Source organism: Lytechinus pictus, chromosome 6 (genome assembly GCF_037042905.1).
Source record: "Lytechinus pictus isolate F3 Inbred chromosome 6, Lp3.0, whole genome shotgun sequence".
In the NCBI taxonomy this organism is placed as follows: domain Eukaryota; kingdom Metazoa; phylum Echinodermata; class Echinoidea; order Temnopleuroida; family Toxopneustidae; genus Lytechinus; species Lytechinus pictus.
Window position 1 is genome coordinate 18,351,196 of NC_087250.1, and position 144,179 is coordinate 18,495,374.

The following is a 144,179-nucleotide window of genomic DNA, read 5'->3' on the forward strand; positions in this document are numbered from 1 at the left end:
TGTACGGGTGGTTTTGTTGATACCTTCATTGCTAGCTACTTATAGTCTTAGCATACATTTTCTAATTAGAGGGCAGAACTGCACAATTCTGCCCAGTCAAAAAGTGCTAGTATATTCGTGTACGTACTTAGTACTTAAATTGAGAGAAAAATCTCTAAATATGAAACTTTTCTAAATAAATTTAAGCAAGTTTATGAAATAATATATCATTACAATAATACATTGATTATAAGAAATTGATTATAAACAAATAAATTATTAATATAGAATAGAAATTTTTATACTATATCAAATATAATTTGGAATTTATATTTACCAACATTGTTTATATATTTTTATGTCCTTGAACATTGCTTTTTCGACTGCAAAGCTGCTATAATCGATTACAAATAACAATCGATTAAAGGTTTATTTCTTGCAACTGGAATAAATAATTGACAATTGTCATCGTATTAGATGCCCATACTAATAAAAATGTAAAGATAATAGCGCAATCATTATATAACTACAGTCCATTCCAATTCGATACTCTATGATATTCAGCTTTGATATAATTGACTATACTAAGTAGAACGATGTAAAATGATCTAATAAAAGAACAAGTTCACACAGACTATAATACAGAAAAATAGAGAAAAATGTTAATGGTTTGATCATGTTGATCGGAAATCTAACGATGAATAAAAGACATGACTTATTTCAAACGTTTAATGTAATGTGTGATGCTATATACGGTCACGAATCACGCATTATGAATTTCATAAATCTCCTCTTTTCAAAGGGGTATGATTCGTACCCTGCAAAAACTCCGGTGTTGATTTAACACCAGCCCGGAATCTATATAATGTCCACACCAGAGAAGTATTGAAACAACACCAGTTTGGAATCAAACCGATGCTGTTTTAATTCTAATTGGTGTTGTAAAAACACCAATCTGGTGTTAGACCAAAACCAAACTGGTGTTAGTTAACACTGGTGTTAAACCAACACCGGTGTTTTTGTAGTGCAAATACGGAGGTGTTACTCGTCTGTGACGTCACATAATCAAAATGCAAAATATTAGCACAGTCTCATTATGAATACACTCTATTATATTTTGATACAGTAATTGCTTATGCAACAAACGAGAAATAATCTACTTAAATGGGAATTTTACCATGGAGGCGAGTTCCTTTTGATAAAAGCACAAACATTAGACAAAAAATGTACCAGTGAAGGTTTGATGGAAATCCATCAAAGGAATATAGTTATGGCGTCTTTACCCCGAGAATTTCCTTCAAAGTGCAAACAAATATAGGAAGAGAAAGATTTATTAAGTGTTGATTGATATGGTGCCTTCAATGTTACTTTAGAAATAAATCAAAAATATTAGTATTGCAAAGATATGATATTGTAATAATGGCATGTTTCTTGGTTTTCCACGTTAAAGATGGTAATAACGGTATATATACCCAGGGTAGCCACTTCATTTCCTTAAACCGTTCTCCCAGTGGGCCCTGTTATTAATATTTCTCCGGCTTTAGCCCGGCTACCTACAGGTGCTTAAACATTCAAGGAATTTCTTCCTACTGGGTACCCATTCAACTCGCCTGGGTTGAGTGCAGCATTCTTGCTGAAGGAAAACACACAATGGTTTGGAATCGAACCCACGTCCCTCTGATTGAGAGATGAGAATCATAACCAGAGCACGGCCCCTCCATTAGTCCACTGACGGATCCAGGGGAAGGGGCAAAGCCGGCCAGTGCCCCCCCCCCTTGAGAGGCACAATTAATTTTTTTATGTAAAAATACCATTAAAACAGAAGTGTGCCCCCCCCCCCTTTGAAAGTTAAGACTTTTTTTTTTGCTTGTCAAATTTTTCTTCGGAAAATATGCCCCTCCACCCCTCCCTTTGGAAAATACTGGATCCGCCCCTGATCAAGTCCTTGGTAATATTTATATCACAGTTGGCTCTTACTTCCTTACTGCCTCGCTCGGGTTTGCTCTTTTGGATCATAACCAGTAGACCACGACGCCCCCACATATAATACTAATACTATAGTGAATATCTCACTATGAATGCAAGTACAGTATGATTAACACGCTAAACATAGCAGAATTTAGCAGATTTGATTGGTCGATTTTTTTTCTCACCCAACCCATGCAGTTCCCGGGATTTCCTGGACCCCTTAACTGATGCTTTCATTCCATATCCAATCTGCTCTTGATATTGACGTAATTCCTTACAATGTGGGCACAATGGTATAACATTCTACCCTTTCAAAATTTGTTAAATGCAATATTTTGCAATATTATGAACGTGCACAATTAAATAATTTTTATTTATATTCCACCCCGGAAAAATGTTGATTTGAATAAATAGAGAAAAATCAAACTAGCACAAACTGAAAATTTGATTAAAATCGGATGTAAAGTAAGAAAGTTATGACATTTTAAAGTTTCGATTATTTTTCACTAAACAGTGATATGCACAACTGACATGACTGAGTGACATGCAAATAAGATAGTCGATGATGTCCCTCACTCACTATTTCTTTAGTTTTTTATTGTTTAAATTATGAAATATTTCATTTTTTACAAATTTGGCAACACGGACCAACTTGACTGAACCATATCGTATTAAACAATGCTAATTCCACATGTTCAGGGAGGAATTAATCGTTGTTTCGCTTGGCAATGAGGAGAAAATTAGAATATTTCGTATTTCATATAATAAAATACAAAAGAAATAGTGAGTGGATGACGTCATCAGTTTTCTCATTTGCATACAGACCAGGATATGCATATAACTGTTTTGTGAAAAATAAGCGAAATTTAAATATGTCATAACTTTCTTATTTTACATCCGATTTTGATGAAATTTTCAGTGTTATGTTTGTTGGATTTTTCTCTATTTATTCAAATCAACTTTTTCTTGGAGTGGACTTGTCCTTTTAAGAAAGTTTATGAAATGTTTAATTATAAAAAAGAATGTATTATATATATAAAAAAATATTTTCAATCAAATATTTTTTTATGTAATTGCAATTTAAATGTCATATTCACTTATTATTTAGATGTATCATTGAACTATGTGACTGAAAAACCAAATTTGACTGTATTTTTATTATATTCGATTATAAAATCATAGATAACTATCGATTTAAGGTTTATTAGTTTGCAGCCAGAGGAAATGATTTGCAATTTTCGTTTCATGTCAAAAGCGCCACATCTTTTTAATAGACTTACAGACAAATGTAAGAGTACCAAAGCGATGACGTCAGTTGCCGTGGTGTCATGACGGCCTGGTTCTAAACAAATGAACCCGCCAAATGAAGCGTGTGTTTCTCATAGGAGAAAATGGCTGCTATCGGAATTTGATCGCTTATAACCTATTTTTCAGACGAGCCAACTTTCATATACAAATGTTTATTTCCAATTCGTCTAATGCCAATTCGTCCAATTGCATATTCGTCCACTCACCACATGGTGTACTTTCATTTAATCTAATGGAATTCCATCTAATAACCTGCAGTTGGTCTAATAGCCATTTAGTCCCGCTTTTAGTCCATATACCATTAGGTCTAATTGTGTTAAATTTTGCTAAATGAATGAAAATGAAATGGATATTAGACCAACTGGTCATGTTGATGGACGGAATGGCAGTAGACTAAATGAAAGTAGACCATGTGGCGAGTGGACAAGTTAGCAGTAGACGAATTGGCAATTGTCAGCTGCGACTCTGTTTACAACCAGCCCGCCATGATACCATGGCAACTGACGTCACACTTCGGGACTCTACACTAATCTACTTAAAGGGGAACCTCACCCTGACAATAAACTGGTCTAAATCAATAGCCAAAAATGGGGTAAAGTTTTTGATGGAAAATCAATCCAAGGATTAGAGTTGTGAAATTTTCTTTAAATAAAGAGAATTTTGGTCTGGTATTCGGCAACTCTAATGACGGCCTTTCAGAATATGCACCCCCCATAAAAAAAAAAAAATATCTACATTTAACCCAAAGTTAGGTTTATGCCGGTTCATGTAACTCCAGCTAACACGATGAGCACGGATTGACACGTGAAAAAATACTTGGAATGAAAGCGTGTGCCCCTTTGGGAAGTATTATACATTAATGCTCTTCTGCATTGAGTGGTCAATGAGCAAAAGGAGTTACAAAGCGTTAAAATGACTTATGTATAGTGATTGTGCTATCATATTATCATGGTAGTCTGTCCCACGGATAATCGAGAATGAAAATATAAAGTTATGATATAGAAAAACATGTAACTTGTCTCTAATACCGATTGAAATTAAGAATATAGAACAATAAGAGAGGAAAAACTATAGGAAATAAGGGGGATGTTTTTAATCGATTGTAATCTTTAATTAATAATAGATTATATCTAATGCAGTATCTTTTTATTTCTTTCATTACGTAGTATTAACAAAGAGTCCAAAACGACAGTATGATGAAGGTTAATATAAATTTAAGTACAATTTATCAAATTTGTGTCCATTTTTGCGGAAAAGACAATTAAATATCGATATTTTGCTCTTTATGAAGTTTTACTTTATCATAAACTTGTTTATTTTTTTCCTTCATAATTATATACATAAAAAATTTACTAATGAAACAAGTATTACTGATAGAATATAAAAGTTTAAAAATTTTGATAAGGGAAGATTCTTTCATTCTCCCTTTAAAGGTAAATTCCAGTTTTGGTAAAGATCTCAAAATGACTTTTTACATAATCCAATCTAATGACCACCCAAGTGTCTGTTTGTATGAATAAAAAATATGTGCCAAAGGATTCTGGAAGAAATTGTGTAATTGCTGAGAAATAAGCAAAATAAGCGCGGATTCGGGCACTTCCGTCGGGTCTTTATTCCAGCAATAATAATATAGGCGGTGCTGCACCATCCCGAGTTTGCTCAACCTCGAGATTTTAGCCCGATCGGCCCTCTTCGTGATCAATCTCAAGATTCAAGAAACCCCGTCTCCACCATCCAGAAGAGCGATTCCCGCTCGAGCGAGGCAACAGGCCCGAAATTCCGAGCATGCGCACTTTCGGATCTTGGAGTTTCAACGGCGCGCGCTTTTGAATAACTTCCCGCGATAGGCAATCAATGTACATACTCCTTTCACTGGCAGGCTTTCGCCGAATTCGACCGGTGTTATGCAACAATCCTCTCGCTCGGCCGCGCTCAGCGAGTGAAGAAGTGATGTATTCTTCGTTAAATGATGGTTTTAATGTCATGGCGGAGAAGGAGGCAACGCTCACATTTTGCGAAGTGGGTTAACAAACGAACAATCACAATAAGTGGAATCTGTACAAAGACGAGCAATGCGTATAATCAACCCACAATTATCGTATACTGAGGCACTCAAAGAATTAAACTTAGAATTGTTATTCGACCGCAGGAAAATCATGTGTGAAAAGCAATTCCTCCAATTGTAAAAGTTAGATCATATCTTAAATAACCTCCTTCCATCAAAGAAAGAGTATAAGTATGATTTTAGGAACAGAAAACAATTTCCCTTGCCAACGTGTACAAACAGAGTTTTATCCCCTGGTGTCTGTACAACCTTCAATAACAAGAATAGTCTCTAGCGCATTAGACAATGAGTTTGTTTATTACCCAGTTGAAAGGATCGAGCAGTCTCTTGATGTTATACATACATTTTTATATTTAAATATTGCGTATTCCCAGATTTGCTATCATGTTAAGTCTGTATACTTGAGAGTGATACAATGTGTAATATCTTCCAGGTTCATTTTTTATGCTCCCTTCCCCTTTTCCTCCTCCTCTTCTCTCTCTCTCTCTCCTTCTTTTCTTTCTTTCTTTCCTCCTTTCTTCTCCTTTTTGACCCCTTACCCTTTTTCATACTCTCCAACCTCTTCTACTTCCTTTTTTTTCAACTTCCTTTTTTCTCTTCTTTTTCTTCTTCTGCTTCTTCATATTCATCTTCTTTTTCTTCTCCTTTCTTTTTTCTTTCTCATATTCCTTATTACTTTCTCCCCATCTCGTCCTCCTTCCCATCCTATCCTAATTTATTCTGAATGGTCTGGTTTGACCATTTATAAAGAAATGCGGTTCAGGTTCAGGTATAACATTCTACCCTTTCAAATTTGTTAAATGCAATATTTTTTAGTATTATGAACATGCACAGTTATAAAAAAAATTTATATAAATATTTAGGCTATATTTTAAGAAAGTTTATGAAATGATTAATTATAAAAAAGAATGTATTATATATAAAAAAAAAAAATTCAATCAAATATTTTTTTTATGTAATTATAATTTGAATGTCATATTTACTTATATTATTTAGATGTATCCTTGAACTTTTTGACTGAAAAACCAAATTTGACTGTATTTTTATCATATTCGTGTATACAATTATAGATAACTATCGATTAAAGGTTTATTAATTTGCAGCCAGAGGAAATGATTTGCAATTTTCGTTTCATGTCAAAAGCGCCACCTTTTTTTAATAGACTTACAGACAAATGTAAGAGTACCAAAGCGATGACGTCAGTTGCCGTGGTGTCATGACGGCCTGGTTCTAAACAAATGAACCCGCCAAATGAAGCGTGTGTTTCTCATAGAAGAAAATGGCTGCTATCGGAATTTGATCGCTTATAACCTATTTTTCAGACGAGCCAACTTTCATATACAAATGTTTATTTCCAATTCGTCTAATGCCAATTCGTCCAATTGCCTACTCGTCCACTCACCACATGGTGTACTTTCATTTAATCTAATGGAATGCCATCTAATAACCTGCAGTTGGTCTAATAGCCATTTAGTCCCGCTTTTAGTCCATATACCATTAGGTCTAATTGTGTTAAATTTTGCTAAATGAATGAAAATGAAATGGATATTAGACCAACTGGTCATGTTGATGGACGGAATGGCAGTAGACTAAATGAAAGTAGACCATGTGGCGAGTGGACAAGTTAGCAGTAGACGAATTGGCAATCGTCAGCTGCGACTCTGTTGACAACCAGCCCGCCATGATACCATGGCAACTGACGTCACACTTCGGGACTCTACACTAATCTACTTAAAGGGGAACCTCACCCTGACAATAAACTGGTCTAAATCAATAGCCAAAAATGGGGTAAAGTTTTTGATGGAAAATCAATCCAAGGATTAGAGTTGTGAAATTTTCTTTAAATAAAGAGAATTTTGGTCTGGTATTCGGCAACTCTAATGACGGCCTTTCAGAATATGCACCCCCCATAAAAAAAAAAATATCTACATTTAACCCAAAGTTAGGTTTATGCCGGTTCATGTAACTCCAGCTAACACGATGAGCACGGATTGACACGTGAAAAAATACTTGGAATGAAAGCGTGTGCCCCTTTGGGAAGTATTATACATTAATGCTCTTCTGCATTGAGTGGTCAATGAGCAAAAGGAGTTACAAAGCGTTAAAATGACTTATGTATAGTGATTGTGCTATCATATTATCATGGTAGTCTGTCCCACGGATAATCGAGAATGAAAATATAAAGTTATGATATAGAAAAACATGTAACTTGTCTCTAATACCGATTGAAATTAAGAATATAGAACAATAAGAGAGGAAAAACTATAGGAAATAAGGGGGATGTTTTTAATCGATTGTAATCTTTAATTAATAATAGATTATATCTAATGCAGTATCTTTTTATTTCTTTCATTACGTAGTATTAACAAAGAGTCCAAAACGACAGTATGATGAAGGTTAATATAAATTTAAGTACAATTTATCAAATTTGTGTCCATTTTTGCGGAAAAGACAATTAAATATCGATATTTTGCTCTTTATGAAGTTTTACTTTATCATAAACTTGTTTATTTTTTTCCTTCATAATTATATACATAAAAAATTTACTATTGAAACAAGTATTACTGATAGAATATAAAAGTTTAAAAAATTTTGATAAGGGAATATTCTTTCATTCTCCCTTTAAAGGTAAATTCCAGTTTTGGTAAGGATCTCAAAATGACTTTTTACATAATCCAATCTAATGACCACCCAAGTGTCTGTTTGTATGAATAAAAAATATGTGCCAAAGGATTCTGGAAGAAATTGTGTAATTGCTGAGAAATAAGCAAAATAATCGCGGATTCGGGCACTTCCGTCGGGTCTTTATTCCAGCAATAATAATATAGGCGGTGCTGCACCATCCCGAGTTTGCTCAACCTCGAGATTTTAGCCCGATCGGCCCTCTTCGTGATCAATCTCAAGATTCAAGAAACCCCGTCTCCACCATCCAGAAGAGCGATTCCCGCTCGAGCGAGGCAACAGGCCCGAAATTCCGAGCATGCGCACTTTCGGATCTTGGAGTTTCAACGGCGCGCGCTTTTGAATAACTTCCCGCGATAGGCAATCAATGTACATACTCCTTTCACTGGCAGGCTTTCGCCGAATTCGACCGGTGTTATGCAACAATCCTCTCGCTCGGCCGCGCTCAGCGAGTGAAGAAGTGATGTATTCTTCGTTAAATGATGGTTTTAATGTCATGGCGGAGAAGGAGGCAACGCTCACATTTTGCGAAGTGGGTTAACAAACGAACAATCACAATAAGTGGAATCTGTACAAAGACGAGCAATGCGTATAATCAACCCACAATTATCGTATACTGAGGCACTCAAAGAATTAAACTTAGAATTGTTATTCGACCGCAGGAAAATCATGTGTGAAAAGCAATTCCTCCAATTGTAAAAGTTAGATCATATCTTAAATAACCTCCTTCCATCAAAGAAAGAGTATAAGTATGATTTTAGGAACAGAAAACAATTTCCCTTGCCAACGTGTACAAACAGAGTTTTATCCCCTGGTGTCTGTACAACCTTCAATAACAAGAATAGTCTCTAGCGCATTAGACAATGAGTTTGTTTATTACCCAGTTGAAAGGATCGAGCAGTCTCTTGATGTTATACATACATTTTTATATTTAAATATTGCGTATTCCCAGATTTGCTATCATGTTAAGTCTGTATACTTGAAAGTGATACAATGTGTAATATCTTCCAGGTTCATTTTTTATGCTCCCTTCCCCTTTTCCTCCTCCTCCTCTCTCTCTCTCTCCTTCTTTTCTTTCTTTCTTTCCTCCTTTCTTCTCCTTTTTGACCCCTTACCCTTTTTCATACTCTCCAACCTCTTTCTACTTCCTTTTTTTTCAACTTCCTTTTTTTCTCTTCTTTTTCTTCTTCTGCTTCTTCATATTCATCTTCTTTTTCTTCTCCTTTCTTTTTTCTTTCTCATATTCTTTATTACTTTCTCCCCATCTTGTCCTCCTTCCCATCCTATCCTAATTTATTCTGAATGGTCTGGTTTGACCATTTATAAAGAAATGCGGTTCAGGTTCAGGTATAACATTCTACCCTTTCAAATTTGTTAAATGCAATATTTTTTAATATTACATACATGCACAGATAAATAATTTTTATTCATATAAATATTTAGGCTATATTTTAAGAAAGTTTATGAAATGATTAATTATAAAAAAAAATGTATTATATATATAAAAAATACTTTCAATCAAATATTTTTTATGTAATTATAATTTGAATGTCATATTTACTTATATTATTTAGATGTATCCTTGAACTTTGTGACTGAAAAACCAAATTTGACTGTATTTTTATCATATTCGTGTATACAATTATAGATAACTATCGATTAAAGGTTTATTAATTTGCAGCCAGAGGAAATGATTTGCAATTTTCGTTTCATGTCAAAAGCGCCACATCTTTTTAATAGACTTACAGACAAATGTAAGAGTACCGAAGCGATTACGTCAGTTGCCATGGTGTCATGACGGCCTGGTTCTAAACAAATGAACCCGCCAAATGAAGCGTGTGTTTCTCATAGGAGAAAATGGCTGCTATCGGAATTTGATCGCTTATAACATATTTTTCAGACGAGCCAACTTTCATATACAAATGTTTATTTCCAATTCGTCTTATGCCAATTCGTCCAATTGCCTACTCGTCTACTATCATTTGGTCTACCATCAGTTCGTCCACTCACCACATGGTGTACTTTCATTAAATCTAATGGAATTCCATCTAATAACCTGCAGTTGGTCCAATAGCCATTTAGTCCCGCTTTTAGTCCATATACCATTAAGTCTAATTGGACCAAGTGTTAAATTTTGCAAAATGAATGAAAATGAAATGGATATTAGACCAACTGGTCATGTTGACGGACGGAATGGCAGTAGACTAAATGAAAGTAGACCATGTGGCGAGTGGACAAGTTAGCAGTAGACGAATTGGCAATCGTCAGCTGCGACTCAGTTTACTACCAGCCCGCCATGATACCATGGCAACTGACGTCACACTTCGGGACTCTACACTAATCTACTTAGAGGGGAACCTCACCCTGACAATAAACTGGTCTAAATCAATAGCCAAAAATGGGGTAAAGTTTTTGATGGAAAATCAATCCAAGGATTAGAGTTGTGAAATTTTCTTTAAATAAAGAGAATTTTGGTCTGGTATTCGGCAACTCTAATGACGGCCTTTCAGAATATGCACCCCCCTTAAAAAAAAATATCTACATTTAACCCAAAGTTAGGTTTATGCCGGTTCATGTAACTCCAGCTAACACGATGAGCACGGATTGACACGTGAAAAAATACTTGGAATGAAAGCGTGTGCCCCTTTGGGAAGTATTATACATTAATGCTCTTCTGCATTGAGTGGTCAATGAGCAAAAGGAGTTACAAAGCGTTAAAATGACTTATGTATAGTGATTGTGCTATCATATTATCATGGTAGTCTGTCCCACGGATAATCGAGAATGAAAATATAAAGTTATGATATAGAAAAACATGTAACTTGTCTCTAATACCGATTGAAATTAAGAATATAGAACAATAAGATAGTCGATTTGACATTTTCCGAACCTAGAAATTTTCTTTCTGATGAAGTTTTTTTCTTGATTCGTGTTCCTATGGGGTCCTAGAACAAATTCAGCTTGGTTGCCCAAAGTTGCCGTTTGGGCAATTTCGCTAATTTGCATAAATCCAAAATGGCCGCCAGATGCCATCTTGAAAACCTAACTTTTGAACCCCTTTCCACAAAATGATGAGTAATGACTCGTTTTAGGGGTTTAGAGATGTGTAGAACCGATTTCTGGAATCGTTTTCGCAATATAAGGTCATCTTCAGGTCAAATCCAAGATGGCCGCCAGATGCCATCTTGAAAAATTAAAGTTGAACCCCTTGCCCCAGAATGATGAGTAATACCTTTGTTTAGGGTTTTTTGGGTGTGTAGAATCCATTTATGCTGTCTATTTTGCTATATAATGTCATCTTCAGGTCAAATCCAAGATGGCCGCCATATAACGCCATCTTGAAAAATCAATTTTTTAACCCTTTGCCCCAGAATCCTGAATAATAACTCTTTCATGAGTCATTTGGTATGTTGATTCAATTTATGCTGTAATTTTGCCTAAAAGGATAATCTTCAGATCAAATCCATGATGGCCGCCAACAGCGATCTTGAAAAAAATTACTTTCCGAGGCTTATGCATGTAAGAGCTAATGTAAAGGGATTTCAGTAAGAATACCCATTTCTTGTATTCTCAATTTTTAGTATAAGGGGAAGTCACATCTGAGATGTCAGTTTTCGACATTAACTGCTCACCTTAGAATGAATCCTCTTTAGGTTTGGGCTATGATCCATTTCGCGTGCATATTTATTGTTTTTAATGTCCATCCATACTTTTGTACTGAAGAGGCTTTAGAGTCTTATTTGAATTTGAAAGTGTTTTCTCAATATTTTTTTCTAAATCAATGTGTCCAATGATTGGTAGGCATCAGTTCCCCTTTTAATAAAACACGATGGTGTAGCGCTAGGTCTTACAATTTCGAGAGTGACTGTAGAGCTCCACCCTAGAGTGGCAGTATCTATAGCAAATGTGTACAGATGAAGGAGGATGGCGCTGAGACATGTTTAGATAGAAATGCTGCCCTAGCCTTCCTCCTAGGTCTTTGGTCTGCCAATTTAGCATACCGATTATTTTCTGACGTCTTGACCCCTTTACTTATACGTAGCTCTCCATAGAATGGCGACTATCATCTACATCTTCACAGGTGTTCTTGTCTATGCCGGCAAGTTTTATGTCACATTTGCAGGTGTCTCTATAACGGAGGTGTGATCTACCGATGGGGGTGAGACCAATCACACAGCTCACCTTACCTTGGCGACCTTACCTTGGCGAATCCAAGAAAGGATTCGCCAAGGTTTCATGCGGCGAACATGTCCCAACCACTTGAGGTGACTTTGACTATAAGGAGCGAGAATAAGCTGGGGATGCCAGCACTTACACTGAAGGGCGTCTGTATTTTTCACTTTGTCCTGCCCTTTAATGTGCATGATACGTCCGAGGTAGCTGACATGGAAGGTGTTTAGCCGCTTTTCTTGGTCGGCGTACGTTTTCAAGGACTTACTTCCGTACAGGAGCTTGGCCATGACTGACAGAATTTACTATTCCGGTGCTTATATACTTGTCCAGTGAAAGGGAGCTACATGTATGTAGTCGATCCAAGGTAGGTGAGGAGTCCACCACAAACAGACGAGTGCGTGCTGTTGATATAGATATCTGGAGGACAGTCAGTCTTGAGTCGATCAGGATTTCTGTCTCACAGGCTGATGGGTGATCCAAACTCCTTACATGCACAGGACAGGCAGCTGTTATGTATGACTAGGTCTTGTACTCTCACCTCTTGAGAGGCAGGGGCGACATCGTTTCCGTACAACATTTCACGAATGAGATCCATCCTGACCATGGAACAGTCTTGGGGGAGCCTATCTTCTGCAGGAGGCTAAATAGTGCACTCCTGCTGACCAAGTCAATGGCTCTTGTCAGGAGGAAAAGTCCAATGATAATTATAAAGAAAGTTAATAAGTTAACTAATTTTTTGAAAAAATACGGAGTGATCACTTTTTATTTCAAATAATACTTTAAAGTCCTTTCACTGGAAAAGTATGGTTGGACAGAAATAAAAAAAGGATTAGAACTCCTGAAATCATAGCCAAAGCCTTGAATGGTTTCATTCTAAAGTAAGCGGTTAATGACGAAATCTATCAACCATCTGATCATCTTAGACGTGACTTGACCTCGAACTAAAAATGGAGTGATTAAAAGAAATGAATCATTCTCACTGAAATCCCCTTACATGAGCTCCCATACATAATAGTAACCTTATTAGGGAGAGTACTTCTTCAAGGTTCGATAGTCTCGGGAAATATATATTTTTTCTTAATATGGCGTTTAGCGGCCATGTTTGATTATTTTGACCTGGAGATGATGATCATGATATATTGTAAAATTATTTAGAGAAATGGAATCAACATACCAAATAACTCGCGAAAAGAGGGACAAAAACGTGAGAATTAATAAAAGAAATGAGTATTCTCATACTGAAATCCCTTTACATAAGCTCTTACACTTATAAGCCACGGAAAGTAATTTTTCAAGATGGCGGTAGGCGGCCATATTGGATTTGATCTGAAGATTATCCTTTATGCAAAATTACAGCATGAATTGAATCAAACATACCAAATGACTCACGAATAGAGTTATTATTCATGATTCTGGGGCAAATGGTTCAAAAGTTGATATTTCAAGATGGCGTCATATGGCGGCCATCTTGGATTTGACCCGAAGATAACATTATATTGCAAAATAGAAAGCAGAAATGGATTCTACACACCCCAAAACCCCTAAACAGAGGTATTACTCGTCATTCTGGGGCAAGGGGATCAAAAGTCAATTTTTCAAGATGGCATCTGGCGCCATCTTGGATTTGACCTGAAGATGACCTTATATTGCAAAAATGGTTCCAAAAATCGGTTCTACACACATCTAAACCCCTAAAACGAGTCATTACTCATCATTTTGTGGAAAGGGGTTCAAAAGTTAGGTTTTCAAGATGGCATCTGGCGGCCATTTTGGATTTATGCAAATTAGCAAAATTGCCCAAACGGCAACTTTGGGCAACCAAGCTGAATTTGTTCTAGGACCCCATAGGAACACGAATCAAGAAAAAAACTTCATCGGAAAGAACATTTCTAGGGTGGTGTATTGAGCCTATAGGACTGTCAAATCGACTAAGAGAGGAAAAACTATAGGAAATAAGGGGGATGTTTTTAATCGATTGTAATCTTTAATTAATAATAGATTATATCTAATGCAGTATCTTTTTATTTCTTTCATTACGTAGTATTAACAAAGAGTCCAAAACGACAGTATGATGAAGGTTAATATAAATTTAAGTACAATTTATCAAATTTGTGTCCATTTTTGCGGAAAAGACAATTAAATATCGATATTTTGCTCTTTATGAAGTTTTACTTTATCATAAACTTGTTTATTTTTTTCCTTCATAATTATATACAATAAAAAATTTACTATTGAAACAAGTATTACTGATAGAAAATAAAAGTTTAAAAAATTTTGATAAGGGAAGATTCTTTCATTCTCCCTTTAAAGGTAAATTCCAGTTTTGGTAAGGATCTCAAAATGACTTTTTACATAATCCAATCTAATGACCACCCAAGTGTCTGTTTGTATGAATAAAAAATATGTGCCAAAGGATTCTGGAAGAAATTGTGTAATTGCTGAGAAATAAGCAAAATAAGCGCGGATTCGGGCACTTCCGTCGGGTCTTTATTCCAGCAATAATAATATAGGCGGTGCTGCACCATCCCGAGTTTGCTCAACCTCGAGATTTTAGCCCGATCGGCCCTCTTCGTGATCAATCTCAAGATTCAAGAAACCCCGTCTCCACCATCCAGAAGAGCGATTCCCGCTCGAGCGTAGTCTAGTTCTAGACGATATTAAACGAATCTATTTGCACCGCGATATACGTTCTATTCCGTGCGTACGCCCAGCCGAGTGTGCGCGCAAAACCGAGAACCTGTACTCCGAGAAATATTAAACGAATCTATTTGCACCGCGATATACGTTCTATTCCGTGCGTACGCCCAGCCGAGTGTGCGCGCAAAACCGAGAACCTGTACTCCGAGAAAATATCGTCTAGAACAGTTGCTCAGCGGTGACGTCACTCCCTCAGATTTTTGAGGGAAAGTCGTTAAAAGTGGACACGCCTCCCGTTCAGCCACTAGTCTTTGTTAACAGCAAGGAAGATTACTGGGTTGAGAAATATGGTGTGATCTACCGATGAAATGAATATCAATTACCTAAAAAGGGACTTTTTGTTATAAATAATTGATAAAAGAAATCAAATTAAACACACAAAAACATAAAAAATGAATCGTATCGTATATGTTTCCCCTGATACCTACAACATTGGTTATAAGCGTAGACTATCGTATGGCATACATAATCAATCGGATCGCACAAAGCAGCACAACATAAGCCATAGACTTGTGTACAGTACCGTGCTGTTGTATCAGGGAGACTCCCAATTCCCTGGTTGTATTGTGTATTGTATACAGCGCGCGGTTTTCAAATTCATTTTCTTGCGATCTTCAAAGTCGTTATTTCCAACTGTTTAGACATATGCATGATGGAATCTCTGACAGCATGACGTTCATTTCCCGTCGCCATCACACCATATATGAAAAAACAAACGAAGATAAGTGATCTAGACCTCAATTTGTATGCACTAGCTGATTTGGTAAACACGCAAGAAACTGAATTTATTATATAGAATTAGGTTTATTCATTATTTTCACTTCAAGAACAAAAAACAGTTGAATTGACAACTGATTTAGTCCATTAGATATTCTTTGCTACATCTTATCTCATTAGAAGGGAGACATATCATTCACACTTGTATGAAAAAATGAAATAATTCTGATTCCATGTAATAACACAAGAAACAGGATAGTGGGGATGTGAAATCTTCAACCCACATGGGCGGAAATCCCAGAGGGGACAGGGGGACGTGTCCCCCTTGAAAAATAGTAGGGGGACACAATATCAAATGTCCCCCTACTATTTTGGTCTTTCATGGAGAAAAATACATCACTTCACAATAGAAATAATACATGTATTTTGGACTAAATGACCTTATATTTTGGGTGAAAACCCTTTTTTGTGGGGGGGGGGGGAGGTTGTCAAATTTTGTTAGGGTTAAAATGTCCTTACATTTAGGGTGATAACCTTTTTTTTGTTTGTCAAATTTTACAGGCCCGCGGTACCCCTACATTTGAGGACAGATTTCCGCCCATGTCAACCCACCTATTAAATATATCAATGACGACATGCATATCACCATTTTCATAAAATATTGCTAAACTTTAGAATTAAATAACTTAACTATTTGTTATCAGATTTTCATAAAATGTATTTAATTCGAAAAAATGTATTTAAAGTATACACACAAAGAAAATTCACGAAAGTGATGATTATAGACAAATTATATATGAATGGAAAGGTCTTGTCTTTTTATACACAAATATGTCACTAAAAAGTCTTATCGATGTCGTGGAAATGCAAGAAATGAAATTATTAGAGACCATTCTAAGCCCCCCAGCCGCCCCCCAGACCGACAGTTCACGCAGTGAAAACAGTCGAGAATAATGACGTCACACAATAATCGAGCTCATCATCCCTCTGTGCATAATACACTGAATCACCTTACTGACCTCTTCAATATCTTCCGAATTTACCGTTTTCTTCATGTAATGTGACATCCGAATTCTGTTTTCGACAACTTCAGACTATAAGGGAACCAGAACTGTGTTATTTTGCCCGTTTTTTATTGAATTGTGAACTGGAAAGATCGATTTTGTCCACTCGACAGTCTTCGTTGTGTTGCTCTACTAACTATTGAAAAACTCCAAGCTGCACGGTCCCATTCACTTGCTCCCGATGCATGTTGCAGGCTACGCTGTTTGATCCAGTCAAAAGTCAAGGTAAGCATGTTTGGAAACTGTACTTGTTCTGACGATGCATTCAGGTCAGATGACAGATACAGATCTGATATAAGTTTAGAATCATGCATTTTGGCATAACTACTATTAAAATTAAAAAGTTTTTATTTTAGAAATAATGTTTTTGTACAATTCCACCCAAGGCAAGGGTTCATTACATGCCACGCACAGAAAAATCAAGCCATAGAAGTCGTGTGTTGTGGACCCAAGAAGTGAGATCCCAGACGCCTCCAGGCTAAGCACGCGCGACCCACTAGTTAGAAATCCACTGCCAAACGCGGTTCGTGGTGCGGGGTTAGTATACTTAATACGTGTGAGTGGCACAATTCCAGCAGATTTTTTCTTCAGATTTCTAAAACTGGTCAGGACTCAGGCAGGCAATTAAATTATTTAGGAGCACTGAGTGGTATGGACCATGGCTGAAAATCTGCTGTTTCAGAGGAATGTTTAAGTTTTTATTATACACAGAATTATATCACCATGATGCCGATGTCATGAAGCCAGACAAATTTTCAGCAGTGATTGATTCCTGGCCAAAATCACTCACACGTATTGCGAGGTTAGTATTAGTATACTACTAGTACGTATTGCGAGGTTAGTATTAGTATACTAACCACGAACCGCGTTTGGCAGTGGATTTCTAACTAGTGGGTCGCGCGTGCTGGGATCTCACTTCTTGGGTCCACGACTTCTATTGCTTGAATTTTCTGTGCGCGGCGGCATGTAATGAACCCTTGGGTGGGCCAAAATTAGAGTCTGGTGTTTCTTTCTGATTAGAGTGTTGCTGCATATATGTATGCGTAATGCCTTCAACAATGAAGATAAATGCAATCTTTGTAATGACACAGAGACTCAGAGAGCACCGTACCTCAAGTGATGTTCGTGTAGTCTCCACTTCACTACTGGAGTACTGCTACAGCCTACACTACGCTACACACTTACCCGGGTAGGTGTGGCGTACATGTACGGTAGTGTAGCGGTAGTGAAGTGGAGTGGGGCCTACACAAACATCACTTGAGGTAGAGCACCAGTGTTCTGAGTGGAACTTTTCAGGTGTCTAAACCTACTATCATTTGTTGTTGACCGGGAATTACATGCCACCGCACGTCATCAATCATCACGATAATTAAATTCATACTTTGATTTGATTATTTAAACTATTTCTTTTTTTCTCTCTTCTACACACAGATCTGCACAATTGCTAACTCTGGTGACTTCTGGTCTCTGCTTGCTACCTCAATCTGGGAGATTCCATCATGTCCTTTTACTATGATTTGGATATAGCCATTTTTTTCTTCACTCTTTCCAGGACCTACGGTTTGCAAGTTGTGGAATGATAATGATACAAAAGAAAAAATTTCTTTATCAATCTTGGAAACAATTTTGAGCACAGTTTTGGAGAGAACTAAGAAATTTTACTCGGACAGGAATACAGCTTGTCAAAAATAATAACACACAATTTAAAACGAAAGAACAATTTTAATGTTACTAGGGCATTTTGCGAGAAATGTTATACTCAATCACACGTCCCAAATCAAGGGAAAGTCCTTTGATTAAACATGTAGTTGAATTGCGATTGCAACTCGACCTTATTACGCTTGAATTTGAATTTAAGACTTACGCTTGATTTGCAATTGAACATAAGTTTCTTGCAGTGCCCCATAATTATGTTTTGTTATCAGATATTTAACGTGCTGATTTTTCTCGAAAGGTATAATATATTTGTCCTTTTAAACGGTATTTGAATATGGGTACGCCTTTTATTTGTTTTCCACAATATTTATTGCATGTATGAACAGAAGTGAAATATTTATTGTGAAGCACTGTGAATGTTGTGTGATGGTTCATCATCAGACTGAAAGCCTGGTGGATGTGAGGAAGTGGCCTGGATGAAAGAAAAGTGAACATGTGTCCAATTACTGATTTGCATATTCTAAGACAATTTTGTTTCTGGATAAATTTTGCTATGCATTCCCTACATTAAAAGTAAAGGAGAAGTCCACGCAATCAAAAATTCATTTGAATTTAAAGAAAAATAACAAGATATTGCAGGAAATTTCATAAAAACTTTGATTCAAATTTATATAATTACTATTTTAACAGTTCCGTAAATATAACCTATTGTGATCAGATGAAGAGTTTCCTATCGTCAAATCTGCAAAGAATAAAAAACAAAATGCCACAAAAAATAGAAACGAATGTGATGTGAGTGACAACTCTAATTTGCATATCATTGTTTTGTGTATATGACTGTTTTGAGTAAAAACAACAAGGGAAATCACTCTATTCAAATAATTTTTAGTTGATGTGGACTTGACTTTTAACTCTACCCCTCCCATCCCAAATAAGAGTAGAAATAATCTAATCAAGAACTTGAAAATCAAAAGCAGCAATTAAGAAGCAAGATTTGATAAATACAGGTCTGAATAGAATTTCACAAGAAAATAAAAAGAGAAAAAAAAGATGGGTAGGGACGGGGAAGGAATTAAAAAAAAATACCCAGAAAAAAAAAATCCGAGTTTCGAACTAGGGTCCTCGCACATGACAAAACAATGGCCAACGCATTTGGCCACAGACCATCGCCCTAACAGGAAGGCATTTTTAAGATATATGAAAGAAAGTCCGCTCGCCGCTGTTTCCTAATAATGCTTCGGCAATTCAACTGCAATTTCAGTCATTTCGCGATGGATATTGCCGTGTTTTTTTTGTGATTCCTGACTTTGCTACTTAATAAAATTTCATAATTTTTGTTCAGTCATAAAGAATAATGTCTATGCTTTATATTGACTATAACATTAATGTGACGCAAGTGTGATTTCTACGTGAAAATATGCTTTGTTTATTCACCTATATTTCTTGAAAAAAAAAAAAAATTCTAAGCTAAATATCGGTCACCAAAATACGTTAAATGTGCATTTTTTTTCACTGTTCAGTAAATTCAAACTTTTATCTATATAACAAGACCAATCTTAAGAGGAATAAACAATTCTAAGAGCAAAAAACGCTGATTGGAAAGATCGTCTCCAATGGGCTGCTGTCAGCTCAGCTGCTCACTGCTCATTGTGTGACGTCACTCAGCTGGAGCTCGCAAGAGGACCGGTGGAAGGCAGAAATATGGCATGAAAATAAATCATTTTTGAGAGCTGATTTCTGCAATCTCTGATCACTATTTTGAAAAGTGAAGTTATATATCTGATTAGTAATACTTCCCCTTTACAATGATGACCACATAAAGTCATTATAAAATACTTTTGATTCTTTGGATGTATACTTTAATATACATATTTTCAGCCCGAAGTACCTCCAAAACAAGCTGTGTATCTGAATAAACATGCGTGCGCGTGTTTAGAGTTAGACCTAATATCTGGGCATTCTAAATACACTTTTTTTATTATAAAAATCACTAATGCGAGCGCGAAACGCGAGGAGAAAATATTTGATATTCCGATCTGAAAAAGGGGTGAATTTTAACACTATTTTAAGTACTGGAAAGGAAAATTCTGAAGGGGGGATGTTATTGGAATATGTAAAAGACTATGAAAACGATTTGCGATTGTCGGATGTGATAATTATGTACATTATAACATATTTAAAAATATACAGGGAGGAACCTGATTTTCGTGGGGGTGCTGCCTATGGAAAATAATACACGCAGCACCCCCAGGAAAATTTCTGGGGATGCTTTAGTACCCCAGCACCCCGCTTCCCAGGTCCATGCTTGCCAAGTGCTAAAGAATATTCTTGCATTGATTTCATGGACGGGTTTGGTAGACTCAATCGCCAAAAAGGCTAATTCACGCTTGAAATTTTTGTATAGATATCAAACCTGTTTGAATATGAAGTCTAGACGTATTTTATGCTTTGCGTTAATACAATGTTTATTCGACTATGCTAATGCGGCTTGGTACGGTAGTCTGGGTGTTAATACGGATATGAAAAAGCTAAGAATAATTCAAAATAAAATTGTGAGATATATAAATGTTTTAGGACCAAGAGCACATGTCGGATATAATAAACTTGAAAAGGCAGGATTGCTTTATGTAGATCACAGGTCACAACAATTAGTAAATACACCACGTGCATAAAATATTCTATTCGGATAAATTAGATCATTATATAGCAAATAATTCCACCCATGTATCAAATATCCATAGGTACGATACTTGAAATAGTAATTTTAATTTCGTATTACCAAAACGTGAAGGACATATTGGAAACACTTTTTATTTTAATGGCATCCAATCTTGGAATGCTCTTCCTGAAAAATAAAAGCCGTTAAATTCTTTTGTCAATTTAAGAGTGCATTAAAAAATCACCTAAAACTTGAAGCTGCCCAAGAACAGCATTACCAGTAAAATAACACATTTTGTACAGTTGGTTTCTACTATTGTAGATAATGTATACATTAGGGTATGTTAAAATATAATCTTGTTTCACATATTAGGAAGATTATTGTTTGCTTCAGATGTTTGCAAATTATATGACTGATGGATATTTTTGTATGTATTTTATTTTATTTTTTCCCCCAATATTCCAGTACTTGTCGTAGTTTATATTTTTTGTTACGATATGTTAATGTTTTATACTAACTATAGGACCCCATTGGAAATAAGCCTTTCGGCTTTCATGGGCTATCCTGTCAAGGTATTTCCTCAATTTCATTGTAATCTCCTGTGATATTCTTGACGGATAAAATCAATCAATCAATCAATGTTCATTTCATGGCCTGCCGACGTCGGAGTCGAGCGTAACAGCGCTCGTTTCGTATCCCTTCCGCCCTTTTCAGTATTCGGACAGTATATACCTTTTAATTTCCGGACAGCTGGCAAAACACGCGCGCGCGCTCATTATCGATACTATTGTTTTATTTTTTATGAAGTGCGACGATCGATGGAGGGGTCTTCTTTGTTTTAATTTAAATAAAGGGGTGGATGAGCTTATTAATTGTTTGCTTTTATTTAAATTATGATCTTATTGATTCAAATTATAAAGGGGGCTTCATTGTTGTTTGTTTTTATTTCATTTCTTATTGAATAAATTATTCATAGTGATTGAAATGATAAGGGGGGGGGGCTCTTTTTATTTATTATATTTTTTATTCTTAGTAAATAATGATAAAAGGGGAGAAACATGGCTTGTTAATTCCGTATTTAAAAAAAATCTCATTCTTATAGAGATTGGATTCAATAATAGCATTGCTTTATTCTTTGTTGTTTTTTATCTTACTTTTCATTTTGTGATTAGAATGATAAAAGGATGAGGCGGGGCTTCTACGTTGTTTATTTGTTTTCTAATTTATTTTTATTTAGTGATTAAAATGGTAAAGGGGGAGGGTAGGCAGATGTTTGTTTTCTTAGATTTATATTTTTAGTGATTTAAATGGTTAATGATTTTTATTTTACTAATTAAAATGGTTGGTATAAGGGATGGTAGGCATGTGTTTTTTTTTACCGTTTTTTTTTTAAATTTTTCTTAGTGATTGAAATAAAATAAATTTATCATAATACATATAGTCATGTAAATTATTTCTTTTATATTTTTTTATTCTTAAAATTGCAATTAGCCAAAGTACCTGTTCCTGCTGCCCGCCTTCTATCTTATTCATTCTACTTAGGGTTACGCTTCGTAATTCCGAAGGTTCTTTATTCCGAAGGTTCGTAATTCCAAATTGCCTATACCTCGATGTTCGTTAATCCGAAAACGTAAAAGGTTTCGTTAATCCGAACATTTGTGGCGTTATTCCGAATGTTCGTTTTTCCGAAGGTTGGATAATCCGAAAACGGAATAAGGTTTGCTGTTCACTAGGTTCGTTAATCCGAAAACGAAATAAGGTTAGTTGTTCCGAAGGTTCGTTAGTCGGAAAACGAAATAAGGTTCGTTAATCATTTCGTTTTCGGACTAGCGAACCTTCGGAATTACGAACCTTTCATTTTCGGATTAACGAACCTTCGGAATTACGAACCTTATTTCGTTTTTAGATTAACGAACCTTCGGAATATCCGAACCTTCGGAATAACGTAGCTTCGGAATTACGAATGTATGCGGTATGCGTTTATAGTGTACTGCACACCTCTGTCCCTCCTGTCTCCTCCCCCTAACTTCCCCCTCTCTTCTAATATTATAAAACGTAATTTTTTCTCACATGATCCATCAGTTACGTTTTTGTCAAGTGCACAAAAATTGTTTGTATCTATTTTTAAACAAAATTATTATTACGACTCAATATCTATTTGTTGTAATTTTGTAATGTAACTAAGATAGGGGCTTGCCTCTTGTACAAGCTTTGCTTTTTTCGGCAAGTCCCTCCGTTTTACTTTTAAATACAAATGTCATTTGAAATAACTTTATTTACTGAATTGTGTTACTTAAATCTATGATTATGTTAGATATATATTATATGTTGTCTTGCAGTATTTTCGACCTTGTTATGTTATGTTTATCATGTACAATTGTGAAACGGAAATAAATCTAATCTAATCAAATCTAATCAAATTAAATTTATATTAAAGTTATGAAGCCAAAATATTAATATACTACCACTATTTTTAATGTATGATGTAGTGAATTAATTATTTACAATACTGTTGTGGAACAAAAATGTCCATCATGCGGTAAATTTATCTCTTGTGTTTTTTTTTTCGCTAGGGTGGGGGGCATTTATGGTTTGGATTATGCCCATCCCCACTTAAACTGTATTTAATATATGTGCATCTGCTTTTTCAGTTGATCAGTTGTTTATATCATATTTATTCTCGTTTTGAAAATGTCAGTGGACACACTTTGATTTATTATTCATTTATTCTGTAGCAACAGGCCCCTCTCCTACTAAGAATAAAAATACTATTGTTTAAGATTATTATTGTTTGATATAAAGTTTATATATATGTTTTATTCTTGTGTATGTTACCTTATAAGTCCAGGTCGGGGAGGAAAGCCTGCGCCAGTAATTTCTTTCACAGGCAACTTGGACTTGTACTGTAAACATCCCTGTTCATTTTGTCATTGTAGCCTTGTAGGCCCTATATTCTCATGTAAACTGTTTAATTGTAAACTTTTTTTTGTTGAAATGCGGAATAAAATAATGATAAAGAAGAAGAAGAAAGAAGAAGAAAAAAGAAGAGGAAGTAGAAGATAACAAAAAAGCAGAAGAAAGGGAAATAAACTGAGACCTCCATTAAAGGACAAGTCCACCCCAACAAAAAGCTGATTTGAATAGAAAGAGAAAAATCAAACAAGCATAACGCTGAAAATTTCATCAAAATCGGGTGTAAAATAAGAAAGTTATGACATTTTAAAGTTTCGCTTAATTTCACAAAACAGTTATATGCACACCCTGTTCGGTATGCAAATGAGGGAACCGATGACATCACCCACTCATTATTTCTTTTGTATTTTATTACATGAAATATTTTGATTTTCTCGTCACTGTCATGTGAAACGAAGTTTAATTCCTCCCTGAATACATGGAATTCCATTATTTTAACATTTTGTGGTTCAAGCAAGGGGGTCCTAATTGCCAAATTCGTAAAAAGGCAAAATTGTATAATTCAAAAAATAAAAAAACAAAAGAAATAGTGAGTGAGTGACATCATCGACTCTCTCATTTGCATATCACTGGGTTGAGCATATAACTATTTTGTGAAAAATAAGCGGAACTTTAAAATGTCATAACTTTCTTATTTTACATCCGATTTTGATGAAGCTTTCAGCGTTATTCATGTTTGATTTTTCTCTTTCTGTTCAAATCAGCTTTTTGTTGGGGTGCATGGACTTGTCCTTTAATGGAGGTCTCATTTTATTCCCCTTTCTTCTGCTTTTTTGTTATCTTCTACTTCCTCTTCTTTTTTCTTCTTCGCCTTCTTCTTTTTCTTCTTCTTCAATCCTTTTCTTCTTCTTCTTTATCATTATTTTATTCGGCATTTCAACAAAAAAGGTTTACAATTAATCAGTTTACATGAGAATATAGGGCCTACAAAGCTACCATGACAAAATGAACAGGGATGTTTACAGTACAACACCAACATGTTATTTTTTTTTTGATTTTTTTTTTTTACATCTATCTCCATTTTTTCACCTATCAGGATTCTGCACAACGTCAAAGATGTATTGGTGTAAGAAATGTTTATCTTCCAGCCCTTCCCCCCTTTCCCACACTTTTATTTTTTTCTTAATTCTCTCTCCCCTACTCGTTACCTAATTCTCTTTCTTTTTCACTTTCTTCTCCTTTTCCTCTTCACCAGTCTTTTTCTTCTCAATTTCTCTTCGACCTCATCCCCCCTCTTTTATTTTTATATGCATGTCCACTCCTTGCATTTCCCTCCTTCATGCAGTATTACCTTTTTATTTCATCTTTCGACTAATCTTCCTTCTCTCTTGTCTTTTAATATTCAGCCTCCATTGCCTTTCCGTATATAGGCCTACTCTACTCGTTTCTTTTCAATTTCTTCCATGCATATATTTTTTTTACTCCCTTGCAAATACCATGCAAGAAAGAGAAAACACGAAAATTTTCATAAAAATAAAAAAAAAATATTGGCCTGTCATGTACCGCTAGCACTAACTTTAATAGATAGCAAGAAATCCTTCCCTGACTCTGGCCGAGCTGAGCTGATATCCGTGTATTACATCAGGGAAGTGTTATTACATCAATCCCACATGCACAATGCATGAAGCTATGCACATTGCATGCACACAGCTGATAACATGTACAAAACGTAAAACTATTACGTAATAGCTCCATGGTTGCACTGTTGTTCGGCGCGGTGATTGACAAGTAACTCATGCATATTTATGAAGCACTCGTCCGTTGACCTTTGACCTCTGACGTCACCGCTGAGCAACTGTTCTAGACGATATTTTCTCGGAGTACAGGTTCTCGGTTTTGCGCGCACACTCGGCTGGGCGTACGCACGGAATAGAACGTATATCGCGGTGCAAATAGATTCGTTTAATATCGTCTAGAATTTTCTCGGAGTACAGGTTCTCGGTTTTGCGCGCACACTCGGCTGGGCGTACGCACGGAATAGAACGTATATCGCGGTGCAAATAGATTCGTTTAATATCGTCTAGAACTAGACTACTCGAGCGAGGCAACAGGCCCGAAATTCCGAGCATGCGCACTTTCGGATCTTGGAGTTTCAACGGCGCGCGCTTTTGAATAACTTCCCGCGATAGGCAATCAATGTACATACTCCTTTCACTGGCAGGCTTTTATGAGCCCAGGACCAAAATCCAATTGAAACCAGTTGGATTTCCAACTGGTTTCAATTGGTTTCAATTGGTTTCAACTGGTTTCAATTGGTTTTAACTGGAATTTAACAATTTCCAGTTGAAACCAATTGAAACCAGTTGGGCAACTGGAAATCCTAACTGGAACCAGTTGGGTAACTGGAAATGACTTCCAATTGGGAATGATTTCTAACTGGAACCAGTTGAGTAACTGGAAATCCCAACTGGAACCAGTTGGGCAACTGGAAATCCTAACTGGAACCAGTTGGGTAACTGGAAATGACTTCCAATTGGAAATGATTTCTTACTGGAACCAGTTGAGTAACTGGAAATCCCAACTGGAACCAGTTGGGCAACTGGAAATCCTAACTGGAACCAGTTGGGTAACTGGAAATGACTTCCAATTGGAAATGATTTCTAACTGGAACCAGTTGGGCAACTGGAAATCCTAACTGGAACCAGTTGGGTAACTGGAAATGACTTCCAACTGGAAATGATTTCTAACTGGAACCAGTTGAGTAACTGGAAATCCCAACTGGAACCAGTTGGGCAACTGGAAATCCTAACTGGAACCAGTTGGGTAACTGGAAATGACTTCCAATTGGAAATGATTTCTTACTGGAACCAGTTGAGTAACTGGAAATCCCAACTGGAACCAGTTGGGCAACTGGAAATCCTAACTGGAACCAGTTGGGTAACTGGAAATGACTTCCAATTGGAAATGATTTCTAACTGGAACCAGTTGGGCAACTGGAAATCCTAACTGGAACCAGTTGGGTAACTGGAAATGACTTCCAACTGGAAATGATTTCTAACTGGAACCAGTTGGGTAACTGGAAATCCTAACTTGAACCATTCAGTTGTGTAACTGGAAATCCTAACTGGTACCAATTGGGTAACTGAGATGACTTCTAACTGGAAAGATGGGTAACTGGAAATGAATTCTAATTGGAACCAGTTGGGTAACTGGAAATTATTTCCAATTGGTTTCCAATTGGAAATTTTCCAGTTACCCAACTGGATCCAATTGAAACCAGTTAATTTGCATATTATTTGCCAGTGTGCACAGATTAATGTTTTATGAGATTAATCATCATTAACAATGTATCTATTTAATTCTTTACAATTTCAAGTACCACACTTTTTAAAGATTAGTATTTAGAATACTTAGCAGTGAAAACCATGTTCATAAATGTTATAGATTATAATTAAAACAGATTAAAGGATAATTAGTACACCACTAACTGTTACCAAATTACATCAAATAAAAGTACATATATTTGAAGATCTTCCATATAAATATATATACATGAAAGTCTGTATTTTATCAATGCCCTTTACATTGGTATTAATAGACATATAACACTGCTTCTGTGTTGGCATGAGAAATAGTTACTGCAAATGCTAATTAATTTGTAACTAATTAAGTTCGTTCCAACTGGAAGTTCCAATTGGATCCAGTTGGAAACCAATTGGTTTCAACTGGTTCCAGTTGAAACCAGTTGCCTCCAATTGGTTTCAACTGGAACCAATTGAAACCAGTTGCCTCCAATTGGATTCAATTGGTTTTAATAGGGAAATTGGAACAACTGGAACCAATTGACAACAATTGCCAACTGGTTCCAGTTGCCCAATTGGTTTTAACTGGAACCAATTGGCAACTGGTTTTCAATTGGTTTTTAACTGGAACCAATTGGCAACTGGTTTTCAATTGGAACCAGTTGTTCCAATTTCCCTATTGAAACCAGTTGGCCAACTGGTTTCAATTGGTTTTGCCCTAATTGGTTTTAACTGGATTTTGGTCCTGGGAGGCGCCGAATGTACCAATATTATATAGAACAATTATTTGTTATATAATCATTATTTATTAAATAATAACTATTATTTATATATAATTTACATTTTATTTGTAAATAACTACTATTATATAAAATATCATTTCTAATTATTTATATATAATTCCAAGTAATACTTCATTATTTGTAAATAATAATAGTTCGACATTCCATTATTTATAAATAATGATTATTTGTTTTTCATTATTTATAAATAATGATTATTTGTTTTTCATTATTTACAAATAATGATTATTTGTTTTTCATTATTTATAAATAATGATTATTTGTTTTTCATTATTTATAAATAATGATTATTATTATTATTGTATTTACAAATAATGATTATTTGTTTTTCATTATTTATAAATAATGATTATTTGTTTTTCATTATTTATAAATAATGATAAATGGTTTTTCATTATTTATAAATAATGATTATTTGTTTTTCATTATTTACAAATAATGATTATTTGTTTTTCATTATTTATAAATAATGATTATTTGTTTTTCATTATTTATAAATAATTTGTTGAGTTTTCCATTATTTATAAATAATGATTATTTGTTAAATAATGAAAACGTCTACTTCATTATTTATAAATAATTTTTTCGAGTGCACCATTATTCTCATTATTTATAAATAATCATTATTTAATGTTCGAGTTTTCCATTATTTATAAATAAAGATTATTTGTTAAATAATGAAATATCTACTTCATTATTTATAAATAATAATTTTGTTTCAATATCCCATTAATCATTATTTATAAACAATTTTTACAGTTTGCCATTATATACAAATAATCATTATTTATATACAAATAACCATTATTTATTAAATAATGCCATTATTTATTAAATAATGCCATTATTTATTAAATAATGGAAAACTCGCTATAACATGCAAATGTGGGACCGCCCATGATATGAATATTCATGATGCGATTTCCTTTTTCGTGATTTTTCTTCACAAATTTTTGTCCATTTCCTCTTCATAATGACATTTCTTGAAGCAATTTTCTAGGGATATGGTCTGATTGTAATATTCTTCATTTTCTATATAACTTCGTCTTCGTAGAAATATCAAAAAGTGTAATTTTATACGATTTTTCCTACAGTTCACAATCCCCATAGGCGCGCGTGTACGGTAGGGACAACCGGTGAATCGACGGAGTGCTCTTCATCGAAATACTATACGTTGGTTGGTCCCCGGAAGTGGCGGGCGGAATTTAGCCCGAATCTTAGATGGAAGTCGATCAAGTGCAGAGAGTGAAATATCAGTGTACTTGTACAGGCCCTTCTACTTTTTATAAATATTTCTTGTTGCTTTTTTTGTTAAGTTAATTATTCCTGGTGTAGAGATAAGTTTCAGTTCTAATAATGCACTTCAAATACATTTTGGAGTGTCTGTTTGAGGCGTTTGGGGCGATTTCACCCTGGCCCCAAAATGCTCGCAACGACAATACGGGGGCATGATGACCCCTAAATTTTTAAAAACTTATTTTTCTATTGAAAATTATCACAAAATTCACCAAAAGTGTGCACGAAAGCCTTCGTATTTCACTTTTAAAACTCCAAAAAGTGCCCAAATGACAAGCTTGGTCGCTTCGCTGTGTCGTTTTCAACTTGAGAAAGTTTACGCGTCTGCTTCCCCCCCCCCCCCCTCCTCCGAAAGAAATTATGTATACGGCCATGCTCTAAAGAGCCTGGCACATTGATTTATGTATACTTCATTTTCATTATTTTTATCTCATTATCATCATGGCCTTACGCATAATTTTTTCCGGGGGGGGGGGGGGGTGGGGGGAGCAGGACGCGCGTAAACTTTCTCATAAAAATCTTGAAAAAGCGAAGCGACCAAGCTTGTCATTTGAGCTTGGTCGCGTCGCTGTCTCGCTTTCAAGATTTTTTTGAGAAACTTTACGCGCGTCCTAGCTGCTCCCCCCCCCCCCCCCGGTAAAAATTCTGTGTAAGGCCATGATGATAATGTGATAAAAATAATGAAAATGAAAAGTACATATAAATCAATGTGCCATATGCTCTTTTGAGCATGGCCGTTCACAGAATTTATTTCGGGGGGTGGGGGCAGACGCGCGTAAACGTTCTCAAGTTGAAAGCGAGACAGCGAAGCGACCAAGCTTGTCATTTGGGCTTGGTCCCGTGGCTGTCTTGCTTTCAAGATTTTTTTGAGAAAGTTTACGCGCGTCATGCTCCGGCCCCCCTGGAAAAAATTCTGCGTAAGGCCATGTTGATAATGAGATAAAAATAATGAAAATGAAAGTATACATAAATCAATGTGCCAGGCTCTCATTATCAACATGGCCTTCCGCATAATTTTTTCCAGGGGGGCCGGGGCCGGAGCATGACGCGCGTAAAGTTTCTCAAAAAAATCTTGAAAGCAAGACAGCCACGGGACCAAGCCCAAATGACAAGCTTGGTCGCTTCGCTTTTTCAAGATTTTTATGAGAAAGTTTACGCGCGTCCTGCTCCCCCCACCCCCCCCCCCCCGGAAAAAATTATGCGTAAGGCCATGATGATAATGAGATAAAAATAATGAAAATGAAGTATACATAAATCAATGTGCCAGGCTCTTTAGAGCATGGCCGTATACATAATTTCTTTCGGAGGAGGGGGGGGAAGCAGACGCGTAAACTTTCTCAAGTTGAAAGCGACACAGCGAAGCGACCAAGCTTGTCATTTGGGCACTTTTTGGAGTTTTAAAAGTGAAATACGAAGGCTTTCGTGCACACTTTTGGTGAATTTTGTGATAATTTTCAATAGAAAAATAAGTTTTTAAAAATTTAGGGGTCATCATATCATGCCCCCGTATTGTCGTTGCGAGCATTTTGGGGCCAGGGTGAAATCGCCCCAAACGCCTCAAACAGACACTCCAAAATGTATTTGAAGTGCATTATTAGAACTGAAACTTATCTCTACACCAGGAAAAATTAACTTAACAAAAAAAGCAACAAGAAATATTTATAAAAAGTAGAAGGGCCTGTACAAGTACACTGATATTTCACTCTCTCAGCTCATATGCACTTGATCGACTTCCATCGAGGATTCGGGCTAAATTCCGCCCGCCACTTCCGGGGACCAACCAACGTAGTATTTCGATGAAGAGCACTCCGTCGATTCACCGGTTGTCCCTACCGTACACGCGCGCCTATGGGGATTGTGAACTGTAGGAAAAATCGTATAAAATTACACTTTTTGATATTTCTACGAAGACGAAGTTATATAGAAAATGAAGAATATTACAATCAGACCATATCCCTAGAAAATTGCTTCAAGAAATGTCATTATGAAGAGGAAATGGACAAAAATTTGTGAAGAAAAATCACGAAAAAGGAAATCGCATCATGAATATTCATATCATGGGCGGTCCCACATTTGCATGTTATAGCGAGTTTTCCATTATTTAATAAATAATGGCATTATTTAATAAATAATGGCATTATTTAATAAATAATGGTTATTTGTATATAAATAATGATTATTTGTATATAATGGCAAACTGTAAAAATTGTTTATAAATAATGATTAATGGGATATTGAAACAAAATTATTATTTATAAATAATGAAGTAGATATTTCATTATTTAACAAATAATCTTTATTTATAAATAATGGAAAACTCGAACATTAAATAATGATTATTTATAAATAATGAGAATAATGGTGCACTCGAAAAAATTATTTATAAATAATGAAGTAGACGTTTTCATTATTTAACAAATAATCATTATTTATAAATAATGGAAAACTCAACAAATTATTTATAAATAATGAAAAACAAATAATCATTATTTATAAATAATGAAAAACAAATAATCATTATTTGTAAATAATGAAAAACAAATAATCATTATTTATAAATAATGAAAAACCAATTATCATTATTTATAAATAATGAAAGACAAATAATCATTATTTATAAATAATGAAAAACAAATAATCATTATTTGTAAATAATGAAAAACAAATAATCATTATTTATAAATAATGAAAAACAAATAATCATTATTTATAAATAATGAAAAACAAATAATCATTATTTGTAAATAATGAAAAACAAATAATCATTATTTATAAATAATGAAAAACAAATAATCATTATTTATAAATAATGAAAAACAAATAATCATTATTTATAAATAATGGAATGTCGAACTATTATTATTTACAAATAATGAAGTATTACTTGGAATTATATATAAATAATTAGAAATGATATTTTATATAATAGTAGTTATTTACAAATAAAATGTAAATTATATATAAATAATAGTTATTATTTAATAAATAATGATTATATAACAAATAATTGTTCTATATAATATTGGTACATTCGGCGCCTCATAGGCTTTCGCCGAATTCGACCGGTGTTATGCAACAATCCTCTCGCTCGGCCGCGCTCAGCGAGTGAAGAAGTGATGTATTCTTCGTTAAATGATGGTTTTAATGTCATGGCGGAGAAGGAGGCAACGCTCACATTTTGCGAAGTGGGTTAACAAACGAACAATCACAATAAGTGGAATCTGTACAAAGACGAGCAATGCGTATAATCAACCCACAATTATCGTATACTGAGGCACTCAAAGAATTAAACTTAGAATTGTTATTCGACCGCAGGAAAATCATGTGTGAAAAGCAATTCCTCCAATTGTAAAAGTTAGATCATATCTTAAATAACCTCCTTCCATCAAAGAAAGAGTATAAGTATGATTTTAGGAACAGAAAACAATTTCCCTTGCCAACGTGTAAAACAAAGAGGTACAAACAGAGTTTTATCCCCTGGTGTCTGTACAACCTTCAATACAATGAGTTTGTTTATTACCCAGTTGAAAGGATCGAGCAGTCTCTTGATGTTATACATACATTTTTATATTTAAATATTGCGTATTCCCAGATTTGCTATCATGTTAAGTCTGTATACTTGAAAGTGATACAATGTGTAATATCTTCCAGGTTCATTTTTTATGCTCCCTTCCCCTTTTCCTCCTCCTCCTCTCTCTCTCTCTCCTTCTTTTCTTTCTTTCTTTCCTCCTTTCTTCTCCTTTTTGACCCCTTACCCTTTTTCATACTCTCCAACCCCTTTCTACTTCCTTTTTTTTCAACTTCCTTTTTTCTCTTCTTTTTCTTCTTCTGCTTCTTCATATTCATCTTCTTTTTCTTCTCCTTTCTTTTTTCTTTCTCATATTCCTTATTACTTTCTCGTCATCTCGTCCTCCTTCCCATCCTATCCTAATTTATTCTGAATGGTCTGGTTTGACCATTTATAAAGAAATGCGGTTCAGGTTCAGGTATAACATTCTACCCTTTCAAATTTGTTAAATGCAATATTTTTTAATATTACATACATGCACAGATAAATAATTTTTATTTATATAAATATTTAGGCTATATTTTAAGAAAGTTTATGAAATGATTAATTATAAAAAAAAATGTATTATATATATAAAAAATACTTTCAATCAAATATTTTTTATGTAATTATAATTTGAATGTCATATTTACTTATATTATTTAGATGTATCCTTGAACTTTGTGACTGAAAAACCAAATTTGACTGTATTTTTATCATATTCGTGTATACAATTATAGATAACTATCGATTAAAGGTTTATTAATTTGCAGCCAGAGGAAATGATTTGCAATTTTCGTTTCATGTCAAAAGCGCCACATCTTTTTAATAGACTTACAGACAAATGTAAGAGTACCGAAGCGATTACGTCAGTTGCCATGGTGTCATGACGGCCTGGTTCTAAACAAATGAACCCGCCAAATGAAGCGTGTGTTTCTCATAGGAGAAAATGGCTGCTATCGGAATTTGATCGCTTATAACATATTTTTCAGACGAGCCAACTTTCATATACAAATGTTTATTTCCAATTCGTCTTATGCCAATTCGTCCAATTGCCTACTCGTCTACTATCATTTGGTCTACCATCAGTTCGTCCACTCACCACATGGTGTACTTTCATTAAATCTAATGGAATTCCATCTAATAACCTGCAGTTGGTCCAATAGCCATTTAGTCCCGCTTTTAGTCCATATACCATTAAGTCTAATTGGACCAAGTGTTAAATTTTGCAAAATGAATGAAAATGAAATGGATATTAGACCAACTGGTCATGTTGACGGACGGAATGGCAGTAGACTAAATGAAAGTAGACCATGTGGCGAGTGGACAAGTTAGCAGTAGACGAATTGGCAATCGTCAGCTGCGACTCAGTTTACTACCAGCCCGCCATGATACCATGGCAACTGACGTCACACTTCGGGACTCTACACTAATCTACTTAGAGGGGAACCTCACCCTGACAATAAACTGGTCTAAATCAATAGCCAAAAATGGGGTAAAGTTTTTGATGGAAAATCAATCCAAGGATTAGAGTTGTGAAATTTTCTTTAAATAAAGAGAATTTTGGTCTGGTATTCGGCAACTCTAATGACGGCCTTTCAGAATATGCACCCCCCCCCCATAAAAAAAATATATATCTACATTTAACCCAAAGTTAGGTTCATGCCGGTTCATGTAACTCCAGCTAACACGATGAGCACGGATTGACACGTGAAAAAATACTTGGAATGAAAGCGTGTGCCCCTTTGGGAAGTATTATACATTAATGCTCTTCTGCATTGAGTGGTCAATGAGCAAAAGGAGTTACAAAGCGTTAAAATGACTTATGTATAGTGATTGTGCTATCATATTATCATGGTAGTCTGTCCCACGGATAATCGAGAATGAAAATATAAAGTTATGATATAGAAAAACATGTAACTTGTCTCTAATACCGATTGAAATTAAGAATATAGAACAATAAGAGAGGAAAAACTATAGGAAATAAGGGGGATGTTTTTAATCGATTGTAATATTTAATTAATAATCGAGTATATCATTATGCAGTATCTTTTTATTTCTTTCATTACGTAGTATTAACAAAGAGTCCAAAACGACAGTATGATGAAAGTTAATATAAATTTAAGTACAATTTATCAAATTCGTGTCCATTTTTGCGGAAAAGACAATTAAATATCGATATTTTGCTCTTTATGAAGTTTTACTTTATCATAAACTTGTTTATTTTTTTTCTTTATAATTATAAATAAATAAATGACTAAGTAAACGAACATTACTAAATGAAAAAAATGTATAAAAATTTTGATAAGGGAAGAATACTTCATTCTACCCTTAGATTTACTCTTTATATTTACGGTTATTGATTTGTGCATCTTGCTATGTTTTTATTTTGAAATTTTTCGAATAATGGGATGTCTGTATCATCAGAGCATAGAACTACTAACAGAAGGAGATCTGACTCTCTCAAACGCTTTGCCCCATGCGCGGCACCGCTAATCCCCTCTCAGCAGGGTCCCTCGCGGCGCATTACACAGGCCGCTCGTAAATCAGATAAGGAAAGTTGATCGACGCTGTCGACAGCTCGGGTTTGCGCTTGCGCAATAGCGTTTTCACCCATAATGCATTTCACATCGGCTTCACGAATTTTATGCAAACATGGCGGCTCACGATTTCGAAGACGAAAATCTGGTTTTGGAACCAGCTAAATGCAGGGTGACCAGATTTCACAAAAAGAAATACGGAACAATCGACAAAGTACGCTGCATGAGCGGATCGACCGAGCCAGGTCTTAAAAAAAAAGATCAACAAACTTCGACTTGGGGAAAATGTACAGAATTGGAAGGGGGGGGGGGGGTGAACGAAAAAATGAAGGAGGGAATGAAAAGGCGAAAGAAAAGAGTTGAATTGAGAACGGAAAGAAATAAAAAATGAAGGGGAAAATGAAGGAAAATATATTTTAAAAAAGGAATGTTAGAATAAAATGATGAAAGATAGAACAAAAGAAAAAAAACGTTTCCGTCATTCTTTGAAATGAATTAAGAAGGAAAGAAAAAGAAAAGAAGGAAGGGAAGTGTGTGAAAGAAAACATAACGGAGAGAAAAGAAAAAAAGAAGCAAGAAAAAAGGAGGAAAGAAAGAACGAATAAACGAAAAATGTTTCCTTCATTCTTTGAAAGAAAGAAATAAAGAAAGAAGAAAAACAGGAAGGAAGTGAGAGAGGGAAAGAAAGAAAAAAAGACACAAAGTAGAAGGAAAAAATAAAATAAAGAATAAAAGAAAGGATGAAAGAGAGAAAGAACGAAAAGAAAAGGGAGAAGGAGGCAAAGAAAAGTTTAAAGAAAGAAAAAATGAAGGGAAAAAAGGAAGGAGAGTAAGACAAAGAAGGAAAGAAAGAAAAATGAACAGAGAGAGAAGATCAGGAAAGAAAGATAGGGAATAAAGATAGATGGAATAAAAAAGGGGCAAAGAGGATAGAATGATGAAGAAAAAAGGATATGAAAGAAAGAAAGAAAAAAAGTACAATCTTAAAACAAACAAAAAATCCCATAATCTAACAAAAATCATAATGATATTTCGTGTTTCTAAATATATTTTTTCTTTAGATTAAACTAAAAATATGAAAATTAAAGGATTAACAGAGGATTTGGAAGATGGTTCTCCTTCTCTTAATAGCTCCATGATCAGAGCATGAAGCTGGTCAGAGTGTGTGTTTTTTATCGGAAAATGAAACAAAACTAAAATTTAATGTCAAAACATTACATGAAATTAACGATTTGCTTTTCTAGATTTTGTAGATGTGAATGTGTATTTTGATTTGAGAGAATACAATAAAAACATCTTTAAAAAAAGAACGTAGGGACTTTTTTCTGGATTGTTTTAATTGTTGTTGTCGTTGTTTGTGGTGGGCATGAACCCTATGCTTCTAACACTACCAGTCATAATTTCTGAATTTATGACACTTTTCTGTCACGAGGTCACGATTAGATTTGTGTTAAAGATAAATTCCAGTTGTGGGGACGATCTCAAAATGACTTTTTACAGAATTTAATATAATGATCACCAAAGTGTCTGTTTGTATGAATAAAAAATATGTGCCAAAGGATTCTGGAAGAAATTGTGTAATTGCTGAGAAATAAGCAAAATAAGCGCGGATTCTGTCACTTCCGTCGGGTCTTTATTCCAGCAATAATAATACACTGTCCCACGCGTGCCTATCTGTGTTGGCGATCTTCAGTGTGATCGTTTTTTAGCTTAGATATTATGATTTCACAAAGTTCAGTTTATGTAACTGTACCAGATCTAGATCCACGATGATATAGTAATACTTAACCTTGGTTTTACAGACTTTCTCACGAATCAGTATTTTACTGCAACTACTGTCATTTAGCTTCTTTTTCATTTCATTTGTGTTTAATCAGGTTGGAAAAGACCTTTTTTTCCGCCGTTCGTTGGAGGTATTCGGGATTACTTCTTTGTAAGTGTGTACCTTGATATAAACAACACGGATAATCGAGAATGAAAAATATAAAGTTATGATATAGAAGAACATATGTAACTTGTCTCTAATACAGATTGAAATTAAGAATATAGAACAATAAGATAAGAAAAACAATAGGAAATATGGGTTTTTATTTTAATCGATTGTAATCTTTATTTTTTTATCGATTATATCAAGAAGCAGTATCTTTTTATTTCTTACCTTGAATACTATGAACAAAGAGTCCAAGACGACAGTATGATAAAATTTAATAAAAATTACATTACAATTTACCAAATACGTGTTTATTTTCGAAAAATACAATGAATATAGATAATTTGCTCTTTACAAAATTTTCTTTCTCATAAACTTGTTTATTTTTATATATTTATGATTATGAGTTGAAACCAAATGATTGCACAATTCGTGTGAATTATATAACTATGTACACATTTTGATAAGGGTATAACATATTTGTTCTACCCTTAAAATTACATAATTTCTGACTCTGTTTGCTCTTTTATTTTCGTCTGTTGATTTGTGCATCCTATTACTTTACTTTCTTAGAAATTTTTCGAATAATGGGATGTTTGTATCATCCAAATGTGTTTTTTTTTCTGAAAATGAAACAAAACTAAAATTAAATGTCAAAACAATACATGAAATTAACGACTTGCCTTTCTAGATTTTGTATGTTGAGGAAGAAAGAATATTTTTTCATCTTGAAGAAAAACAAATCATCAAAATAAAATGTTGTCATGATATTATCAATACTATGAATATGTTTCGTTAAACTGAGATATACTGATTTTGCCAATGCATGCACATGTCTTACCCACACTGACTTTTAAGAAGATGAAATAATTTTGTTATGATGTATTTTGGGGCAAAAAATATATAATCAATCTTTAACATTGTATGCAACAATTCTGATTGTCAATAGGAGATTAAGTCCACTATCTAAACGACATAAATAAAAGATGCCAAATTAAAGATTGCTACAGCTGTTTCAATAGTGTAATTATTACACCATACTTAGTGTTCACAATAATAATAATAATAATAATCATCATCATTTTCATCATCATAATAACAATAATAATAATAGCAATAATAATAATAACGTCAAGTTTACCCAGGGTAGCCACTTCATTTTTCCGAAAACTGTTCTTCCAGCGGGCCCTGTAATTATTATTTCTCCGGCTTTAGCTCGGATACCTATAGGCGCTCAAGCTTTCAAGGAATTTCTTCCTACCGGGTACCCATTCACCTCACCTGGGTTTAAATGCAGCACAATGTGAGTGGACTTTCTTACTGATCGAAAAACACGCCATGGCTGTGAATCGAACCCACGTCCTTCTGATTGAAAGACGATAGTCATAACCACTACACCACGACACATCCATGGTTACATTCGTATCACACTTGGTGATTAAAGGAGAAGTTCACCCTGACAAAAGGTTTATTGTAAAAATAGTAGAAGAAATCAATTAAAAATTGTAGAAGGTTTGAGGAAAGTCCATCAAAGAATAAAAACGTTATTAGAATTTGTATTATTTAATTTGTGACGCCATTATGCGAGCAGCTTTCCTACATTGTCTGATAATAAAAAAATCAATGAAATGTCATTTTTCAGAAAATTTAAGATGGTTTTTATTGTACCTTCAGTATATCCATACACAAAAAAGTTCACATCCGCACCTAAAAATAAAATTACAAAATAAGTCATCCTCATGAATCATTAAAAATAAAAAAATAAATTATGTGTTTTATAATACATGGCATATGGGGCAGCTGTTCGTTAATGACTTCACAAATGAAAAACTTGATTATTCTAATAACTTTCTCAATCTTTAATAGATTTCCTCAAACCTTCACCAATATTTTCTTATTTTTTCTGCTATTTTTGCAACAAAGTTTTCGTCAGGGCGAACTTTCCCTTTCATTCTATGCCTCACTTGGGTTTGCTTTTAAATGCGTCTGCCATAGTAGCTAATCGCAGTTATTGACAAATTTGCAATAGTTTCTCAACTTCTCATTCAAATCATTCCTAGTTAATATTATTTCATTATGGTCGCTATTTCACATTTTGTTCTATACATTCAATTAACTACTTTTCAAAATCAATGTTTATATTATATTTATCAATTAACCCCCAGTTTAATTCAGTTTCCATTCAATTTTTGCTAGTTCACAATTATCCAATTGCAATTATTGATGCATCAACGATTATAGTTACTTTTGCAATTATTAATGAATTTGAATTTGCATTTTAATCATACTATTAGGTATTTCTATTCAACAATACTTGCACTTATTAATTATTATTCATTTCAATGATATGTATTCCATTTTTAATGTATTGATTTATTTTAATTTATATGTAAATGCATCACAATTCGGCTTTGCCGCCATGATGTATGAGTTTTATCAAATAAACCATTTATCTATCTATCTATCTATCTAAATCGAACCTTATTTTTAGATAGGGGAGGGGGGGGGTTGGGAGGTAGAACATCACTGTTTTTTGTCATTTTATACATCATATTAATATTTCGTTTTGTAATTGTTGAAACGCATAATATTCAGTTGGCCTATTAATTACCGGTATCTTTGAAGTTTGATGTATATTTGTATAATTATATGGGATATGGACTGATCATGTTTTAAATAATTTGTACAACTTGTTCATGAAATGCGAATGTTTAAGTTAAACCCGACTTCAGATTACGGGCCTGCGGGTCCAATGCACATACGCACTCACACACACACACACCCCAAACAAACGGTACACTTGTGACATTTATATATGGATGAAAGCATGCCGTGCGAATAATTATAAGCAATTAATCGTCTTGCAAGCGTCCCGATTTATTTTCAAAATAAAAACAACAAAAAACACGAAATATTGTTATCGTTCCAAGGCCGGCACAATCTGAATATTGCTTGTTTTGGCAAAGAACAAAGTGTAACAGGTGTTTGATCTAAAATAAACTTTTCTTGCATGGTTTAATAGGAAGATTTTAATTTTTGGTTAATTTCATGTATAAATTTCAATGGATGCTGGGAAGAGTTTAACTTGTACAGTATGTTATAATGGTGTAAAGTTGTATTTTAAAAAAGATTTTTGTCTTTCTTATGATTAATGAGATATTGATTTCTAAAGTCTTACAAATGGGGATTCGTGGGGTTCGCAAGAACCGTTTTATAGAAAAAGTATTTATGAAAAAAATATGAATGATGCCTCGTTTTAGGGGGTTGTTTAAACAATTAGAGATACGTTATGCCTCTTTTGAAAAAGAAAGGAAGAAGAAAGAAAAAGACGGATAGAAAAAAAGAAAGACAGACAGACAGAAAGGAAGGAAGGGGGGAGGGAGGGAGGGAGGGAGGGAGGGAGGGAGGGAGGGAGGGAGGGAGGGAGGGAGGGAGGGAGGGAGGGAGGGAGGGAGGGAGGGAGGGAGGGAGGGAGGGAGGGAGGGAGGGAGGGAGGGAGGGAGGGAGGGAGAAAGAAAGAAAGAAAGAAAGAAAGTGAAGAAAATATAGAAAAGGATAGTCTGAAAATACGAGACAGATACTTAAATATAGAAGGGGGAGAGAGAATGTGGTACACGCACACATATACACCCTCACACAAAGGGAGAAAAATAGGGTGACACACATACACAAACTCAGGAAGAGAAAAAGAGCGAGGGGACACACATATACGGGGAAAGAAAAGAGTTAGGGAACACACGCACCACACATCCACACACACAGGTGAGAGAGAGAGAGGGAGAGAGAGAGCGGATTAAGAGAGAAACAAGTTCAATCGATATAACCTTTTTCATAATCACCAATGTTATTAATCATAACTTTTAATCAAAATTATGCACGCAGCTGGCACTGCTTATACGTGGAGTTACCAATATCGAATAACCTTTTAAAAACAATATCGGTGGCATCAACAGGTGGGCTTATTTCTTTCGATCAGACATATCACATTTATTAAAATCTACCCACCGCCTTTTAACCAGTTTTATGAACCAAAATTATCTATAAATGGCAGAAATTTGTCAATTTCTTCCATTGTTGAGCCCCGAGTGAGCGGTCCATAAGTTCTGCAGAGACAGTTGGACTTGAGCCTGATTTGTTCCTCCTAGCTGTAATTGGTAAGTAAAGAATTTCACATAATTATTCGCCTAAAATTTATTCTAATTCATTTAAATGTTATTTCTTCTATAAGATGAAAAAAAAACCATACATACAAAATATCTGACAATGCAAACTGTACAGGAGAGATATGGGTGTATTGTTTGTATAAATGGGCCTATAAGGACTAACAGATCAATGTAACTTGCATGAAAGTAATGACAATAAAAATACAGTCGTAAATCAATGATTTTATATCGCTTTACTTGGACATTTATAAAGAATCAGAGGACATATAAAATAAAAGATTTACATGGTAATTTCCAAACAAAATTGATAGAGGAAGTAAAAAAAAGGGTTCTGTTTCATAAATACTTGTTATAGTAACAAATACACAATTTCTATATTCAAATTTAAGCAAGAACTTCTGCAGAATTTGAATTAGTTATATTTTTACAGAGAACTTAGATACATTATACGCAATGAGGGTAACGAACACTTCTGCATTATTTTCAAATGTTGGAAAGTTACTTTTTTGTTGTGTTTATAATGTTGATAAAATGTCATAACTTTGTTATTCATTGTCCGATTTGGATAACAATTGCCTTGTTCGGTTTACTTCAGTACTTGATCTATTTATATCATATTTTTTTCAACCTGGTGTACCCCTTTAATAACACCAGTCGATCATCTCACTTCCATAGATACCCTATTGCCAGAAGGAAATCTCCATCTCTCGCCATCATGACGACTGCTGTTCACCAGATGCTCCTCATCACGCTGTGTCTCGGCGGCGTGTTCGTCGTAGCTGCCGACAACGAGCCCGTCCACTGCATAGAGGAGTGGTTCACGCTCCATGCCGACATCGGCAAATGCTTGTATTACTCGAACTACCAGCGGAGTTGGTACTCGGCCCGGTGGTACTGCGCCCACGGGCATACCCACCTCTCCGGGACTCAGCTCTTCTACCCGGCTGATGATCTCGAATTCAACGTAACTCGTCAACTGATGATGTAAGTCGCGCCTAGTACTGAATTTGTTTCAACACCACCATTTTTTTGTCATCACTATCATCACTTTCATCACCATCATCATCATCACCACCACCACCATCATCATCATCACCATCGTCATCATCACTATCATCACCATCATCACCATCATCATCACTATCATCACCATCATCACCATCATCATCATAATTATCATCACCATCATCATTATCATCATCATCACCACTACCATCATTATCATCATCATCACCACCATCACCATCATCATCATCATCACCATCATCATCATCATCATCATCATCACCATCATTATCATCATCATCGCCATCATCATCATCATATCATCATCACCATCATCACTATCATCACCATCATCATCATCACTATCATCACCATCATCACCATCATCCTCATCACTATCATCACCATCATCACCATCATCATCATAATTATCATCACCATCATCATTATCATCATCATCACCACTATCATCATTATCATCATCATCACCACCATCACCATCATCATCATCATCACCATCATCATCATCATCATCATCATCACCATCATTATCATCATCATCGCCATCATCATCATCATATCATCGTCACCATCATCACTATCATCACCATCATCATCATTATTATCATCATCATCATCATTATTATCATCATCATCACCACTACCATCATTATCATCATCATCACCACCATCATCACCATCATCATCATCATCATCACCACCACCATCATCCTCATCATTATCATCATCATCGCCATCATATCATCATCAACATCATCACTATCATCACCATCATCGTCATCATCATCAACAACAACGAAAACAACACCACCACCACCACCACCACCACCATCATCATAATCCTCCTCATTATCATACTTTAAAAACTCTCGTCATGCTTGAGCTGTCGTGTTCTAGTTCTAGATATACCTCCGGAATAATTTTGGACTTTGGAGGTTCAAAGCTCCACTGCAGCACTACAAAATCAGTCCTACCACCATAACTGCGATGCAATGCTATACGCCTCACTGTCAGCCATACCCCCCCCAAAAAAAAAAAAAAATAATAATAATAATAAATAAAAGAAAAATGCCACCATACCAGTATAAGCATCATATCTGGGCCCCGTCTTACAAAGAGTTATAATTGATCCGATCAACCGTAATTCTATGGAAATCCAGTATTGTCATAATATTTTCTACAAGAAATTTTTTAAAAGTCCTTTGTAAACAAAAAGAAGCACACTGAATTTTCAGGACAACCATGGATGTACGAATACATCATAGTTAGAAAATATTTTGAACAAACATGCATTTTCAGATGTTGACATTCCTGGCTTTCCATAGTTGTGATTGGTTGGATCAATCTCAACTTTATGGAAATCCATCCGCACCATAATTTCTACAGGAAATTTGCACAATCACGTAGTAAACAAAGAGAATCACATTGAATCTTCAAGAGAATGAGGAATTATTTTCTAGAATATATGTTCAACAACTTTGCATTTTAAATGTTGACGATGTGGCCGTCCATAGTTGTGATTGATCGGATCAATCGTAACTCTTTGTAAGACGGGGCCCTGATAGACCCCAGTATAGACTATTCTTAATTGCTTATAATTATCAAGAGAGTGACGACATCGGACAATGATCCAAAGGCGTGGCATGATGAAAGCCACGCCCATTGAGGAAGGAGGGGGTGGGGTGACAATGCCTCACAAGCTCGATCCCGACCTCCCGTGGATCGGTGGCCCCTAACATCAGTGACCAAGGTTTCCTTCGCAGCATATGGGGATGCTGCCCGAGTCAACAGGGGTATCGCCGTGGTATTTTACAAGACTTCCATTTTTTTACAACGGAATTACGCGGATTAAGTAATCTAAATGTATTTTCTTTCCCCCTTTCTATCTTTATTCCCCACCATTTTTCACTTCGTGAAACCACATTAGTGACAACAACGATTCAAAGGCGTGGCTTGGGGTCTGCAAAATATCTAATGGTAACTTCGTGACATCCAACGGACAAGACTACACCGACATCTGGACCGGTTCGTACGGGCTAACCGACTCGGTAAACCCAACCGGATTTCTCGAAATGCGCAGCTGGTCCCCGGCCTTCCGTTACAGATACCAATACTGGCGGACAAGGCATTACATCTGCGGGAGGGATGCGTGTCGCATTGATTGCGATCGCGTTGATGCGCTCATAGAAGCATTCGAAGATCTGCTCTAGAAATGCTAAAACCATGAAAAGTGATCATTCCTAAGAATACCCATGACTATCCCTTATTCCTGCACCCCCTTTTCTAGTTATGTATTTAGCATCTCAATGAAATAACATTATCATAATTTGTTCAACCTGAAAGGAACAGAAGACAGATCTTGCATGAATTTTTGTCGGAGTGGAATAGGCGGCGAATTGAGTCGGCAAATTTTGTGGGCGTGAGACCGTGGCTTATGGGGTGGGGTGGGGGGTCTAGCTGCATGTTTAAAATATGTAAATGTAATTAATTGACAGTTTTCTATTTTAATTTAAACCAATACAGGCTTCCTCTATACTAATTTAATGTAGCATTCACTTTTTCAGTTTGAAATTAATCTCTTTCAGTCGAGACTCAAGGTCAATAGGTGTTCAAATTAAAATAAACTCTTAGGGGGCGTTGCAAGAAGATATTTGCAATCAATTGCAAATTTCAGTTACAAATTCGCAAGTGATAGACCAACTAGCAATTCAATTTATACTTGTTGATGCAAGAAGCAAAGCGGTAATTTATTACAAATTTGCAATGAGTTAAGACTTGTGATTGAATTTCTCACCTAATATTGACTTGCAAGTTCCTTGCAATGCCCTATTAGATTGTTTTATTCTGTCATTATAGTAAGTTCGCCCCTAACGATCTAATTCGGATTTAGGACTATTAAAATCTCACGATTCAAATTCGCCTATTTTGGAATTGTGTTCTTCTCATTTTAATAAGTGTACACCTTATTACCATTAAATTAATTTCGGTTGATTGGTTAATTGATATGATGGTTGATATTTTTTTGCCCGTTGGTAGGTTGATTGGTTGGCTGATAAGCTGGTTGTTTGGTTGATGAAGTTGATTGGTTGGTTAATTGGTTGATATGTTTGTTACTTGATTGACTGGTTAGTTTGTTGGTTGGATTGTTGGTTAAATTTTTTTTTTGGTTGGTTTGTTTGTTTGTTGGTTTGTTTGTTGGTCTGTTTGTTGGTTAGTTGGATTGTTGGTTAGTTAGATTGTTGGTTTGGATTGTTGGTTAAATGTTTGTTTGTTGGTTGGTTTGGTGGTTGGTTTGTTTGTTGGTTGGTTTATTGGTCTGTTGGTTGGTTCGTTGATTGACTGGTTTGTTGGTTGATCAATATGTTCCTTTGTTTGGTTGATATGTTTGATTAGTTTATTGATTTGTTAATTTTGTTGATTTATTGATGTTTGGTTGGTTTAGTTGTTTGTTAATTGGTTGGTTGTATGGTTTGTAGATTGGTTATTTGGTTTTGGGTTGGTTTGTGTTTTTTGTGGGGGGGGGGGGTTGGTTGGTTAAATTGTTTATTGGTTGGCTGATTGGTGCGTTAGTGTATTTGTTTGTTATTTGATTGATTTGTCTGTCAGTTTGTATTTTGTTGGTTTGTTCGCTATTTATTTTTTATTGGTTTGATTGCTATTTGAATACTTAATTTGTTGATTGAAAAGTTTGTTGGCTGATTGGTTAGTTTGTCAGTTGACTTTTTTGGAGGGTGTGGTTTATTTGCCGAGTCTTTGGTTTATTGGATGGGTTTTTCGCCGTTTGATTTGTGTCTGGTTCATTGGTTGGTTGTGCGTTGTTTTGTATGTTTATTGATAGTATATTCTGATCAGAGGCGGATCCAGGATTTTCCAAAAGGGGGGGGGGGCGTATTTTCCCCGAGGAAAGAGGGAGGCACAGGCCAGCTTTGCCCCCCCCCCCCTCGATCTGCCAGTGATTCTGATTGTCCTGTCTGTTTGTTCTTTGGTTTACTACTAGTTTTTTTTGCAGATGTAGTGATTAGTTTGCTTATTGGACTTTTTTTCTTGTTTTGTCCACTGATTGTTCTGTGATTGAATATTTTTTCTTCTGTCACACAAATCATTTTATTTCCAAGAATGGTTTTCCTCTTTGTAAAAGACCCGCAAATATCATCAAACCAGGGGCCACAGCAGGATAATTAGATTGGAGGGGAGGGGGGAGGGAAACTGAAGGTGATGTCATTTTTTTTCAATTAATATCATAGACATATCAACGATGAATGATGATGACACCTGTAGCTGAATTTATATAGCACTTACCCAGGCTATAGCTTGAGCTACTACTTAATAATAATACACTGAAACAAGAAGCATTCATATAGCTAGTGCTTAATAAATGTTTCTAAGCGCTGAATACTATTACCCCCGTTTTAGCTACCCTGATCGTAAGCTCGGGTATTCAAGGAATTTCTTTACAGAGATGCATACCCCAAACTTCCCCTGTATATTCTTTACCTATTTATTTTTTTCCATTTTCTCCCTCTATTTTTCAATACTTGAAAAAAATGGTAGGGACGGTTGCCCCATTAATAATATGCGACATTCATATAGCACTTAATACAAATGTCTCTAAGCGCTGAATTCTATTACCCCAGCTATCCTAATCGGACGCTCAAGCATTCAAGGAATTCCTTCCAACTGGGTACCCATTTACTACACCTGGGTGGAGAGTGGCAAATGTAGATAAATGTCTTGCCAAACGACGCAAGTGCTGCGGTAGGATTTGAACCCCGGACCTTGTGATTTAAAGCCCGGAGACTTATCCACTGAGCCACAACACCAATGCCCACCATCCCCCCCCCTCATTCCCCTGTGGAGCCGCCCACACAACATTAATGAAAAACAACAGTTCATTCATTACTACAATATGGTATTTATTTTGTTTATATATATATCATCTTCCATTAAACACTAACATAAACTTTTATTTACATTTAATGCCACTAAATACAATACAATATATAATAAATTACAACTACAAATATACCCTCTACTTTAATAATGAAAACGACATGAGATGTGAAAATGGAATCAATTATACATTCAAAATTAAAAAAGGGCTTATATAACAAGAGTCAAGGCCAGGTAACATGAAGCTTAGCAATCGATCATGGGACTGTTTTTTATGATTGATATATATAACTTCTGAAAGTTTCCATGGCGAAGAAGAATAGTGTCGTAGGTTTCATGGTACACCATGTATCTTTCTTGGGCAAGTGTTGGTCCTGAAAAGGACCACCCAATCTCGATGTTTCGACAAGTGTGTTCTTGTCGTCATTCTCCTGAGGACGACAAGAACACACTTGTTTGATTGGGTGGTCCTTTTCAGGACCACCACTTGCCCAAGAAAGATACATGGTGTACCGTGAAACCTACTACACGATTTACATATATATATATATATATAGGAATGTGTGAGATCTACTAAAAAAATGCAGCCTTGCCCTAAATACATTCAAATTCAAGGCTAGTAAGATTGAATATACAGGTAACTTGCATCTCTTTGTACCACAGAAATCTATTTGGAATAAAGTCATGCGGGCATCAAATGTCAATGAGAGTGGATTTTCATTTGCTGACCCCAGACTTCATGAAATGCATTGGAAATGCATGTAATAGAGACTTCTTTGGGGGAGAGCAAACTTGATGTACAAGCATGATATTCATTTACTGAGTCTGATCAACCTCAGGCAACTATCAGACAGGGAAAGTGACATTATCACCTTTTAATATCATATTTATTATTATTAGTATTTTTAATTCTGTATTTATGTCTGAAAATGAAAAAAAATGAAAATCCATATTTTATTGTTCAAAATAGACATGAAATGAAATACTCTGAAAATTTGATTTGCCCAATTGTTCGTTGGCCCGGCAGCCGCTGTGCAGCTGACCCCTATATGTATATTTCTGAAATGAATTTTCAGTTTGAAAAAAGGTACTAATCTTCGTTCAATCACTGACACATGCAGACTTTGCATTCCCTTGTTGAAACTCTCCTCTGCCAAAAAACATTTAGCTGCCAAGACTTGGAATGCCATCCCTCTTCCAATAAGAAATGAAGTATTCTTGGCTTCAAATCTTCCTATAAGACATACCTTTTTCCTCAATAATTAATTTCCCTTTTTATCTTGAATATTGTTATTATTGCAAATGTTGAATTATTATTCATACATTATACGAGCTATGGTACTCTTTGTTTTTAGCGCCTCTAAATATCCAATATTAATATTATTATTACTAATAATCTCATACTTCCAATTATATTTAGCCCTCAACCTTTCCTAATGAGTACAATCCAAAACCAAAACCTGTAAAAAATAAATAAACCATTAACCCAGGTTTTCCCAAATTTGCTACGCCCCATTTAACATATAAAAGTACATGCCCTGCATTTCCATAGTGTGTTACAGTTTAAGCACCAGAAAATTTTTAATAAGTTAACAAGGAGCCTGTATAGTTTGTTACAAAAGGACACTTACTGTAATATAGATGTATATGTAATAAGAGTTGTACATGTGTGTGTGCATTTCTTCTACTTTGAGCTTCTACTGGTCTTCAAGGTTGAGCGTCTGTTCATCACATAGCTTTGACTGAGATGGCTTCCCTTCGCTGTTTCATGAAGCAAATGACCCGCACGACAAATCCAAATTGCATGCTTTGTTCCGTGCTGGAAAATGAAAATCATAGTGTCACAATGATTATTAGTACACTCTACATTAACAATGCTGTAAATGGAAATGATTCAATTACGACGTATTTCTCTCTCTTTTTTTTTACACGAGTTGAAATGCACACATGTATTCAGGATATGTCTCCCTTGTTGCAAAATATGTTACAGCAATGATTTATCCAGACCTGCCAACCTCTGGAACTTAAAAAGTGTATTCTGTGATAAAAAAAGTGTATTTCATAATAAAATGCATGGCACACTCGCTCATCGCGGGGCTCAAGCTGCATGCAAGCTAAAATGCGCACTGCTCTTGCAGATGATAAAAAATAAATAAACATGTGTATATCTCACCCTGGTTTGTTAACAAAATGATTGAAAAAAAAACAAGTTACCTGAAATCACTTTTTTTTTTTATTTTTTTTTTTTTACAAAAATATATTTTTTTAAAGAAAAAACGTACTGCTGTATTTTGGTTGCAAAAACATACTAAATACGCCAAAACGTACTGGTTGGCAGGTCTGTTTATCTTACACATTAAATCAGTAGACAATGCACTTATTTTTTTTACTTTTAGAGGACAAAATTTGAATAAATATACATTTAATTTCACATGATAAAAGACAAAAGAATAAGTCAGGATGTGCCATCATCAGCTTGCTCATTGAAATATCCATGAAGACATAATGTATAGAACTGTTTTACCGAAATTGTGCAAAACTGTCATAAGTTTGTTATTCCTTGTCTAATTCTGATGAAATTTTCAGTATTATGTTTGTCTGATTTTACTTTATCTGATCAAATCATATTATTTTCAGCCTACAATACCTCTTTAAATCCAATATAACCATTTTAGCCCTGAATCAGCCCCCCTCCCCCATCTTCTTAAATAGGCGTTGAAATAGCCCAGTATTTTTTGACAAAAAAGAGTGTTTTTAAAAACTTGTCTCAACGTAACAATCGCCAGCCTATTGTAGTGAGATCGGTGAAAAAACATGTGAAATGACTCTACTTGAAAACTTGATAATTCACCCTTTTAAACATGTGCTCTTAGGCAAGAATTTACTTGTTCTTTTCATGCAACAAGTTACTGGCCCGACAGCAATTTTTACCGGTCTGGGACAGTCGGACCGGCGCTAGTGTCACGCGCTGTGTACGATACATACTCCATGATCGTGTTGGTGTATTTCTATTAAAATCATGGAATAAATACTCTAAAAAGGGAACGGTTGGCATGTCTGTCTTAACTGGTATACTCACCATCAAAGTATGTTGTGTCTGTTTCATCATCAGGGGCGGGTACAAAAGGAGGCTCCAGCTCTCTTACATGGTCCCAGTCAAGCTCATTCAGAAACTCATGCTGCTTTACATCTAATGAAACAATTAAATAGCATAAATTATTGACTGGCATTGCATGAGATATCAACCCATATCATCCCGAACTTTACAAATATTGCTGTCACACACAGCTTGGGTAATATTTACTCCACCTCTCTTACATGATCACAATCAAACTCATTCAGAAACTCATGCTGCTTTACATCTGATGAAACAAACATCATTCAATAGCATAAAATATTGACTGGCATTCAATGAGATATCAACCTATATTGCTTGATTTTAATCCAATATTGTCCATTCCAACACCTTGGGTAATATTTACTCCACCTCTCTTACATGATCACAATCAAACTCATTCAGAAACTCATGCTGCTTTACATCTGATGAAACAAACATCATTCAATAGCATAAAATATTGACTGGCATTCAATGAGATATCAACCTATATTGCTTGATTTTAATCCAATATTGTCCATTCCAACACCTTGGGTAATATTTGCTCCACCTCTCTTACATGGTCACAATCAAACTCATACAGAAACTCATGCAGCTTCACTGATGAAACAAATATCATTCAATAGCATATAATATTGACCGGCATTATATGAGGTATCAAACTACATTGCCTGATCTTCATCCAATGTTGTCCATGCATACAGCTTGGGCAATATTAGTTCCAGCTTTTTAATATCCAATCAAACTCATTTTAGAACCTTATGATCTCATATCTCATGAAAAAAATTATAATTCAACAGCAAACAATATTGACTAGCATTGAATGAGATATCGACCAACAATAAAGGATACTGATACTGAATAGTAATTTGTCACTTTATTTGACATTCAAATCATAATAAATGAAAGAATACCATCACAGAACAAGGTGGTTCACAAACCTTTTGACCCCCAGATGACCTTTGACCCCATTATCCTCATGAGCACATATGTGCCCAAGGATCATATGTACCAAGTGTGAACAGAATTGATTTAGAAATAAAGAAATGAGAGCAAGTTGAACAAAATCTTTATCGTTTTTGTAATAGACTAACAGGTGACCCCTAAGTCTCTGCCAAACTTTGTTCAGGCAGGACAAAACAAAGTTAAAGTTAGGATAAGGTCAGGATTAGGATCATGATTATGGCTTGAAATTAGGGCTCAACTTTGTCTTAGTGCACACAATTTTCCATCAAGGAAAATGTCGGCACAACAAACATCAAGAAAATAACATCACCACAACTTCTCTTCATACCTATAGCTGTTGGTCTCTGTTCTGGTGCCAATGTAAGAAGCTTCTCAATAAGATCCTGGGCTATAACTGATATTGCTTCATCTCCTTCGGGCCAGGAAAGGTCTATATTCAAAGTTGGAATTAAAAAAAATATTTTTTTTAACCTTTTTTCATGATATAAAAAAATATATATTATTGAGTACTATTAATGATAAAAATAATGTCTTACTTCCCAAGGGATGCTAGTACAGCCATTACAAATGGTTTGAAATCGCTTTAAATCATCTTAAAATGTGTTTTGATTTTAAACCATGCCAACCATGTCTGTATTGAAAAAAACATGCTTACCATCCCAGTTTTGATTTAAATTCCAATCAAGAAAGATCATGAAAATAGAAAGCATAGATGCCATAATCACCAGAAGAGTATACAGAAAGTAAGATTGTAACAAATGATCAGGGCTTGAATTAAAGGTAAAAGTAATAAATTGCAGCAAAAAATTATTTGATGAGAAAGTCTTTAAAAACAAGGTCAATTGCCACCATATCATACGTGTAGATCTCAATCTGGTACATTTACATAAAACTAATCTTTGTGAAATCTTAGCTTAAAAACGATAATTCTGAGAACACTAACCCAAAAGGCATATGTGGGACAATGTATTAATATTGCTTGAAAAAAATACCCAACATTTTCTTGAATCCTGTGCAAATTTTTCTCATTTCTCAGCAATTAAACATTTTTTCCACAGCCATTTGGCACACATTTCTTATTTAAACTATTCATACATACAAACACTTGGGTGGTCATTTTATTGGATTCTGTTCGAACTCATTTTGAGATCGTTACCACAACTAGCATTTATCTTTAATAATTCAAAGGGGCAAAGTCATTTTTTATTAGAGCACTTAAAGGAAAGGGAAGGCAGTGCTCACTTAAGTGTCATCCACGAACATTAAAAAAGGGCACACAAGTAAAATTTCAATAGGACACATGATCTGGATTACCACAGGGCACTAAGGCCACAAGCAAAAGGGTACTTAATTTGGCCTTAAGTCTACAAATACTTGAAAGGGCATCAAGGCTATTCTGAAGGCAATGGAAGCATAGGCATTGGGTTAAAGTGAAGCAATAAATGAATATGAACATACTTACCTCGACTAAGGATATTTTGGAAGACGAGGTCTGGTGAGTTGTCACAGAACGGAGGGATGCCAATCAAGAACTCATAAAGACACACACCAAGCGCCCACCAGTCCACGCCAACACCTAGAACATGAGAGAATAAACAATTTTTTTGAAATGTGAATTATTATCATCATCACCATCATCATCATCACTATCACCATCCTTCATCATTGCCATCATCATCATTTTCATCATCATTACTATCACCATCATCATCCTCATCATCACTGGAGGTACTTTTCCCCATATTCACCATGTGGCTGTTGCAAGAGCAGCTCCGGGGCCAAGTAATCCGGCGTACCCAGGATCCTCTCTTCTTGTGGCTGTCCACTCGCAGCCTGGAGAGGGCGCCGTTTGCAACTCTTCGGCGACCGGAGAGGGGTGGGTCCAGGGGTTATGAGGTCAACTCGACCTGAAAGTAAAGGAAAGAGATATGGTAAAGCCAAGGGTTAATAATTAAAGGTGATATAAAATGTCACGTGAAAGAGAGAGAGAGAGAGAGAGAGAGGGAGAGTAGTCTGCAGGCGCAGACCTTTGGTTTTTGCAATTCACACAGTCCATAATTAAGAGTCTGAAGTAGTGAGACTAGATTCAGTATGTACTATGGCTACCTCTTGTTCAATACAGATGGAGAGTTTGGAGTCTAGTTTTCACTCGATACATAATTGGTTTAAGTATCAAATTTGAGTAAAAATATACCCCGACTAGTGAGGAGAGCTTCATAACAGAAACTAGTTTTTCTTTTAGTCATCCTCAGGCACTAGTCGGTGGTAATTTATTCCTATTGTATATATTCTTATTGTCTTTTGCCTGGAAATAAAATAAATAAATAAATAAATTTGAGTCTAAATGTCAAATTTGAGTCTGTGCTTGCAGAATAGAAAGATAAAGCAAAGCAAAAAATGTAAAGGGTCATTTTCACTGACTACATTGCTCTGAAGCAATCACATGCAAGGATTTCAGTAGCTTACAACAAAGAGTCAGTGAAAATCACTGATCATTTTTTTCATGAAATGCTCCCACGGACTGTAAAAGCTCAGCATCGTTGATTTTCCTGTACAAGGGGAGTAGGATCCAAAATGGCTTATATTCATGTACTTTTCTGATAGCCTACATTAGTAAGCAAGTAATCACAATTGGAGATAGTTGATGGGTGAACTATCACTTACGAGGCAAGCTGGATGTAGCTATCTTTCCAAATAGTCTGGTCTGTTAGCGGAATTATGTGGACACGGTGGACAAAAGCATGATTTTTTCTCCAGACCTTTGTTTATGTATGAGAATTAAAAATGGGGTATGCTCCAAAAAATCTGGCTGCAGGAACAGTGAAAAAATGGGTGAAAATGTCAGAATTTATGAGTTTAGATTGGTCTGATATATAGACTAGCGCTAGTGCAAAACTCAATAGCAGTGCATTATTTTGCATTGGTTTAGTTCTTAAATTCAGACCCTTTTTGAACAGATATTTTGTTTGTCCTCACATCTCAATGCACTAAATATCTGAATGCAGATGCTAAACAAGCCAAAGGGTGGTGATGGAGGGGGTTGAATGTTGGTGTGTATGTACATATTTTGGTCTTGGTGTAAAGATGTGCAAGACACATTTTTTTGCATGTGTTGGAAATTGTGTTGCCATGGTAACAGTGTATTATGGCAAAAATAAGGTACAAATCTTGCAGTTAGAACTACTTCCTCTGTTGTCACCCGATTCTCATGAAATTTGGCACACACATTGGTCTTGAGGTGAAGATGTCTAAGACACATTTTGTGTGTCTTTCAAAAATCTTGTTACCATGGTAACAACATATTATTTGGTGAAAATTGGGGAAAAAATTACAATTCAAACTGCTTCATCAGTTTTAAATCAATTCTCATGAAATTTGACACACACATTGGTATTAGAGTAAAGATGTACAAGGCACTTTTTGTATGTGTTTCATAAATTGTGTTGCCATGGTAACAACATATTATATGGCGAAATTTAGGTAAAAACCTTGCAATTTGAACAACTTCATCAGTTTTGAACCATTTCTCATGAAATTTGGCTCATACATTTGCTTTGAGGTAAAGATGTGCAAGAACCATTTTATGTGTGCATTTGTCAGAGTATATTGCCATGGTAACCACATATGATAGCCAGAAATGCAGGAAAACTCATTGTGGATCAAACAACTTCCCCTTTTTTTAGTCAGTGCTCATAAAAGTTGGAAGAAATATTCATCTTTGGGTAAAGATTCATATTAAATTCTAAACTGCATTAAAATATATGAGTGTGGGGGTATTAATCACCTTCAGTAATATTTCTAGGTTTTGGGGGAGGAGCGGGATTGGTCCTTAAAATCTGACCTCAAAATAAAGGTTAAAGGCGGTGTCCATTAACACTCTTGAAATAAGCATCCCCTCAAGGGCATAGGCTGGGGGTACACTGGGTGAATGTGAAACCTTCCGCTCTGGCAAAGGAGTTCCAACACTGGCAAGCAAAACAAAATGTGTACCCCATCTACTTTCAACGGCTGATTTTTCAAACCTTAGTTCCACCTTCCCAAGATGTGCATCCCTCCCCATACCACTTCTATCTCCCTATGCTCAACCAGTCTACGCCTTTGCCCCTCAGGGGTCTTTGTATTTTAAAGCGAGACATTACTCCCTTTTTTTTGGGGGGGGGGGGTAATTATGACTAAGAACTTAACCCCCCCCCCGCAAACAAATGGGGCTGATATATTTTTTGAGCAGAAAAATGCCCCCCCCCCCATTAAAAGGTAAGAAGATTCATTTGCACTTCAGAGTTCAGACCATTCATTTGATGTTTAATGCATTCTGCTTTGGTAAAAAATTGTTTACAGTAGCCAATTAATCATTGTTTATTTATATTCTCATACTCAGTCTTTTATTCATATTCCATTCCTACTCTTTCTTTTTAACTATATCACATCACTCTTGATTTTGAGCTTCACCATACCATCTTATGTTTCCTCTCTCCTTTTTTTACCCTCTCTTCTCTCCAAGTATATTTTTTCTGACATATTATAAAGTGAACCTTTAATCATGCAACTAATTATATAAATATATATATTTATATATACAAAAATCTCTGCACTTGTTTTAAAAATTCACTTGCAAATCCATGACTCAATAGCATACCATATCAAAAATATGCATATGTGCACAATAATTTTTTGCCTTCAATTTTATTTCATTTAATTTTTTCAGTATAATTGTCAAAAATGAATATTATGTTTCAGTAGCAAAATTGTTGGATGCAAGATCTGACTGTCACAAAAAATGCAAATAATTTTGCATTGGAGTAAGGACGAACGTATTCACTGTTCATTGAGCAAATGATGACTTTTATTTCTCTACATATATTCTAGTCATATCCCTTTCAGATGGTGGTAACTGCAGGAATGGGAAAACTCAGTGATATAACTAAAATTTTCACAGAGGATTTTCGGAAAACAACTAAATCCATTTTTTTTCAAGCAACAGTTATTCCATTCTGAATGCTGCAACTATGAATTTGATGCACCTTTACCGAAATATAATATCATGACAGCCATTTCTTCAATTCTTTAAACTAGACATTAAATATAGCTAATAGTATTATTTAGGACAGAGTGTAGCCAAAATAGAGTTTAGAAGATTATGAAGAAAAGAATAAATGTCATGGTATTATATTTCAGTGTAGGTGTAAGCATTCAAAATGGAATAATTGTTGCTAGATAATAATGAATTAAAATAGCAAAAAAAAATGTACTTAGAGAGGGAGAAAAAGAGGGGGGGGGGGAGGAAACAAAACAAGAAGGTATGGTAAAGCTCTAAAGTGCAAAAAGTGCAAAAAGTGATGTAAGAAAGTCAGAGTAAACACTGAAATGAACAAAGACTGAGTAGAAGGAGATAAATAAAACGTTGATTAATTGGGCACCGGAAATGATCTTTTATCAAACCAGAATGATTTAGGCTTTAAATTAATACGCTGAAGTGTAAAGGATTTTTCTTCCCCCCTTTTTTTTTTTTTTTTTTTTTTTTTTTGGGGGGGGGGGTCAGTTCCTAGCTGTAATTATTTCCTTTTACTCTTTATGTGGCAATTTTCTAAAGGCCCCCCCCCCAAAAAAAAAAAAAAAAAAAAAAATGGAAGGGGTGCTTTCTTTAAGAGTGTTTAAGTTCCTAATGGCCATGTCCTTTAACCTTCTATATTTTTATGTTGTCAGTTTTTAAGGACCTCCTTCGCCCCCACCCCCCAAAAAAAGAACCTATAAATATTATTGAAGGTGATTAATACCATGAATACCCTGCGCTATTTTATGATGTTAAAGGGGAATCCAAACCAGATAAACACTTGTTTTTATGAGGAAAAGAAAAAATCAGACAATAGGTCAAAGTTTGAACAATATCGGACAAACCATAAGAAAGTTGTGAATATATAAAAGTTGTAAACATTGGTAATCACTATATACCCATGAAGACTTCAAATTGGCCGCACATGTGATGTCATAATGATGTAAGGGAAGGACCACTCTTCCATGTACAGAAATAATTAATTGACTAAAATTTCTTTTTCAAAAGTTTTACTTCAAATTGTATCTTTCTTTCATGAGGACATAAAGCATTATACTAACAGGTTTATATTACGGCCCCAATGAAATTTAGGAGAAAACCAAAAATCAAAGTACAAGGCCAATGGGAAAGTTGTCCTTGCGGCCTCACCCCTTGTCATAATTTACTTACCCATTATCAATTTGAAATCTACATACTAGTAGCCTTAGGGATCTTAATTTTAAAGCAGCCATAACTTTATTTTGCTTGTCCGATTGCTTTCAAACTTTCACCATTCTTATTTTTCTCCTTTTCCACACAACATTTTATGACCAAGGCTGGATTCTCCTTTAACACTGAATGTGAATTTTTACCCAAAATGAATATTTGTGTAAACTTTTCTGAGCACAGGCTGAAAACTGAGAAGTAGATTGATCCACAATTGATGAGTTTTCCCTGCATTTCTGGCTATATGTGGTTATCAAGGCAATGCACTCTCTGACAAATGAAAAAAAAAAAAGGTTCTTGCACATCTTTATCTCAAGGCCAATGTGTGAGCCATATCATGCATGAGAATTGGTTTGAAACTGATGAAGTAGTTCAAATTGCAAGGTTTTTACCTAAATTTTGCCATATAATATGTTGTTACCATGGCAACATAATTTCTGAAACAATCACAAAAAGTGCCTTGTACATCTTTACTTTAATACCAATGTGTGTGCAAAATTTCATGAGAATTGATTTAAAACTGATGAAGCAGTTTGAATTGTAAGGTTTTTTCCCCAATTTTCACTAAATGTTATGTTGTTACCATGGCAACAAAATTTCTGAAAGACACACAAAATGTGTCTTAAGGCCACCGCACACCTTACGACTGGCCTGCGACCCGATTTCAGAATAAAATGTAATAAAATTCGATGCTAATTATTGAGACTTGGAATATCTTACTGTGTAATGTTCGAAATCATCGTACGAATACCTATGATCAAATTTGTGACTATGCTATCATCCTTCTTAGAATAAAAGCGAATTTAATATCTAGTCGTAATGACGTCATAGCAGTCTTACGATTGGCTACGATTTGAACCTAATTTTGACTTTACTCCAAAATAAGGGCTTGCAATCTTTCAAAATTGTTATAATATTACTATTTCAATTAATTTCAACCTCAGATAAAACGATATGTTCCATTCACATCTTCAGAAAATGAGCAAAATGCGATTTGTTCCTAAATCGGGTCGCAGACCAGTCGTAAGGTGTGCGGTCGCCTTTAGACATCTTCACCTCAAGACCAATGTGTGTGCCAAATTTCATGAGAATCGGATGAAAACAGAGGAAGTAGTTCTAACTGCAAGATTTGTAACCTTATTTTGCCATAATACACTGTTACCATGGCAACACATGCAAAAAATGTGTCTTGCACATCTTTACACCAAGACCAAAATATGTACATACACACCAACATTCAACCCCCTCCACCGCCACCCTTCGGCTTGTTTAGCATCTGCATTCAGATATTTAGTGCATTGAGATGTGAGGACAAACAAAATATCTGTTCAAAAAGGGTCTGAATTCAAGAACTAAACCAATGCAAAATAATGCACTGCTATTGAGTTTTGCACTAGCGCTAGTCTATATATCAGACCAATCTAAACTCATAAATTCTGACATTTTCACCCATTTTTTCACTGTTCCTGCAGCCAGATTTTTTGGAGCATACCCCATTTTTAATTCTTATACATAAACAAAGGTCTGGAGGAAAAATCATGCTTTTGTCCACTGTGTCCACAAGTAGGGTGTTTTTTACGCTAACAGACCTGACTAAAAGGGAAGCTGAGGATTGATAGCGAGTACATCCAGCTTGCCGAGAAAGTGATAGTTTGCCTCGTCACCTGAAATAAAGAGGTGATTATATGCTTTATATTCCGCATCGAGAACCACTATAAATGATCAGCAAAACAAAAAAGGTCCATCACTGCGAGTGATGATTGATGGGGAACTTACCCTTTGTCATGTGACCAACTTCTGACCAATCCTATAGCAAGATTCGTAGTATGTGGAATATAATACACAACCACATAGGACTCCCATGGAAGAACAGCGGTTCATGATGGGCTATGGCTTAACTTTAATTTGTGATTTAATCATCCATGTCCTTTGCTATTTCTTTCTATCATAACATGCATGTTTGTGCAACACACATATATTTAGATTATGCTGTCTAAGTTTATGTGTATATTTATTTTTTGTTGTGAATTTCGGAGAATAAATACCTTCAAGTTTATTTATATTTTGCTGTATATGTTCTGATTTACATATGCTTTTTTATTGTGAATTTTAGAGGATTATTATGTAACAGGTCAAAATGAACTGTTTAATGGAAATTCATATATTTTCATAACTCTTAATTATTTGTCTGTAAGTAATAGATGCCTTCACAGGAAGTTCACAGGAAGTAGTAGAAAGTAGAAATGTTTAACAATCTTCATGCTTTTTAAGAAGTATGATTCACACTCTTTCTGGGTAAGAGTGATGCTGAATGGTCTTTGGGTCAAAACATCACATTCCAGAGCTATGAGCTTGTATGACGTAGATAATTATGGTCAAGGCTTAGCATCTGTGAATGGAGAGTGATAACTGCATAAAAGGGAGAGAGGATTTTACTGCAATTCACTCCTGCACTGCACCCCATTCATGGGGCAGGCAGAGAGGCTTCTTCATTTTCGGGTCAGAATTATAGGTAAGATAATTATCTTATTTTGTCAATTCTGTTAGTTTTGAATAATAGTTTATAAAGTTGGTTCACAATGTATTTTATATTGTTTTGAATAAGAGTTTAGGTTATATTAAAGTGCTATCTTTGCTAGCATAGCATGTTGTCTGTCTTATTTTAAAGGGGTTTTGTGAATTTAATAATCTGTCTTTGTTACTTCAGATGATTTTTATGTCATTTTGTTATATTTTGTATAATTACCTGTACTTGTATACTTGTAGTTATAAACATAAAAATGTGTTCGGTTCTAATCTTATAGTGAAACGATTTAGTAAAATGATAGAGTTAAATATTTTGGTTAGATTGATTTTGGTTATTGAATTGTTAATTCAATGTTTCAGTTTTGTGTTTTCAGAGTAAAGGGTCACAATGATTGCTTACTATGTGTAATAATTGTTATTTTCCTTTTAAAGGTATTTAACATGACATTCATGTAGCGGGTGAGGCTCTCACCAGAGGAAATATGGTCCTCTAGGCCAGATTGCCAGGGTGAGTGGTTATCATTTATTAACCACTGTATTTCAATGTTAATTTGTTGGCATATTTTAATTGTTGTATTTCATTTCTTTGTTGGAAGAGTTATCCATAACGATGGAGGAACTGAATTTGTGATTAGATGAGTTGAATTCAGGCAATATTGATTAAGTTTAATGAATGGATATAGACAACATGTTTATCATTTATTATTACGAGTCTACTTGACGTCATATTGATGAATGTTTATCTTAGAGTCACAAGCAAATATTTCTATTTTGTGCATTTTTTTCAAACATATCATAATTCTATTAAATTGTTTTGTTCTTATTGGTTTTTGCAGGGTTTTCTTTATCTTTTGTTCTTGTACTTGGAATTTTGTATAAAACGATCCATCGATATTAAACGAACCGAAACACAAGGAATGGTGTTGTGTGTCATCTTTCTGCATCAGTTTCCACGTGTTACAATTATATACACACACAAGAAATACAATTAAATGTCTGATAACAAGTATTAAGCAAAAAATATTGTTTTGTATTTGGGGCTACTTTTTACGACCTTCTGTGTAAATCTCCAACACTGGAGAAGCTTTGAATTGCAGTAAATGGGTATTTTTCAGAGCTCATTTTTATTTTTCAGGCTCTTTTTGAACATTTCGGAGGGGAAATGGCCTTGAGCCCCCTTACCCCAGGGGCGGTATTCTGAAAATGTTCTTATCTCAAATATATTTACATCTACGTCACGATCTCAAACATGTATTCTGAAAACGTTCTTATCTTTGCTCTCTTTACAACCTATGCCGAGAGAACTTACTGAGAGTGTAAATCTATAACCTGCACATATAATACCAATGCACGCTAAAAAGATAAGAACATAATGTGCATGTGGTATTCTGAATATCGCAAAACCGTGTAATTACGCCGGTAATTAGTATACGTGCGTATACATGCAATATTCTCTTGACATAAGGAATGTTTCTATTGATTAAACTGCCAATATAAAGTGCATTTTGATTGGTAATATCTAATAAAACAGGCGTGTTGAAGATGGGGAAAGGGGCAGTACTTACAGAGATAAGACCGCGTTAAAAAAGATTTTCAGAATACTGATTTGCAATGATTTTAGCGTCTTCCTATTCTTATCTCAGTGAGATAATACAAAAGATAAGAACGTTTTCAGAATATTCCCCTACTCTTTATGTAACCCCACCCCCCCCCCCCCCTTTGTCTCTTACCTGGTGTCTTGTAGCGTATTCTGGCAGGTGTGACGTAGGCTAGTTTTCCTGGGGTCCGGAATGCTATCCGTAGAGGGGTGTGACTCGTTCCCTGGGGGCCAGGGGTTGAAGCATTCCTCTATAAGATTCAGGAGAAAATAGAATGTAGAAAATGGCAGGGTGAGAAAAAATATTTAAGAGGGTGTATTTTTCACCTTTGGATGAATGCTGAATTTGGGGGCTAGTTTTTGCATGATCTCCAATCACACAGTTAATGCAAATACCATTATTATGCTGTGTATAGGAAATTGAATTTCTATATATACTTTAATGTTACTGTGGCAGGCGTAGAGGTGACTCTAGTAAAGACAGTCATTTTGTAGCATTCTATTTGATCTTTTTTTTTGGGGGGGGTGTGATGAGGGCAAAATCGCTTGTTGCACTCATTAATTTCCAATGCGGGAGGGGGAATTCTTAGGGTTGACATTTTTTATAACTTTTCGACCCTGAGTTGGATTAGGTTGATTGAAGTAATATCTACTTTTCCGAACCTCATCCGAGAGATAAATAGAATTACGAGGCAGATTTCTTGTCTATTAACACATTAAAGCTCTCATTTTCAACACTACAATGAGAAGTGATATACAATGTGATGAGCTCACAGGACTGTCTACTCTGACGGTCACAATTCTTCAACCTAATCATCTCTCTGATATTTCAGTGCTTCGCTGATATAGAGGGATGTTCGAGATTTGATTTCATAGCCAAGAAATACATAATATGAAATATTAAGGAAACAACTCATTCTAATAAAGCATTAGGCCTTATTCGTGATAAGATTGATAGAATTTAACTCACTGGTTTGATGCTCAGCCTCGCGGGTTCATCCGGTGAAAAGTTTGTAAGGTCAGACAAAGCACTCCTCTCCTGCTGATCACATGACTTCACACTGCAATTTGATTGGTGGGACAACATACTGTGACTCCTCCCATCCTCCGTCTGACTTGACATCATCTGACCCTTCGGGTGTTCATTATCATGGCCAGACGGCGACAAGCCAACTGGTATTTTCAAATCCGATGCTTCAGACGCGTGATCTACACTGACTTCCAGGTCAAAGCTGACGTTCTTCTTTCCAGATGACCTCCGAACTTTGACACCTTCTTTCTCTGCATGGCCAGCAGTCGATGACCTTGATGCATCCAGATCAAGTCCTGAGAGACTGCTGTCACTGTTTTCTGGACCAAATGAGGAACTAAGTCTTGATCTGTTGCGACCAACAGGATCTTCTCCTGAACTGACATTGTCATGTCCAGGAATGTCTGCTACTTCTTTGTGACTGGACTGTCCCCGATCAAGCTGTGCATGTTCTGAGTCAAAGCCATCCGTCGTCCAATCTGAAGTAATAGATTCGATACTCTTGTCACCAACTAGACCAGATTCATTAGAGCCATGTCTATCATGTTGAACTGTACTTCTCATTGAGGCATCATTGTTGCTGATAATATCCTCCAAGTCTTGGCCAGTGGACGTTCTTGATGCACTTCCGTAGCAACTGTCCCGGTTGATTTGTCCTTGCAAGTCTACTTTGCCAACCATCTCTGAACCTTCTGGGGCTACTTCTTCCATGCTTTTGTCTCGTCTTGACTCCATATCCTGAAGACTAAGGCTACTGTCGAGGCTTCCTGTATCACTGAGCCTGTTCCCATGACCATCTGTGTTTGACTCGTCATCTTCATCTGCCACAAACAGTTTAAGACTCAGCCCCCGGATCTCTGACGTCAAACCGCTGTGAGAGCCAGATCTCAGCATCCTGATGCAGCCTTTGGGTGGCTGTAACACTGGGCTCATCTCAACCTCAGAGAGATGTCTCTTCTTGCCCCGAGCACTGCTTCCTGATCCTATCGCTACAACATCTTCAGTTGGTGAGGAAGCTGTGGAGTACCCCTTCTGCAATGGTTGTTGATCAGCCTCAGGACCTGACCGTCTCCGTTCATCGCTGAAGCTTAAATGAATCGAGGGTCGACTCACAGGTGCCCGCCCTACTGGAGTCTCAAACACAACGTCTCTGGCTCGTCCTGGCTGTCTCGCAGCCATACTCCCAACTCGACCTGAACTCTGACCTTCAGATCCTAGAACTTTCTGGAGATATCCTGAACCCTGAGACCTTTCATTTGTAGATCTTATCCTCTCTGAGAGACATACACTTACACCGTCGGTTCCACGATGCGAATCATTATCGTGGGAGGTTTGGTGAGGATGCTCACCATAACTACTGGGGCGGAGCAGGCCTTGTCTGCTGACGGCTGTAAGGAGAGGTGAGGACAGTGGAGTGTGTCTTAGATGACGGGGCTTCTCCTCAAGCGCTGCTCCTGGAGTGTCCTGCAATGAATAAGGACGGTATGAAAACCTGAACTTGTGCATATGCTCTTCATGATTTACATCTTTTTACATCCGCGATCACGACAAAAATTGGCAGGCGTGTTACCCATGGCATAGTCTACAAAACTATAAGATCAAATTCTGCGAAAAATCTCATTGCTAATTAATTATGCTAATTTATGCATAAAATCAAAAGTTTGCTCAACTTAACTATAATACCCTTATAATGCTAATTTTTGGTTCACACTCTTTATAAGAATCTGATCAAATGGACTTTAAAAAAATTTCAACATCACATTTATTTTCCTATGTATTTTATTGTTTTCTAAATTTCTTATGGGCATTTTCACCACAGATGGACACAGAGGCAAAAAAATCAAGTAGATATTCATGTCAAATGCTTTATGTTTTTTAATAAAACAAGACCTGAAGTTTCTGAGACAAATTTTTTTCCGACTCTGGCAGCCATTTTTTATTTCAAAATGGCTGCCAAAGTATGGATACAAATTAGTGTTGAAAATAGTATATTGATACATATTTTGTTTTGACAGATTTTTAAAGAACAGGTTTGATCATGATGTTTTCGCCTGTGATTTAGCTTGCTATTATAACACTTTTTAAAATCCCACAGAAAGGAACACCAGTAATTCATTCATCTGATAAAAAAACATTGATGAAGTATGTGATATGGTATGTAATGTCAGTTACCGAAAACATGAACTTTTTTTTCTCATTTCCTGGAAAAGAGGATATATTATATGAAACTTGGTAGATTTCCTCTCTAGGTAACACCCCTCCCTTCTACACCAAAATTAAAGATTACCAATTAACAATGAAGCCATAGGGTACCATTAAATATATGTAATGTCAGTTACCAAGTGGAAAATGTAATGTCAGTTACCGAGATGTAATGTCAGTTACCATGATAAAACGTTGGTTACCAATATTGAAATGCAAATATGTGGTAAATTTTATGGTGAAGAAATATTGTATACTTGTTATTTAAGTCTTTCACTTTAAAAGTCACACCAGAAGGAGCTTGCTATTGACTTTTAAAAGGTATAGTTCACAAGGAATACTATATGAAATTATGAAGGAAGTTGCATTCCCATCTTGCAAAAAAAATTACTGTGAAATTGTTTTGTACATGCACTTACCAAGTACCTAATTGTTTGTATCAGACAATTTTTTGTTTGGTTTTCGGGGGGGGGGGGGGGTAGGGGGTACTTTTCCCAACCTATTGCCTAAATCTGCAACATTTTTTAAGCTTAACATTGTGATGAAGGGGATTTCCAGGGTCCCTTTTTTAGTTTCTAGGATTCTTTTGAGCATTGCCTCGCTAAAAGTAAATTCCTGGTTTTTATACCTGTTAGTAGTGTGGATGTGTGATACAATTTTGTTTTTGGTTTACAAGTATAGATGAAAAGTGAAATTTGACAGTTCTGATCAATGTTGCATGGATCTACTAAAACTGTGGTTTTTTTTTCAATTTTACAAATAGTTCAGTTTCAGTTTAGAAGCTGGAGTTTATTTTTTGTTGACAGCTTATAAAACAAATTAGCAAAGAAAATGATTAAACAAATTATGAAGAGAATTGAAATTGCTTGCACTGACCAGAATAGAAATCAATAAAACTACATGGCTGCATGAGATTCGGGGGAGGGGTACATGTAGCCTAGGGGAGGAGACCCTTATTCATTTTGCCTTTTTTGAGGGGAGGGGGAGGTTGGAGAAGGAAAAGGTTTAAAAAGTCAATATAAAACTGATGAATATATTATGGGTGTATAATCAGAAAAATCCATGTGTACAGTCAATGCAATATTAAATTACTATAGGAAAACATGTAGCTGCTATGACCCCCCCCCCCCCCCCCCCCGGAGTAAGTAAAACATACATTTCTTATCTTTGGATAATTAAAAATGTGAAGTATTATGAAACTTTTATGATTTTAAAAAGCCTTACATATAAGTACCAAGAAAATTATGCCTTTGAAAATCATATAGCACTAGTAAATGTTAATGTGTATATTGTCAGTTACCGACTAGTAATGATAAAAATGTTCAAATCAAAGAAAGGAATTAAGAAAAAGAAAAAGTTTTTTCATTGGATTGTTCCTAAAAACTTGGGTATACTTCCCCATCAAGCTCACTTTCATGTGAAGCCCTGCACAGAAGATACAATGCAATGATTCCACACATTTGACTTCCATGTGTTATCTCTATGGCAAATTAAGTGTAATGTCAGTTACCGTAATGTCAGTTACCAGCATGGTTGTGGAAAAATTATCATAGTCCCCAAAAGACAAAAACGAATTGTTTAATATTTTGACACATCTTAACCTAGTAACTGAGGTATATTTACATATTCAAATTATTACTCTATCTACTCAGGGACATGAGATATTTCAATTTTAATGAACACCCTGAAATTGCATGTCCTTTTGCGTAATGTCAGTTACCGACACATTTTTGCTTGCTGATGCGTAAAAAAATGTGGTTACATAGGAAAACTTAGTATCAGAGTATACAGCAAGGTTCACTTTATTAACTCTATCAAAAGCAAACTCCCATCATTTGTTGTTTTAGAGATACACACAATGAAAGGTGTGAAAACATTGTGCTGTGTAATGTCAGTTACCGTGAAAATGCCCTTATGTATTTCTCTGTTTTTCAACTTTTTGTTTTTAATTGTTTTTTTTAATGGAAAATGTCCAGGACTTTATTTTGACGATAAACAAAATTAGATTAATTGATTTTTATCAGTAAACGGAAAAATAGTGATACATGTATAAACTTTGGCTAAAAACACTATTTGCATTGGATTTGTACACAAATTCTTGTTTTTGAGTAATGTTGGTGGGATTCAAACACAAGACCCTGATTACAAGACGAGATTCAGAACCGCTCCACCACGACGCTTCCACATAATACATTTAACCAAACTCAAGATGGTCAAATACGCTGATTTCTTACATTTCTCAACAATCTATTTGGACCATCATGTGGAACTGAAGAAGTGTTGACTTACGAATGTTAGGTTGGTCGTTAGAGAGAGAACTTGTCCTGGTGTCCGATAGAAGGAATCTGTTCTCTGAGGTTTGACCACCGAGGGGGTTCCAAGGATATCTGATACGTTGATTTCTGAGAAAGAAAAGATATCATTTTCAGTCAAGCAAAAGAAAAAAAAAAGAGTGATTACAGTCATGAATATTGAAAAAAAAAACTTTACTAAATGAATGACAAAATAAAACAAATATACACATCAAGAAAATTGAAAGTAGTACTGTTGCATTCTGAATCTGGGGTAATAATAAGTAAAATTTAAGTGATCTGTACATTGAAGTAGTAAAAAGACAACTCACTTCCGATTCAAACCACTACTCAGATACATTTACATATATTGGTGCCTCTTTCATTTGATGAAAAGTGGCCTCACTTCCTGGATACAAATACAAGCAACAACTCACTCATTTAAAGTCATTCCTAAATTGTTTTCCCTTTTTTTTTTATAGATAAATGCAATATAGAAATGTTTGCAGTTACTTACTGTGATCCATCGATATCTTGGATAAGCCAAAGTCGGTGAGTTTAATATGGCCATCGTTTGAGATCAGCATGTTATCAGGTTTCAAATCCCTACAAAAAGAGATAGAGGAATAAAAAATAATGGCTACACTACTGCATGAGAGCGAAGTTGTCTAGTACCCCGGTTCTGAAACTGCGGCACACAGGGCACGAGTGGCCCGAGAGACAAATTAGTGCGTCGCGCCACAAAATAGGCAGTGAAAATATAATTCATGATGGAAAAGCATCTGCCCCAATTCATGAAGATTGCAATGGATGACATCACTCCATATTTCCAGCGTATTGCAAGAGCAGGACGAAACCATTTTGCTCACAGAAGGCACGAGATGGCTTCAGATAACGGTGGCGAATCCAAGCTAGGGCGCAAGAGGCATATGCCCCCTCGGTATTTTAAGAATCATCCATTCAAAACACCCATCATATCTTCTGAATATTATGTCAAAACCTGTCACATATTAAAATTCATTTCATTTGGAAAAGGTAAAAATTTAATAAAATTTTCTTTATATTGTATGTTGGATATCTGCTAAATAAGACAAAATAAATAAATATTAATAATAATAATAATGTTAATAATAATAATAATAATAAAATAAAGTGAAATAAAATGAAATGAAATAAAATAAAATAATAATAACAATAATAAATGATAACAAACAAGTCAACAAACCTGTGAATAATACTGTGTTTATGGAGGTATTCCAGCGCAAGGACCACTTCGGCTGTGTACATCAAGGCAGTGCATTCATCAAAGTAGCCACAGACATGAAGGAGTGATTTCACATCCCCACCAATTAAGTATTCCATAACCTGCAGATCCATTCAATGGGAGACCGTACAGATGACATTTAAACATACTCAATTCTATTCATTTTCTTTTTTTTTAACTCTTTGCACGTTGAAGTAATTTTGGGGGGATAATAAGGACAATTGTTTCCATGTTATTTTCTTTAATTAAAGCTATCCATATTGTACCACTTATATATGTAATCCAAGAACTATTGCCTTTTATAGCTATCTAATTTGAAGTTAGGGAGAAAACTAATTATTACGATTGTTGAATTTAATTGTACGAATGTGCAAAATTGCAACATCAGCGCACAAAGGGTTAATAGAAACATGGCCCTGGGAAGCAGGGGTGCTGCATGTTTTATTTTCCATAGGCAGCACCCCCTGGAAATCTGTTAGGTACAGTACATGCTAAATAGCAGAAATGTAACTAAAATTAAATGACTTATAAATTTTTCCCTGTCCTTTTTCTTTTCCCCCCCCCCAAAAAAAAATCTTGTTGTTGTTGTTTTTTAGCAAAAACTTTGTTTTTTTTTAATTCAACCATTACCCACTGTAAAACAGTAATTCCCAGGGCACTGATTAGAAAAAATGTCTGTATTTCTATTACTAGTTTGGACATATCACAGAATCAGCATACATTTACAGTTTATTTGCGCAGTGATGGTTTATATTTTTCATTTTTTACGCCACTAGAGAGCAGCAACAACAATTAGCAGGACACTTACGAGATACTACAATGTCAAATACAATCATAAACAACAGACTTTACACTATATGAATACGGAAGCAATTCAAAACACAGCAGGGGGGGTGTTGTCGAAGGCAATATTGATCTATCAATGTCAATCCCCAATGACAACAAAATACATCTGTGCAATTGTATTGTATTGTAACTGATGATGGTTACATAGTACATGAATTGATTTGAGTTGAAATTTGAAAATTCATTACGTGACACAAGAATAGACATTGGTTAGTTTAATTATTGTTAGTTTAACTATTATTATTGCTTGGAAAAAGACCCAGCATCTGGCTAAAATACCATGCTTGTCTTGTTACTTTCTCAGCAATAACACATGTTTTACCAGAATCCATTGGAACAGATTTTAGATTTCAATGCAGTCATAACTGGTGGTCATTAAATTGCATTGTGTTCAAACTAATTAAGATTGTCAGTTACCACGACTGGCAAAATAAAAGCATTATATACCAAGCGCACAGAAGGCAAAAAAAAAATTATATTCAAAGGCTACTTTCACAACTAACTGCCTTAATCTGTAATATTTGATAAGCTTTAAAATTGCAATAAATGGGGATTTCCAGGGCCCCTTTTTTTACTTTCCAGTGCTGTTTTGAGCATTTTGGGGGCTAAATCGCCTCCAGCCCCCATGATTTTTCCCATGTCACCCTTTAAGTCACAGTTATCCCTTTGTGACACACGCCAGAATTTGAGTTTGATCATAAGCATGAAACTCACCAAATAAATATACTTTGTTGTCTGTATGGAGTAGTAGAGATGAACGATGAAAGGACTTTTGGAGAGGGCTAGTGCATCCCTCTCTGCCGTCACCTGGGCGGCCATGTTCTTGTTGATCATCTCGGATTTCTTCATAGCTTTGATAGCAAAGAGTTTCTCCTTCTCTCTCCCTTTGCGGTAGGCCAGATACACCTTTCTATGGTAGTCAAGAAAATTCGATGGAAAAAAAAATTGTCTCTGTAGGTACAATATGATGGTTCATTCTGTACAATGATTAATATTCATAACAAAAATGACAAAAAAAAAGATCAAAATCAGCAAGTAGAAAGAGGAAGGAGGCGAATGAAAAGTGTGACCCCATAGAAAGAGACAAAGTAAAATGATAGTAAAAGTTACTATATTCCATTTGAGAATTTCATGAAATTCATGGTATTCATGTTATGCAGGCCTATGCAAAAAATAAAGAAAATAAAATCATGTTTGATAAAAGGAAAGACAAAAACAAAATTATTTCTAGTTTCTATAGCTACGCTTCTATTAACTTGTAAGTCATAGACCTAATATTTATAACCCCCCCAAAACAAAAAAATAATAATGATAATGAAATAAAAATTTAAGAAATAATTAATTAAATTAAAATAAATTAAAATAAAATAAATTAAAATTGAAATTAAATAAAATAAATTGAAATGAAATGAAATAAATTGAAATGAAATAAATTAAAATGAAATAAATTGAAATGAAATGAAATAAATTGGAATGAAATAAATTGAAACGAAATAAAATAAAAATTAAATAAAAAACTCACCCAAAAGCCCCTCTGCTGATTGGTTTAATGATGGAGAACTCATCAATGGTTGGAGCCTGATGCATCTGAAACAATTAAAAAAAAAAAAAAAAAAAAGAACTCTTATACATAAGATTTGAATTATACATTAGCTCAAAATATCGGTAAATTAAAAGGAATTCTTATAGAAAATGTTTGAATCATATACTAGACCTAATGCCAGGGGCCCTGTTTCTCAAAACCAACAAGTTAGTTTAATATACACCAACCAATGAGTTAGCTCTAATCTTACTGAACCTTTTTTAGAAAGGCTTTCTAGCTCGACACCCCTAAATTTTGACACCAGATAGAGTAGACATGGAATAAAGTTAAAATAAAGTAAACTATCACCTAATTTTTAAAGAGTCCGACCATAACTGTAATTATTTTGATTAACTTTTAAATACACCTAGCAGAGTCTAGCCAGATACAATAGATACATGTACATCATGCTCATTAAAACCATGAAGGCGAGAGCTCAGCCTAGACCTAACATTATGCCTTAGGAGCTAGTAGAACCATTGGATGGGGCCTGTTGCAATACAGTAAAAACATATTTAAAGCACATTCAAATTCATGTTGAGTAACCTGCACAATATTCGAAATGTTAAGCTTTTCTGCAATATTTTTTTTCTAAAATGTGTTTTCACAAAAGAAATTCACATCAATGTTTGTAGAATATATTTCAAGTGTATTTTTAATTGCAATGTTTATTTTCAACTTACATGTATATCTCAATATTTTATAAAATATTGAAATGTATCGCCATGTAATGCAGCGATCATTCGCTCCTGCATTAAGGTCCGACCCCATGTCAAATGAACGCATGCCGTCGACTTGATTTCTGTGCAAATTCAATGCAGTAGAGTTTTTCGTTTTTTTTTTCTATTTAGATTTGTCGTTTTGAAGATCTCTACGATCCTAAATTTGCAAGAAAGTTCACGAAATTTGCACAAAAACAGTTTTCTTTATTTTCTACATGTAGCATATCTTTGGGTGACCCCACTTCTTAAATCTGAGGTACGCCACTGCGTGCGCTGGAAATACGGCATATATTCTGCATTTTTAAGGGCAAAATTTGACTTTTTAAAGGGAATTACTTCATGTGGTGAGTGATAATGGCTGGGTATACAAGTTACAACAATGAATTAGGTGCGTGTATATGCTGGCTTGTGAAATAACTTTACCACATGTGTCAAATGGCACAACATGTCGAATTCCGGGCGTGTTACTATAGATCTAGATCTATAATAGGCACTTCAGGTGAAAATCAGGAAAGGCTGTTCCAGCATTTCTTATATGCTCACAATGAGGCTCAATATCTACGATTCACAAAACTGTTTGAATATTCAAATTCCGATATCTAGAAGTAGAGTTATTGTCATCTTTGTGATACAAAAACAAGGCTTTTTGTGGACAAAAGACGATTGCAAAATCTTATTATTCTCTATGTTTTGGGCATGGCACACTTATAATACATACGGTAGCTTATGGGGAATTGTACAAGCTTTTTATTTAAGGACGTTCCACAGTTATATTTGTGCGCATTATGATCTGCGCATAGTTTACACTCTGCGCGCTGACGTCACAATGGATGAACAGGTATTAATTAGCTGCGGGTATGAGCTGATTTTTCTCATCTTCTGCACTTTAACTGCAGATCCGATGCGTTATTTCATTAAGCTAAAAAATTGAATTATTCCATGGACCATTCAAAAAAAAAATCTCTACAATTTCAAAATACTTTACTCTGCAGTGCTGCCAAGAATCACGAATATTAGCCCGAGTTTGAATAAATGGTAGAGTGGTTTTGATTTTTTCTTCACATAGATACTAAGCATTCAGCCCATTTTTGGTGTTTTAAAAAGCACATTTGCTCTAATAAAAATGCTGATAGTTTAAAAACAAGCACATGAACCCCTATTTTTTAATGTTTGTACCTCTTAGGTATACCATCCTCTACAACTCTGCAAATTTTGGTGAAAATGGATTTTGAATAAAGTGCAGCATTTATTGTACATTTGTAATTTGTTACTGAAATTTTACATTTTTCAGATTGGGATTTTGTTATCTTTCACGCCATTTTTAAGAACTGACAGTGCTGTTAAACTTAAAATTGCAAACAAATAGCACTATTAATAGATTTTCCATTCTAACGATACAATTATTAACTCTCTTGCGAAATTTGATGACTTTTTCATGTATTTTGAATGAGTAATGGAGGTTTAAACTCATTGTAGTAATCTTGGGCGGTCTAAAAATGCCAAATTCTTTTGAATGCGCAATTCTTAAGAACATCAATTTGGGTGAACTTTGAAGCTCTATAGCAAAAAATCAAGCACATGGACCTATGTTAATTTTTGCATATTTCGAATATTAAGGTTCTAAAGTATCTATGTGCAAAGTTTGGTGAAAATGACATGGATTTCACTTTAACTGTGGAACGTCCTTAAATCTTTAAGTACTCAGATTGATTTGGCATATAATTGACATATGATTTCTTTGGTTCAAGGGCAACTACCCCTGAACAATTACCCCCCCCCCCCCCCCCGTCCTCTCTTAATACTTATTTTGCACAAATTCTACAAAATTATTTTCAAAATAACAATTTAAATTTCATAATTAACAGAGCTCAAATTGTAATTAAAAAAACTATACAACGGCTGAAACATACTGTGTCTGAATACCGAGACTAATCTCGAGCCCATCGCAGCGGGGATGGCATCACTCACAGCTGTTCGTATACGCTCAAAACAACCCTTCTCGATCAGCGAGTCAGATTCACAAACGCCTAACAACACTCAAAATTGAAGTTCATTTCCGCTGGCTCTTTACGAACCAAATTCAATTCAACTTTCACAAAATGTTCTCAAATATTCAATTTCATTAACTTAGGGCCTACCGAGTTTCAATAAGATCCGATGATTACGGGGTGATTTCAACTTCAAGCAAAGAAAAATTTATACCTTAATATTAGGTCCTTCCATCCCATTATGGTAAGTGAAACTCAGTGTTGTTTATTATCGATATTTGCCAAAGGTGTACAAAGCAACCACGGGAATTTTTGACCAATCAAAATCAGCAGAGTAAACAGTAGAGGCGCACGGCCAATATTTGAGACTGTCTCCAATGTGGGAGATTATCTCCAATATCAGAGACTTTTGTAAAGAATTTGGGTATCCAATTTCAGAGACAGTCTCCAGTTTTGGAGTCCAATTTCCTTTGTTTACATTTGCTGCAAAAGGATTAACTTGGCGGCAAATAAAAATGTGATAAGCAGATTCCTCATGAAAAATTACCCCTTTTCACCGTCTACTTTAAAAATTCACCGTCTACTTTTGTTTTGATAAGGATTTTTGTTGTCAATCACACACAAAACAAATGGGCTTCTGACCTCAGCGAGACAAAATTTTGGGTGGAAAAAATCATGCTTTTGTTGGTGTTGTTTCTTTTGTCCTTTTGCAAAGCAAGTCTCCAATGTGGGAGATTGTCTCCCCTATTGGAGAGAGTCTCCCATATTGGCCGTGCGCCTCTACTGGTAAAGGAAGAAACTGACTGTTTTATTGAGCAATTCCAAATGCAACTCCAGCACTCAGCCGAAGTGCCGAGCGGAGCGAACCGTGTGTGTTAGTCATGTGCTCCCCATTCACTGCAATGCGAAAATGTACGTTCAGCGCTCTGTCCGCACGATCGCTCGCATTTGAAGTTTTAGTGACTTTTAGTTTTACGACTGTCTTCGAATTATTATTTTTTTTGCGTTCTTTGACTTGGAGTCGGACTCGGAAACTGTTACCAAACGTGATTTAAGATCATTAACAAATTTGTCTTGAGACTTGAGTCTGAGCATTATCTGATTATAGAACTGTTAATGATATTTTTAAAAATAGGAATAAAATAGGTCTTGCAGGTAATTTCATTAAAAAAAAAAAACTGGCCACCCAGCCAGCCACACGTTTCACAACGCATGGGACCGAACTTGTTTCTCATGCATCCATACATAATTATAAACAACCTTTTAAAAGCATTTCATAGCATGAAAGTGGCATACATACCTGGGAATCTGTCTTGGTCAACTCAGAATTTATATTTGACGATGATGGTGACAACATATTGGTCATTTTTCTCTCTATTGTTGCGGGTTTTCAAGTTTACCGCTGCTTTAGTGGCCGTGTTTTTTTTTATTTGTTCTGTCTTCCTCGATCGAGAGAGGGCGTGTACCAAGGCCCTATAGGGCCGGCCTTGTAATCAACGAAGTATTGTATTTCTGTGATTCTATAAATCCCTATCTCAGAAAATAAAAAAATTGTATGATGTGCATACTGTACAACATGTACAGGCACGGATCCGGGGGGGGGGGGGCTGAAGGCACACGAGCCCCCCCCCCCCGTAGGATTTGAAAAAGAGAGAGGCAAATTGACCTTACATATCCAAAACCTTTTCTTTTTTTTTTTCTTTTTTTTTGCTTGTTAGTTATACTTGGGCGGACGAATAATATTGACCTTAAATTTAGGGGACAACATTTTTTATTAGGTATTTTGCTTGTCAAATTTTCAACGGGTAAAATATGGCACCCCTTTTTGAAAAAATCCTGGACCCTGTAGCACACCAAAAATTTCAACTCTGGATCCGCATCTAGTGTACCTGTAAAATGAGACAATATTTTTGCTTTCTTCAATAATATAATCAATACATTTTGGATTTTGTACCATTGTTTAAAAAAAAGAGAAGTCGCTTTGTCGTATTTCATGTATTATTTAGCCTATTTCATTCCGTGGAACTTGCCCTTGATGCCTACTTTTCATTTCTTTCTTTATTACCTTTCTCAATCTTTATTTACCTTTCCATAGGCTAAACTTAGTTGCACTGAGATTGGGGAGCCATAAAAATATATGAAGATATTTTTTGTATTTACTTGTTGGATTTTTCTGAACGAAAATACCCCCTTTTGGAAAAAATTGATCCGTTCCTGCCTCTTTTTCCCCAATTATAACAAATAGCTAGACTCGACGCTGGGTCAGATCTTTTTTTTGGGGGGGACAGGTTTTTATTGAGAAAAAAATATAGGATAGCCCAGCATTTCAGTACCAGACGATTATGGTTATCCCTCAAACTATTGTGATTAATCATAGATTTTAGTTCCGTGAATGATATGACGGGGGGGGGGGGTTACCTTGTTATAGCTATTTGTCGATCTTCCTTTGTTATTTTTATTATCAATTTTGTATTGTTATATCGATACACCTATTTGACAAGCGGCGTGCCAATTAATTTCATAATGAAACATTGTTAAAAAAAATCATTATTTTTAGGACGTCGGATTAACACTATTTTTTTAAAGGTATTATTATCTGAATAATTGCACCGCCGCTGAAATGTTTTGATTCCTTGATTTTTCAATCTTTTCTTAACAATAACAACAATAATAGCGGTATATTATTTACCCAGGGTAGCCACTTCAGTTCCGAAAACTGGGCCCAGCGGGCCCTGCTATTATTACCCCGGCTTTAGCTGAGCTGTCTATATAGCGCTCAAGCATTCAAGGAATTAGTCCTGCCGGGTATACCCATTCACCTCACCTGGGTCGAGTGCAGCATTCTTTAAAAACACAAAAGGCAAACTTGAGGATGGAGGAATGGATGACCGGATGAGGAGTGACAGCACTTTCCACCAAATGCTGTCCCCTTTCGACCCTTTTAGAGCGTGTTGCTCCCTCACCCTTTCATACGGTGATGGGCAATAATTTCTATCTCGCCGATAAAGCCTATATATATAGCACAAATGGGAAAATTTAAAAGGTGACAAAAATATTTAAGGCCTATGAGACGAGCATTGAGGCCAATTAGAGCATCCGAGATCATAGCCTAATTGGTGGCCTTATTATGGATTAATCTAAGCACTGCTTAAACATTGCCATAAGGGATATCGAATGCTGATTCAGGTAGGCCTATTATTAGTGAGGTAGGCCTATACGATTGACACATTTTAGAAATGTAAAAATTAATTAAGATTAAGATTAATCTTGAAGTAAATTACCCCCCCCCCCCAAAAAAAAAAAAAAAAAAAAAATTGGGAAAATCTGATAACAGGCGATATATACTTCAGGAAACGCTAATGAGCTTTTTTAATCATCAGATTTTTAAAGGGAAAGCGGTTTGAGAATAGCGGCTAAGTTTGAACTTTTTTTGGGGGGGAGGGGCCTGGCCCTTGGAAGCGGGGGTGCCCGGGGGGGGGGGGGGGTGACTAAAATGGTGTGCCGAAGCAGCTATCAGCCATTCCCCTGGAAATCAGATTGGTGTACTAAAATGTAGAAACTTGACCCCCCCCCCAAAAAAAAAAACCACACATTTTGATCTTAGAGTGATAATCTTTATTTTTGCTTGTCATTTTTCCCCCGTAAAAAACCGTTCCCTAACATGAGGAGGGGTGCATGGAGGGGGGGGGGGTAGGCCGGGTTGTTAGGCCCAGACCTTTTTTATTTCTCTATTCGATTACGAGTAGTGCATAATAAAGCAGAGTCTGAAGTAGTGAGACTAGATTTACAATGTACTGTTGTTGCCTCTTTTTATAGAGAAAGAGAGTTTTGGAGAAGAAGGGAGTGCATAATTATGAGACTCGATCAGACATGAAATCGTATTTGATTCGAGTCTGTTCAAGCAGCTCGTAGACGTAGACTACGCACTGATCATTGGCATGAACTAGTTGAACTGATGAAGCGCTAACTTTATTTTCGAAGGATTTAGACTACCCATTTCTCCACGGATTGATGCTATTTTCACCTCAAGATGACAGATATAAGGATAGTTCCCTTAGGTTTGTATATTATGAGCCTATGTGTTTATATTTGATTGATAGTAATGTTTTTTACCGTGTTACTTTGCCGATTATTTCGTTGACAGTCCCATGTATTGTCATCCATGTTTGTTATAAATTATAATAGATCAACATTGTCATTCACAATGACAGACTGCACGCGTGTATGAGCTGAGCTTGACAAGTTGATCATACGACACTGTCAATGATTTGCAGGATTTTAGTGATTCTTTGGTGGTGGTAGCTACTAATGAATCAGCGTCACTAATGCCATTAATTATTTAGTTTTTTCGCAATTTGATAAATGAATTCAATTAGGAATAGGAATTTATACTTATAGGATATTTTTTTCTACTGTTCTATTAGTATAGTTCTCTCAGGCCCCTCAATGGCCTCAAGGCTTCAAGCCAAGGCAGGCCAGGCATCTTTTTTCAGGGAATTATTTTTGCAAATTTGTTTTATCAGCATTGTTTTTTTTTTTTTTTTTTAGGGGGGGAATTTGGTTATAAACTAATCTTAAAGTGACAATTAAAACTGACGATCCTCTGTGCAAATCTGCTTAAAAGATGGAACAAATTACAAATACAATCCAAAAAGTGTTCCGTTGATTGAGGCCAAGTCAATCTTGACGTTCATATGCCATATTAATCAATATAATGATTGTGGGCATTAACGGAAAGACAAGGCAAGGCGGCCAGCTCAATGTCATTTAAGCTTTCCAAGTCAAGTCTGCTGGAGCTGTTCCCACTTGCAATCTTGTCCAGGGGCCTGTAACACAAAGCTTAGCCTTAGCTGTATTAGCAATGGTCGTAGAACATTTTTAACAATTGATTGCATTGACTACAATGGCCAGTCAGTCGTAAAAATCAAGCGTATGATTGATCACTGACTTTTGTGTGACGGGACCCAGATGATGTTTTGTGTTGCTATAAAAATCATTTAAACAATAAGATATGGAAGCAAGACTCCAAAGAGTTTAGAATATATCCTTTTAACATGTTGACTACAAATACATGATTCCCAGTTTGAGTTGGCAATGCTAGTAGAATAAGTGATTGTATGATTTGACATTCATTTTGAAAGGGGCTGGTCAGGATGTTGGACGGAGCTGTATTCTTCTGACGATAGGAAGTAAGAATATCATGCTGGATTGTGGGATGCATATGGGCTTCAACGATGAAGTGAGTATACCTCCTTTCCCCATCCTCCTCTTTTTCTTCTTCTTCCTCTTCTTCCTCTTCCCTCCTCCCTCTCCCTCCTCTTCTTCCACCTCTTTTTATCAGTCATGTCATTCCTTCTCCTGTTTTCCTGTATCTTTTCTTATTTGTCCTCATTTTCTTTTCTTGTTCTCGTGTTGGCTTCTTTCCTTGATTTTGATATTTCCATTTCTGTTATTCTTTTATATTTGTTCTTATTACTCCACATGGGTATGTTTGATTATAAAAAAGGGACTTTTTGGTCATTGTTGTCTTTTAGTATAAATTTCCACTTTCCCTCTTTCTCTCTTGAAAAAAAAAATTCTTAACCATCTTTTTCCTTCTTGTTCTTCCTCCTCTTCAAAACATTTCCATTTTCATATATTTCCGCATATTCTTTCCAAACTTACTCTGTTGTAAATCTCAATACTCTGTTCTTCTGATGACCTGCCACAATATCTAATTTTGAATGTGTGTTTTTACCCTTTTTTTCCCAACAGAGAAGATTTCCAGACTTCTCCTACATCAACAAAAATGGTGGATTGACAGACCATCTTGATGCAGTTATCATTAGGTATTTGAATAGTTCTTGGAATATTTCAAATGATCTTTTTTGGTTTATTCAATTATTAGTTGATTTATTAATTTATTTGTTTTATTTCTGCATACCTGTTTATTTGTTTCTCATGAGTAACATATTTAAGTGTTTATTCACTTCTCTAAGGATTAGTACATGTTTTGGGGGAGTGTATCTAAGAACTAGACAGCATGGGCAAAAATGGGTGGCCACTTTAATTATTACACTGTCGCATGGAAGCGTTGTGGTGTGACCTTTCTGACTCTCACCTTGTAATCATTGTCATGTGTTCGAATCCCACCATGGCCTAATGTCCTTTGGCAAGATGTTAATTCAGACTTTCCCACACTCCACCCAGGTTTATGTGAAAGCCTATGCAATATGCCTTGCAGTTGAGTCTTGGAACTCTTGTCTTGTTGGAATGCTCTCAGGGAGTTGAAAAGTGCTTACCGGTACATTGTTTGCAGGCATGCCAGGGTCCGATGACCACGTTGAAAATAATTCCAATGTAAAGTGCTTAGAAACGCAAAGTTTTATGCACTATATAAACGTGAAGTTGGTTCAGTTGGTAATGTCGAACCAAAGGTCGTGGTGGATTCAAGTCTACCCTGTGCGGATGACTGCGTTGTGTGTAAACATCGCTCCCCTGTTCCATAGATGCAGGCTATGTTACAGTGGAAAACACTCCATCCCTCGGATAGCATGTTAAATGGAGGCCCCGTGTAAAGGAGAGTCGCCACTTTTGCACGTTAAGACCCCACTGCACGTTTTGTATAGAGTAAGGGGAAACCTGTAGTGGTCCACCTGCACTCCCCCCAACCAGTTATATCGAGAGGAGAGACCTGCGGGTCACTTTGATTCAGTTTGCTTTTCACCTCCCGGGCACAAGAGATGCCAAACAAATACAAGCAGCCATGCATATATCTCTTAGTATCACATTTCTTCATAATAAATATTGTTCTCCAAATAAATTGCTTTTCATGTTTTTTCCATCCCCAGCCATTTTCATCTTGATCACTGCGGAGCCCTCCCTCACATGTCTGAGATTGTCGGCTACGATGGACCCATATACATGACACAGCCCACCAAGGCTATCTGCCCCATACTCCTCGTAAGTGTGCATGCCTATTGCGGCAATGCATTATTCATTACACTTTTCAATCTTCAAATTGGCAATATTTATGTTAAGTGTTATTTTTTCTTCCATTCATTTTTATTCAAATGCAATATTTTTTGTATTAGAATAAAAAAAAAAGAGTAAAGTTTGATTAAAAATGTCTCAAGGAGTTACACATTTTCAAATTTGCAACAGAAAAACAAATTTTACAAAGCATTGAATCTAAGAAAATGGGGTAATAATATCCAAGTCCTTAGGAAGCGCATAGAGACATTATTCATAATGTGATATGCGCTATACAAGAACTGTATATTATGATACAATAATAAAGGGCACAGTAATTATAGACTCTTGAAAACACATTTTTTTAATCTTGCATGATGATGTTGTTGACAGAATGTTATATCAAAGATAAATGCCAGTTCTGGTAATGATTTCAAAATGAGTACGTACAGAATCCAATAAAATGAGCACCCAAGTGTCTGTTTGGATAAATTGTAAGCTATGAACCAAAGGACACTGGAAGAAACTGTGTCATTGCTGAGAAATAAGCAAAATAAGCATGGGGTACGCGCAAACTGTCAAGTATTTTTTCCAAGCAATAATAATACACTGTCCCACATGGCTTTATCTGTGTTGGTTATTTACTGTGTGATCTTTTTTCAGCCTAGATTTTATGATTTCTCAAAGTTTCATTAGTGTAACTGTACCAGATCAAGATCCACAATAGTTACAATTATTCTTGGTTTTACAAATTTTCTCATGATGTCAGCATTTACAGCGACTACTTGCATTTATATTTTAACCTAAAGGCAGTCAGTACCTGTGTGTCGATATGTCATGTTTTAACTTTTAAAATTTTATTTATTCTTTTAAATAGGAGGACTACAGGAAGATAATCGTAGAGAAAAAAGGAGAAACCAATTTCTTCACATAAAGGCAGTCAGTACCTGTGTGTCGATATGTCATGTTTTAACTTTTAAAATTTTATTTATTCTTTTAAATAGGAGGACTACAGGAAGATAACTGTTGAGAAAAAAGGAGAAACCAATTTCTTCACCTCACAAGTAAGTATAAAGTTGCCATAAAAATGCCTGCTCAATTTATAAATCAAAATATTCCACCAGTATTTCCTTCTAACACAGATACTACTTGACCTTTTCTACGCGTACATTTCACCAATGCACACTCGGTGCCACACGAATTTCGCATTTCACGTTAAAAAAACCAATCCGTTGTTTCCCTCCCTGAAAATAATTCAACACAGAGAGGTTCATGGCCCAGCACACAAAGATTTAATTAGACTTTATGTCTTGTAAAACCACATAACTAATAACAGTAATAATAATATGTTCCATTTGTATAGCCCAGCTACTATAATTGCATATACTCTACTGCAGTTGATACTTGGTTTCATATTATACCCCAGCTGTAGCTGAGCCGCCGTATAGGCGCTAAAGCATTCAAGGAATAAATCCTACCGGGTACCCATTCACCTCACCTGGGTCGAGTGTGCAGCACAGTGTGGGTAAATTTCTTGCTGAATAAGGGAAACACGCCATGGCTGGGATTGGAAGCCACGTCCTTCTGATTGAAAGACGAGATACACTGTAATACAGTGCGTCCCCCAAAAAACATCCCTCTGAGATATGGTAGTATTCTCTATTGAATGTACAGGACCAGAAAGCTCAATTCATGTTCTAACTTCTATGAAAATTTCATTGGTCTCGCTTCAGTGGTTTTGAATACACATGTAACAGTGGTGCGTTTCAGCCCATTCCAAGTTTGCTGCACTGATGTATTTGCGTCGTCTCTAGCATGTTTGCCCTTATTTCAGCCATTTATCAGAGGGACATTTTTTGGGGAGACATTGCTGTATACATTTAAACAATCAAGAATATATTTTCTACTGGAAATATAAGTAAATTTATAGTAAGTAAATTGTTAATATTTATATTGCTCATGAATAATAATATCAAAAGTATGAATATGGTATTATTTTTGTATATAGGTATTTTTATTGTGATGTCGAATGAAACCCATATGATGGGTATACACATGATGCACCGGTGTGTTGGCTCATTTGGTAGGGCGTCCGTCTCACAACTGGGAGGTTGGGAGTTCAAACCCCGGCCGCGTCAGACCAAAAGGCATTAAAACATGGAAGTTACTGCTACCCTGTTTGGCGTTCAACAATTAAGGATAGAGGCTCGTCGATCTGGCGCTGTACAGCGGCTGCCGGGCCCACAAAACAAATGGGTGAAACAAATTTTCAGAGTATTTCATTTCAGATGTCTATTTCAAGCAATAAAATATGGATGGATATTTAGGGATTCAATGATTTTCGTTATCTTAATTGACCTCTCTTTCAATCCACAGATGATCAAAGAATGCATGAAGAAGGTGGTGGTGGTGAATTTACATCAAATCATTCAGGTAATTGTGATGATTAAGAAGACAAGAGTAGTAAGAAAGAGGGGAAGGGGTGGAAGAGGAGAGGCAGGAGGGGTACATGTAGGAGGTGGGGGGGGGGAGGTAGGGGGAGAGGAAGAGGAGGAAATGAAGGATTCAGCAGAATCACTAGAAGTATTTGAATAGTATCTAAAATCCTATAAGTTTTCATGTTATTTTTGTTTTAAGGTCAAGTCCACCCCTGAAAACTCTTGATTTGAATAAATAGAGGAAAATCGAACTACCAAAACGCTGAAATTTTCATCAAAATTGGATGTAAAATAAGAAAGTTATGACATTGTAAAGTTTTGCTTATTTTTCACATAACAGTGATATGTACAACGCAGTGATATGCAAATGAGACAGTCGTTGATGTCCCTCACTCACTATTTCTTTTTTTTTTTTTTTTTTTTTTATAATACAATATTTCTATTTTTTACAGATTTGACAATAAGGACCAACTTCACTGAACAATATAGTATTTAACAATGTTAGTTCCACATGTTCAGGGAGGAATTAATCATTGTTTCACTTGACAATGAGGAGAAAATCAGAATATTTCATATAATAAAATACAAAAGAAATAATGAGTGGATGATGTCATCAGTCTCCTCATTTGCATACTGAACAGGATGTGCATATAACTGTTTTGTGGAATTAAGCAAAACTTTAAAATGTCATAACTTTCTTATTTTACATCCGATTTTGATGAAATTTTCAGTGTTATGCTTGTTGGATTTTCTCTTTTTATTCAAATCAACTTTTTGTTGGGGTCGACTTGTCCTTTAATATTGTAGCTAATCTGCTCTGTTCATGCACCCACACGTATATGCAACATTATGATTTATGTAATTCCATAGCCCCTCGTTCCATCTACGCCTCTGAATAGTTCACTTTATAAAATTTATTATTAAGGAGATGAACATGGAGGAGTACATGTAAGAGTAGAAGGAGGAGGAGAACAGAATGATTAAGTGATGATGTTGAAGATGATGATGATTATGTTGATGATGACGATGATGATGACGATGATGATGATGACGATGATGATGATGAGGATGATGTTGATGATGATGAAGATGATCAGGGAATAATTTTGCTTTACAAATTTGAATAGCATTTTTGGTCATAAGAGAAAATCTCTCAACTAAGTAATGTACAGTCCTATGTAAAAATATGCTATACAGAAGACTTTATGCATAGCAGTCTTTAAGCGCCTTGAGCACTCTCCAGAGTGGACTTGACGCGATGTATCATTATCATTGTTATTATGATTTTAATCATGTGGAGCAAATTCCGATGCGATACCAGGAAAATTATTCCCCGATGATGATGATGGAGATGATGATGATAATGATGATCATGGTGATGATGATGGTGATGATGAGGATATTGATGATGAAAAAAAATCCAACTTAAACTCCTTAAATAAGGGCAACATACTGAATATGGTGTGTGATCTGACTTTCAAAATATTATTTCTCGGTCATACAGTAATCACAGTCCTTCCAAACACTAATTAAATCTTACCTGTTCAGTTAATCCACATAAAAAAGGTACAGATGGTACATCAGTTAACCCTTTCTTTATATTTCTCTTTCCACAGCTAGTTCTTTTATGATTTTACTACTAATAAATAAATGTTATTTTGTACGCTATTGAAACATCTTTGATACCCTTTAACAGTAATTATCCTATGTTTGACATTTATACTGCATCAGCAATTTTGAAACGGGTATTGTGATACTTGCAAATATTTTGTTTGAATTTCATGAATGTAATTTAATTGTCTTACTCTATGAAGTGCATGGAGAGACTATTTTAATTATGCATGTCATATATCAATCTTTATTCACATATTTATGAAATGAAAATGATCATATAACAATCAATCTCGTTCATTTGATACTTTTACCTTTGTAGGTGGATGACGAGTTGGAGATAAAGGCTTATTACGCCGGTCACGTGCTAGGGGCAGCCATGTTTCACATCAAAGTTGGGCAACAATCTGTTGTATACACAGTATGTCGTATTGCATAATCTCAAAAGGCTAGATCTTCCAAAAAGTTAAAACCATAGGCCCGAATTCACAAAGGTGGTTTCGAAAACCACCAGTTCATTCTATAGTTTATACAGATTTCCTGTATAAATTTGGCTTAATTTATCGAGTATACTAAAAAGTGTCCAATACTGATGCGCGCCTTTATCACATTTGCTCCAAATTGACGCCTGTTGCCATGGTTAAGTATGCTATTTTATTCATGAGTCCACTGTTTTGAATTAATGAGTCCACTCTTCAAAACAGTGGACTCATGAATAAAATAGTGTACTGTGACAAAAACATGCATCAGTATTAAACATGTTTTAATATAGGCAGTAAATTAAGCGTAAAGTGATTGGTTTAAAAACTACCTTTGTGAATTTGTTCCATACTGTTCGACTGGTATCTACGGGGCTCACAAATGTCTTCAGGTGGATTTCCAAGGACGTGAATGTCGGGGGCGTCGTGGTCTAGTGGTTATGATTCTCGTCTGTTAAGCAGAGGGACGTGGGTTCAAATCCAAGTCATGGCATGTTTTCCTTCAGCCAGAAATTTACCCACATTGTGCTGCTCTCGACCCAGGTGAGGTGAATGATATTAGGTGAAGAAATTCCTTGAATGCCTAAGCGCCTGATCAAGGTAGCCATGATAATGCCAATGTAATAATAATATGGGAGAATAGTTTTTGGAACTGAAATGGCTACCATGGGTAAAATATGATATTATTATCATTATAACAATTTACGAGTCTTCCAAAACCTGTGAGCAAAGATTTTGTGCTCTTATGCCGCATCTAGATCTACGTGTAGATATAGATCTATCATGATATAAGATATAATGGTAATTGTCCTTGATTTTACATACTTTCCCATGAAATTAATGTATGCTGCAATTACATCCCTTTACCCTCGAGGGAGTTTGTCTTTGTTATTTGTCTTTAATTTATTTTACAGGGGGATTACAATATGACTCCAGATAGGCATTTAGGGTAAGTTACACTTTTTGTAATGATCTCAAAATGAATTCTAATTGAACCCACTAAAATGACCTGGAGCCCGTAACACAAAGCTTAGCAATGATCGTAGAACAAATTTTCACGATCGATTGCATTGACTACATTGCACAATCAATCGTAAAAATCAAGCTTACGATCAATCGTTTTGCTTTATGTTACGGAGCCCAGGTAACTGTTTGTATAAGAAAGAAGAGACCCCATGATCTTGTATGAAGATGTTTAATTGCTGAGAAATCAGAAAATAAATAGATCTTCCTGGATTCCCATTCCTGTGTGTTTGAGAGATTTTCTGTTACTGATTGGTAGCTGTCGGTATTTGTAACTTGTTAGCTTAACTATAATTTGCCTTGGTGGAACTGGAATTAGTATGCCACTCTTACCACTTTTCAGGTCTTCCAAGCATTACCAGTTATTGGTCCGTTTTTCAAGCAATTATAAAGCACAGTCCCACATGTAGTGATCTGTGTTGGTGATCTTCAGTGTGTTTACTTTGTATCTATGATTTCATGATTTCACAAAATTATATATAGGTTGTGACGATCTACAACGATATGGCAGTCGACCAAGATTTTTACAGACTTTCTCATGAAATCAGTGTTTACTTCAACTGCATGTACTCGAGTCAAGCTTTGAAAGGGATATTTGTGTATTATTGAGTTTTAAGAATTGTGAACCTGAAGATTGACCAGTTTTTTGTTTCTTTTTAAAATTTCTGTTAGTGCTGCTTGGATTGATAAATGTAGACCCAACATCCTCATCACAGAATCAACTTATGCGACCACAATCAGAGATTCAAAGAGGTAAAATATATTTTTTCATTTGATATATTTCTTAATGATAAGGATAATATACAAATAATGCATGTAAGCTCGTGCATGCAAGGCCAAATAATGACCGATGTGTGAAAAGAGCCAATGGATATATACTGCACCGAGGTCTGCAGGACCGAGTGCGGTACATTAATTTGGCAAGTTGAGCACAGAGTTCATTATTTAGGCAATGCTCAAGAATGCGTGTATTGTTTGTTTTATACAACCCTCACCCATGTCACTGAGTTAACCCAAATGCTATATTTGATCTAAATTCTAGATAATTCTAGATAATTCCAGAACTCGTACTATCCTGCACTCTGACATCAGAGTGCAGGATAGTGCATTTTGGATGCAATATTGCAATTCGCTGAATATCATGTGATCCAATTTGGACCAATCAGATTACAGAACATTCTTGGGAGTTGTATGATATATAATAAACTGGGCTGAGGGGTGTCAGAGCAAATTCACTCTGTAGCATGCCCGAGATGCTTATCAATGAAAAATTTTAAACAAAATTAAGAAGGATTGAAAAAGAATGTCTTAAGGTGTTTTTTTTTTATTTTGGAAGTTAATCCGGTAGGATTAATTCCTTGAATGCACTGAGCGCTGGTGATGGTAGCTCGAGCTAAAGCCGGGGGTAATAATACCAAGCGCTTTGTATCCTGAGGCAAAAAGCGATATATAAATCCAGCTATTATTATTATTATTAATTTGTAATGTATTCAGGAAGGCTTTTGCATAGAGGATTGGGTGCACAAACAATCTTTCCTCCAGGTTTTGGAAACTCATACGAAGTATTTCATTTGGAATATTTCTTCATTCAAATGCTACATCACTATAGGCCTACTGTATATTGTCATTTGTGATATACTGTATACCACTTCCAATTTCGGTAATAATTGACTTTTCCTGCATTCCTACAGCTGACCCCGACTCTGTGCCATTTTTATTCAAACAACATCAGCTCAAAGTATAATGATGATATGATAATATCTGTGATTATGAATCTTTCAACTGTGTGATTTATCTGTTATAGGTGTCGAGAGCGAGATTTCCTAAAGAAGGTTCACGATTGTGTATCGAATGGAGGGAAGGTCCTTATACCTGTCTTTGCATTGGGTCGAGCCCAGGAGCTCTGCATACTACTGGAATCATACTGGTGAGGATGAGACTGATGATGATAATAATAATTACATGTATAAGATAGTGCTCTATTAAAGGGGAAGTTCACCCTGAAGAAAAGTTTGTTGTAAAAAATAGCAAAAAGATAATAAAAAACATTGGTGAAGGTTTGAGGAAAATCTGTTCAAGATAAAGAAAGTCATTAGAATTTTAAGTTTTTGATTTTTAAGGTCATAAACGAGCAGCTGCCCCATATGTTATGTAATATAAAATGCATGAATTTCATTTTTTTAATGGTTCCTGATGACTTATTTTTATTTTATTTTCATGATCGGGTGTGAAATGATTTGTCAACTGATATACAAAAGGTAGAGTAAAAACTATCTTTAATTTTCTGAGAAAATGACATTTCATTGATTTTTTTTACTCTTCGCTATGTAGGAATGCTGCTCGCATATGACGTCACAAATCAAATAATTAAAATTCTAATAACTTTTTAATTCTTTGACTTTTTTTTCTCAAACCTTCGGCAATTTTTAAAATTATTTTTTTTATTTTTTCCGCTATTTTTACAATAAACTTTTTGTCAGGGTGAACTTCCCCTTTAAAGCAGATGCAAACCAGAAGCGTTAGTAGCACCACCTCAAATCCTTAACTTCTCATACCTGGCCAGTTTCCAAACCCATAATGCAACATTCAGAGCCGTGTAATCTTGTAATAGCGACCCACTTGAATGATAATATACACAAATTCATTTCTCAATACACTGGAGTAGGATTTGAATCCACGACCCTCCGATTAAAGGTTCAGCATGGAGAAATATAAGCCTTAGAAGATTGCTCTCTGATACTAAAGGTGGTTTAAAACTGCCTCAATCACAAGAATCCCTGTTAAATTACAATAACTTTTTCAGGCTAAAAAATACCCATTAATTATTTTTGCATTCACCCCTCCCCGAAACATACGCTTCGGGGTAAGTTCCTGAAGTTGCGAGCATACAGTATGGTCTGATAAGCACGCAAGGCGCGCGATTCAAAATCGCTAGCTCAGCAGCCACCCACGGCGCCCGCGCCCAACTACACGCTGGGCTAAAAGTTCCCATAATTTGCTTTCCCACTGTCAAAATACCTGCAACCTTGGAAAAAATCCCCTCAAAATTTCTCGTAATTTTTATGAGTACCTACTTTCTAGCAGGTATTTTCTTTTGGGGATATTACGCGTAAGTTGCTTTCACATTGCCAAAATTAACTGGTATTTTCTGATCTGGGTAAATTTCCCGATCAGAAAATATGTGGAACTGAAGAACTTCGAGATGGTTTGAAACCAAATTAAATGACAAATTTATCTTATAAAGCCTAACCTTGATTGGAATTCCTGATGCCATTTACTACAATTTCGATATATTTTTAATTTGTTTTAATTTTGATGTGTATTCTTTAGGGAGAGGATGAATCTTAAAGCACCTATCTACTTCTCTACTGGACTAACAGAAAGGGTAAATATCAGGGCCCCGTCTTACAAAGAGTTGCGATTGATCCAATCAATCGCAAACTATGGAAGGCCAGCAAAGTCAACATATAAAATGCATGTTTGTTCAAAACCAATTTTACATATGAATGTATATCCATAGATTCATTGATTTCTTGACAATTTGGTGTGATCTCCTTTGTTTACAAAGGACATTTTGCAAATTTCCTGTAGAAAGAATTATAACACTGATGGATTTCCATAGAGTTAATATTGATTGGATTAATCGTAACTCTTTGTAAGACGGGGCCCTGATTTGATTTGATTGAATAAACTGGGTCCCATTTCATAAAAGTTGCTAAAATAGCAACTTTTGTTTGAATGTCTACTACCATGATAACAGTGAAATTCTACTTCCTGATGGGCTCTGCCAATGAAAGTTGGCATTTTAGCAAGAGTTGCTATTGTAGCAACTTCTTATGAAATATGCATGCAGCTTTCAACAGAGATTATTTAGATATGAACTATTCTATTCATTTATAATCAATTAGACTTTGTGTTTGGAATCCAGTCTTCATAAATTGATTATTTCTACGACAGGCAAACCTCTAAGGTGCTCATGTCATTGACCTTTATTTGTGCATGCTCTAATTGTATCTAAACACTGACTTATTGGGGTTGATATGAATATATACCTGCCAACTGTCCCAATTTAATAAGAAGATTCAGAGCTTTTGGGAAAATGGCACCAAAACTGGAACAACCTACGTCATAATATAAGATCAATAACAGATTTCAACCGATTCAAATCTGTGTTAAAAACATACCTTTTTAAAAAGCACATGTATTAGCCCTATACAAAATCAAAACAATTAATCCACATGCATAGAGACTATTTATCTGGTACTATGCATCTCTAAGAACTGATTATTATTATTATTATTTTTTTTTTTTAAGATCCCCTAAAATCTGAATGTTCCATTTTGTAAAATTTTGAAGAAATAAATTTTACATCAATGAATATTGTAAATCTTCTTTTGTTTCAATGTATTGATCCACAGGCAAATCATTACTATAAGCTCTTCATTACATGGACAAATCAGAAGATAAAGAAGACATTTGTGAAAAGAAATCTCTTTGAATTCATACATATCAAGGTAAGATAATAATGAAATATTTTTTAGTTTTTTAACTAATTCTTTGATAATAATGATTGGTTGTGTTTTAACTAATTCTTTAATGCTGATTTAGTTATGTGTATTGATCATTTGGAACTCGCTGTATCCATACCATACACATCATATGTAAATAGTCTTGGAGTACCAGTACTGACTCTCGCCATGTTACAGAGGGTTGCGTGTTTGAATCCCACTTTGGCCTATCATCCTGTGGCAAGGCATCAATCCACATTTTGCCACTCTCAACCCAGGTGTTAAATGAGTAGGATGCAAAAATCTAAGTAGTATATCTAACAATTGAATCTTAGAACTCTTGTTGGAATGCTCCCCAGTGAGTGGAGAATGTGTAGATATTGTGTGCTGGCATGCCAGGATCTGATGGCTTGGGTAATAATTTATCTGTAAAGTGCTTAGAGATGTCATTCTGACGTATAAGCCAGTTCACAGTTAGCTCATGATCAAATTTCCTCAAATGACCTTTGTGATTTTTCATTAGGATAAGCACAATCATTTTCAAATGTAGATGTTGCGTAAGCTTTACCGGTAGAGTATTCAAATTCTAAGAACAAAAGGCATTGTATAGACCAGGTGACTAGAATAGTACATCAGGGATAAAGTTTGGAAATCTGTTTTATTGTCTGCCTTTGGCACATTTGACTATTGTTTAGGCTACTGTCAAATACCAGTGATTATGAAGGCTCTATTTATTACTCTATAGCTTGGATGTGATAAATATTTTGATAGGAATACATGTATGATCATCAAATCACAAATGCCTATGTCAGTGAATTTGAAAGCCACCTTCATGGTTGTCTCCAATAACCTTTTTCTGCTCGTGCGCAGTTTACAACCGTGAACAGGCTTCTTGGCAACAGGCTTATTGGGCGCTATACATAAGCAGATAATTGTTCTTATTGTTGTTGTTATTATTTTCTCTTTGTTTGCATCCCCATTGTCTTGGACTGCATGTCCAATTTCCATAATTCACTAGTTTTCAACTCTATTGTGAGAACCTGTGTGCTATGCTGATGTTATCACGTCTTTTTATGAATTGGAAGTAAATACTAAATTGGATTCTTACTCACAGCCGTTTGATCGAGGATACATCAACAATCCCGGGCCGATGGTGGTGTTCGCCACGCCCGGTATGCTCCACTCCGGACTCTCCCTTCAGATATTCAAACAGTGGGCTTCGAATGAGAAGAACATGCTCATTATGCCGGGATACTGCGTGGCGGGGACGGTCGGCCATAAGGTGCTCAGCGGGCAGAAGAAGATAGAGATGGAGAATAGACAGACGGTAGGATGCCTTGTTGTTATGGTTACAAGATGGTGATGATGATGTGAGGTTCATGATGATAATGAGTATGATGTGGTGGTTGTGGTGGTGGTTGTGGTGGTGATAAGAATGGTGATGACGATGATAATGATAATGATGTGGTGATGGTAGTGATGATGATGATGATGGTGGTATTGATGATGGTTATATTGATAATGATGATTATGATGTTGATGATAAGTGAGAAAAGAAAGCTTATCATGCCAGACTACGATGTAAGAGCAATGGTCAGTCATAAGGTGCTCAGCTGACAGAAGAAGATGGCGATGGAGAATAAACAAACGGTAGGATGAATGTTTGCTATGGTTACAAGGTGGTGATGATGATGATGATAATGATGGAGATGATGGTAATTATTATAATGTGATGCTGATATTGATGATGATGAAGATGATAATTATTATAATGTGATGCTGATATTGATGATGATGATGATGACGAAGATGATGATGATAATGATGGTGATGATGATGATGATATGCGAAGATTGTGATATTGTTCATAATTACAATGATAATGACGTCTGTGATGATATTGGTGATACTAGTGATGACTAACGCCTATACATGTACATTTGGTGTCTAGTGTGTCATTTCAATATTTCAGTAGAAGTAGAACAGTTACTTTCATCTTGTTCAGTGTAATGATGGTATGTTACAAATATTTTTCTAATGAACATATTTATTATAATCTTTGTCATGGGCTACAGATTGATGTAAAGTTATCGGTGCAGTATATGTCCTTCAGGTAAGTTTTCTTAAAATCTCAAAAGTACTTAGTTCTAAAGAAATATTGGGGAGAAGATTAAATAAGAGGGGATTAGTAAAATCAGGTATAATGTTACCCATGCAGGGGTTCGAGAGTTCATCTTTTAAGCTGATTTTGAGCTATTTTTTCTTTGGAATTTCAGCCTATTTTAGCTTACCTATGTACAAAGATTATGGGAGATCTTTGAATTTCAGCTTTTTCAGCTCGTTTTACTTATTGTAGCTTACCTCTGTACATAGTGTATGGGATCTATTTTAATTTCAGCTCTTTAATAATTGTAGCTTACCTCTGCACAAAAAGTATGGGATCTCTTTCAATTTCAGCTCTTTTTAGTTATTGTAGAATACCTCTGTACAAAAAGTATGGGATCTTTTTTAATTTCAGCTCTATTTGCCTATTTTAGCTAACCTCTGTACAAAAAAAACTATAGGATCTCTTTCATTTTCAGCTCTTTTCAGCTCTTTTTACTTTTCAGCACTCACATCCCTGTCATAAAAAATGTACAAATTTATTTTCTCTTCTAATTTTCTCATGCAGTACATGCTGAAATGAATGCATAAAATGTATAACTTTATATGAATGTGCTTTGCTTTGAAAGTTGCGAAGCACTGTATTCCTCATAAAAATCTTACTGCAAATACATTAATTAAGTACTATTCAAACTAAAGATAACTAGAACTAAACTCGTTCCTCAGGCAAATCCCTGAGTTGAGTTAAAAAAGCTCCTCACTTATGAGAAATCATGAAATAAAACTGCAAACAGGCAAGTTTTTGTTATAATATTTTGTTCTGGTCATTCATTTTGTAATATGGTATATCCAATTCTATTTTTGTCTGAGTATGAAAATAAATAGAAAATTAGCAAAAATTACCAATTTGAGGATAAAAGCAGATTAATCATGACTCTATGGAGCCTATGTAGTTAATGTAACTTGCACTTCCTTTTCAATGCAGTGCCCATTCTCATGCTAAGGGTATAATACAGCTGATCAGAATGAGCAAACCTACAAAGAATGTTGTTTTTCCTAAATCAATGCTTTTTATTTGGAGCTTATCTCTAAAAATGTTCTCTAAATTTTCAATAACATGCAAACAATAAAAATCACTATTTAAAATTCAAATTGGAAAATTTTTGGTCATATGTTGCTATGCTCATTCATATGACTCATAATATGTAATGTTTATCCATTTTCTAGTTTTGCGAAGTATATGTTACTGGGCCCAAAATTTAAAATGGTTGCCAATTTGAGGAACGAGAGCTGATTATTTTAAACTTAAAACAAGTTTTGCATCTTATGGGTTTATCTATTAACCCATACTGTCTTTTCAATGCAGTGCCCATGCTGATGCTAAGGGTATCATGCAGCTAATCCGAATGTGTGAACCTAAGAATGTCGTCCTGGTTCACGGTGAGGCCGGCAAGATGGCATTCCTCAAAGAGAAGATCTGTAAAGAATTCAGTAAGTTGGCAACACTTCTCTTGTGAGATTCCTTGATTGGCAGATATTTTGCAGTAGTTTTGTTTTTTGGTGTAGTTCACTCGAGCTATTAATCGGTTGATTATTTTTAGTATGCGTGGGAATAATATTGATGATGATGATGATGAGGGTGGTGGTGGTGATGGTGATGATAATGATAATGATGATAATGATAATTATAATGAGAATGATGAAAAAATAATAATAATAATAATATATAGTATTTCTAAAGCGCCAAATCCACATTGATTATGTGCTCAAGGCGCTGAAATATACTTGGTATATCATTATTACCCCGGCTGTAGCTGAGCGGCCATATAGGCGCTAAAGCATTCAAGGAATAAAACCTACCGGGTACCCATTCACCTCACCTGGGTCGAGTGCAGCACAATGTGGATAAATTTCTTGCTGAAGGAAATTGCGCCATGGCTGGGATTCGAACTCACGACCCTCTGTTTCAAAGTCCGAAGACTAATCCACAACGCTCCACTAATAATAAAGGAGGATAATGAAAATAGTATTGAAGTAATCAAGGGAAAGTAATGGCTATATTGTGCCTTTGATATTTTGAATCTTTTGTAATTGCATTATGGATATGGATAGTTAATTTGAAGATAATCACTTATACAAAGATAAAGCGGGCAAACTAGGTATTACAAGTGTTACAGTACGAAGATGCAATTTCAAAACAATCAATTACAAGGTTTAACTTCATCGTCTTAAAGGGGAATCCAGCCTTGGCCATAAAATGTTGTGTTGGGAAGGAGAAAATAAATTAAACAGAGTGGTGAAAGTTTGAAAGAAACCGGTCAAGCAATAAGAAAGTTATAGCTGTTTTAAATTTGAGATCACTAATACTATGTAGATTTCAAATTGGCAACTGGGTAAGTAAATTATGACAAGGGGCTAGGACAACTTTCCCATAGGCCATGTACTTTATTATCAGGGATTTGTGGTTTTCTCCTAAGTACCCATTCCCCTGGGGCAGTAATCTAAATATAACCCAGGTAGTATATTGTTTTATGTCCTCATGAAAGAAAAATATAATTTGAAATAAGTTTTGGGAAAAATGACATTTTAGCCATAATATGTATTGGAGTACATGGAAGAGTAGTCCTTGCCTTACATCACTATGCCATCCCATATGCGGCAAATTCGAAGTCTCCATGGGTATAGTGATTACCAATATTTACAACTTTAAAAAATTTATAACTTTCTTGTTGTTTGTCCAATATTGTTCAAACTTTCACCTATCAACTTGTCTGATTTTTCTTTTCCTTATAAAAACAAGTTATTATTTGGGTTGGATTCCCCTTTAATGATGAAATGAAATATCATGCATGTCTTTTTTTTCCTCTGCATTATTGGACAGAAATCCAGTGTTACATGCCAGCAAATGGAGAGACGATTAATATTCCTTGTAAGACGAATCTGATGGCAGATGTTTCATTGGGACTGCTGAAGAGAAGCGCTTCACTTGCAGGTAATATGGAAAGAGAGTGAGAGAAAGAGAGAGAGGGGAGGGGCTGAGGGGGAAGAGGGAGGGGGAGGGGAAGAGAGAAGAGAAGGATTATTTACATTCCTTGCCAGACGAATCTGATGGCAGATGTTTCATTGGGACTGCTGAAGAGAAGCGCTTCACTTGCAGGTAATATGGAAAGAGAGTGAGAGAAAGAGGGGGGGGGGGGGGAGGGGAAGAGAGAAGAGAAGGACTATTAATATTCCTTGCAAGACGAATCTGATGGCTGATGTTTTATTGGGACTGCTGAAGAGGAGTGCTTCACTTGCAGGTAATATGGAAAGAGAGTGAGAGAAAGAGGGGGGGGGAGGGGAAGAGAGAAGAGGAGGACTATTAATATTCCTTGCAATACGAATCTGATGGCAGATGTTTCATTGGGACTGCTGAAGAGAAGCGCTTCACTTGCAGGTAATATGGAAAGAGAGTGAGAGAAAGAGAGTGAGGGGGAGAGAGAGAAAGAGGGGGAAGAGGGGAGGGGGGGAGAAGAGGAAGACTATTAGCATTCCTTGCAAGACGAATCTGATGGCTGATGTTTCATTGGGACTGCTGAAGAGAAGCGCTTCACTTGCAGGTAATATGGAAAGAGAGTGAGAGAAAGAGCGAGAGGGGGAGGGGGAAGAGGGAGGGGGGGTTGAAGAGGAGGACGATTAATATTCCTTGCAAGACGAATCTGATGGCTGATGTTTCATTGGGACTGCTGTAGAGAAGTGCATCACTTGCAGGTAATATGGAAAGAGAGTGAGAGAAAGAGAGAGAGGGGAGGGGCTGAGGGGTAAGAGGGAAGGGGGGGAGAAGGACTATTAGCAGTCCTTGCAAGACGAATCTGATGGCCGATGTTTCATTGGGACTGCTGTAGAGAAGTGCTTCACTTGCAGGTAATATGGAAAGAGAGTGAGAGAAAGAGAGAGAGGGGGAGGGGGAAGAGGGAGGGGGGGTTGAAGAGGAGGACGATTAATATTCCTTGCAAGACGAATCTGATGGCTGATGTTTCATTGGGACTGCTGTAGAGAAGTGTTTCACTCACAGGTATGGGCTGGTAGTATGGGAGGAAGAGAGGGGGGGGGGTGAAAGAGAGAAAGGGGAGAGATGATTAACATTCCATGTATGATAATCTTCTTAGGAAACAGATGTGACCTCTCCATCTGTACAATCCTAGAAAATTTGCTGGGATGCAAGCAGACATTCCACTCTATATTCATTCAGCCAACCCGTTTTACAAGACAAATATTGCACGTTTCAAAATTTGTGATGTTAGTGATGATGCAGGCAACCTGTGTATTCACAGTATTATACAATTGCACTTGGCACAAGTGCCTGGTACTTGTTGCATTATTTTAAATAATATTGAGTGTGCTGCATCGCCACAAAACATTGCAAAATATGTATTATTTTATTATAACTTACTTCACATCTACTCGAGATGTTTGTCTAGAATCTAAGGTAGATATCAACCTATTATGATTAATTCTGTAATCAACAAGGAGGCAAGAGTATATTTCATTGCCTTCCTTTATGTATCACTGGCATAGCAAGAGTGGACCATGGAAGTGTTTGTGTATTAGGTCAAGGTCAAAGGTCATTTCAGATGAATGAATCACACTTGTATCTTTCTGAAACACCCCCTGGATGGGAATATGAGATTATATGCCATTGTTTTTGCCATTTTTTTCATTCGTCTTTTGTCTTAATTAAAGATAATCCAATAAAATGACCACCAAGTATTTGTATGTATAAATTAAAAATATGTGCCAATTGGCTCTTGACAAAATGTGGAATTGCTGAGAAATGAGCGAAATAAGCACTGAATTCCATGAAATGTTAGGTATTTTTCCAATATTAATGCACTGTACCACATAGTGTATACCTTTTTTCTGTTAGTCATCATCATAATTATTGGTTTTTAGCTAAGATTTCATGATTTCACAAAAATGAGTTGATTTTAATGAAACAGATCTAGATCATGATAATATGGTGTTAATAAGCCTTGATTTTAAAGGCTTACCAGGGAATAATTTTCCTGGTATCGCATCACAATTTTTGAAAGACTGCTATGCATAAAGTCTTTTGTATAGCATATTTTTACATAGGACTGTACATTACTGAGTTAAAAGCTTTTCTCTTATGACCAAAAATGCTATTCAAATTTGTGAAGCAACTTATTCCCTGCTTACTCATGAAATAATTGTTTGCTGCAATTATTTTCTTTTACCTTGAATACTAGGCATGACCTTGTCAGGACTCCCAGAATCCAAGAAATGTCATACAATGCATGGAGCACTTGTCATACGAGATCAGGTAATTTCTATTGCTGAATCATTGCTAAATATTTATGTTTTTTGTGGGCCGACCAACGTGCTGGAAGGCACACGTAGCGTTCGCTAGGACGGAAGTATGGATGGATGGATGGCTCTTGTCAACCATTTCCCCCCTAAAATGTGAACCTGACCAAGCAAGCAATCTCCAATTTCGATGTCGTTTGGCATGTGGGTAGTGCCGGGTACAAGTATTGCCTATGTGAAGTGGTGACGGAATATGTGCAAGTTGTTGACCGCATATATATTCTGGTTGGCTCATAAGAACAAAGGTGAACATCAACCTCTCTCCATAGTCCGACTTCTACGCCGGAGTGACGCCCACAGGTTACTAGTGTATTCCCTTAACATAGCAAGCATGAAATCCATGAATGGTCAAACTCTAGTTTGTCATTATTTTTATTCACGCAATTTGTACTAAGCATAAATTTTGAAGAGTGTTGAAGATTTCTGATAGGTTTTTTTTATGTATAATATGGTCTCATGTGCTCATATTTGTCTTTGCTCTCTGGATATTTATTTGATACTGTAGTCCTACGTGTTTGTAATTGTGTTATTTCTCTGGATACATATATTTAATTTGGTCCCATGCATACATATACATGTATGTGTTTGCTATCTAGATACACTTATTAATACCATGGCATGGACCCATGTGTTCATATTTGTGTTTGCTTTTTGGGTACACTTATTTGATGCCATGGTCCCATGTGACCATATTCGTGTTTGTTCTCTTGATACACTTATTTGATATGGTCCCATGCTCTCCTATTTGAGTTTGTTTTCTGGGTACTATTGTCCCATGCAATCATGTGTGTATGTTTGCTGTTTGGATACTTAGATTTTTACTACTGTCCCATGTATTCTTATTTGTGTTTGTTATAGAGGATACAGTTAGAGGAGCCATCTAAAGTCATGCAGCAGCTCGGCCTGGTTGAACATGATATTAGGTTCACATCTACTGTATCGACGTCGGCCTCATCCATGGAAGCGCTCACAAAGAAACTCAAAAGGTTAGTAGCCAAATGCTTTTTATTTTTCTTACATTTACAAGGGGGGGGGGGGGGATGAACTTGCATAAAAGCAAAATATTTTTTGCTTTGTAAGTATGTTTGTGAGGATCATTTCTAAATAGCTAGAAGTACTTTTTAACCCTAAATAGACTGATCTATTTCGATGCCTAAGAAGCCCCCCCCTTATAATCTCGGCCGTCGATCGCGCCATCGCGACGAAAATTGGCACATGCTTTACCCATGGCATTATCTACAAAACTATTATATCAAATTCTGCAAAAAATCTCATTGCTCATTAATTATGCTAATTTATGCGTAAAATCACAAGTTTGCTCTAATAAATGAAATAATGCCCCAAAAATCCTAATTTTTGTTTCACATACTCTAGATAGGCATCTGATCAAATTGATTTTTCAAAAATTTCAACATCACATTTATTTCCTTATGTATTCTATTGTTTTTTTCAATTTCTTATGTATTTCTTTGTTTTTTGACTTTTTTTTAAATTGTTTTTTCAATGGAAATTGTCGGGGACTGTATTTTGACCATAAACAAGATAAAATTAATTGATGTTAAGTAGTAAAAGGAAAAATAATGATACATTTTATGAATTTAGGCTAAAAACACTATTTGTATTGGATTTGTACACAAATTCAAGTTTTTGAGTAATTTTAGGTTTGCATGCACTTACGAAATGTTGGGTAATTTCGGAACCGCATCACAATTTTGGTCTCAAAAGTTGTGCGAGACTTGAAAGTAAAAAGTCAGCGAGCGACGCGGTAAAAAAAATTTGAGCGGCGGATTTATCGCGAAAAATTTTGAGGGGGGGGCTGAATCAGCCCCCCCCCCCCCCCAGTGTCTTCTTAGGGTTAAGATTACTCCATCAGTGATAATAATTGCATTGTCGGCTGTGTGATTATGTATGAAATTATTATTATTATTATTATAATCTTGAAAAGGAGACTGATTTATAACAAGAGGAGCGCCTCTGGCAGTCTCACCTGCATTATGCTATTCAATATAGCAGCCTTGCTGATGTTGAAAACGACTATAGAATAATCATTCACAAAAAACACCATGCATAATACTATGTTCATTGACGCTAAATGACATATGACCTTGATCGTGTGACCGAAGACTTGTGCAAGATGATCAGTAAGCCAATGACAGAATCTACAAATTTTAATGAATGATGATAGATTTTTTGTTATGTGAGACTCTATTATTATGTTATTTGGCTGGTGATGTTTTGTGTTTCTGTTTTTGGATTGATGTTTAGGAGATTCCCACATGAATCTGTTCAACTGATGCCAGATGCTTCTATCATGATGGGATCAATACTACTTAAGGTAAGAGATGATGATGGTGATGATGATAATGATGATGATGGTGATGACGATGGTTATGATGATGATGATGGTAGTGGTGGTGATGATGATGATGGTGATGGTGATGATGTTGATGATGTTGGTGGTTGTGGTGGTTACGATGATGATGATGATGATGGTGATGATGATGATAGTGCTGATAATGCTATGGTGACGGTAATGATAATGTTGATGGTAGTGGTGATGATGACGATGAGTCGATGATGGTGAGAAGGGCAATGTTTTTGATGATGATGATAGAGGTTGATGATTGCTCTTATTATGATGATGATGACAATGGTGATATTTAAGAATGACGATGGTGGTGCTAGAGGTGCGAGGGTGATGATTATTTGATACGGTAATGATGATGTTGATGATAATGGTGATGACTGGTGATAGTGATGATGATGGTGATGATGATGATGATGATGATGATGATGATGATAATGGTGATGATGGTGATATGATGATGATGGTGATGATGATGATGATAATGGTGATGATGATGATGATGGTGGTGGTGATGATGATGATGGTGATGATGATGATGATGATGATGGTGATGATGATGATGATGATGATGATGATGGTGGTGATGACGGTGGTGATGATGATGGTTATGATAATGATGATGGTGGTGATGATGATGGTGGTGGTGGTGATGATGATGACATTGAAAATATGATGGTGGCCATGATGACGGTGGTGATAGTGATGATGGTGGGGATGATTTTGATTATGATGATAAAGGTGATGTTTTTAATGTTGGGGAAGATGACATTGGTAATGTTGGTAAAAATGATCATGATGATGGTGATGGTGAGGAGAAAAGGGAGGGGAGGCGAAAAAAATATATATATGATAATAATAGTGATGAATATTAATGTTAATGGTCATGATAACGATGACAGTGATTGTGCTAATGATGGTAATGTTGATGATTACAGAGACTAATGTTAGTGATGGCTATGAAAGTGATTAGAGTTGGCATGATTGCGAGTATAAGAAGTATATTTATAGAAATTACAGTTCCATCTTATTAAAAATTTATTTTGTAATGAAGTGATATTTTTCATTCGTTTTATTTTCCCTCCAGATGTCTAGTGAATCAGAAGAAAGCTTAGATCTTCTTGTTTCATGGCCGTATCAGGTATGCATACAGAATTATGTTGAATCTTAAATGGTCTAGCCGAACCCAAGAAAAAGTTTTTTTAATGAAAAGAGAGACACCTTGTTAAAGTCACATATTGCAAAGTTCATTTTAAATCAGTAGACCATTTCGTGGAAGTTAGCTATGAGGCGCCGATTGTACCAATATTATATAGAACAATTATTTGTTATATAATCATTATTTATTAAATAATAACTATTATTTATATATAATTTACATTTTATTCGTAAATAATTACTATTATATAAAATAACATTTCTAATTATTTATATATAATTCCAAGTAATACTTCATTATTTGTAAATAATAATAGTTCGACATTCCATAATTTATAAATAATGATTATTTGTTTTTCATTATTTATAAATAATGATTATTTGTTTTTCATTATTTATAAATAATGATTATTTAGTTTTCATTATTTATAAATAATGATTATTTATTTTTCATTATTTATAAATAATGATTATTTATTTTTCATTATTTATAAATAATGATTATTTGTTTTTCATTATTTATAAATAATTATTTTTGTTTTTCATTATTTATAAATAATGACACTACATACTTAATTATTCATAAATAATTGCAATTCGTTTTTCCATCATTTATAAATAAGTTTGTCAAGTTTTCTATTATTTATAAATAATAATTATTTATTAAAGGGGAATCCAGCCTTGGCCATTAAATGTTGTGTTGGGAAGGAGAAAATCAAATTAAACAGAATGGTGAAAGTTTGAAAGAAATCGGACAAGTAATAAGAAAGTTATAGCTGCTTTGAAATTGAGATCACTAATACTATGTAGGTTTCAAATTGGCAACTGGGTAAGTAAATGATGACAAGGGACAAGGACAACTTTCCCATAGGCCATGTACTTTATTATCAGGGATTTGTGGTTTTCTCCTAAGTACCCATTCCCCTGGGGCAGTAATCTAAATATAACCCAGGTAGTATATTGTTTTATGTCCTCATGAAAGAAAAATATAATTTTGAAATAAAACTTTTGGGAAAAATGACATTTTAGCCATAATATGTATTGGAGTACATGGAAGAGTAGTCCTTGCCTTACATCACTATGACATCCCATATGCGGCCAATTTGAAGTCTCCATGGGTATAGTGATTACCAATATTTACAACTTTTGAAAATTCATAACTTTCTTGTTGTTTGTCCAATATTGTTCAAACTTTCACCGATCAACTTGTCTGATTTTTCTTTTCCTTATAAAATCAAGTTTTTATTTGGGTTGGATTCCCCTTTAACAATGCCAGTGCACATTTCTTTATTTATAAATAATTGGTTGAGTTTCCCATTATTTATAAATAATGATTATTTGTTAAATAATGAAAACGTCTCGAGTGCGCCATTATTCTCATTATTTATAAATAATCATTATTTAATGTTCCAGTTTTCCATTATTTATAAATAAAGATTATTTGTTAAATAATAAAAAATATCTACCTCATTATTTATAAATAATAAAAATTTGTGTGTTTCATTATTTATAAATAACAATTTTGTTTCAATATCCCATTATTTATAAATAATCATTATTTATAAACAATTTTTAAAATTTACCATTATATACAAATAATCATTATTTATATACAAATAACCATTATTTATAAATAATGGAAAACTCGACTATAACATGCAAATGTGGGACCGCCCATGATATGAATATTCATGATGCGATCTCCTTTTTCGTGATTTTTCTTCACAAATTTTTGTCCATTTCCTCTTCATAATGACATTTCTTGAAGCAATTTTCTAGGGATATGGTCTGATTGTAATATTCTTCATTTTCTATTTAACTTCGTCTTCGTAGAAATATCAAAAAGTGTAATATTATACGATTTTTCCTACAGTTCACAATCCCCATAGGCGCGCGTGTATTTCACCTTTTCCATCGTAGGGACAACCGGTGAATCGACGGAGTGCTCTTCATCGAAATACTACGTTGGTTGGTCCCCGGAACTGGCGGGCGGAATTTAGCCCGAAGCCTCGATGGAAGTGGATCAAGTGCATATGAGCTGAGAGAGTGAAGTATCAGTGTACGAGCATCGATCAGGCCCTTCTACTTTCTATAAATATTCTTTGTTGCTTTTTTTTGTTAAGTTAATTTTTCCTGGTGTAGAGATAAGTTTCAGTTCTAATAATGCACTTCAAATACATTTTGGAGTGTCTGTTTGAGGCATTTGGGGCGATTTTACCCCGGCCCCAAAATGCTCAAAGCAACGACAATACGGGGGCATGATGACCCCTAAATTTTTGAAAACTTTTTTTTTTATTGAAAATTATCACAAAATTCACCAAAAGTGTTCATATTTCACTTTTAAAACTCCAAAAAGTGCCCAAATGACAAGCTTGGTCGCTTCGCTGTGTCGCTTTCAACTTGAGAACGTTTACACGTCTGCTCCCCCCCTCCGAAAGAAATTCTGTGTACTGCCATGCTCAAAAGAGCCTAGCTGGCACATTGATTTATATATACTTTCATTTTCATTATTTTTATCTAATTATCATCATGGCCTTACGCATAATTTTTTCCAGGGGGGGTCAGGACGCACATAATCTTTCTTTCGATACTGTTACAAACAAAATAAAATCTAGAATGAAGTGTTCCAATCAGACTGCCTTCTCATCAAAGAATCCTCCTTTGACAGCATAACAGCACAACACACTCTTGGCATCCTGTTGGTCAACTTGTTGAGGGATTCACTTGAAATACCCTGCAATGCTTTCTGTAGTATCTCCCACAGATGAGTCTCACTTGTTGGGCAAGTTTCTCGAACCTTCCCAAAGCAGCTCGATGGGATTGAGATCTGGGGACTGGGGCGGCCAATCCATGATTTCCAGGACTTGTTTCTCTTCCTTTTTCTTCAAGTAGTCTTTGCATAGTCTTGACGTGTGTTTTGGGTCATTGTCCTGCTGGAAAACGAATCCTTCTCCAATCAGGTGTTTCCCTGAAGGGATGGCCTTCCGCTGTAGGATTGAATGATAGCCATGCTGGTTGAGGATACCCTCTACTCTGTGCAAGCTGCCTACCTTTCCTGCACCAAAGCAACCCCAAACCATGACATTACCACCACTATGTTTCACAGTTGGCTTGATGCACTGGGGTATCATCTTTTCTCCCTTTCACCGTCTCACATAGGTACGTTGCTTGCTGCCAAAAACCTCGAACTTTGATTCGTCAGACCAAAGAGCCTTCTGCCACTGCTCCAAAGACCAGTCTTTATGCTTCCTAGCCCAAGCAAGCCTTTTCTTCCGGTTCTTTTCTTTGAGGAGTGGTTTCCTTGAAGCCACACGGCCCATCAGCCCTGCTCCACAGAGACGTCTTCTAACAGTTGCAGAACATACAGGCATCTCACGGGTGTTGTTGAGGTCAGCTGTAATCTGTGAGCAAGTCTGACAACGGTTGCGCAGACTGCTCACCCGAATGTATTTATCTTCAGCAGGAGACATTGTTTTTGGCCTACCACTTCGTCTCCTGTCCCCATTAGACCCAGTAGCCTCTTTGCGTTTCAGGCTGTAGTGAACAGCATGGATACTGATCTTGAGTTTCCTGGCTATTTCTCGCATGGAGTAGCCTTCTTCCTCAAAACTACAATTGACTGACATGTTTCCAAAGAAAGCTGTCTAGTCTTAGCCATTTTAATTTTGTGACTGACTTCTGACTAAGAAAAACTGAATAGGCAAAATGAATGAAGGTGCACTGGAATAAGTGTTAAAAAACTCTGAATAACTTTTGAATTCATGAATTTCAAATTGCACTGATGTCTACTCCACTTCCATGCATTTTCTTTAAAGAAGGATTAGGCATTTGTCAAGTTCAGATGTTTTCCAGGATAAAGATGCAGATTTCCATAAATTATCTGTCTTATGAACAATACTCAGCAACAAATTCTGAGGACATCTGCTGTAACATTCACAAAATAATGGGAAGAATTTCAGAATAGAACCCCAAACAGAACAATGTTAAAAGAAGTTAGCATTTTTTAGAAAATGCCATCTTGACTGGTAGCCTGCCCTCTTTGGCAGCTGCACGTCTCTTAAGAGCTTTGAATTTGTTTGAATCAATGATAAAATGTAGACTGGTGTATAGCCTTCACTTTAAAACAAAAATGCAGCTGTACTATGAGGCTTAACTTCAGTAAAGTCTACCAAAGTTCGAAAAACACACACTGAAGGCAGGTGTTCCCAAACTTTTGGAGGGGAGTGTATAAATAATGATTATTTGTATATAATGGTAAATTTTAAAAATTGTTCATAAATAATGATTATTTATAAATAATGGGATATTAAAACAAAATTGTTATTTATAAATAATGAAACACAACAAATTTTCATTATTTATAAATAATGAGGTAGATATTTCATTATTTAACAAATAATCTTTATTTATAAATAATGGAAAACTGGAACATTAAATAATGATTATTTATAAATAATGAGAATAATGGCGCACTCGAGACGTTTTCATTATTTAACAAATAATCATTATTTATAAATAATGGGAAACTCAACAAATTATTTATAAATAAAGAAATGTGCACTGGCATTGTTAATAAATAATTATTATTTATAAATAATAGAAAACTTGACAAACTTATTTATAAATGATGGAAAAACGAATTGCAATTATTTATAAATAATTAAGTATGTAGTGTCATTATTTATAAATAATGAAAAACAAATAATCATTATTTATAAATAATGGAATGTCAAACTATTATTATTTACAAATAATGAAGTATTACTTGGAATTATATATAAATAATTAGAAATGTTATTTTATATAATAGTAATTATTTACAAATAAAATGTAAATTATATATAAATAATAGTTATTATTTAATAAATAATGATTATATAACAAATAATTGTTCTATATAATATTGGTACAATCGGCGTCTCATAGTTATAAATATTCATTCTCTGACTGTTGTCGTGGTTACAATCAGAGGCCAGTTTTTCTCAGTCGATCGTTAATCTTGAATTTAGCCAGTGCTGACTGTTCTTGGCCCCATCTCACAAAGTGTTACGATTGATCCAATCAATCTCAACTCTATGGAAATCCATCCATGTCATAATTTTTTCTACAGTAAACAAAGAGAATCACACTGAATTTTGAAGAGAATGATGATGTATGCATATATACATCATATCTAGGAAATATTTTGAACCAATTTACATTATAAATGTTGATGTTGCTGGCCGTCCATAGTTGTGCTTGATAGGATCAATCGCAACTCTTTGTAAGACAGGGCCTTCACAGACAAATGTAAATGAAATAACAGATAGAACACCTGAAAGTTATGGGGGTCATTTTGAAACTACCCCCATTTTTGCCAATTTCACGTACAAATAGAGGCAAATTCTGTTTTTAGTCAAATTGTATAAGTGTATCATTATTTTCGCCTCTAATGATAAAGCCCAATTAATTTTATTCTGGTTATGATGTAAATGGTGTCTCCAATGTTTTCTGTCACGAAACAATAAAACAGGTGAAAACTAATAACTGAGAATTTGTGTTAATACCGCCATTTGTAAAGTAAATATTTATGTAAATTTTTGTGATTAATTACACATGAACTTTTTATTTGTCTACATTCTATTCTATTTTTTTTTTACAGGAGGAGGAACTAGGTAGTTCACTGTTGAGTATGCTACATTCACCAAAGACCTCAACAGCAGAATGATGAATGTTGAAGAAATTTAAAGGAAGGAAACAAGAAAAGTTAGTGACTACAAATCGTGCTACAGTCCCAGACATTCATATTTGTGGATTATCTTTTTTAATACTTCAAGCATCTGTTTGTTACTCTGTTGCATTCTCAAAAGAGCTTGCATCCAGAATGAAGAATGTTGAGAAAGAGACGCCTGAAAGAAATTTAAAGGAAGGAAACAAGAAAAGTTAGTGACTATTAATCATGCTACAGTCCCAGACATTCATATTTGTGAATTGTCTTTTTTAATACTTCAACCATGCGTTTGATACTCTGTTGCATTCTCAAAAGAGCTTGCACACAGAATGAAGAATGTTAAGGAAGAGACATCTCGAAAAAATTTATAGAAAGGAAAAGGGAAAACTTAACGTCTTTAACGATGATAAATCGTGCTACAGTCCCATTCATTCATACTTGTGGGGTAGACTTTTATGTCGCATTGGCCGGATGACATCCCTTTGAGATTCTATTTTCTCCACACATTGCGCTTCTCCCATGCACTATCAGTGGGTAAAATGCAGTAGACTGGTCTCAACCTGGCCATGTCCTGACCATGTTTATTAAAAACTTAAGTGCATGAAAATGAATCACTTAATAAGAAGTTGACAGGTATGGAGTGTGCCCTCTATAGACGAAGTGAGAGAAGGGTTGCCATAGTTCTAGCAATGAATCAAAATGAAGGTGTTGATGATAAAGTGGGAAAACAGTTTTGAAGCGAGATCACAGAGAGGTGCTATTTATTTAAAATTTCCTTTTGAGATTGTGTCTCCACCTGTGACTCTGCCATATTGCATCTCATTCCCCACAGCTTTTGTCAGTGAGACATGAGGAAATTTTCTCTTCTCCACAATCAAGAATTTTTATAAGTTTTTGATAAGTTTTCGCTTGTGAGGCTCTAAGCTTCATCAGACCTTCGTTGTAGGTGACATTGTTGGTGAAACAGCCCGACAAAGGGTGGAGGAGAGAGCGTATTGTCCCAATTCTCTATTCTGGGTTCTGTCTTTAAAGAGTTAGATTGATCAGGGGTCCATATTACAAAGAGTTACGATTGATCCAATCAACCACAACTATGGAAAGCCAGCAACATCAACATATATTATTCATGTTTGTTCAAAATATTTTCTTACTATGATGTATATTCATGCATTTATTGTTTTCTTGAATATTCAGTGTGCTTCTCTTTGTTAACAAAGGACATTGTGCAAATTTCCTGTAAAAAAAATTATGACATTGATGGATTTCCATAGAGTTCAAGACGATCAGATCAATCGTAACTCTTTGTAAGACGGGACCCTGATCAACCTCAACTCTATGGAAATCCATCAATGTCATAATTTTTTTTACAGGAAATTTGCACAATGTCCTTTGTAAACAAAGAGAAGCACACTGAATATTCAAGAAAACAATGAATCAATTGAATGAATACATCATAGTTAGAAAATATTTTGAACAAACATACATTTTAGACGTTGAAGTTGCTGGCTTTCCATAGTTGTAGTTGATCGGATCAATAATTTTTTTACAGGATATTTGTCGTTTGTAAACAAAGAGGAGCATACTGAATTGTCAAAACAATGATGGATGTATGAATGTACATATCTAGAAAACATTTTGAACAAACATGCATTCTAAACGTTGATGTTGCTGGCTTTCCATAGTTGTTGATCGGATTAATCTTAAATCTTTGTAAGACTGGGCCCTGTTCTACATGCATGTGGATAGCCTCCCTAATCCTTCTGGTAGATTATGGAAAAAAGAAAACTTTCTCATCTTTACATACCAATCAGGGGCCCGTCTTGCAAAGAGTTGCAATTGATCCAATCAATCGTAACTCTATGGAAATCCATCAGTGTCATAATTTTTTCTATAAGAAATTGGCACAATGTGAATTTTCAAGAAAACAATGAATCCATGAATATACATCATAGTTAGAAAATATTATGAACAAACATGCATAATAGATGTTGACATTGCTGGCCGCCCATACTTGCGATTGATCAGATCAATCGTAACTCTTTGTAAGACGGGGCCTGATGAATCTTTTCAGTAATGTTACGTCAATTAGGTCTCTTAGAAAATGACTAGAAATGACATTTGCTTGTTTTATTTCAATGGGCTAATGTGTCTTATTTAAGTTTTATGCTTTTGGGAAAAAATCTAGTCATTTGAAATTTTGTTATATTTTTATAATTTGAGTGTATAAAAATCCTTTTTATCAGCATATCATACCAAGTTTGACTCTCATTTGGCCTTTACTGGAGCCCATTCCATAATTTTTTTTATAATGCGAAATTTTCAGTAACAGTTCAAAGCTAGTGAAAAGAGTTAAGAGTCACTCTTCGATTCGCATTTTATTCAAATTGAATTGTTGGGATGAACTTGGTATTTTAAACAAGTTTTTTTTTATAGTTCCAGGATCATTTTGTTACTCTTTCATAAGCACATGTTAAAATGCAAGATATGCTAATGAAAAACTTTGCAAGGTGAGGATCTATTTTTACTTGGCTGGACTCGGTGAGTTGGTTTATTTTCGACTATGGTTATAAATAGATTGTAAATAAACTTGATACTAAAACATCAGACATAAACTATCGGTAAACAAGTGGTTTGTATGGTATTTTTCTGAGTCAAGTTGCATTAATGAAATCTATTTGAATTTCTTTGTATATCAACTGGTGAATTTAGTACATTGAAATGGAATTTGGTATTAAAGTTGTCTGAGCTTAGCTGAATTTAAAAGAGAAAGAAATTGTGGTGGTTAGGCAAGATATGAAAACAAAGTTTGAGAGGAAATTAAATATCATTGTGAGATTGTAGGTAGGAAAGGAGGGAGTTGCTGGGCGAGGGAAGAAAGAAAAAAGGTGAAATGAGGGGGGGGGATGTCAAGGGAAGAAATGGAGAGAGAAAAAAAAAAGAAATAAAAGGAACAGGTAAAGAAGAACCAGGAAAAGTGAGGAAGGGAAGAGTGAAACGTGGAAAAGAAAGGAATTGATCAAAAGGTTGGAAGTAGAAACAAAAAGGAAATGAAATATTTGGGAGTATAAGGGTCCATTGGTGGAAGGGAAAGTCAACACTATGGCAGATGATTTTAAAGATAATAAAGAAAATAGGAGAGAAAAGGAGCGAGTTCTGAGGGCAGGTGAAAGAGAAGTTTGAGAATTCAGAAAAAAAAAATGTGTGTGAAATTACAGCAGCACGAAACACATTTCTTAGAAGTACACATCTTCCATTTGTCATAAATGTTATGATAAAGATGTTTTTTCTGAATGCACTGTAAATTTTTCTTTTCACAATGCTTTTTCTCCTCTCTTTCCATTCATCCTTTGATCTCTTTCCCTTTCTCTCCACTCTCACTCTTTCTTTCCCCCCATCATCTTTATTTCCCTCTCCCCCCCCTCGCTGTTTTCCCTTTCCTTCCTGTTCTCCTATAGCACATAAAGATCGAGTCCCCTTTAATCTGTTGCAAATATCAAGGGAATTTGCAGAATTTCTTTCCAGAGATCCGTTTCCAACCTTGGAGAAACATCTGAAAAAACAGACAAGAAAAAGTTTCTCTCTCTCTGAATTCCCTCCTTTTCTCCTATAACACAAAATGCTCACGCCTCCTTTCTCTCTTGAAAATATTGAGGAAATAATATTAAGGAATTTCCTCTTTTCTCCTATAACACAAAATGCTAGTCTCCTTTCTCTCTTGCAAATACATGTATGAAGGAAATTTGCACAATTTCTTTCCAGAAATCTCAAAGTTTGTATACCACAGAGTAACCCATAAGAACCTTTGGACAAGAAAAGAATGAAACAACTTGTGAAATCGATAGTTCTTTTTGAGTTGCATTTTCTTTTAATTTCAAAGATGATAGAATGACAATGAATCATGTTTAACTACAAAGCGATGAGCAATAAGATTCAACAGAAAAAAAAATGTGCTAAAATTGTTCAAAAATTCCCTTTAAACGAACAACGATTACAATATTCAAAGAATGGAATTAAAAACGTTTATGATGATGCAAAAATCTTAAATCTACGAAGAATTAACACACAATTTTCAACAGTATACATTGTTTTAAAAATTCTTACTTGGTACTTTTATCTTAAAGTAAGGCTTACGAATTATAATTTAACTTGTGTTGGTTAGATATGTTTAAAATTCAAAACAATTTGTTACACATGTATGCATTTGATGGAATAATAGTTTACTTTGGTTTAAGCTGCACAGAGTTACAAGTAATATCTGATTTTGTATGGTGTTCTCAAGAAAAACAAGATAAAAAAAAAAAACATTCAAACTTTATTCGAACTGAAAGGGGAGTCCTCTACTCACTCTCCAAAATAAAGAAATTTGTCTTTAATATAATGCATTGTCAAATACATTTCATACTGAAATGAATGGAATTTTGTATATATCTAACAACAATTTCTGCTGTTTGCAATGTGCACAAATTCTTCTCAAAAAATGGTATCAACATTTTTATAGTAATTTTGAGAGGGGAGTTTTACCAGCATTATTTGTTTATGTCAAACTGGTTGATTAAAACCCGAATGAAAACAATGGAAACTTATACTGCAACACAAAATCATGACATTTCTTGAAACTCTGTGCATATAAAAAATGCATATTACACTTGAACATATATATTCTTATGGTACATTTAAAGAGTACAATAAAATGCCTTGGATTAGCATCTGTAAAATTCTTTGGCATTGTTAGCTATTTTGATCTTACATTTATGTTCGTAATCAAAGTTTATCCTTTTCTTGCTATTTGTTTTATTCATCAAAAAGCAACTTTTCTTTCCCTTTTCCTGCATATTCTGTTTCTTTGCGGCTATCATAGCAGCTCAGTGTAAAATATTGCATTTCAAAGGAAAATAATACTTCTTGGTACATATAGAACGTATCTTTTAGTGCCGTGTGCAAAGAATGGAAAACTCATCTCGGACACAGCCAATCAGAAAGCACCTTTCAGCCTTGACAGCTTCTCATGGAATGTAAAACAAGCTTTGGGATTGGTGGGTCTAACTCTGGCAATCAGCCAATCACAGTCCACCTTTAACTCACTAGGTGGCTACACAGCTACTAGAATCTCACAAGCAATTTGACTGGCTAAGCCATAATCCTGTCCAACTACAATCAACCATTCACGGCTCTCCATTCAAAGCCTTTGAGGCTATTGTCTGTTTCAGTACAGTGAATTTGATTGGGTAACTAGCTATATGCATTGAATGCTATGAAATTTCCATTGCTTCTTATTATACCAGCTAGTAACCATATTTTAATTCTGATTTGGTTCAAATCTGGCTAAACTTGCAAAAAACGTACAAAAATAGAACCTGAGAATTCTCTCACTTTTTGTTGTCTTTTTGGCGATAAACGCAGGTGGGGTTCGTGCAGTTGTATAAAATAAACATATAAAAACAGGTTCTTAGAACCATTTGAAAAATAATAAAAAATATTTCCTTTGACAATATGACCTAGTAGGTCTTAACTGTATATTATAAGTCCCTGGCCTTTGATAGATCTCCTCAAATACGAGCCAAAATTTACATCAATTTTCAGAACATAATAAAATGAAAGAGAGAGTATTCCACATCCATTAAAAGATTGCATAATTGCATTGAAAGGCCAGGGAATTATAGAATATTGTGTGTTTAAAACTTCTCTGTATAATATACACATATATATACGCTCTTTTTCTTAGTATACAATCTTAAAAGTAAAATATACTTAACATAATACATAAGAATGTCCATACGGGGGCACTGTAGAATACACGATAATGCACAAATAAATTTGACTGAGATGAAGAAAAATGATGAAAATAACACATAAATTCTACGATGAATGGTTTGCAAAATGATTTTTTTTTCTTCCCTACGTCGATCGCATTGCTTACTAAATTGAAGGTTTAATATTCTGAACTTCTTGTCCTGCCATTTTTTAACAGCGCCACCTTTTGTCCAACTTGTAATGCATGTAGAAATCAATACTAACATTTGACTAGAGAATTAGTAGAAGTAGTGGCTATAACTTACACAAAGTTCACAGTCTTACAGTAGAAGGCACACAATATGCCTCTTTGAATGAATGGGCGACTTTGCATTGTTTTTCGGTGTAGTTTCTTGCAGTAAAACATCATTTTTGGCTCAGAGCAGAGTCCTAAATTACAAAAAAAATTAACTGATATAAGACTTGCTACCAGACCAACTTCAAACCAGTAGTATTACCTGGGAAGGTTTACTTTCAAAGGAACGCTATGAATTAGAGCTTGGGAAGTCTTGGCCTATTGAATTCACATTTGAATAAAGTATGGCATAAAAATAAAAAATTACTTTATAAAGATGGATAGTCAAAACCACACTGTTTTTTAAAAAAATAATACTCCTCTAAAAACAATTCTGGGACCATTTCTTTGTAAAACACAATGTTTCATCCCAACTGTACTTTGAACGCGTTAATAAGCAAATGGTTGAAAAGCGCCAACTCTCTTTCGAGAACAGATGTACAGGAGTTGAAAGGTCAAAATGAAATGGCAGTTCAAAGGTCAAACCAGGTGGGTGTTTAAAAAATCTGTTCGTAAGTTAAGAGCGACTTTAAAAACGACTGGTGATCCTTATGGCAAATGCTATATTTATTAGCGATGGTTTTGCACCTAAGAAAGGATCACCAGTCGCTCTTAACTTACGAACAGCTTTATGAAACGGCCCCCTGAATACATAACAAAATGTGAATACAAAAGGTCATAATGTAATGCTTAGTACTCCCTAGTTTGAAAGAGAACACATGTGTCAAGTACTGTACTACTGTTTAAAAAAAATACCACACACAGTGTACATATATTTTTGGCAAATGCAGTGAAAACTCAAATAGACACAGAAATATTACTACTGTTTGGTAGAGAAAATGCCAAATCCATGAATGTCCAATATTTTTTTGTCAAAAGAGACTGAAGTAGGTAAAATGTTGGTCTTCTTCAACAACTGTATTATGTTTATTTTTTTCCTAATTGATTTAATAAGGCAGTATAAATGAGTCTTTTTCTTATGGCACAAATAGTTAATCATTATTAAAGGCACTGCATAACATCAATAAATAGATTCTGCCATAGGCTATCACTGATGTGAAATTTCATACCAATATCTTTAACTTTAAATAAAGTTGATTTTTTTAAATTTCATCCCTAATTCTGTCCGATTACTTGTGTTGTTTTTTTTAACAGAAGGCAAGAGTAACGACAAGAAAACTTGAAAAAAAATTGAATTTTCGTCCATTATGGAGTTTCTCTCGTGGATAATTACCTATTAGTAGCTGGATCTTGAATCATTTCATTGTAGCATTGGCTGGAAATCCTCTTCTTTCCCCTCTTAAAACACACAAAATCTATGTTGTCAAAGATTTTCTCAAAATTCATGAAATATACACAAGAAACAGGTTAACAGTACAGCAATGATAGTGATAAAGTACATCAATGAATTTTCTTTAAAATCTAAGATGCTCACTTCGGTCAACAACGTGAACAACGATTAAAAAGTAGAATACAAGCAACAATTTTGCGGAATGATACAATGGTTCTTAAAAGTACATTAAAAACTACATCAAACTCTATCTACATGATATGAACATTAGAGGCAAAATTTGAAGTTAAAATATGAATATTTGACAATGCTTTTTCTTAATTGAAATCACAAGAAGTCTGTTGATGATGTCGTTTTGTTTAAAATAGTTAACACTAACTATACAGTAGGTGATTAAAATGGGAACAAATGTCCTAAAATGATCGATGCTTGCATTTTCTTATTTTGGAAAAGCAGTTTTGATTGGTTTTTCAATTGGTTTTTATTAAATAGTTAAAAATAGGGGTAATCAAATGATGTATAGATTATCATTTTAAATAACACCAAAAATAAGTTCTTTTTTATACATTTACTTTCAAAAGAAATTTCTCTTTTTTCCAAGTTACTGATCAGCATGCTTGTTTTATAATATGCAACTTATTTGAACATAATCATAATATATTTTCATGTTTTTGTTCATTTTTTTCTTGCAGTTTTTATGCTTGATGAATTTCAATGAAATAAGCAAAAGGAAAATGAATGCTTTCTCTGAATATTTCATGATCACAAATACATTAAATGACAAACGTAAATTTTGAGTATGTTTTGAGGTTCTTAATGAATAAAAGGTTAAGATCTTTATGAATAGCAATGAATGAATAAAGATCTTCTAATCTGTAATGGTTAAACAATATGTAATTATTATTTTAATAAAAAAAAGCATCCTACTCTGTCCTTTTCAACAGATTGAAGACATACAATTTAATGGACTGGGTTTCAGTAAATATGTGCTAGTCAGGGAAAAATAAAAATCCATCTGAAAACCATTAGGAATTTTTTTTTTAGATAAAAATTACATGTACATGTAGTATCTAAAAGCTAGTGCATGCATTGTGACAAAAAGTGCTTCTTAGGGGTGTGTTGTGCTTATGTGGTAAAAGTAGACTTTTGTGCTGGGCAATATAAAACTTGCTTGGTCGGAAGACAATAATGTAAAAAGCATATCGTCTTCCCTTGTGAAAAGATAATGTTCTAGGGGGAAAAAAATGCTCAAAGGGTGAACAAAACTTCCCTAAGGGGAAAAGACTGTGCTTTGGGGTAAAAAACAGTCATGCTACTGGAAAAAGACACAAGGTCACACACGTATTCACTTTTGTGGAATAAAATAAATGCTTCTATCCGGTTGTGCTTATCTTCCTACCAATTTATCTGACAGAAAAATAATGGTTTTATTGTGCTTTCATGGCTGAAAGTGATACTAAACCAAATTGGTCTATCACCTCTGTAATACATTTCTATACACTGTCTGAAAATGGGATATTTTATTTCAGGGGAAAGGGGAATCCCCTAAAATGCCCGCTCGGACAAGACAATATTGATACTGTATCACAACAGATAATCCGTCGCTTGGTATGAAAGACACAAATTCCTCTAATATTTTGAAAGACGACAAGGAAAGACGGTATATATTACATCTTGTACTTAACCCTCACACCTTTGGCACATATCAAACAAAAACAGAAAATAAATTCAACCGTCATATTGTCAGTATCAGCACAACAACAGAGTATTCTTTTGAAAGGAAGGATATTCACACATTTTTTTTTTTAAGAGTACAATGTCTGACCTCATTTGCTTTCAGAGGCAGTTGAAGTGAGTTTAAAAAGTTTTTTTGGGGGAAGAAAAGTTTTCTAGAAATTAGTAGCACCTAGACCCCCTATATACTTTGAAGTATTTCTCAATACGATGGGTGATTTAATGTCTGGTGTCAGATGTACAATTTAGATTGCCTTCACTAATGCTAACACCAAACATGAGTTCAGTGTTGGTGTTGAATGCACCATTCAGATTGCAATCACTAGCTCAAACACCTAACATGCTTTGGCAGTAGGCCTATTTGGCAGTTTAGTGTTAGTGCTTATGTGCTGGTGTTGGATGCACAATTCAGATAACCTTTGTCAACTCAAACACTTACAGGTGAGTTCAGTGTTGGTGTCTGATGCACAGTTCAAATTATATTCACTAGCTCCAACACCCACCATAATCTGGCAGTTCAGTGTTAGTGTTTGTGATGGTGTCGAATGCAGAATTCTGATTGCCTTCACTAGCTCCAACACCCATTTATTCTAAGTCTGGTGCTGTGGTGATGTCAAAATCAGCCCATAACACCAATTCAACACCAAAAGATCAGAAGTACCCCAATGCTGGATGTGTTAAAATAAAGCACCTTCTGTAGTTGTCACCCCTTGTCACAATGAGCATGTTTTAAGGTCTTTGTTTGTGATGACCATTCAAGAGCCCATTTCACATACCAAAATGAATGATCATGTGACCAATTTTTAATACTGATTGCATATCCAATGATGCACAAGCAATCGTTAAAAGTTATCATATGACCAATTGCGAATCCATACAGGTTTTACAGGCCCTGATGTGAATGAAACTTTCAATATTTTTTTTTTATGAATCTTCAAAATAGACTGATGAAACTGATGAAAATCATAACTCTATGATCTAAAACAAAAAGAAATCATGGAATAGCTAAAACTCAATTTTTTTATATATGAATCATAAACTCTATATCTATTTCAACACACAAAAAAATCCTGAAATACATTCATTTATCTATGTAAGATTTCACAACACACATAACAATGAAGGAACGTTTAATAAGAGAAATCATGAACATAAGTCCATCAGAGAAATATTGGAAAAAGAAATACGGTAGTCAGGTGCGTAGTAGTACATCCAAGGGTCCGTTTCACTAATCTTAAAATCAATTTCATCATCAATTTTAACACCAAATTAGTTATAGCTTAAAATTGATTTTACTGTTATCCAATATAAGGCCTTGGAAAATGTGGCCTTAAAATTGATTTTCTAGAAAACTGATTTTAAGATCGATGAAGGGGCGAGTATGAGGATGGCCATGATTATGCAGCTTGGTTACGTCCCTCACTCAACCTTGGTAGACCGGGTGGTAGACATCACCCCCGTAGCCTCCCTGTTGGTGGTAGCCTGATCCTGATTGGTAGGGGTGAGGGGATGTGGCTGTGTGGGCATCACCACCTGGAGGAAGAAAATAGGGGTGTGTAAGTCGATAGAGCCGGAGGGAAGCATTGAGGGTTAAAAAGGTGAAATGCTCTACATGTATGAGTTGATATATCTCACAAATTCACTCAATGCAAACAATTGATCAAACCATTTTCATAATTCATGACTGTTTTTAATTCTAATATAGTAGACAATACAGTCAAATTGTTTTTCAAAATACATGGCTTTTTAATTTGCTTTACTACTGGAGTTAAAACGCTAATGGCTATTAAATTTTTGTCTGTATATGTATGAAAGTAACATATAAAATATTCAGAATATAGACATTTTCACTTTAACCCGATTTCAAGTTTGGTTTATCAGATTAAATGAGCAGATATAGTAAATAGCTAATGGCGTGCGCCCCCCCTCTCCCCAACATGATGAATTGAGAGGGGGGCGCCAGACTTTGTGATTGTTAAGAAGCATTTTCGACAATGCATGATATATCATAAAATAAATAAAACTCATTAATACTAGAACATATCTGCTTTGTTAAATCTACCTTAACAGGTGGATTAGTTTTAAATTACAAGAAACCTAGATTTTGGAAAACAAAATGTATTTTTGAAAGGTTTATCTGATCATTACAACTACTTATCACTTTCATGCAATGGTTCTATCAAAGTTCTTATTTACCCCATTTTAAGATTGATTTATTAAAAGGCCCACTAAGAAAAAGAGGATATCGCAATCAATGGTGATGGGGCAGAGGAGGAGAATGAAGAGAGGGGAAAGACTCAAACTGCACATCATGTGGGTGTTTCATAAAAGCTGTTTGTATAAAGTTAAGAGCGACTTTAAGAACGACAGGTTAAGAGCGACTTTAAGAACGACTGGTAAACCTTTCTTACGCTCTTAATAATCACCAATAAACATTGAATGGTCAATATCATAATCATAAAGGATCACCACTCGATCCGTAAATTCGCTCTTAAATCAGGATCAGCTATATGAAACGGCCCCCAGGGGCTAATGTAGGGATGATTTTGCCCCTGAAATTCCCCATTTGCTGCAATATTAAAGTTCATCCCATATTGAAGAATTAGGCTATAGGTTGTGTAAGTAGTCCCCCAACATAAATAAAAAATAATCTTTTGCCTGATGTACACCAACAGATAGCTTCTAGACTACAAGTATGGGGGCGTGGAGGAAGGGGGGGGCAGAGGATGAAAGAGAAGAAGCTCAGAGACCAATTAAGAAGAAGACAATTATAAAGATCAAGAAAAAGAAGATAAAGAAGCAATCTTAGATGATGAAGGAGTAAAAATGATTTCTTTTTAATAGAAAATCTCCCTTTAAAGTAAAATACATCCAAACACCAATCTCATCTGCATAGAACTGTCTGTTAGTGACCACTAGTTTGAAACGTGCATTACAGGAACCTGTTCATAAAGACCACCAGGGGCCCGTTGCAGAAAGAGTGGCGTTTAAACGCAAGCCAAAATATCAATCGCAAGTCCCAAATGCGCGCTGTTGATTGGTTGAAAATCAAGTTGCGCATGATTTTTAGAGTTGCGATTGATTGCCACTCTTTCTGCAACGGGCCCCTGCTCATAAAGACTGCTCTTTCTTTGCCTCTCTTGGGTAGTCTCTATAGACAGGTTTCACTGTATATGGGATGGAAAAAAAATCTACTAATAGCATTACCTACATGAGCTAGAATGAAAATGGAACAAATTTTGATTAAAACCATTATATTAAAAGTTTGCATTTCTAACTATTATCAAAGTAAACTCATGACATGTGTGTTAGAAGTAGCATGCCGCTGATCGAAGGGCACATCGTACCCCTACAATGAAATGGTGCATTCCAGAATATTAGGAGAGAAGATAGTAATGGAATCTTCTATTTGTCAGAATAGGGGTTGAAAGTGAACTCTCGTCTGCATCACAGGAAAGAGAGATTTACTAAAGAGCAAATTCCACCCCTACAATGAAATAGAGCATTCCATATTATCATGAGAGAAGATAGCAAGGGAATACCCCACTTGCTTTAAATAGGGGAGAAAGGTGAATTAAAGTTTAAGGAAATAGGGGTGGAGAAAAATGAAGAATATTTGAAAGCAGATCACACCCCTAAAATGAAAATGTAGCATTCCAGAATATATTGAAAGAAGTGAGCAATGGAACGTCCCATTCGCAAATAGGGGAGAAAAGTGGATTCCTACCTGCACTAACTACAACAGGGCTAGATGGATAAGAGCTATGATGTGAGCCAATTTGATGAGGATGATGGATGGAGGCGGGGTATGGAGAAGGTGAAGGGGAGGGGCTTCCCTGTACTGGACTCTCTGATTGGCTCTCCTCACCTAGATATGCAAATGAGGAAGCAAAGCAATGGAAAGGAAGGCTAATATATGCTCTAAAATGTTTGAAAGCATGATTAATCAAATGCAAGATTTTTTTTTTAGATTCAGACAAATTGTTAATCAGGAATGGGATAGAAAAGTTATACAGAAAAAAAAGTTGGTAGAATAAGATAATGTGTATTGTAACAATAAAGAAAAATTAAATGAAATCAAGCAAAATGTAAATGATTAAAATGATCGAAGATGAGAGAATGTGTGGAAAAAATGATTAAAGAAAAAGTGTAAAAAGGAATGATAAATTGTCAATAACCCTTTCTAATCTTGCTTTCCTAGTCCATGAAACTTACATTAACTACATTTTGAAATAAACAAAATCTTTACTAGATATACCAAGAAGTGATTTTAAAATGATATAATGGGCTAAACAAGAAAATGATAATAAGTGGAATAAGAAAAGAATGATTAAAGGTTTGCTCGCAGATGCAATATTAATAAATGCTACATATATACATGTATATGTCTAACAGCACTCTTGTTACACGTAATACATGGATGAGAGCGAGTAGACTTGCATTCATGAAAATTAAAAACAATAGAAGAGGTACATGTACATGATGAAATTGAATGCCATGAAATGAAAAGAAAGGCTTTCTGCAAGCTTGTTGATATTAGACATATAAAACATGTAAAATGAAAATAAGTCTGATAAACAATCCCCTACATGTACTAGTTCTTTTCCAGGGGAAAAATTACATGGGGGCTATGGGTGATTTTGCCCCTATAATACTCAAAAGAGCCCTATGAAATAAGAGAGCGCCCTGGAAAATCAATATTCACTGCAAAAGATTGTCTAATGTTGCAGATTTTGGCAGTAGTTTGTGAAATGAAGCCCCAGAAAATGATATTTAAAAAAAATTGTTCTGCCCGTTGTTTACCAATAAATTTCTCTGCTTAAACCAGTCTTATGCCCCCGTTGACTGGCCTCAATGCACTTCCCGATAGGCCTTGGAGATTTGTTGAATGTTGTGCCCTTCTTAATTTCCCTTCTTGTGCTATAATATTGAAATTTGCCAAATGAAGAAGTGGCCTAGCTTTCCCAGGTATGAAGTCAAGGCCGGCCTCAAGGCCACATTTTGCCGGCCTTGGCCTCTGGCCGAGTAACAAAGTCTATGGGATGTTTTCCCCAGCAGCTTCATGACTTGGAAATATCAGCCTGACTACAAACATGGCCTTGCGCTAAAAAGCTAAAAATTTAAGGCAAAACATATGTTTACATTTTCCATGAGAAAATATTGTTTAAATACACTGCATACTCAGTGAAAGTGTGCTTTTGATAACTGCTTTAATAATAAATTGTGGACACTGAAGGGCCAAGGAGCTACTCAGTCCCACTCTTTGGTAAACTGATATCAAACCACATGGCAAGATGTTTATCTAAGAATGAATATGTCGCAATGATCTTTCTTTCGTTTTTTTTCTTTTATGAATTAAAATGAATGGCAAGCATGTTATGGTGGTAATTTCATCATGAACTAAATTTGAGTTTATTAGATACCTTGTCTGTTTGGGCTATTCTAGCATTACAGATGCAACATTCAGTTTCAAAGCATAAAATTGTAAACTTTAACATATTCAAACAGTTCTTTCCGAGCAAACCGTTAAAATTCCATTTTAAACAGTTCTTGTTGAGTTTGCCAGACATAGTTAACATTTAGTTACATACACAATCAATTTTACAAAATTTATTTAAAAGATTGAACAGGGCTTAAAGGCCATCTGGGACCATCATTGCTGCATGTCCTTTTGACTGTTCTAAATGTCTCTTTCAACGGCCTTGGATATATGTGTACCCTTTTATATTCCCTTCTTTGCTGTTAAAAATGTGCCCTTTTTGAAAGTGACCTTGCCTTAAAATATACAAATTTATTAGGTCTGATTGTAGAGAAAGTTTGCTTCATGTGCGTATTAAGGACCATGGCATTTGTTAAAGTGTAATGCTTTGAAACTGTTTGAATATCAGTTACAATGGAACTAGCAGTATGCATTAATAAAAGTGGCATATTTGTCACTCATCTGTACAGGAAAAGGGGGTGGGGCACTGAGAGTAATTGGGGAATATTTTGATGAATGACAAAAACAGGGGCCCGTCTTACAAAGAGTTGCGATTGATCCAATCAATTGCAACTATGGAAAGCCAGCAATGTCAACATCTATTTGTTCAAAGTATTTTCAGTATGCTTCTCTTCTGTTTTCAAAGGACATTGAGCAAATTTCCAAAAGAAAAAAAATATGACACTGATGGATTTCTATATATACTTGAGATTGATCGGATCAATCATAGCTCTTTGTAAGATAGGGTCTAGGTCTTACATTGCAATCTATGCATGGCCCTCTCTATTACAGCTCACCTAGTTGTATGCGTGTATTGTGAGATAACAAAAATAATGCAATTGGTACCTTTGTACAGAGAGCAGTAAATTGCCACTTGGTCTACACTTGGTCTAAGTTAAGAGCGACTTTAAGAACGACTGGTGAACCTTTTTTTACGTGCTAAATCATCAGCAATGAACAGGGGCCCGTAACACAAAGGTTAGCGACTGATCATAGAACATTTTCTACGATCGATTCCATTGACTACAATATGTACAATCAATCGTGAAAATCAAGCGTACGATCAATCGCTAACCTTTGTGTTACGGGACCCTGGTGTACGTACCATTTACTACAAGAAAGGATCACCAGTCATTCTTAAAGTTGCTCCTAACTTTATATGAACAGCTTTATGAAACACCCAACTGGTTCATCTATAAACAGTTCGTTTACTGTTTGGTCAAATTGCAGATTGCTCCAAATTGTAGTTTGTACAGCACTTAAGTCCAATAGGCTATCCCAATTTCGTCTATAATGTCCCCCTGGTTCAACACCACTTGCCTATATGAAATACATTGACTGTTTAGAAACCAAATATTCAGATGACAAAGTGCAGACAGGTAATTAGAAGAAGTAGAAATTAGACCACTTGGAATAAATGACTGAGAGCCCAACAGACTACTAGACGATTGATTGGACTGAGGTAGAACAAGTGAGTTTAGCCATAATGGTGTTAATAGATGATCTGAGAATTAGACCATCTGCAAGTAGACCAAGTGAAGGCAAACCAAAGGAGCATTTACTTTCAAATTGATGCCTCTTGCCATGACAACACACATTTTCATTTCTTGCCACTCAATATTATGAACTACTTCAATGACTTGGCTTACATATGTTTGCTTGCATAATGAGTACAACATTACCCCACCCCCCCCCCCCCCCCTTTCCATAGAAATCAGTTATAAAACTTAATCATCCAAAAAATACTTTGAGATCATTTTAAAATATTTTATTTATTAATCTGATTATATCCAATTATTTATTTTTATTATTTTCATATATACTTTTCATTGCATTCTTTTATTCTAATTTATTTTTTTCCATTTTTGTGTCGGACATTTTCCTATATATACAGTTGTTATTGCTAGTTCATAACAAGATGATTAATCCCCATAAAAAAAGGAAAAACAAAACAGACAAATTAATATATAAATAAAATAAAAAATACACGCATGAACATAAAACAAAAATAGAAACTAAATAAATGAATAAAAATAATTTTTAAAATTTATATACCACACTGAGAATCTGCAAAGCATGTTACACATTCATTTTCTTCTCATATATTATAGTTCATGATATCTATTAACTAGTCATCCACAAACTAATGATGAACCTCGCTCATTTTAGTCTTTTTCGTCTTACATTTTTTTTGGTCAAGTTACACAACCTCGAATGACATCGCATGAATTATGAACACGCATGCACACTCCACAAGAGAAACTTCTAGTAAAACTTATGCCACAATCAGGCGCGGATCCAGAGAAGGACTTTATTTCATTTCAGACTTTTTCCTGTCTTCGATTTCTTTCTTTAGTTTATTTCCAGAGTTGGACTACATCCGGGGTGTGAATCGTCCCAAAAATTTGACAAGCAAAAAAAAAAAATGAAAAAAGTTCATCATTCATGTTACTGGGTGCATAATGAAGCAATGAAGGTATTCTATGTGGAGCATCATTATATTTTTAAATATTAAGAGAGTGCCTGCACCTTCCGCCAGCCCCCTGGATCCGCGCATAGCTGATTGAATTTTGGTTTTCTTGAAAGCATTCTTCCATCCACTGAGAACCAAGAAGAACAGTTACCCTATGTGTGGTACGTTGGGTTCACACGCAACTTCGCGTAATAACCAAAAGTACTTCCATCTCGCTTTCAACACCTGAAGTCATGCCTTCAGTCAACCCTAACTGTAGAAAGCCAACAATGCCCATATCTAAAATGCATTTTAGTTCAAAATGTTTTCTAGATATGATGTATATTCATAAATTCATAGCTTTCTTGAGAATTTGGTGTGTTTGTGTGTGTTAACTTTGCAAATGTCCTGCAGAAAAAATTATGACACCGACGGATTTCCATAGAGTTACAATAGATTGGATCAATCGCAACACTTTGTAAGACGGGGCCCTGATCTGTTTCTTGATTTGCTTTCATAAATTTGCTATTGATTGCAAATATTTTTCTACAACACCTCCCAAGATTGGCTCCAGTACCACCTGTGTAAAGTCTATTGAACTTAGAGAATTCTGAAAGTGACAGATTTCACAGGGCAAGTGCATTTCTGGCTCTCAGCGGATGACTTTAAGAACCAGATGGAGCGACATACATGTACCTCTTACCATCGACAGGAACCCCCAGGGAAGCCAACAGGCACTCCGCAGCAAAGTTCTTGGCCTGGTCCGGGGTCTGGCAAAGTTTCTGGGGTGTGAGACCATCGGGATAGTTGGCCATTAGACCAGGAACTGTCACCTGAAGAAAGAAAGGAAATAGAGAGTTCCATTGAAATGCTGGCATAGTAGAATGGGGGCTATGGACAAGTAATGGATAGACTAGACCAGTTCTTGGCCTGGTCTTGGGACTGGCGAAGCTTCTTTGGTGTGAGTCCATCAGGACAGGTGGCCATTAGACCTAGAATCGTTACCTTGAAGAGAGAAAGAAAGACACAGAGAGTAGAAAAATAATGCTGAAAGGACGCAAACATTCTTTGGAAATGTTGGCACTGGTGATGGGGGTAACAGCCAAGTGAGTCTACCGGTAGACCAGTTCTTAGCCTGATCAGTGGTCTGGCAAAACTTCAAGGGTGTTATAGTAGGTCATTATACCTCCGACTGTTATCTGGACAATAAAGAAAACGTGCAGATACATGTAATTTCTGTTGAAATTTTGTTATTAGTCATAGAATGACCAAGTTCTTGGATTGCCAGGTCCGAGGTTTCACAAAAACAACTATTTGCAATAGTGATCTCATCGTGTAGATGAAGAGATGGATGTCACTAGTGGGTCAATGGGAAAGGAAGGCTATAAAAAGTGAATATAACAATATAATACATTCCATGTGACACAAATTGACCAATCACAAGGCTTGTTCTACAATTATCATGCATTTAGTAAAATGCAATAGTGATCTTACCTTATAGATGAAGAGCTGGACGTCACTGTTTGTACGATGCGAGAGGAGGGTGAAGTTTGGTGGTCCCCACTGATTCTTATTGCACAACTCCTCCAAGACCTACAGTAAAAGCACCAATCAGAAGGTTGATATACACATGTGGGATGTTATCAGAAACTAGCAAGCCATGCACTTTTCACTGAAAAGTTGCAACTCATCGCCTTCCCGCGCACTGCGCGTTGCCTCCCGCACAAAGGCCATTAGTGCGCACTGCACATTGCCTTCCCGCAGAAAGGCCATTAGCGTGCAGTGAACAGTGCGCGCTAACGGCCTTTGTGCAGGAAGGCTGCAAACTGATTAATTAGTTTGCTTCTTGCATCGACAAGTATGAATTGACTTGCTTTTTACACAATCCAGGGCTAGAAATAAGAATTAAAAGGGACACAACCTTTTTTTTAAGGGCACTTAACAAGGGAAGGTGGTGCTCACTTTCTGGGGGCATCATAAGTGAAATGGGATGCATGCAATGGATTACTGCAGGGAACCATGCAAGGCCCACAGATATGAATGTCTTATGAGCTACATGTAGTAATCTACTTAAGATATGAAAACACTCGCTTTATACACACAGGAACATACATCAATGAATGATGGTAAATAGTGAAAATGTGCATGTACACAGTAGCATGACAAATTATTGGTAATCAGGACAAAAATGAAAAGGAAAGGAAAAGAAAGGAGGGTTTGATGGTTATAAATAAAGATATATGTTTGGATGACATACATATGACTTTGCCCATCCCCTTAATTGCAGGGAACTCTCATAAACATTCTGTGCTTTTAAAGTGGGTTCCCTTTTATCATTTATGTATTTCACTTTTTGCTTTACATTGTAAATTTGTCAGCATTGTCAAGTCGTTATTCATTTTTATCATCTCATTTGAAAGCAAATCTACATCATTTAAAATTGATTCTAGCTGTAATAAATAAGCCACAGCTCAATGAAGAATCAATAAAATGATAACACATGCAAAATCCCCTCTACATATCCATGTATCGACAATCTATACAGTTGAGGTACTAGAAAAAAGAGCAAGTACAAAAAAGGAAGGAATGAGGAAATATGATAATACGAAATGAAAAACTCAAAGCGATAAAAAAATATTGTATTTGTACATTTATTTCATAAAATAGGGTTAACATGCATGTAGCAGAAATGTTAGTAAATATTCTGGTTTCATATATAATCTGTGATTTGTGGACATGTCGTGGTCTAGTGGTTCTCCTGCCTTTCAAACAGAGGGTCGTGGGTTTGAATCCTAGCCATGGCGTGTTTTCCTGGCTTCAGCAAGAAATTTATCCACACTGTGCTGCACTCGACCCAGGTGAGGTGAATGGGTGCCCAGCAGGATAAATTCCTTGAATGCTTCAACGCCTACATGTACATGCCAGCACAGCTAAAGCCGGGGTAATGATAGTAACGCTTTGTATACTCAGGCAAATAGCACTTTATAAATCCAGCTATTATTATTATTCAATGGGTGAATGTAAACCATGGACGATCCAATAAACTAGAGGGCTGCTGTGAAACTGGCCTATATTTTGGCAGAGGATGCAGCTTTTGTCTTTGCCTTTATGAGTCTGATACTCTTATGCAAAACATCAGCCATAGTCTAATGAGAAAGACTAGATGCACAATGGCTATGTAACAAAAAACCTGGAGAGAATCCTAGTCGAGACACAAACGATGAGAACGCGAGACCTACTTTACATCTATATCAGCCGTATTGCTGACGTTTCACGTAACAACATCAGTCTCCTACAGGCAAAGACAAAATGTCCAGATTACATGCTACTGTTGAATATGAGAAGTAGAGGTGTTGTGGCTCAGTCTCCTGACTCTGAACCACAGGGTCGGGGGTTCAATTCCCATCACAGCACTTGTGTCCTTTGGCAAGGCGTTTATGTACATTTGCCACTCTCCACCCATGTGTAGTAGATGGGTACCTGGTAGGAAGGTACCCCTTGAATGTCTGATCAGGGTAGCCATGCTAAAGCAGTGGTAATAGTATACAGCGTTGTTTGTATTAAAGCGCTATATAATTGTTGCATATTATTATTATATGAAATAATGTTATGTTAATATGAAAGTTAAGAAGTATGGATGGGTACTGGCAACCAATGTCATTCACACATAGAAAGTCTGCTTAAATGTTAGTATACCTGAATGTTATTTTTCTCTGGTTTAAGAGTTACGGGGTTCGTTGGGGTCAATTCCATTCCGGGAAGGAGGTCGAACAGGCGTGGCTGGAGTCGAAGGGACAGTTAGAGGAACAAAAGTACAGGAATAAACAAAGGAAAATACCAGAACATGTTAGTCCAAATTGTAGTATTATAGTCATAAATACGTATAAATATATTATGAAATTGATTAGACAATATTAAGAGAGAAATAAATACAAAACACAACTGCCTGTAGGCAGGATACCCATATCAAGTTATTACAATGTTTCATGAAATTGCTATGAATTGAGGTGGCAAGAGTTTTATGATGAAGTCTTGGAATTTGATAAGCTCATAGAAATTTGTAATCAACTTGTTGATAACAAGTACTTTTTCCTTGACAGAGCCTATAACCACGTGCAAAAACTGATCCTCATACATCTTGCATTTTGTACATATGAAATATTAAAGGAAAGAAGTTAATTTTTGTTTTTTCTTTTTGATAAAATTGTTTTAAAAGCCTTCTGCTTTAGTTCAATTGAATAAGGTAGTCAATGAATAATATTAACCATGCTTCAAAAACATATGGTTAATAAACAACATGATAAAAAAAAACAAAAAACATTAATATTCAAAAGTAAAACTTCTCATGTTAGTGATTCAAAAAACAAATTCAACTGGGTTTATATCTTTACGAAATTATGATTTTGAAACAAATTTGATTAAATAAATCACTTTGTCCTAAAAAAATAGCGAGTGATCAGGGGCTAATTTCTACAACTGACTGCATTGATTACTGTGTACATGTATGATCATTTATAAAAATCAGCCCATAAACAATCACTATTTTAATAAAGCTTTATGTTTACCAGCCCAAGGACAGAACCTACAGCAGACATACCTCTTGTGGCTTCCTGTCATATCGGTTGTAGCCCCGTCCCATGCCATAGCTTCTCGTTCCACCGGCACCTCGCATACCGCCCCCACGGCCTCTTGGGGCACCTCGGATCGGTGAGCGTTGCATCATACCGCCGCCACCCCTTCCAGCCATACCCATCCTATGAAAAGAAAATGTCAAATCCAGGGGTTCTAGAAAATCATATGGACTTTAATACTTTGCCTCATTCTTTCTTACCAAATGACAATATGGAAAGAAAAACCTTGATGTCTGGATTCTTTAGCAATTGTTAAACACAAGACCTGGGGCCCGTTTCATAAAACTTGTTATGATATTAAATTTGCAATAACAGTTTAAAGCTCCTGAAATCCTTAAGATTTGATTGGCTGATGGCAATTTTTTAAAAAGAAATTGGGCGTTTGTTGTTATTTCAAGTCTTCATGAAATGGGACCCTGGCCTTTTTGAATTAGGACACAAAGATTATTTCAAAAGTGGAAGTCAACAACAAGCAACTCTTGTTCTACAATCCTTTTTTCTTCATCTTTTGATATTGTATTTTTTTTCAGGAAGGGAAAGGAATACCTTATTAAGGATTCTCATTCAAAGTAATTTGTGTTTCATTACTCTTTCATGAGGTACATGTGGATTGTCTGAGGGATTTTAGCTTTTTCTGCAATTAACCTCGGACAGAGCTCAGTTTAAGAAAATCTGACCATTGATAACACAGGCAAAAATTCGGAACAAAACCATTTCTTACCAATCCTATGGTACCATTTCAATAACTTATAACAATGTCTTACATTAAAACTGTGACTGATTTGAAGTTTTTGTGAAACAGGTCCCTGAAGCAATGAGTGCTATATTGTCAATCGTCAATACAACAGGGCTAGTTTCACAAAAACTTCAAATCTTTTTTACTTATAACTTACATAGGTGGCATTCCGGTAGGGTTGCTGTAACCTGGGTAGTAGGAGGGGCTTGTCTGTTGTTGGTCGTAACCATAGAGACCCTGCTGGACGTAGCCCCGCCCTGAACCTCGGGTGTAGCGTACATAATTGCCTTTGTCAACAGGCTTGGCGAGAACAACCTCGATCTTAGCACCATCTAGAAGGGCATCTGTAAATAAATATGGATATTGATTAAAATTCAAAATATTTCGTAAAGCAGATTTTGCAAAGACTGAGTGAATTTCAATAGCCTTTTTTCATGGAAAAATATTCGGGTATGCAATGTGGAGAAATAAATGTGGGCTTATGAATAAATTAACATGGCATCGGTAATATCAACCACACAACTTAGCTAACAATATTGTTACTTCTCACTCTTCGAAAGGATTCAACCAAGTTAATTATCTCGCATATTTTTCCCAATTAATTTCAATTATCTGATTGAAACAGATACTACTATTGTTCAAAATTTGAAGAATACTGTCAAAGTAAACTACAAACAAATCTGGTCATGGAATTATAAAACCCGAGATTCCAACAGTGGTTTGAATAAGGCTCTAGAGACTTTCACAAAGCCCCTTGTCAGTGATTCTTAATGACAAATAACCTCACAGCCAATCACATGCAAGTACTTCAGTAGCTTACAACATATATCACACACACTGACACAAGTACTTTCATGAAATCCCCCGTTACTTACCGTCCATAGCATTCATTGCATTGAGGGCATCTTCCCTGGAGAAGAAATGGATGAAGGCAAAATCTCTGAGTTTCTTCACTCTCTCCACGCTTCCTTCCTTGAACTTGTTGAACTCTTTGGCGATGGTTTCTTCTGTTGTGTGCAGCATAAGGTTCCTCACGTATAAGATTTTGACCTGCATAGGGATAAGCAAAAAATAAGCATATACAGCATAAGGTTTTTCATGTATAAGATTTTGACCTGCATATTATGTATGAAGCAAAAGGTAAATGTATATAGCATAATATTTTTCATGTATAAGATTTTGACCTGCATAGGGATAATCAAAAATAAACATATACAGCATAAGGTTTTTCATGTAATAAGATTTTGACTTGCATAGGTACAAGGAAAAAGTAAACATATACAGCATAAGGTTTTTCATATATAAGATTTTGACCTGCATATATGTAAAAGCAAAAGATAAATGCATACAGCATAAGGTTTTTCATGTATAAGATTTTGACCTGCAAAGGTACGAGAAAAAAAAAACAAATAAAGATAAACATTGGACAGGATAGGATAAAAACATTGAAGGGACAGATTTAAATCTGATCAATTTTTTTTTATCCACGGCCGTCCTAGAACTTATTGAACTCTTTGGCATTAATGGTTTCTTCTGTTGTGTGCAGCATGAGACATGGCAGGTATGGTAAACCCCAATCACGTTTTGTCCATGGCCATCATTAGAAAATCAACTATGGAAATGGTTTTAATGATTTGTTGTGTAATGAAGAAAATATTTCCCAGGTGTAAGAATTAATATGTACAGGTATAAGAAAAACATAAACAAATTATGAACTTTTGACAGGATTGGATATTAAAATAAATTCAATTCCTGTTCATATTTGTTCTCCATTCATTGCCACCTTAAACTTTCTGACGTTTCTGTGCAGCAAAGAATGTGCATGATTTTTATCTTCATACCTGTACATGCAGGTACATGTACAGTAAATAAAGACAGGGAAAAAATACATCAACCTGTATGCAAAAATAATACTATGTATAAAGAGGGAATGTAGGTACATGTACGGTAAATAAAGACAGGGAAAAATATATCAACCTGTATGCAATACTATGTATAAAGTAGGAAAAGGTAAAATGTGAAAATTCCTATCAAGTGGGAATTCAAATGATAAATATTTTCCAATGTTTATATAATCAACTCCTCACTCTTATTGGCAGGGTTCCTTTAATAGGACAAAAATTATAAAACAATTATAAGGTAAATTCTAGGGTTGGGGATACAAGTATACAAGTCTCTTGCAATATTGTATTAGATAGACAGCATGAATTGAAATGAATCATTTTAAAAGTCACTTTGGGGAGAAATCTTGAGTAAAATATGGGGAGACAAAAAGAGGCGTGTACCCCGCTAATTCTCCAACACTTCATACATGTACGAGGGCAATTCATTTACTATGTACAATGTTGTACAAGTACAAGTAGTTAAGCATACAATGAGTTTCAGAGTTCAAATACGTTGATTCATATCTCTCGTATTACAGAATAAGACAAACCAAACATATACCTTGGTTTGCGCAAGATACAACACTCTGATAAATATAGGTCAAAGAGCAAAACTAGCCTTGCATCAAGCAAACATCAATTTAATGGTAGTGTGGGAGGCACGATATCTCAGTTGGTAGAGCGGGGTTTTCAGATTCCGGTGCCCTGGGTTAAATGATTCCCACTTGGTATGCTAGTGCCCATAAAGGCATTAATCCTCATTACCAGGTCCCTTGGAGAGGACCTTAAGCTGTTGGTCCTCTGGTTGCTTGCTTACAACCGGGGTAATAATATCCAAGTCCTTTGGAAGTGCATAGAGACGTTATTCATAATGTGTTATGCGCTATACAAGAACTGACTATTAATATTATTATTACAACCATTCATGCTTTTTTTAATAGCAATCACGTAAAAAAATCACTACCATTTACCCAAATTCAAGGTGGCCATTTTGTAATTTCTGAAGAAGTTACTTACCAAAAATTACCAAATGTTGCAGTTATGATGACGATGGTGAATTGCATTTGCACAGTGCAGGGTTTTTTTTCAGGGGCTACTTTTCACAAAACTCTCATTTACATTATCCATAAGCTTTAACTCTGCAGTGACTCTCTTTTATTTTTCGTGGGTCTTTTTGAGCATTTTGGGGTGAAATCATTATGAGCCCCCATGCACTTGTTCCCTAATTTAATGTCACTACCTGTGAAAAATATTCAAGATCTATGTTATGGATTTTTTTTGGAGATGGATAGGATAACTTTAATAGCTTTATACTTTAATACCCTTCAATACAATCATCATCAATTTTGAAAAAAAGAAATCTTCATTAAACATAGAGTAGGCCTACTCCTTGGACAGAAAAATCTGTCTGTTCCTCAGGAGCTTTTTTATATTTCCAACATGGAGGGATGTCGTGAAGCCAGACAAAGTCTCAGCGGAACATATCCCAACCGAATTTTTTTTTTTTGTCTAGTCTACTCCTTGACATTATAAGTGTTTATACCAAACAGCCAATGCCCCCACCCTCCCCCTCCTCTTGAGAAAAAAAACGAACCCCCCTAATTCATAACCTAAGAATAAAAATAATGCAGTAAAAGCCTTGCAACAAGGCCACACCAAGGGCCCCTACTGTTGAACCAATGTTAATCATTAACCATTAGGCAAACACAGAAGCTGCAGTTGTCTATCTGAAAATAATGCCATATCTGCATAAATTTGAACCTTCATGTTTCCATGGCCCCCAGTTCAAGAATTATCTTTCGTTTTCCTAAAGGCCGTACATGTATTAACCATATTGACTGTATACACCCATCTTCATGTATTTGGCTTCACAAACTTAATACAGAACCATATATTTTGTGGTTGATATATACATACATGTATATACTCAATTTACAATGTAAGCCCTACTTTTTCAAATCTGAGGACAATTAAAAAGGTCAAATTGTATTAGTCACAAAACTTCAAGGAAGAGAAGTGGGTGCTAGTTCGTTTATTGGCAATAAAATTAGTTCTTTTAGGATGATGAGTATATCAGGCCACATTTAATACTGGTAACTTTTATAATCTAATTAAATTATTGTAACCATCTAGTCTGCTGTGCAAACCCTTCACTCGAGTAAAGAGTCTGAATTGCAGCCTACTCGTGTACTGAAGGCCCCCTCGCTCATGTGGTAGTCTTTGCGTGGAGACACACTTGTTGATCAAAGTTTCAATCAGGGTCTGTGCCTGCAGACGAGTAACCATCAGTCTCTTTTGATTTGTTACAAATAATTTGTTTAGAAAATTTGAAATGTTTCAGCTAACTCAACTGCTAGTCCTACATGTAGTTCACAGTTCTTCAAATAGTAAAAAAATTGTTCTTCAAATAGTAAAAAAAAAAATTAATATTAAAAACACCGGAACCAAGACTACACCATTCTAACAAGATAAATTTATGATAGGACATATCAGTTCATATTTTTTGTGCATCAGGGTGTGAACAAGCTATCATATCATCACCTTCATTTAAAGTACAATCCATAGAGGTAAGTATTTGTATTGATATCTTTACCTCAATGAACATTGCACTCCTTGAGAAAAGAATAACCGTTCGCTATGATCTGTTCTGACTTCTGAAAGTCATTTTCAATAGTTCAGAGAAAAAAAATGAAATGGGGGCAGGGGCGAATTTGCCCCTGAAATGACACAAGAGCCCCAAAAACTTCCATATAGGGTCTAATGCAAATTGTAATGTAGCAAGTGAGCTCAGAAAGAAGCCCTGGAAAGGATTTTTATATTAATTTTTCTCCTGCAATGGCTACTAATACTTTGTCATATATGTACACACTATAGGTTGTATGCAGCTGAGTTCATTAAATGCAATCTATCCTCAATGACATCTATTCAACTATAAACATCATACACATCAAAAAGTTAATTCTATCCTCAATGACATCTATTCAACTATAAACATCATACACATCAAAAAGTTAATTCCTTGGCTGCTTTTATTATACCGATATGCATATTCTATGTATAAATTATCAGAAAAGTCTTTGGGATAGAAAATTGAGCAATTTATCAAATCAAGTGAACAAAAATAGGGTACTTTTATCCCTTTAAATCCTGCAAATATCGCATAACAATAGGTCTCAGATGTTTGATTTGGTGGAAGCAAATTACTTCTATTCAGAGAATCGGATAGGTTTACAACTAGTCTATCCATCAGCGAGCCAGTCGTGCGTGAAAAACTACAAATGTATCGAAGTCACTGATCATTTAACACCCCAGACCCTACCTTGGCCACATTATGCTATGGTCCGAAATACCTTTACAAATGCTGTACGAATGATTTCATACCATTTTGATTACTATGTTCATGTATAAAATTGTTCGTACAGCGATTGTGAAGATATTTGTGACCATAGCAGCACTTAGAAATTTGCAATCAATTGCAAAATGACATCACAATGATCAATCAAGACCCTTGTAGTACATCTACATTTCCAGCCAAAAAATTATGTTTTACTTTCGAAGGTTATTCCAATTGCCTACATGTATATCTGCAACACTGGATATAATCATTGCAAAGAATGGAGGAATTTGGGGGCTCATTTTCAAGTTCCCATGGCTCTTTTTTGCGCATTTTGGGGGTGAAACAGCCTGGGGGCCCCTGTGTAATTTTTCCTTGGTACATGTACACATGTACGGTGTAAAAGAGGGCTAAATTCAAGTCCATGGATGCCTTATTAATTGGCCTATTAAGTGACTATTTCACTGGCCTAGGATATTTTCTTACCCTTTTTAAATAATTCGCATCTATGGTACGTGCCCTTTTCATATTGGTTAGCCCCTGAGAATATCTAATTTAATAGTCTCTCACATTTTCATCAAATAGTACTGTACAGGAACATGTAATACAACTTTTCTCCAAATTGTTAACAAGGAAAAAATACACAGGGCTGGGGGAGTGGGGGCAAATTAGCCCCCAAAGCACTCAAATGAACCCTGGAAACTATTAACAAGGAACCCTGACGATCCCCATTCATTGTAATGTTAAAGCTTAACCAATACTGCAGATTCAGGTAGTAAGTTAAACAAGTGGAACGCCTCTGGCAGTCTCGCCTGCATTACGCGATTTAATATAGCAGCAGTGCTAACTTTGAAAACTACTATAAAATAATCATTCACAAAAACACCATTCATATAATGACATAATACCACGTTCATTGACCATAAATGACATTTGAACGGTGACTTAAGACTTGTCAACTACACCCATATCCACATTTCATTCACTCTATCTATAAACTTTCAAAGTTATGATGGCAATTCAACAATTACCCCAACATGGCCTAAGTTTATTGACCTTAACTGACCTTTGACCTGGGTTTTGTGACCTGAAACTCACAGGGGATGTTCAGTGATACTTGATTACTCTTATATGGAGTTTTATGAACTAGATCCATAAACTTTCAGAGTTAGGATGGTAATTCAACAAATACCCCCAACACGGCCAAAGTTCATTGACCTTTAATGACCTTTGACCATGGTCATGTGACCTGAAACTAGTACAGGATGTTCAGTGATACTTGATTACTCGTATGTCCAAGTTTTATGAACTAGATCCGTAAACTTTCAGATTTAGGACGGTAATTTAACAAATACCCCCAACTTGGCCAAAGTTCATTGACCCTAAATGACCTTTGACCTTGGTCATGTGACCTGAAACTCAGGCAGGATGTTCACTAATACTTGATTAACTTAATGTCCAGTCAGACCGCAGGTCCCTATGCTAATGAGCAAAAAGGCCAGATTCATCCAAATCATCTCGTGGCTGAATCCTCCTCCTTGCAAAATCTCGTGATTCGTGAGATTTTCTTTCTCTAAGCATTTACCTGTTTTAACCTCAAGTTAAATGAAATATTATTGCACCATCAGATAGAGTAAACGTTACTCTTTCATATTGGTTATTTATTTTGTATACAATATTTTGTTAAATAAGTAAATTTCTGGCCTGAAAATGTGCCTCAAAACTGAAATTTCTTCCTCTGTTTTCTTTTGCAAATTGTGCAAAACTTTTTATTTTGAGCCTCAATGACATTTATATCAACATAAAGCTGAACTTCTGTACTTTCTCACAATGCCACTCTTGATATGCAGCACCTTTTAATCGGGTCAAGATCACACTTTTCCCACCAAGGTACAAGACGAGATTTCTGAAATTTTGTACTTGCATGAAATCCAGAGTTCTGATTGGCTGGATAAGATTCACAGAACAACAGGCGCGGGGTATTTGAGGAGATTACCACATGGGAAGTGTGACCTTCCCACGAACCCAGGCACTGGAACCGTTGGAATTTGCCAGTGTGCGGTCTCTTTGACCAATCAGAGTGCAGTATTCTTGTTTTCAAGCTGCTTTATGTATTTGGCAAATGAAAAGTGTGATCTTGACCCAATTAAACCAATTCTTATTTTGAAACCTATATCATTTCAAAGCATACATATTCAGCTTTATCATGATATAAAAATCATTTGGGCTCAAACAAAAATAAAGTGTGAAAATAGCAGCTTTTGTCAGGTGAAAATATTTATTTTGTAGCATATTTTAGATCAAAATTTTAACCTATATTACAAAATCTTTGAATAAATCCAAACACATGACCTAAAAGAATGATTCTTCTTCTTTACAATGGTACCAAATTCATGAAATTTGATGCACAATTAGAGCAGCAATGACCGAATGAAAAGAGGTGTTTTGGTCCGCATCAAGCTCATTAAATATGCAAAACATCTCAAGTCATGAATATCACTTGGATGAAAGAAGCCACTTTCTTGGGACCTGCAGTCTGACTGATGTCCAAGTTTCATGAACTAGATCCATAAATTTTCAAAGTTATGATAGTAATTCAACAAATAACCCAACTTGACCAAAGTTCATTGACGCTAAATGACCTTTGACCTTGTTCATGTGACCTGAAACTCAAGCAGGATGTTCACTAATACTTGATTAACCTTATGTTCAAGTTTCATGAACTAGGTCCATATACTTTTTAAGTTATGATATCATTTCAAAAACTTAACCTTCGGTTAAGATTTTGAAAATAATTCTCCCAACATGGTCAAAGTTCATTGACCCTAAATGACCTTTGACCTTGATCATGTGACCTGAAACTTAGGCAGGATGTTTAGTAATACTTGATGAACCTTATGTTTAAGTTTCATGAACTAGGTTCATATACTTTCTAAGTTATGATGTAATTTCAAAAACTTAACCTCGGGTTAAGATTTGATGTTGACGCCGCCGCCGTCGGAAAAGCGGCGCCTATAGTCTCGCTCTGCTATGCAGGCGAGACAAAAAGTAGCCCCCCTCCCCCAAATTTTTTTTTTGCCTGATTAACTATTTGTAATTAATTCTGAATCTTTATGTAAAGAACCCCTTTAATATACATGTAGGCCTTCAACTTCAGTTTGATATTCATTTCCACATCCTGCAAATACCATATATCAGCATAAATGCCATTCTCATGCATACTAGCAACAGAACTCTTCCCACAAACATAAAATGATGAAAGTGCTATAAAGTTTCATGTACAATAAACTTGTGTAGTTGGATAAAAATTATGCAAAGTCATAATGAAAACCCGGGCAAAATCCTACAAGCACTGTGCTAAAAATACACTTGATTGATGGGAATACAAATATGGAATTCAACCATTTATCAATAAAGGATCTTCTATAAAGCTTTATGCCAATGTAAACCTCAAACCACTTGTAATTTTGATCATTTATTGCTAATTCAAAGATGAGCAGTTCCTTCCCATTCCTGAAAAGACTATAAGCCCACTCTTTTCATAAAATAGATCAGTGTTCAATCTGTATTGATGAGAAGTTTAGACTCTTGAATTTTGGGGAGTAAAATAATGTATTTTCACTAGTCATGGACCAAAAAATACCTGTCTTTGAAAAATGAAATACTATGTATTGTAGCTTTTTCTGTACTTCTCAGAGTAGAAATCACTTCTTTGAGATTGAAAACCACCCTGTACATGTATTGGTCCTCCAAATATAGGGAGATGGAAAATAAATATTCATTTAAAGTGATTTAATAGTTAACATTGGTTTGACTTTTAAAAAATCTGAGCTAGAAGGTCACACTTGTCACCTGTGTCTGTGATATGTTACAAAAATGAAGCCAAGAAAAAATTGCGTTCGAAAATAATTATTTAGTGCTTCAAAAATTGAAATATAAAGTGACCGAAAACACCATCTTAATTTCATCACATATACTTATGTGTACTATTTAGGCGTCTATAAGACGCCTATTTACAAAATCGGGGTTTGCCTTGTAGTTTTAGCTTTTCATTCTCAATAATGGTTGTTTTCAGGGTTTATTAGTTCTAATACATGCACTTGTACACATGTTTCATCTTGGTTTGAGAATTTTTTTAATCGGTTGCTCACAAAGTTAAACACTACCTTTAAAAACCACCCTGTACATGTATTACCTGGAGGTCCTCCAAATATAGGGAGTAGGAAAATAAATATTCAATTGATTGACTTGTAACTTAATATTTGTATTTGTAATATTGTATTTTATTATGCTGTGGAAGAAATTGTTCATACCAAATTGACATGTACATGTAGCTCTACTTCTCATAGATTGAAAATAACACTAGTTTTAACAGAACCTAGAGGTCTTTCAAATGAAGGGAAATTATAAAATACATGTATTTTTGTAAAGTAATCAGAACAATTGCAATTTAATTGGATTTTAATACAGATAAATTATGCTATGCCTTGGAGTATATCTTCTCTACATGTACTATTCTGACCAGGGAGGGCATCTCGAAGGGCCTTGTACATGTGGAAAAGACGATACAGAAATATGAAGCATTTGAATGGGAATCAGAGTCTTCTGCATGTAAAGATCATGGTAATTCACTGTGAATGTGACCACGTGCGTCTTTTTTTAGCTAAGTAATCGTCCACGTTGGCATAAAAGCAACAGCGCAATAGAAGGCAATGCTTTCCCCTCCTAGGTAAATTTACACAGCAATGTGGATATTGACCCCGATCCTACCTCCACGTCTTTTGAAGAAGAGCAAATATATCAAACAAATATAGGCCTTCAAGGATCGCTTCAATGTGTGTTATAGTTAGCAATGGGGTGAATGTAGAACTGTAGTAGAAAAGCAATACTGCAACAAATGAACAATGTAGTTGATAATATACAGAGGATGAAATGTACAATTACAAGTATAAGGGTGTGAATAATTACAATTTAACATACGGGAGTGTGAATAATTTGATGTCATGTTTGGTTAAAAAACTGACCCTATTTTGGTTGTAAAGTCAACCCCTTTCCAATGCCTATATCAGGCATATGAAGTTGTATCAAATTCAGTTTCATTTAAAATGCTTTTTGTCATTTAAAATGTGTTACTTCATGGAATATACTTCCATTTTAAATATTAATAAACTAATGAATAGGCCTATCAAAAATACCATTGCCTCAGTAACAGTTCAGAGTTAGGGTCCAAATCTAATGGAGATTCAATATCCCTTCCGTAGTTTGAAGGGATTCCTTATTTCACACAAAAATTCTTAAAATCCTTTCATTTTGGTTAATTTGCTTTAGTTCTGCGATAAAAAAAATTATAAAAGAAAAACCTCTTTCCACACCCCAAAATGGGACTTTTCAATATTACATGTAGTTGATCCTTGTCATTTTCAGAATTGATGACATGTCCATACTGTACATTCCAATAAATGGGAACAAGGAATTTCCTGAAATAACATTCTTTAAAAATATTTCCTATTTAATACTACAGTTGCACATTTATCACATAAATAGGAACACACAGGTTAAAATGGCAATTTTCTTTTCCCAAAAATGCATCCAGAAATGTTGCTATTTTAAACGAACACTTGGCAGGTACATATATGTATTAAATTCATTCAGGTCTAACAATGTTTGAAATTTGGGTATAACTGAAAAAAAAAATATCTTGACTATCATAGAAAATATTATATTTTTGTCTAATAAGTCACTATACATTGTAAGTCTGACGTGTAGAGCTGAAGTTTGCAGATGATTTCCAAATATAACACTTTGCTAGTTTCACAATTCTGCCTCACACTGTGGAGCTGGGAGTACACCCCTGCTCAAACAATAATATGAAATCACATGTTATATCATGACCAGTAGGATGGGAAGGTCCCTGGTCAAAACAAGGAGGTTAAAATAGCCATGGACGGACCTCCATGATTTATAAATCATGATACCACTCATGTCTCAATTACAAGCACCATTGTCACATCAATATACACATGTACATCAGCACATGCTTAATCTCCCCGTGTTTAGTCCCTGTTAAATCAGGCATGAGACCCCTCTACTCAATCACTCAATTACCCCCATTGACAGTTACAGGGCTTTATTACACCAATGGGATTTAAGTTAATCCCTCCCAATCACCTCCCTGAGGGGATTGTCTGGGATGTAAAGTGATACCCCCTCTTTATCTCTGGTGTATAATTGGATTGAAAGTGATAAAGTTAGAAGAGAGTGACCTGAAGGAAAGGTCATTAAGGACAACTTTTTTATGTAATGTTCATTGTTGGCAAAATAAACTTTCTTCTGTTTATGTTTAGGGCTTGATACATGTATGTACTTAACTTTGTCAGCCTGTTGTTTGTAAATAAAACCAGATTTAATCAAACATAGACAAATTATTCTGTTTATTAATAAAGTAGTTTCTTGCAGGGAGACAGACAGCCAATTAAACTAGCCCCTGGTGAAAAGAATAGTTTCTCTCAGTGTGTACACAGTGTGGAAAACAAAATGCACACACGAGGGACTAAAAAAATAAATAAATTAAAAAAAAATAATAATAAAAACGTCTGGTGTATAATTGGGTTGAAAGTGATAAAGTGAGAATAGTGTGACCTGAAAGAAAGGTCAAATAAAAAGGACAACTTTTTATGTAATGTTGGCAAAATAAACTTTCTTCTGATTATGTTTAGGGGTTTAAAACGTTATATGATGCCTGCAATTTGTATCTTGTAAAAACAGATGAAAACAGAAACAAAACATTCTCCTTTTTAGAAATAGAGAAGTTTCATGCAGGGAGAGGAGGGAGACGCCCAACTAAAGTCTAGCCCCTGTTGGAAATAGTTTCTCTCAGTGTGTTCACATAATGCGTTCACAGTGTTGAACACAAAGTGTACACAGAAAGGACTAAAATAGGGTAGGCCTACAAAAAAATGAAACATACAGGGTGCTACATACATTTTATAAGAACTTGCACGATTGCCCGGGGCAAGTATAAAGTTAGAGTCGGGCAAGTGTTATGAAGTGTCAGAAAGCTGTTGAAAAGACGATGGAGAGAGAAAGAGCAAAGATGAATGAAGATATTGATAAAAGAATAGGAAAGCTTACGGAACTTATAGAGCAGAAATTAGGCTGCCTGCATGATCTAGAAGTCTTAATCGACAATAAGCTCAAGCAACTTCATGATGTTCAACTTTCTTTGGAGAGTGACAAAGATCGAGTCTGTGAGCTGACCCGTGACCTTGATGAACTCCAACAGTATTCTCGCCGCAACAACATTCGTATCTTTGGGCTTCCAGAAAAACCTGACGAAGACACTGATCATCTTGTGTGTAGTGTAGCTGAAAGGATTGGTATACATATCTCACCGCAGGATATAGACCGTTCCCATCGTATAGGGAAGAAACTCACTCATGGATATGAATCTTCATCAACAGATAAAGTGCAAAGAAATTCCTACGCCGGTGCTGCTAGCAACACCCAGGAGAAGCCAATTCCACCCCGCCCAGTCATTGTTAAGTTTATCTCTTACAAATCCAAACTGGCTTTTATTAAGAATCGACGTAAATTAAAGGGATCTAAAGTAGTAGTATCAGAGGACCTGACGAAAAGGAACGCCAATTTGCTATCACAAACAGCTCGCAATGAAAAAGTACGCTCGGCCTGGACAATGGATGGAAGAATATTTGCCTTAATCAAAACAACAAATGGCAAAGAAATACATAAACTCATTACATCTCACACCGCTCTGTCAAACCTGTAGTCACAGGATTTTGCAATTTTGTAGTCCCAATTCGCTGACACTACCGGGTAATCAATGTTCTGCATCTGAAGGTTATTTTTACCTTGAACCACTGCATCCATGTACTGTTTGCAGATTTATGTTTTGAGGTTTGATATTTAATGATAATTTTGTATACATACATGTTTATACTTATATCCATATGTATCAATCCACATCTAGTACCATTATATCAATATTTTTGTACAGGCTGTGTGACATTGATCCAGTACATGTACATTCTTGTACCGGTAACTGTTTGTTTGTACTTTAACATGCCTTTGAGCTGCATGTATGATACTTATTGGTAGTATTATGTTTACATCTACATCAATATCAACTTGCATATCAACACCAATAACATCCATGAACATCAATAACTACATCGACATGTATATCGATATTTTAAGTCTGAGGTTATATTTATTGAGTGTACTGAACTTACATATATCTACATCAACATGTATAATAACAACAACTGTACATCAATACCTACATCTATCTACGGTATATCAATATTTTTGCATCCAGTACATGTACATCTTTCTAGATTGGTTGTTTGTGCTTTACGCCGTTGGTAGCACTGTATTTACATTTGTACATCAATATCTACATATATATCAACACCAACATGAACATCAATAACTATAACTACATCTATCAATATCATTACTTAATACATATGTCTGACCTTGATCCAATACACTTTTGCATTGTTTGCTTAAGTACTCATATGCCTTTGAGGTATGTTATTTATTGACTGTATTGTATTTACATTAATCTACATCAATAGCTACATGTATATCAACACCAATACCCATGTACATCTACATCTATCAATACTTTGCATGTAAAGGGTGTTTGACCTTGATCAAGTACATCCTTGTATTGTTTGTTTGTTCTTGATGACTTGATTGCATTTTACTTACATTTATCTACATCAATTTATCAACACCAATATTTACGTACATCAATATCGATATCTTCAATATTTTCTTAAGTTTAAAGGCTGTTCTACAGTGTAACTTGAATCAGTACATCCTTGTAATGTTTGTTTGTACTGTACATGCTTTTGAGGTGTTATATTTATTGATGGTATTGGGTTTACATTTATCAACATCAATAATTACATAGATGTATTTCAGCACTAATATCCGTGCACATCAATATTCACATATACATGTAAATATCAATATTTCTTGCATTGACATGTAATGCATGATTAACCTTGACGAGGTACATGTACATTGTTTATGTGCTTGTACTTCCATGTA

At 35.4% G+C, this 144,179-nt stretch overlaps 3 protein-coding genes across 9 annotated transcripts; 1 reads left to right on the forward strand and 2 right to left on the reverse strand.

Moving 5' to 3' along the window:
* Positions 1 to 47,380: 47,380 nt before the first annotated feature.
* Positions 47,381 to 75,227, reverse strand: LOC129263193 (serine/threonine-protein kinase greatwall-like). Its single transcript, XM_064101095.1, has 13 exons — positions 75,064 to 75,227; positions 70,994 to 71,058; positions 70,186 to 70,381; positions 68,587 to 68,726; positions 67,879 to 67,967; positions 67,360 to 67,472; positions 62,809 to 64,332; positions 61,972 to 62,089; positions 53,208 to 53,366; positions 52,922 to 53,035; positions 51,788 to 51,889; positions 50,458 to 50,568; positions 47,381 to 49,197 (listed from the first exon to the last, which is right to left on the reverse strand). Exons 1-13 carry the CDS (start codon positions 75,127 to 75,129, stop codon positions 49,145 to 49,147), a joined length of 2,850 nt encoding a protein of 949 aa, XP_063957165.1. The 5' UTR covers positions 75,130 to 75,227; the 3' UTR covers positions 47,381 to 49,144.
* A 2,444-nt stretch (positions 75,228 to 77,671) lies between these two features.
* LOC129263716 (integrator complex subunit 11-like) lies at positions 77,672 to 110,096 on the forward strand. Of its 2 annotated transcripts, XR_010293925.1 has the most exons (22): positions 77,672 to 77,821; positions 78,905 to 79,002; positions 79,518 to 79,591; positions 80,594 to 80,705; positions 81,719 to 81,778; positions 83,091 to 83,147; positions 85,086 to 85,184; positions 86,157 to 86,191; positions 86,938 to 87,018; positions 88,070 to 88,192; positions 89,596 to 89,650; positions 90,684 to 90,779; positions 91,888 to 92,100; positions 92,849 to 92,886; positions 94,243 to 94,367; positions 95,758 to 95,868; positions 98,126 to 98,199; positions 99,102 to 99,229; positions 100,509 to 100,578; positions 101,696 to 101,749; positions 107,408 to 108,493; positions 108,976 to 110,096. XR_010293925.1 is itself a non-coding variant. In XM_064101096.1 (21 exons), exons 1-21 carry the CDS (start codon positions 77,794 to 77,796, stop codon positions 107,471 to 107,473), a joined length of 1,797 nt encoding a protein of 598 aa, XP_063957166.1. In that variant the 5' UTR covers positions 77,674 to 77,793; the 3' UTR covers positions 107,474 to 110,096. The 2 variants fall into 2 exon arrangements, 1 of the variants encoding a protein (XP_063957166.1); XM_064101096.1 differs by having other exon boundaries at positions 77,674 to 77,821; positions 107,408 to 110,096.
* A 3,774-nt stretch (positions 110,097 to 113,870) lies between these two features.
* LOC129263715 (APOBEC1 complementation factor-like) lies at positions 113,871 to 130,930 on the reverse strand. 6 transcript variants are annotated; one of them, XM_054901620.2, is made up of 8 exons: positions 130,760 to 130,929; positions 130,042 to 130,228; positions 129,115 to 129,271; positions 128,214 to 128,297; positions 126,012 to 126,110; positions 125,221 to 125,350; positions 120,314 to 120,454; positions 114,701 to 118,119 (listed from the first exon to the last, which is right to left on the reverse strand). In XM_054901620.2, exons 1-8 carry the CDS (start codon positions 130,905 to 130,907, stop codon positions 118,010 to 118,012), a joined length of 1,056 nt encoding a protein of 351 aa, XP_054757595.1. In that variant the 5' UTR covers positions 130,908 to 130,929; the 3' UTR covers positions 114,701 to 118,009. The 6 variants fall into 6 exon arrangements, with proteins under 6 accessions (XP_054757596.1, XP_054757595.1, XP_063957169.1 ...); XM_064101099.1 differs by lacking the exon at positions 120,314 to 120,454 and adding an exon at positions 122,825 to 122,862; XM_064101100.1 differs by lacking the exon at positions 120,314 to 120,454 and adding an exon at positions 122,825 to 122,862 and having other exon boundaries at positions 125,214 to 125,350.
* Between the last annotated feature and the right edge of the window lie 13,249 nt (positions 130,931 to 144,179).

What these genes read in the sequence shown, in the direction of transcription:
- LOC129263193 (XM_064101095.1), bottom strand. Translation starts at nt 75,129, where the DNA reads ATGACCAATATGTTGTCACCATCATCGTCAAATATAAATTCTGAGTTG. An exon ending in TGACCAAGACAGATTCCCAG is followed by an intron (nt 71,059 to 75,063) that starts GTATGTATGCCA and finishes TAATTGTTTCAG; the next exon opens with ATGCATCAGGCTCCAACCAT. An exon ending in GCTCTTGCAACAGCCACATG is followed by an intron (nt 53,036 to 53,207) that starts GTGAATATGGGG and finishes CTCATGTTCTAG; the next exon opens with GTGTTGGCGTGGACTGGTGG.
- LOC129263716 (XM_064101096.1), top strand. Translation starts at nt 77,794, where the DNA reads ATGACAGATATAAGGATAGTTCCCTTAG. An exon ending in CTATCTGCCCCATACTCCTC is followed by an intron (nt 80,706 to 81,718) that starts GTAAGTGTGCAT and finishes TCTTTTAAATAG; the next exon opens with GAGGACTACAGGAAGATAAC. An exon ending in TTGTTTCATGGCCGTATCAG is followed by an intron (nt 101,750 to 107,407) that starts GTATGCATACAG and finishes TTTTTTTTACAG; the next exon opens with GAGGAGGAACTAGGTAGTTC.
- LOC129263715 (XM_054901620.2), bottom strand. Translation starts at nt 130,907, where the DNA reads ATGCTGCACACAACAGAAGAAACCATCGCCAAAGAGTTCAACAAGTTC. An exon ending in CCTACCGGAATGCCACCTAT is followed by an intron (nt 129,272 to 130,041) that starts GTAAGTTATAAG and finishes TTCTTTTCATAG; the next exon opens with GATGGGTATGGCTGGAAGGG. An exon ending in ATGACAGGAAGCCACAAGAG is followed by an intron (nt 128,298 to 129,114) that starts GTATGTCTGCTG and finishes CTTCGACTCCAG; the next exon opens with CCACGCCTGTTCGACCTCCT.